The 144,179-nt window shown below is 41.2% G+C and overlaps 1 protein-coding gene across 2 annotated transcripts; it reads right to left on the reverse strand.

The window, feature by feature from the left end:
• Window positions 1-27,584: 27,584 nt before the first annotated feature.
• On the reverse strand, window positions 27,585-93,686 carry AMOT (angiomotin). Of its 2 annotated transcripts, none has more exons than XM_009235186.4 (14): window positions 93,216-93,686; window positions 85,057-85,136; window positions 77,814-77,962; window positions 74,969-75,902; window positions 68,044-68,560; window positions 63,937-64,081; window positions 62,586-62,678; window positions 57,658-57,803; window positions 44,537-44,686; window positions 43,267-43,457; window positions 35,223-35,345; window positions 33,578-33,810; window positions 31,662-32,360; window positions 27,585-31,330 (listed from the first exon to the last, which is right to left on the reverse strand). In XM_009235186.4, the coding sequence occupies exons 4-14, from the start codon at window positions 75,838-75,840 to the stop codon at window positions 31,233-31,235; spliced, it is 3,267 nt and encodes a 1,088-aa protein (XP_009233461.1). In that variant the 5' UTR covers window positions 75,841-75,902; window positions 77,814-77,962; window positions 85,057-85,136; window positions 93,216-93,686; the 3' UTR covers window positions 27,585-31,232. The 2 variants fall into 2 exon arrangements, with proteins under 2 accessions (XP_009233461.1, XP_024096809.1); XM_024241041.3 differs by lacking the exon at window positions 93,216-93,686 and adding an exon at window positions 86,038-86,404.
• Window positions 93,687-144,179: the final 50,493 nt, after the last annotated feature.

Genomic DNA, 144,179 nt, shown 5'->3' on the forward strand with positions numbered 1-144,179 from the left:
AGGCAAATTTCTGAAAATGCTCATATCCCTCTGTGGCTGGGCAGCAGTCCGCTGGCTTCTTTCTTCAAGACTTTCTGCCACCACCCCAGGGATTGCGGGGACTCTTCTAGTGCCCACGGCCTGAGATTGCTACTCTTCCTTTCCCTTATCTCCAGTCACCCTCCTCACAGTGAGTCATTATGACAGCCACAGACTCTCAGGAAAGGCTCCCTGAGTGCAACTGAAACTACCCCGGGACAGACAGCAAGGATAGCATGAGCACACCCAGTTCACATGCAAGACTGGCTTGTTCTCCACAAATATGGGCCACCCACCCCAAAGCTTATGTGCTTTAAAGCATCTGGACACTTTCCAGCTAAATCCTCTTCCCTTTTCTAAATAGGCTCCTTGCTCCCCAGGGCCTTGACTGGGGTTTCATCTTCCAATTTGCAAGGGGGCTAGCGTAACGGTTGAGTCCAGGCTCTGGAGCCACACTGTCTAGATTTAGATCCCGCTCTACCATTACTTGCTAGCTAAGTGTGTGACCTGTGGCCAGTTATCCAACCTCTCTGGATCTCTTTACTCATCTGTAGAATGGGGATAATGATGATAGCCCTGAACTCTTAGTGGTGTAAGGATTCAACATGTTTATAAAAGTAAAGCACTTAGGCCGGGCGCGGTGGCTCACGCCTGTAATCCCAGCACTTTGGGAGGCCGAGACTGGCGGATCATGAGGTCAGGAGATCGAGACCATCCTGGCTAACACGGTGAAACCCCGTCTGAACTAAAAATACAAAAAATTAGCTGGCCATGGTGGCAGGCACCTGTAGTCCCAGCTACTCGGGAGGCTGAGGCGGGAGAATGGCATGAACCTGGGAGGCGGAGTTTGCAGTGAGCTGAGAGCCCGCCACCGCACGCCAGCCTGGGCGATGGAGGGAGACTCCGTCTCAAAACAAACAAACAAACAAGCAAACAAAGAAACAAAAGTAAAGCACTTAGAATATCACCCTGACTCACAGTTAGGACTCAGAATGTTACCTATTATTCTTTATCTATTCTGGAAGGCAAGGTATCCTTTTGCATATTAAAAGGACAAAAGGCCTTGCCTGCTGCTTTTGATGTTATTACTACGTACTATACCACAGCAATGTGTGATGGCCCTAACTTGAGGCTATATAATGCCTTGCCGTGAAAATAAAAACAGATATGACTTATTGAGCACTGACTGTGCTTCAGGCACTCCCCTAAATGCTTTACATGAATTATTTTATTTAATCCTCACTAAAAATCTAGGAGGTGGGTGCTGTTATTTTCCTCATCAAAGCACAGAGAGATTAAATAACTATGTAATATAAAACTTAAATAAGCTTTGTGCAAGGGCTAATTATGAGTTTGGGGCAATAGTGGAATGGCCCATGGAGGATACAGAACTCTAATTTGATTTTGAAACATAGATTAGAAGTAGGGTAAGCAGAGAGGATGAGGAGGGCAGTCCAAGTAGAAGAAACCACAGAAACAGAAGGTGGAAATTAGCCTGGTGTGTGTGTGGAATAAAGAGTATAGACTAACTTGAATGCTTCAGAGGCTACAGAATGGAGAAAGGTAGGAAGTGGGGCTGATAGCATCATCCTTCCCACCTCACAGACTGAACAATTGAGCCTTGGTACTGGAGCAGCCCCATTCAGAGACTCAGACCCAGAAACAGCAATCTTTTGCCATCCTGGCCTACTCTGTCCACTTTAGATGATTATGTTTTTAAATCATACCTCAGGGCTCCCCACATGATAACTTCGTGGTATACCATCAGTTTCCAAGGTCATGATCTCCCCTTCTCAACTTGGCTATCCCTTTGTGTCTCCCTTTGTGCACCCCACTGAGATGCAGTAAGATGTATAGGTTGGGTCAGGAGAGTGGGCCTTGTGAGGTCTAAGCTAAACTTGGTCCGTTTCCTGCCTTAGGACTCCAAAGCAAATTCGATCTACTCCAGAATCTTACCATAGCTCCAAACTTGTCCTGATCTAGATCTCTTGCTTCACTACTGACTCTTGGGTTTTGTCCCAGATAAAAAAGAGTCCTTTAAGAATAATAACATTTAATTTTGCTATAAAAGCTTGTGAATCGCTCAGCCATGTCAGACTGTTGGTGAAATCCTGTGGCGTCATATGGAATCAGAAGAGAGAAGTAAGACAAGTTGGGTTTCTTTTTTTTTTTTTTTTTTTATACTTTAAGTTCTAGGGTACATGTGCACAATGTGCAGGTTTGTTACATATGTATACATGTGCCATGTTGGTGTGCTGCACCCATTAACTCCTCATTTACATTAGGTATATCTCCTAATGCTATCCCTCCCCGCTACCCCCACCCCACAACAGGCCCTGGTATGTGATGTTCCCCTTCCTGTGTCCAAGTGTTCTCATTGTTCAATTCCCACCTATGAGTGAGAACATGCGGTGTTTGGTTTTTTGTCCCTGTGATAGTTTGCTGAGAATGATGGTTTCCAGCTTCATCCATGTCCCTACAAAGGACGTGAACTCATCATTTTTTATGGCTGCCTAGTATTCCATGGTGTATATGTGCCACATTTTCTTAATCCAGTCTATCATTGATGGACATTTGGGTTGGTTCCAAGTCTTTGCTATTGTGAATAGTGCTGCAATAAACATACGTGTGCATGTGTCTTTATAGCAGCATGATTTATAATCCCTTGGGTATATACCCAGTAATGGGATGGCTGGGTCAAATGGTATTTCTAGTTCTAGATCCTTGAGGAATCGCCACACTGTCTTCCACAATGGTTGAACTAGTTTACAGTCCCACCAACAGTGTAAAAGTGTTCCTATTTCTCCATATCCTCTCTAGCACCTGTTGTTTCCTGACTTTTTAATGATCACCATTCTAACCGGTGTGAGATGGTATCTTATTGTGGTTTTGATTTGCATTTCTCTGATGACCAGTGATGATGAGCATTTTTTCATGTGTCTGTTGGCTGCATAAATGTCTTCTTTTGAGAAGTGTCTGTTCATATCCTTTGCCCACTTTTTGATGGGGTTGTTTTTTTTTTTCTTGTAAATTTGTTTGAGTTCTTTGTAGATTCTGGATATTAGTCCTTTGTCAGATGAGGAGATTGCAAACATTTTCTCCCATTCTGTAGGTTGCCTGTTCACTCTGATGGTAGTTTCTTTTGCTGTGCAGAAGCCTAAGCCAAAAGAACAAAGCTGGAAGCATCACGCTACCTGACTTCAAACTATACTATAAGGCCACAGTAACCAAAACAGCATGGTACTGGTACCAAAACAGAGATACAGACCAATGGAACAGAACAGAGCCCTCAGAAATAATACCACACATCTACAACCATCTGACCTTTGACAAACCTGAAAAAACAAATAGGATTCCCTATTTAATAAATGGTGCTGGGAGAACTGGCTAGCCATATGTAGGAAGCTGAAACTGGATCTCTTCCTTACACCTTATACAAAAATTAATTCAAGATGGATTAAAGACTTAAATGTTAGACCTAAAACCATAAAAACCCTAGAAGAAAACCTAGGCAGTACCATTCAGGACATAGGCATGGGCAAGGACTTCATGTCTAAAACACCAAAAGCAATGGCAACAAAAGCCAAAATTGACAAATGGGATCTAATTAAACTAAAGGGCAAGTTGGATTTCAAAGGAAGGAGATATAGCTAGAACAATTTTTTTCCAGGCCAGGAAAGGTTAATGGCAGCATAGTGTCTTATATTGCAAGGAAAATATCAATGAAAAGAAAAGCATCTCTCCTTCCTTCCTTCCTTCCTTCCCTCCCTCCCTTCCTTCCTTCTTTCCTTCTTTCCTTCCCTCCACTTCAAAAATGACGACACTGCAAACAGGAAGAAGAGAGTGTCTACTTCCCCATCACCCCTGTCCTCCCCACAACTTGACAGTTGGAGGCCCATTCTCTTGGAGTGATGAATCATACCTTGACAGGAATGAGTGGCCAGGCAGGATATTAGTATTATATATTCTCCCTCGAGCCTGAAATGCATGCCCAGATGTTGCCATGGTAACTCATTAGAACGCAGCTCCAATCTACACAAGCTAGCACAGCTTTTCTAGTGACCACCTGGTTCCACATGCTTTTATGTTTTGTTTCACCTTTCCAAGACATCAATAACATGCTGGAGGCTAGTCTGGAAAATGAATATATCATCAGTAAACACAGAAAGAAGAGTAGTCTAAAACTGGCCTGTAAGGTGGAAGACTGAATTTTATTTGGACCTCTGCACCAGTGGACTATGTGGCTTGGCAAGATGTTTCACCTGTCAAGACCTTGTATTCCTTTTCTAGCGTATGAGTGAGGTGGACTGGTTGATTTCCTCAAGCTTCTGTCTCCCCAGAATGATTCTGTGCATGTCTTTAACATGCACAGAAATGTCAGTGGTAACTATTTCTAGAGATAGAGTCCTGAGAATTTTTCGAAGTGGCTGTTTAATGAAAGGCCTATGAAGGGAATAGAAGAAAGAAAATAAATGGGTTGGGGGTGGGTGGAAGACAAATGGTAACTTCATACATTCCAATTTGGTGGTACCTGTATTCCGTGAGAGCACATTCAGGGTCAAATGTAAGTGGGAATGCAGCCACCTTTCACTCTTCTGTCCCTTGTACCTTCAAGATAGCTGGTATCCTTCTGCCTACTTAGTCTCTGAAATTTTCAGGTGACAGTAGTTCGTTCTTACTTTATTGTCTTTTTATGGACAGCCTTCCCCATTTGAACGCCCTATCATGTCTACCAATCGCATCCTAAATATGTGTTAAGTCTAGCTCAAGTCCCATCAGCCCCATGAAGGCTGTCTGGAGCTCTCTCAGGTTACAGGGACCCCTCAGACTTCTGTGGCTCTTGGGATATGCACCTCCTAATTCTTACCATAGACTGCTCTCTCATCATAGGTACTTTTGTTTTTATTGTTTTAAATGCACTTTTAAAAAATTTTAATTACTTTCATATTGATATTAAATATGGAGAGCGATAAAAGAAAAACTTCAGCCGAATTAAATTTAAAGGAGTTTAATTGAGCAATGAATGATTTGCGAATGGGGCAGCCCCGAGAATCACAGCAGATTCAGAGACTCCAAGGGTGCCTCATGGTCAGAACAAATTTATAGACAAAAAAAGGTAAAGTGATGTACAGGAATCAGAAGTGAGGTACAGAAACGGTGAGATTGGCTACAGCTCGGTGTTTGCTTTATTTGAATACAGTTCGAACATTCAGCAGTCTTTGAGTGGTTGAAGTATGGCCCCTGGGATTGGCCAACACTCAGCTATTGTTACAGGTGTATACTATTAGTTAGTTTTTCAATTTTGTCTATTAAGCTAGGTTACAGTTCATCCACAAGGACTCAAATATAAAAGTACGGAGTCCTTTTCTGACCATAGTTTGCTTTAATAAGAGATACAAAGAAGAAAAGAAAATGGGCCATAATCTTCATCCTTATGACTCTGCTGAGTTTTTAAAATATATATCGAGGTAACACATGGCAGGGCCTAGGGACTGGGGAGATGTTAATCAATGGATACAAACTTCAGTTAGACAGAAGGAATTAGTTCAAGATATCTATTGTATAAAATGATGACTATAGTTATCACAATGTATTTTATACTTGAAAAGTTTTAGGAGGGTAGATTTAAGTGTTCTCACCACGAAAAAAATAATTATGTGAGGTAACACATGTTAATTAGCTTGATGTAACCATTCCACAATATATGTATATTTTGAAGCATCATGTTCTACACTGTAAATGTAGACGCTTTTTTGCAATTTAAAATTTTAAAATAAATAAATAAATAAATAATATGCATGTAAGGTCAGAAAATTCAAACTACAGAAAGGTACAAAATGAAAAGTAAAAGCCACTCCCCAGAATTCCTAGTCCCCGTCCCGGAGATCGCTATACAATATTTCATGCAGTATCATCCAGAAAAAATGAAAACAACATAAACTCACATACACACATACACACACACACACACATACACACACACACAAAAATGTATCTGTACTAGACATAATTCCTTATTCCAAACTCTTGAGGTCAGAAAAATGTCGGAATGCAACATTTTTAGGATTTTAACATGATTATATAGTGCCTATGACATTTAGTATGTCACCCCCTCAGCAGGGTTTGGGACAGCAAAGACGTAAATTAGACATGTTTAATATTAATTGAACATTAAAATTTATGGGACAAGGTGTTCAAATAATCACACTAGGTGGGATAAATGAAGACTACAAATAACCACATGTCAGTTCATATGAGGTTCCCCCAAATGAGTTTGTGCCAGATTTTGAAGAAAAAATTCCATGTTCAGATTTTTTAGAATTAAGGAACTGCAGATAAGGGATTGTCTTTATATTCATGTTCTCTCTGTCTCTCTTTCTCGCTTTCTCAAATACACACATGCACACAGACGCACACACGCAAAGAGGGCACTATACACACTGTTCTGCCCTTTTGGTGGACATGTTGGTAATTACCAGGCTTTTTTTTTTTTTTTTTTTGGGACGGAGTCTCGCTCTGTCGCCCAGGCTGGAGTGCAGTGGCATGATCTCCGCTCACTGCAAGCTCTGCCTCCCGGGTTCACACCATTCTCCTGCCTCAGCCTCCCGATTAGCTGGGACTACAGGCACCCACCACCATGCCTGGCTAATTTTTTGTATTTTTAGTAGAGACGGGGTTTCACCGTGTTAGCCAGGATGGTCTCAATCTCCTGACCTCGCAATCCACCCACCTTGGCCTCCCAAAGTGCCAGGATTTTGTTTTTATTTTTTGCTATTTTTGTTTCTTAGTTTGTTGTTGTTGTTGTTGTTGTTGTTATTGTTGTTGCTGTTATTGTTGCTGCAGTGAATATCCTTCTTCATATGTCTTGGTGAAATTGTGCAAGTATATGTATAATTGAAATTCCAGTAGAATTTGGTGTTTGGGTCTTGTCTTTTTGGATAGGCTGCATGCTCCAAAGAACGCAGTTTATACCTTTAAATTCTCTGTATCCACGTCTGAGCTTTGACATATAGTAGGTGATGGTAAAGGTTTACCAAACGAGTAAAAATAATGAAGATGCTGAAATAAAATAATGAAGACAAAAAATGAAGATCATGAAAACTCCCGTACAGATCTTCAAAATCAGACAAAAATATTTAGCAACAGTTAAAAAATATTGTACCATTTAACCCTGTAGTTCCACTTCTAACTATATTTTTCCTAATGAAATCATTTAAAATAAAAGCACCACTTGGAACATTATTTATAATAGCAAAAATTTCAAACAGGCTTAAATGATTAACACTGCTGGTGCTGAAGTGCAGAGTGGGAGAGTGGGGGAATACATATGTATACACACACATATAATTTACAAAAAACACGTTTGCAAAACAATTTCAATGATATGGAAAAATTTTAAGATCAAGTAAAAAGAGCAAGCTAAAAATCAAATACATAATTCTCAACCATGTGAAGGTATTTTAAAGGCACTGGAATAAAACTGGACCAGAATATGAACAGGAGCTTCATCTAGGTGAAGAAATAATTAGGGATGTTTTTAACTTGTTTTGTAACACTTTTCTATACTATCCATATTACACTTCTACAGTCAATGTGTGTTGTTTTGATCATCGGGACCAAATTTTTTTTTTTTTAAGTTAGGTAGAAAGAAAGGATCTCCAGCTGGGCACGGTGGCTCACACTTGTAATCCCAGCACTTTGAGAGGCCGAGGCAGGTGGATCACGAGGTCAGGAGATTGAGACCATCCTGGCAAAGACAGTGAAACCCCATCTCTATTAAAAATACAAAAAATTAGCTGGGCGTGGTGGCGGGTGCCTGTGGTCCCAGCTACTCGGGAGGCTGAGGCAGGAGAATGGCGTGAACCCGGGAGGCAGAGCTTGCAGTGAGCCGAGATCGCACCACTGCACTCCAGCCTGGGCGACAAAGCGAGACTCCTTCTCAAAAAAAAAAAAAAGAAAAAAAAGAAGAATCTCCATTTCCATCTCACACAGAGATGAAGAGACATCTTTTGGTACCTGCTCATACCTTACCCAAACTGGTACCCTTATGGATTCTCTGACAAGGCCCCAGGATGTGTTGTTAGCCATAAGGTGAGTTCTGTTGTGTACCCATTTTACAAACTCTAGCCCAAGTCAAATAGTAACTTTTCAACCTTTCTCAGAAAGCCTCTTTCTCCCCTGCCATGCGCACCCACCCTCCAGACTCAGTTCTAATTGTTATCAGTCAGGTTGACCTTGATCATTTTAACAGCTTTTTCATTATTGTTACTGTCCCCACAAGGATTGGCTAGTCTCTCTCTCAGGTGCTTGCCCACCCAAAGTCCCCTAAGACTTGGGGAATAGTCATGCTATTTATCAAAATGAGGAAATCTGAATAGGTTAACTAGAGGGGTTGCCTGATTTGGGTTGCTGTTTGGCACCAGCCTCCTTTTGCCTGATTGGTTTCAGATGGTTGTCTTTTTCTGGGTTCTTTATTCTTGCATTGCCTTTGGCACTTCCATAGTGAGCGGAGGCTCTTTTTAAAGCCAGGTCCCACACCTAGCCATTCAAAATGATATACTCAAGCCAGTCTTGCCTTCCTTATAGTAATAACCATATCTCCTCAGTTCTTATGCATGATCACATGCCCTAACCGGGGAAATGAGGTCTTTGGTTACCTAGGCTTGGGTCAGCAAACTACAGCCCATAGGGCCAAATATGCTCGGCAGCCTGTTTTTATGTGACCTATGAGCTAAGAATGTGTTTTACATTTTTAATGTTTAAAAAAATCCAAAGAAGAAAAATATCTGATGACATGAAAATTGTATAAAATTCAAATTTTACAGTCTTTAAATAAAGTTATATTGGAACAAGCCATACCTATTGGATTGCAAATTTGTCTATGGATGCTTTCACACTACAATGGTAGAGCTGAGAAGTTGTGACAAAACTGTATGGTCTGCAAAGCCTAAAATATTTACAGTCTGTCCCTTTACAGAATAAGTTTGCCAACCTCTGCTCTAGTGCATGCCCATCTATTCATTGCTAGTATGCTCTGAAGTTCTGTACTTGGCAAATGCCAGGCTATTGACATCAGTGATTGACACAGCCTGGACATAAAGTGATACAGGAGGGTGCAGAAAATTAAAGGACACATGTGTATCTAAAGGTGGCAACAAGGATTTATAATCATTCACAGTGCAGGCCCAGCTTTGCCAAATCTAAATTTTTAAAAGAATACAGAAATCCAGATTGTTATGTGAATTCTCCTGATTTTTATATGTTGGCAAACACTGATAAGGTCGAATAAATCACATCTGCCAGCTACCAATTTACTACTGTTCTGGGGCTCTGAACACACAAGGAGCTAGTTCAGATTTTAAGTCAGGGCCACGCATTGTACCATCCTTGTGAATCAAGGACAAGCAAAGAACAATTTGAGCTCATTAAAATAACTTGTTCCACTGCAGATGTCACAGTGCTTGGGGGTGAAGATCAGAAATGAAAATAAGGAGAAAACTCCAGCACTTGCCTCTGCTGCCTTATCTTATATGACTTATCTTGTGGCTTTCAACACTGATGACCAATCTCTTCTTTAACACTCTCTGGGTTGTCCTATTAGCCTGTCTTACTATTTATTTCTTTGGCTCACCTTCTGTTCTCTTGTGTTTTCTCTCTTCCATTAAACTGAGGTTTCTTTTTCTCCTATTGCCAATTAAAAGAGTCACAGAATTTGGTCTTGGCTCGGTTGTTCTTGTAGCTTCCTCCAAATTCTACCTACAGAGTGATAGGTTTTAGCAAGAGGTAGAAGCCCTACTTAACGCCTCTAACCTAAACACTGTACTCCAACTTTCCTAGAGAGCCATGCATTGAGTTTTCAGCTGCTTTTTTTTCTTTTTCTTTTCCTTTTTTTTTTTTTTTGGTTGTTGTTGTTGTTGTTGTTGCTGTTGTTTTTTATTTTGAAGCAAAGTCTCATTCTCTCATCCAGGCTGGAGTGTAGTGGTGCAACCTCGGTTCACTGCACCTCCGCCTCCCAGGTTCAAGTGATTCTCATGCCTCAGCCTCCCGAGTAGCTGGGATTACAGGCATGAGCCACCACATCCAGCTTTTTTTTTTTTTTGTATTTTTAATAGAGACGGGGTTTCACTATGTTGACCAGGCTGGTCTCAAACTCCTGGCCTCAAGTAATCTGCCTGTCACTGCCTCCCAAAGTGCTGGGATTACAGGCATTAGCCACCACTCCCAGAGTTTTCAGCTTTTCTATTAAAGTGATACTTTGTTCACCCTTTGGCTACTGATCCTTGCAAATCTTTCCATACAAGATCTCCTAAGGGGAAGGGCTGGTTGGCAAGGCAGGATTTTAGCAGTCCCTGGTTTTATAGACTAATGCCACCTAAATACTAGCAAAATTTTACCCCAATTCCTAACAGAAAGCTTCTCTCCTGGGTCTCTTTTTTATCTCAGGCTGTTCCATCCCAGGCTCCATTACTAACCTCTTTTTCTTTTGCTCACTTCTTAAGTGCTGCTGTTCTTTCTTTGTCCTTTTTCTCTTTGCACTCTGTATACACTCTATGCAATTTCGACTGGGCCTGTGGCTTTAAATACAACATACGGATGGATGAATCAAAAATCTTTATCTCTAGTCTAGAGCTGCCTCCTGAGCTTCAGACCCATATATCCATCTACCTACATGGCATCTCAGCTTGAATGTGCCAAAGGGAGATCGAATGTAATGTTTCCCGCACAGATTATCTCTACTCCCCACTCTACCAGCCTTCTCCTCCTGTGTACTCGTAGTCCATTGTACCACTGACCCTACAAAGTGACTCAAGCCAGAAACACCAGGATTCATATTAGATTTCTCTCCCTACTTTCCCCCACTACAGTCAATCATTCACCATGTCCTGTGAATGCCACCTCCTGATTGTCTCTGAAATTCATTCCCATTGCTAATACTTGCCCTAGTTCAGGCACTCATTACTACTCATTGAAAGAGAGAGAGAGAGAGAGAGAGAGAAACTATTGTCAAAACTTGCTTTAAGTCTGACCCCTTTCAATCAATTCTCCAGGCTGCTGAGAGAATGATTTTCTAAAATGCAAAGCTGGCCATGTCCCTCTCCTACTTAAAACCTTCTATAACTCTCCAGAGGGTCAAGTCCAAATCCCTGTGTGTGCAGGTGAGACTCCTTATGATGCGGTTTCTGCCTACCTGCCCTGCTTCAGCTTTAAACACTTTTTCAAATACATTCTGTCCCAGTCATCCTGAGAATTTTGCAGTCCCCAACTCCAAACATACCATGCTACTTCTGAATTTCATGCCTTTGCCTGGAATGCCCTTCTTCATAACCCCCCTCCCATACAAATCCTATAGTACGTCTTCTCAGAGCTTTGCTAGGTGACAAGCTAGCTAATACCTGATAGACATTCGTACTGAGATGTGTGATAATGGCTTCTTTTGGACATATGACGGAATAATAATAGTAATAGCCAATATTTATATAGTGATGACCGTGTGGCAGGTGTTCTTTATTTACTTTCTTATATTAATCCATTTAATCCTCATGACAGCTCTGTGAGATAGATACTGTTATCCTCATTTTATCGATAAGGACACTGTATCATGGTCACACAGCTTGTAAGTGGTAGAGCAGGTACAATTCCAGGCATTCTGGCTCTGGAGTGTGCGTGTTTTTAATCACTGCCCTCTTGCCATCACATTGCCTTAATTGTGTCACTAGTTTCTGGAAGGCAATATGATATAGCAGTTGAGTGTGGGCTCTTCAGACAGAACTTGTTTCAAATCAAATCTTTGCCACTTACCAGCTGTGTGACCTTGAGCAACTGAATTAACCTCTCTGATTCTCAGCTTCCTCCTTCTAAAATGGGGATATTTGTTGTAAAAATTAAATGAGATAAGCAATATATTTAAGTGCTTAAAACAGTACCTGGCACATATTAAGTATTTCACAAATGCTACCATTGTTGGTTGTTACAGTGATTAAGAGCAATGATTCTCTAATGGTGGGGATTTCAGACATCAAGGAGAAGGGACTGTAGCAAAGTGATTAAGAACAGGATTTTGAATCTTAGCTCTGCCTCTTAATAAATGAGTTAATCTCTCTGCATCAAAATTTCTTCATCTGTAAAATGAGGATAGCAGTATTTCTTTCTTAGCATTATTTTGAGGATGAAATGAGTTAGTAGATGTAAGACACATAGAACAAACCAGGTATTTAGTAAATACAGTAATCTCCCCTTATTAAGGAGTTTTGTTTTCCATGATTTCAGTTATCCATGGTCAACTGCTGCCCAAAAATATTGAATGGAAAATTCCAGAAATAAACAATTCACACGTTTTAAATTGCCTGCCATTCTGAGTGGCATGATTAAATACCTCACCATCCTGCTTTATCCTGCCCAGGACGTGAATCATCCCTTTGTCCATGTAGATGTCAGCCACCTGTTAATCATTTAGTGGCTGTCTAGGTGATCAGATCAACTGCCATGGTATTGCAGTGTTTAAGTCACCCTTGTTTTTCTTCATAATAATCCCAAACGGCAAGAGTGATGATGCTGGCATATCATTATAATTGTTCTATGTTATTATTAGTTGTTGTTGTTAATCTCTTACTTTGCCTAATTTATAACTTTACCATAGGGATGTATGTATCGGAAGAAAACATAGTATATATAGGCTTCAATACTATCTGTGGTTTCAGGCATTCACTGGGGGCCTTGGAATGTGTCCCCCTCATATAAGGGGGGACTACTGTACTACAGAACTGTTGGTTTATAATAACAAATAGATTTCTTTGAAGCCTTTGCCTCTTTTGCCCATATATATGGTTCACCCTAAATGCAACTTTGTTTTGGTAACATCTGTGCCAGACTGCTGCTGCTGCTTTTTTTTTTTTTAATCATTAGCACCCTTAAAGGCAGAGACTTGACTTTCTCACTATAATCCCATAGCCAGCACAGTCTCTGGTATATGGTTTGATGAATGAATGAATGGGTCTGTATGGAAATATGAATACATAAACAAAAGAATGAAAAATTGGGCTGAAGTTCTGTGGCTGGTATAACATCTACAGATAGGACCAATTTTTTTTAAACAAACAGTAGAATGGAAAGCTCCCTTCTGCCCACTGTGGGGACTTATTAAATATTTAATAAATGTCCCTTAAATAGCAACATTCAAATGGCATATTCCATTTCATTTAGCTCAAAATGCTCCTTCATTTTTCTTCATCTGAAAGCAGGCATGACAGATCATTTATTTTGCCTTACATATCAAGCATCTGCCTGAAACAGCTGCTTCTCTTCAAAACCTGGCAGCCTGAGGGTCTGAAACTGATCTAACTAAAGAAAGGTGATGTGGACTTTTGCGCCACTCTGTCCACCTCTTCTTTATGGAGACTCTTGAAAACAGACAAGGCTTTTCAATCCTGACTGTGTATCAGAATAATGTGGGAAGTTTATTAAATATGCAGATACTCAGATCCCATGCCAGACCAACTTAATCATATCCTCTGGGAATGGAAGCCCAGGAATTTGTATTTTTAGATACTGCCCAAATGAATTTTAAGCAGTGCTTTAAAGAGTCAAGGTTGGCCAGTAGATGTCACTGAATCTTTCCTAGCCTATACCACCCACCTGTCCTGTTGTCCTAAACTTTACACATTTACTTGAAAACGATGACTATAGAAAGTAGTTCTGACTGTATTCTAGAGGCATCCCTAGCTCAGCTCACATGGACCATAAGAAAGAACAAGTGCTCTGTCAGACATAGCATCTGGAAACTAAATGTTTTCCTAGGCAGGTTGGTGAAGCAAGGACAGCAGGCAGTTTTGCCTGTGCAGGAAGCAGCCCCCAAGCCTGTGGTTTTTTGTTCTGTCCCCATGCATTGACCTGTAAGGTGATGTAGTCTGAAGAAGCCCCTCTTCTTCTGCATCCCTGGAAATAAATCTGCTCAGTGGAGCACAGAATCAAAAACAGCAATAGCAATAATTTACAAATAAAGAAAAATATATTTTAATTTTTAAATTGACTTCAATTTCTATTTATACTTGCAGTTCTAGAGAAGCAGGGGGAGAAACATACCAGAGGAAGGTGCAGAAATAATCCCATCTGCTACAGAAGGCCTCCACAGAACTTGACCACTAAAAAAAGAAACAGACTGTTCCTTGCTTCAGCGACTCAGCGTCTCATGGTTCAACCTAGCCAGCTTTACCACAGAAGGATTCGGCAATTTGCTCAGAAATATGGCTTTAGTTTAAAACACAAACGACCCCCTGCTAAAAAAAACAGTTGTGGATTCCACCAGCCCAACACTGAATTTCAGCTATCCTTGTCTGGGGATACAGGCGCCAATTGTTCACATACCACACACTACTCCTCCCTGTGTTTAGGGGCTGCAGATCAGGCTGGGGTTTCTGTTCCTCTTGATTTGTAGCCACTTCCTCCATGGCTCCTGTGTGCAAGTCTGCATGTAACTTAAGTGTGATGGGATGTTTCTTAGCTCAGGACGCCATAACAAATACCATAGACCAGCATACTTGTATCGACTGGATGGCTTAAATAACAAAAATCTATTTTCTCACACTTCTGGAGGCTGGAAAGTCCAAGATCAAAGTCTGTCAGGCAAGGTCAGTCTTCTCACTGTGTCCTCACGTGGTCTTTCCTCAGTGCATGCTCATGGGAGGAGAAAGAAACAGAAAAGGAGTGGGAAGAGAAAGAGAGAGTGCTCTCTTCCTCTTCTTAAAAGGCTGCCAACCTTATTGGATTAGGGCCCTAACTTTATGACCTCGCTTAACGTTATTACCTCTTAAAAGCCCTATCTACAAATGCAGTCACATTGGGAGTTAGGGCTTCAATATATGGATTTGGGTGGGAGTGGACACAATTCAGTCCATAGCAGGAAGTATAAAGTAGGTTCACTGTGTACCAGTTACCAACTTGTCTGAGTCTGCTGAAATAGAATACCCACACATGCAACGAGTTACATGAAGCAGATTTATTACTTACAGGTAGGCAGCAAGGGACAACAGATGCCTAGAATTCATTATGAGCTGGTCCCCCAAGGCTCAGAAAGCTGCCTGGGGTGGTTGGAGTCTTGACTGAGTATGCCCCCACTTTCACTGTAGATGAGAGACCCCAGAAAGCAACCCACCCTGGGTTTTATACCTAGAGTCACAGGACTCACTGGGCTAAAGCATCCCTGTTTCTTGGGGGTAAGGAGGTGCTGAAACAGTCTGGGCTGCTCCAGCCAGCTCCCCACTTACCTCAGGATGTTGCATTCCCAGCACACTCTAGTCTTTCTGGAGAACTCTGAGCGAGAAAAGGGGAAGAAATGATTAGATCTAAGGCTATTCAGAAAATAGTCCTGCAGGAAGTCAGTGTAAAAACACTGAAAACGGACACTTAGGCCAGCCTGCAAGCAATTTCTGGAGAGGTCCAACCAAGAAAGAGAAGCACATATCAGACAAGGGAAAGAGTTACCTGCCAACACGCCAGTCAGTCTGCACTCTGCAACCCTCACCTCCCACTTCTACACTCAACCAGTTGCCATCCACAATGGACGGATGTGTACCTCTGCCAAGGGGTGTCGCTTTAGCCCACATTTCAACAGGTACCCCAGGAAGTAGATTTATGCTCGCTAGGGCTCAATTATCTTCCTTCCAAAAAGAAGGAGAAAGAGAAGTTGGATGATTTGGGTACCAATTATCAGCATGATAAGTAAGAAAAAATGAGTATTAGCTAGGTATCACAAGAGCAGATAAATGAATTGCTTGTATAATGATGATCATAATTGCATTTGTAGAGTATGGTTTACTTTGACAAAGTATATTCTGGCACATTACATCACTTGGTCCTCAAAGTAAACCAGGAGTTATTATTCTCATTTATCAGATGAGGAAACAGATGCCAAGGAGTTGTGACAGTGTCCAAAGTCACAAATCCTGTTACTGTTGAAGTCAATGCTGAAGTCTTAAAGAATGTCAGCAATCATCAACAAAGTAACAGGGCCACACTGGCCCCTTGAGCATCAGAAGTGCTGTATGTACACAGCACCACCAATTTAGCACTGGTTTCCTCCAGTTACTTTGTTTGCATTTATTTGGTTTCTATGAACTGGAAGTTTCTCAAAATCAGGGGCCCAGGCTTATGTATTATCGTATTGCCCGTAAGGCTTACTATAGGACTGCACTAAGGTGATGAACTTTCGGCCGGGCACGATGGCTCACGCCTGTAATCCCAGCACTTTGGGAGGCCGAGGCGGGCGGATCACGAGGTCAGGAGATCGAGACCATCCTGGCTAACACGGTGAAACCCCGTCTCTACTAAAAATACAAAATATTATCCGGGCGTGGTGGCGGGCGCCTGTAGTCCCAGCTACTCGGAAGGCTGAGGCAGGAGAATGGCGTGAACCCGGGAGGCGGAGCTTGCAGTGAGCCGAGATCGCACCACTGCACTCCAGCCTGGGCAACAGAGCGAGACTCCGTCTCAAAAAAAAAAAAAAAAAAAAAAAAAAAATGATGATGAACTTTCTGAAAATACTTCTTTCTTTCTTTATTCCTTTTTAGAGACAGGGTCTGGCTATGTTGCCTAGGCTGATCTCCAACTCCTAGACTCAAGTGATCCTTCTGCCTTGGTATCTCAAAGTGTTGGGTTTACAGGGGTGAGCCACCGTCCTTGGCCCAATACCTAATGTTGATAATAACACTCTACAATTTGCAAAGGGCCTTCACATATTTGATCTTTATGGAAACTACAAGAATAGCATGTTTAAAAATGTCACTTCGTCTACCAATCCTCATGATGCTTATTTTAATCCTATTTTAGTGTAGTCATTTTATAAAACATTTATTGAGAACTTACCATTATTTTTATTATTAATAACTAACACTCGTTGAGCACCTACTATGTAGCAGGCATTAAATCAGGCACTGTGACAAATGCTGAGGACACCTAAAGAAATCACATGTACTCTTCTAAAGGAGTGTGACTAAATAAGTACTGCAGCATGATAAACGTCCAGTAAGTGATTATTTGGCCTCTGGACTGTACTTCTCTAATGATGAGGATCTAATCCTTCTCTAAACAGCTCATTCCATTTCTGGAGAGTTTAGATAGAAAGCTCTCACTGCAGAAATTTCACTCCCCTTTGGTTCCACCCATTGCTTGTAGGCCTAGCCTTGGGGCTATATAGTGTAAATCTTCCTTTTCACTTGACAGCCCTTCAAATATTTGAAGATGACTGTCATTATCAGCCACCCCCTCTTCAGCTTCCCTGTCTCTGCCTCTGTCTGCCTGGACTATCCCACAGCTGGACCTATTGATCTACCCCAAGGACTCTATCCCACCTCAGGAAGCACTCAAGCAGCCTGCCTCAGGTTCCTTCATTCTAAATTCCAACTGCTGGGGCTTTGCGTTTGGGGCACTTTCCTTGTTCTGTTAATTTCTGAATTGCAGCTTCTTCCCCACCTGTGCCCTAGTTTGGAAAAGAAGGCTTCTCGCTGGATCCCTCATCTGAGTTTCTGGCCTGAGAAACGTGGCTGTGAAGAGAAGGAGATGAGGCTGCAGCCTGAGCACCTTGATTAGATTGGGGGAGGACCCAGGGAGGAGGGAAGAGGTTGCAGACAAGGGAAACTGGGAGCTTGTGGGTGGATCAAGGTGCCTGAGGATGAGAAGGGGGTGAGGTCCAGAGCGAAGATTGAGGTGTGAAAGTTAATCTTGGTCTGGAAGGATGCTTTATCCTCAGAGACCAGAGAAAAATGTGAGTTGAGTGAAGCTGTTGGTAAGTCTGCCATTGGAGAAGGCTGGACGTTGAGGTTATTCCTGAGGCAGATTTTGAGCTGGTTAACACCAGCACAGCAAAAGTAGCTCTTTACAGCTGAACTGCTTTCTGATTGGTTCAACGACTGCACTCTACCTATTGCTATGCTATATGTTTTTAATATGAACCTCGTGTTCCCAACTGCAGACTCTGCTTTCACATTGAAATGGGCGTTGACTGCTATCTGTGAGTAAGGGAGGTGAATATTTGCAGGTTGTGTGAAAAGAATACTATGTGTCGAATACTTGCTGAGGGGAATAGGACACTGGCCAAGGACAAGTACAGAAGGTCCCAGCTGAAATTGGAGCCTATGAATGTGTGATGGCACCGATCTGCACATCTTTCTCCAGCAACCACAATGGCTCAATACAGGAGGGGTGAATGCGGTTTGCTAGATTAATCATTCATTCATTCATTCATTTATTAAAAGTATTTACTGAGCACTTACTTTGCATCAGGCACTCTTCTGGGCTCTGGAGATACAGTAATGAGCAGATATAGACAAGGCCATTTGCAATATCAAAATGGCTGTAGAAGTCAGCATATTCCCTTTCATTTCCTGGAAATCATGCAAGGGCAACAAGGGGAATGCAATAAAAAATCCCTGCAAGCTCCACGCATCTACTAAGACAGATATGATGTACAGATTCAAAAATATATGTAGTAGCTGCCAAAAGTAACAAAAATACAAGAAAAAAGGGAGAAACCGGAGGAAAGGGAGGAAGGGATGGGAGGCAGTGAAGAGAAGCACTGAGAATATAGAAAGGACAGCATAGATCTCAGAAAGCTTTAACAAAAATATACTTCCTGAAGATGAGGGATCCACCTGAGTTGTAAAAACTATACCCTAGTTTTCAACAAGTTCAGAAACCCGGATGAGTAGAGCAGGGGCAAATGCCCTCCCAGAAGAAGTTTGGCTTAGAGTGGCTGAAGAGGTGGGACTAGACAAGGAACCACACAAAGGAGCCATATTTGCAGTAAGCAGTCTGTTTCTCTGCCTGTAGCGGAAGAGGTTTTTGACTGTGTTAAATAAAATTTATAGGAGGCTATTGACTTGGACTAAGCTCCTGCACTAGGCCCCAACAGACCAACCCAAAATTGAATCATCCATGCTAAAGATACACCAACAAGCTGAAACTAAGTTGTTTCTCTGATCTTCCGAGAAATCAGGAGAGAAAGAAAGAAAATGGCCAAATCCCTAAATAGGCCAGTTTTAGTCAGCATGATAAGGAAGTCCCCTCTGCTTTAACCTTTACAAGGAAGGTACGTTTCAAATGACGGATCTGCTTTTTGTTTCTTGTTCCTGCTTTCTTCGGACTTTTTCTGTCTATAGATACTCACTGCCCAAGTTGCAGACTGGAGTCCTCTGAACCTCTTTGGGTTCTGAGTACTGCTCGATTTATGAATCATACTTTGCTCAAATAAACACTGTTAATTTTGTCTAAATTTTTTCTTTTTTTCAGATTGTGAAACATGGAGGACTACCTTGGTCCATTTTTCCATCACTGGAGCCACCTGTAAGTAGCTGAGCTAGGATAATCTAAATCATGCAAAGGTGGATAATTAAAAATGGACTGGCACAATATTGATAAAACTACACTATTTTAAAAAAGGTGGAAAAGTACAACAAAAACAAAACACCACAAAAATTTTGCTGCTGAGAAGATTAAAACATTCCTCCATAAAATTTAAAAAATAATTAAGTAATTAACCATCTAAATGAAGAATAGAAAGCGGAGATTAATGAACTGTGGAAGAGATGGTGATACAACAGAAGAAAGTGAAACTTGAGCTGGCAGAACTCAGTGGAAGTGATCAGATTCTGGGTAAGTTGTGAAGGTAGAACTGATGAGATTTGCTGATGGATTGGATGTGTAGTATGAATTACATAGGACAATTTCAATATATATACATATATACACATGCATATATATGTATATATGATGTACAGATTCAAAAATATATGTAGTAGCTGCCAAAAGTAACAAAAATACGAGAAAAAAGGGAGAAACCAGAGGAAAGGGAGGAAGGGATGGGAGGCAGTGAAGAGAAGCACTGAGAATATGGAAAGGACGGCATAGATCTCAGAAAGCTTTAACAAAAATATACTTCCTGAAGATGAGGGATCCACCTGAGTTGTAAAAACTATACCCTAGTTTTCAACAAGTTCAGAAACCAGGATGAGTAGAGCAGGGGCAAATGCTCTACTTATGTACTTTGTACATAACCAAAGAAATGAACATATATGTGTTATATTCCTGTGTGTGTGTATGCTATATTTCTTTGGTTATGTTTCTTTGTTATATTTCTTTGAAGATTCTTGACTAAAACAAGTATCATCTCTTTCTACTCTGATTTCCTTGTGTTATACTTTCTCTCATGTTGGAGATCCCACAAAGGCAAAGTTGAGTTGGAGATACATTCAGTTTGTGTTTAGCGAGATAGGTTTATACGGGTTTCAGTCAGTCCTGTGTATAGATAAATCATTGCTTACCTACCCTGGTAAAGGAATGGCTTCCAGAAATACCCCTACAGTTTATTCTGCTAACTTATCCAGCATGGTAATTACAAAGGTGCAAAGCCAGAGGTCTTATCACTATATGAAAGTGTCTTATGGTACTTGGCACTGAAAGTGTGTGGTATTGGAAGAGAAACAAGATTTGAAATGTATGGATTCAGATGCTAGTCCATGACTAATTCCTTCAATCACCTGATGTGCAAAGTGGTATGCAGAATATTCAGATCTCATTAATGCCTAAACACAGAGGAAATTCTCTTCTGTTAGGAATATACTCAATAATACAATGTACACAACTATGAATTGTGCTTTTATTTAATCTGTGATGGGAACTGCATAAAGCATAATTTATCAGAATTATTATGTTCGTAGAGCACAAACATGAATTAGTTCTACAAGCACTGAGAACATCTGTGTGTAAAGTTACGTGCTTTAGCTTCCCAAATATCAGTAATAATAATAAATTTTTATCAACCATGCTAGTGGAAAGACTGAATTATCTCAATATTGCAAAACTATTACCATATAAAGAAGGAAACGAAGAATATGAAGCCAAATATGCAAGAAAAAAAGTACTATGGAGGTGTGTTTGCAGTTAATTAATTAAAAAATACTGGTTAGGGTTTTATATTGTGATGTTTGTGGTATTTCTCAGCTTTTAAAAATTTGTACTTAGCTGTGATTTCTAGTTTTACATAATTAGTATCTGGTTGTGTATTAATAATTTTTAAAATTCTTTTTCTTAAAGAGGATCTTCCAAATTGTGTAAGCTTCAGGACTTACAAAATGTGGATCTGCCCTTAGGTGTGAGAGAAAGAAAAGAGTATTGAAAGATATGCACCACCCCAACCCCCACCCCAGCCTTTTTCTGTTAGATCTTACAACTTTGGCTGTTGCAAAGAATACCTAAGTTATGTATCTGTCACACAACTAGTTTTCAACACCTGGCAGTTCACAAAAAAGTAATTTTATTTTCCCCTTTTCCTAGCTCTAGTTATTCCCATGGGTATTATGGTGGCTAAGCAACCGCCACACTTTTCTTGACCATCTACTGAGACATGACAAATGCCTTGAATATTTCCCTCTTCCCCTCCCTTGTTTGTGCCACTTAGTCCTTATAAAACTGGATAAACGCAAATTACCACAGACTCATGGCTAAAAATATATACAAACTCTCCTGCCTTTGCTCTGTTTTGGTCTCTTCAGATTTTGGGGGGAAATTCATTCTTGTGGGCCTGTCTTCTTTGGAAAATGATATACAAAGTAGGAGAATGGAGTAGGTATAGCCAAAATGGGAGACTAAATTATCAAATACAGATACAACTAGTGAGGAAAAAAATTGAGGCTTCATGGGTAAATTTGCAGGCCTGTAGAATATTTTCAGTATATTCAGATTTTAAATTGTTTTTAATCTGTGCTGCATAGGCAATTTGGGATCCATGTGAAAGAATTTATGACCTCAGAGGCAGTATTTAGTCTCATGGAATCACGGAATGTAAGAGCCAGAAGGGACATTAGAGATCATAATCCAGTGACCTCATATTACAGAACGGTCATTGGAGGTAAATGAGCTGGCCAAGATTACAAATGTGGTTGTGGTTGCCTCAAGAACTACAAACCATGTAAACCAACAACAAAAGTAGCCAACAACATGACCTGTTTGATCAGAGCAGTAAATCCAACTACTTAGAGTCATATCTGGGGAGCTGAATAGGCAGCCATTTCACCATAGGTACTATAGGTGAATTAAGAAAATAAAGTGACTGTCCACTGAAGTACCAGGGTGTGCGATAGCTAATACCCACACCAGACTTACCCATTTGACAACATGCAGTTGGGAGTCTGTTATGTAGCAAGGGGACTGAAGAGATGAAGAGAAGTATATAAATACCAGGAAATCCTTGGCCAGTGTTTCTCAAAGTATGTGCTTTCAGAAGGAGCTACAAAGATCTAGCAATTCCACTACTGGGTACATATCCAAAGGAAATGAAATCAGCATGCTGAAGAGATAGCAACGTTCTCATGTTCATTGTAGCACTGTTCACAATAGCAAAGATATGGAATCAATCTAAGTGTTCATCAATGGATGAATGGATAAAGAAAATGTGGGGTGTGTATGTGTGTGTATATATATATATATACACATATATATATATACACATATATATATATATGTGTATATATATATATGCAGAATGGAATACTATTCAGCTGTAAAAAAGAAGGAAATCCTGTCATTTGCAGCAACATGGATGAGCCTTGAGGATGTCATGTCAAAGTGAAACAAGCCAGGCACAGAAAGAGAAATACCGCATGATCTCGCGCATATGTGAAATCTAAAAAGTTGTCCTCGTAGAAGTAGAGAATAGAATGGTGGTTACCAGAGGATGGGGAAGGTAAGAGGAAGGAGAGATATAAAGCTATATAGTTAAATAGAGGGAATAGGTTCTGGTGGTCTATTGCGTAGTAGGATGACTAGAGTTAACAATATATTGTATATTTCAAAATAGCTAGGAAGAGAGGTTTCTGGATCTTCTCATTACAAGGAAATTATAAATTGTTAAGATGATGGATATGCTAATATTCCTGATTTGATTATTACACAATTTGTACATGCATTGAAATATCATACTGTACCCCATAAATATGTACAATTATTGTGTGTCTATCATAATTTTTTTTTTAATCCCCTGAGAAGCTTGTTAAAATGCAAATTCCTTGGTCTTACTCTAGAAGTACAGGATAAGCGTCTCTGGGAGCAAGGCCAGGGAAAAGGTGATTTCAAGACAGATGGTTTGGAGCACACTTCAAAAATAGTTGCTCTAGGTTAATATCAGAGAAAATAATGATGTCATCTCAGTAGCATCCTTTGAGCGTAAAGAAAAAAGATATTCATTACATTGTGTGACAATGATTCTGATGGAATAATAGTTCAAGATATCTGCATCCTGGTTCCAAATTCACTAATTATAAAACTTTGGGTTAGTTGTTTTGCCTCTTGTGACACCATTTTACTCACACTGCAATTGGAAGCTTTTGAAAGATTGTAAGCAGGGAAATGACATGATATTAATTATATTTGTTGCTGACTAGTGACTGGAATAAAAACAGTGGGACAAGATTGAGCATGGCAGGCTGGGCGCAGTGGCTCACACCTGTAATCCCAACACTTCGGGAGGCTGAGGTGAGTGGATCACTTGAGGTCAGGAGTTTGAGACCAGCCTGGCCAACATAGCGAAACCCCATCTCCACTAAAAACACAAAAATTAGCTGGGCGTGGTGGCAGGTGCCTGTAACCCGCTACTTGGGAGGCTGAGGCAGGAGAATCACTTGAACCCAGGAGGCCAAGGTTGCAGTGAGCCAGGGTAGCGCCATTGCACTCCAGCCTGGGCAACAAGAATGAGACTCCGTCTCAAAAAAAAAAAACAACAAAAAAAGATTCGGCATGACATATCAGTGAATAGGCTACTAAAATAGTCTAGGTGAAGGATAATGGTGGCTTAGAATAGGCTGTTGGCAGTAGAGTTGGAATGAAGTGAATGAGTTTTGAGATTTATTTTGATAGGATCAGTAATAGATTGGATGTTAGCTATCAGAGAGAGAGAGAGGTATCAAGGATGACTCATGAGTTTCTGATTTTGTGATGAATGGTTGAGGTTCTTGGAGGGTATGAATTGATTGCAGGTTCAAGTGATTGAGTTTGAGGCCAAGAATAGACGGGTAAGAGCTAAAAGTTTGGGAGGAAATGGAGGCATTGAGGGATTTGAGGTCTCTTTGACGTGAAAAGGTAGATAGAGTCAGAGCAGGCAAACTGAGAGGGTGGGAGACTGTGGTCAGAGAGTGGGGTACTGGTGGACATGTCCACAGTGGAGCAGTGCTGATCGATGACCAGCTCTGGGTTGGCCATGGGCACAGTGAGCTGAGGTGGAATGGACGTGGAGGTCAGTGAAGGCAGAGAGGCCAAGGAGCTGATGGGCCAAGATGCTGTCTGGGTTGTTTGGGGTAGAGAGACAACTGTGACCCAGGGCCCAAAACCATCAGTGCACTTGGGATAGTGACCAACTTAGTAGACGAGGGTAAACAAGGAACAACTGGATGACAGGGACATTAAGGGAGACAGAGCTTTTTATATGAGTGAAGGAGAAATAATAACTTGGAACCTACACTGGAGAGCCTTTAAAAAAAAAAATCCTGCCCTTTGATATGTGGGTTGTGAGAGAAGGAACCCCTCTGTTTTTGAGACCGTATGTTTCAATTTAAAGCATGAGTTGTGGTATCGAACCAAGAAGCTTTGTAAGTGGCAAAGCACAAACATGCTGTCGTTTTGTTTGTTTGATGTGTTACATATTTTGGTTCCAGATGTAACACTTGACTTTTACATTATTAAAAATTTTATCATCATGCATATTGAAATATTTATGGATGAAATGCTATAATGTCTGGGATATGCTCCAAAATAATATAGGGTGGGTGGGGGTGATAAATGAAGCAAGATCAGCTATGTATTGATAATTGTTGAAGCCTAGAAATGGGTAAATGGAGGTGCCCTAGGTATTCGGTTTTTGCATATGCTTGAATTTTTCCTTAATAAAAAGTTAAAGAAACCATCTCATCTTTATAGATTCAGCCCTTTGCTTTGACTGGCATCTTTTTGTTTTGTTTTGTTTTCGTTTTTTTTTTTTTTTTTTTTGAGACGGGGTTTTCGCTCTTATTGCCCAGGCTGGAGTGCAATGGCACGGCCTCAGCTCATGGCAACCTCTGGCTCCTGGGTTCAGGTGATTCTCCTGCCTCAGCCTCCCGAGTAGCTGAGACTACAGGCATGCGCCACCACACTCAGCTAATTTTGTATTTTTAGTAGAGACGGGATTTCTCCATGTTGGTCAGGCTGGTCTCAAACTTCCTACCTCAGGTGATCTGCCCGCCTGGGCCTCCCAAAGTGCTGGGATTATAGGCATGAGCCACTGTGCCCAGCCTTGACTGGCATTTTTATATTCTTACTTTGTTAGCCTCTCCTATCCCTTTCCACAAGGTTCACAGGGACAGGTATTTATCCCCATTTTACTGATAAACTTCTCTGATCCTGTTAAGGAACTTGCCCACAAGTAAGTATCTGTTTAGTGGCAGCTGTAGGACTGAATCTTTATGTTCTCTTGACTTCTAGACTAGTACATTCTACCACCTGACTGAGTGAGTTTGTTTCCATTAGTAGGTTGTTAAAATTCAGAGCAGTTCTCTAGGGACTTTGATCTTGGAAACAGAGTCTTCATTTGATTGCAGTCTGACAAAGTGAGATTGTCCTTGCACATGCTATGCCTTCTGCATGGAATGTTGATCCCCATCCTCTGGTTCACTTAGTTAACATCTACATATCCTTCAAAGCTCAGTTTAGTTCCTCTCCACTCCCCTCTCCCTGTGCCATCCCAACAATCATTCCCTCCTTTGCATTAGTTCTGTATTCTTGTTCAAACCTTTGCTATTTCATATATCACAATGAATTATAAATGTGTGTGTCTGTGTGTGGTTTTCTGTAATAAACTAGAATCATGGACTATTTTTAAATTTTGTATTCTAGGGCCATCTACATAATGGCACCATCTAGTAAGTAGTTATTCAACAACTCACATGTGCCTGAATCCATTGGTAGAGGCTACTAGCAAATAAAAAAACATGGAGACCAAAACACATACCATGGGCTTGGTTAGTTTGTGCATCTAAAGAGTGGGCATTTGTAATGTGTTATAAAATTTTGGTGCTGTGGGGAACATTTTTCTTCTTGGAAACTAAGTCCTGTAACACAGGGCTCTTCACTGAAATACAAGGGCAATGGCCAGTCAATGTAGAAAGTGATCTAAGACCAAACCATTTACATTTTTTTCTCCAGTAAAAACCTTACTGCAGAATAAGATGGAGGTGGGAAGCAGAACATTTTTTTTCTGCCACTGTGTAACTCATATAGGGTGTGCAGATCACTTATCTCAATAAGAAATGCACACAGAAAGGGAGAGATGAAGTACCATGCAGATGCCAGATCAGTTATATAACTGGACAATAATATCTAGAAATGCTCCTACAATGCAATCTAACACTTTTTTTTTTTTTGAGATGGAGTCTCTCTGTCGTCCAGGCTGGAGTGCAGTGGCAAGATCTTGGCCCACTGCAACCTCTGCCGCCCGGGTTCAAGCGATTCTCCTGCCTCAGCCTCCCAAGTAGCTGGGATTACAGGCACCTGCCACCGCGCCTGGCTAATTTTTGTAGTTTTAGTAGAGATGGGGTTTCACCATCTTGGCCAGGCTGGTCTTGAACTCCTGAACTCGTGATCCACCCGCCTCAGCCTCCCAAAGTGCTGGGATTACAGGCGTGAGCCACCATGCCCGGCCAATCTAACACATTTTTGAAGGAACATTTGCTTTTTCTTTCAACAAGTGACTGCTCCTTAAGAAATGGGTGCAATACATTTCTGAAAAGAATGCTTTGCAAAGCTTTGTAAGAAGGTCTGGTTAACTTAATACCTTATCTTGTTTGTCCTGAAAAAGAGGGAGGCCTTTCATCCATACGGTTTTCAAAGCACTCATCATAAATATGGAGGGAATCAAGTCCAACTTTAAGAAAAATCAAATTTACAGTTGAATGAATTCTAGACCCCTGCCCTATCCCTTTCGCAACACCCATCAAGTCTATTTCACTGTGAAAACGTGTCATTTCAAAGTCCTTGGGGATCCTTGCCTCACCAGTCAGGTTTGGAACTCATTGGTAAACAGGAGGCACAGAAAGGACAGTGTAAAGGCAGCCTTAACATTTTCAGTGAAGAGCCAACTCGTTTGTGGTTTTGATTTGTTTTTAATAACAAGCTCCCTCAACCAAAACTGATGAATTGGCATCAGAACAAGGGTACAAAAGGAATATCAAGGGGCCTTCCAAAATGCTAACCAAAGGATGAATTCTCTGCTTTGGGTGGCCATCATTTTATCCCTAGAAACCAGAAGATAAAAAGATGCAAAGCTTTTAATATATGCTGCCTGAGTATATAAAGAGACCGATTAGAGCATGTGGCCTGTGGTGTTGTCTTAATACTTTATAATCTATAATCACATTCCATACTTCAAGCAAATGCAAATTCTGCTGCACGCTGCCCTTGAAAGGCAATTTCACTGCATACTGAATTGAAAGTAATCACTGATACAGCACAAATAAAGCCTCTGTCGGGTAAACACCAAAGCATTTTCCACACGGTACTGCATTTTAAAATAGCTAACTTTATTGTCAGTGAAAAGATAGGCACAAAGTGGATTTAAACCTGCTTAACTTTATTGGAACTAGCTCAGCTGATTACAGAATGGGGTCATAATCATTAGGGGACCACATACATTTTAAACCAAAGGCGATTCTTCTCCAGCCATCTGCCAACCCCAGCTATCCATTTTACAAACACATGCCATTAATCACAAGGGAGGCCAGAAGGAGGTTTCATGGCTCCATGTAATCCATCGTTGCTACTGGAAAAAAATAAACAAACTCCCGACACTTGTCCTACTGATGATGGATGGCACTTGGAAGATATATTTCCAAGAATCGTGGCAGGCTGAAATTGGTGGCAATTAGCCCACAGCTGATACTTTCCTTTGAAAACATTTTCAGTAAGAATGCACATGTTTTAAGTAACATATTCCATGTGCGCATAAGCAATTGAGATAATAGGAGATTGTGTGGCTAACAGATATGAGAATATAATTGATCAAAGTTAGTGCATATGTATACACTTTAAGCTGCCGCATTATGAGGGTTTAGGCTTGTCATAAAAAGTAGTTTGCACAATCAATCGGTTTGTTCATTTTCCAATTGTTATACCCACCCAACAGTGTAACAACAAAAAGAGAACATGATGGGTCTCTGGGTATCTTTCCTATGGCAGATGATGGCAGATATTTTAGGTTCCTGCTGTCCTATTACCTTGAAGCTCAAAAGCAGCATTAAAAGGAAATCCTTCATTAAATCAACAATCAAGATACATGATTTTAAAAGAAAGCTCAAGCTACTTTTATTTCAAAAAAAGACTGTTAATAGGAGTTTCATATCAAGTAAAGTTTGTTCTAATGAAGTTTTTCTATACATGGAACACTGGGGTACAACTGAATTAGAAGGTCCTCAGAGATCACCAAGCAGTACAAGCTAAGACAACCTGGTCACCCTCCTTTCCTGAGGTGCCGGTAAAATGCACAGATAGGTAGGAGTCCAGAAAGATCCCCCAAATGTTACATCCACACAACTGTGAAAAGGTGGCTAATTGAGATTTCTCCCATAAACTTGAATTTTTGGAACAACAACTAGTGGAGATCTTCTGAAAAGGCTGTATCTATCTTCTGCATAATATACTGACATACGCTTCCCTCTCTTGGATGTACAATGTTATTTTAGCAAATTATCCGGGATTGGAAACTGAGCAGAGAGGAACTGTCTCTGGTGTGAGAGGACAGATAGGTTCTGGAAAGTTCAAAATGGTACTCAGCCAAGAACTTCTTCCTTTCCCCAAAACACATGAGTCTAAAGAGATGGCTACCACACAATGTGGAATGTATGACATTTGTCACCTTGCAGAATGTGATTAAAATCATGGCTCCCAGAGCCAGCAAAAAGTCTGCCAATGTGTTATAACCATGAAAGGAGTAGGTGAAAAGTGTTTTTTAAATTATTTGGACAGAAAGTAGCTCTCCTGAAGTTTGCTACTTGCTGCTTCTACTATTTGAGGTTTTTTTTCTCCTTATGACTAAAGGGTAGTATGAAAGAGTCTTAACACAACTGCACTTTTAATTTCTATCTGAGATTCACTTTATAACTGAGGACTAATGTGTATGTAACATGATTACCTCATTATTGAAAATGTGAAAGGACTAGCTGAAAATCACATCACCCTCCTTTATGTCTCTACACACACACACACACACACAAAATAATTCCTTTGGAAGATAGTTAGGAAAGATACCATTCCTATACTCACAGAGGAACCCCAAAAGATTATCTAAGATACCCAGTCTCCTAGAAAGAAGTGGGATTGGTTTCTCAGGGGGACATTTATGTGACTCTATGTTGAAATGCAGATCAGAAAAGGGAAAACCTTTTAAAAGGCACTGAAGGAGAGGCAAGACAGAAATTCAGTAGTTTGTCAAGACTGGACAAGCTACTCCAACCAGGGACATTTTACAAGATACATATTCCCTGGACCATGAAGATGCCTTTTCATAAAATGGAATTAAAAAAAGATAAGAGTTTCCCAAAATAAGCATGGTGATTGGCATAATGGTTAGCTGTGTTGTATGACTTTCAAAAAAAGTCACTGAACCTCTCCAGTTCTCAGATTCCTCATCACTATGGCTCATGATGTAATATATCAGGCCTACTCTTCTATTAATCTGGTTTCTAACTAAGACATCCCAAAACCTCTACCCCCCACCCTTACCTAACACCCCCCACTTCCCTCACCCTCCCTACACCCCTTAAAACTGATCTTAATGATGCTATCTGCAGATTTGTCACCTTAATGAAGGGCAGACAGGTGACACAGGGCAGGGACCTGTGGCAACTGGCATCCTTCTGTGTCCTTGGAGGCAGCCCTATGGCAAGGCTTGGAGCCATTGCCTCCTTTGATCTCTACCCACATGCACATTTCCTGCTGCTTCCCAAAGGTATTCCAAGATGGAGTCACTGACAGTGAGAAGAGGTAGTTGAGGATACTGCTGCAATCCACCTCTCCCCCGACTGCAGCATAGTACTTTGGGTTTCTCACGCTATTCCCTTGGAGGTGATAGTCAAAAATGCCTTTTAAGACATATGCTTAGAATTTGACAAACAAAACAAGTTATTTCAAAGTAGTCACCAGAAATTCAAAGCATTCAACCTGTCAACAAAGATCCTTCCTCACTTTGCAAATGATTGGCAATTTGAGACTGGAGACCCAGCCAGTGAATCTGTGCTGTAGAAGAAATAAACACTAAGCTGATTGGTCTTACTAAATGCAAGCAAGCTGTGTTCATGACTACACACAGACCCATGGAAGTCTGCGTATAGCACCTCATGCAACTCTCCATCAAGGCCTCTGATGGTCTAACTCCCTGAGAGAGAGGAAGTTGTGCATCACTCAGTTAATGTACTCTCCCAGCATCTGAAAGCAATATATTAATTATCCAAATGCATAAATTACTCCAGAGCATATATATGAATGTATGAACCTCCAGGAGGGAACCAAAAGAATCCGTTTCCAAAGCACCACTGAAATGAAGACAAACACAATTCACTGGGGCAAGGTAGCTGGGAAATTGGAAGAAAAAATTAGCTCCAGTACCCTTCTGCACCCCGAAACTCCCTACCTTTTTTCCAGCTTACATAGCTCCTGAAACTATTCCCTTTTGTAAGCCTGAGGTGAGAGCTTTCTCCAGCTGCTGCACAGGATAGTAACTATACAAAACAGCACACACTCAATTCTCTCCAGCTTCCCACTTCCAAACTACGTGTTATACACTGTCTTCCACACATACTGTGCTCTTCAATAAAAAATGATCTAGAATATGGAAAATTTAAACAAATTTAAGCACATTGAAAACATCGATGTATAGCCACCTGTTAACAGTCCCAGTATTCGTATAAATTCAAACAATAAGCTTTAGAGCACATTCTGATTAATCTGTCTTTAGAGGTACTCCCTAAGCATACCAAAATAGACTGGTGTTCACATGGTATTACTCAAGTAGTACATTGTTCCAATAAAATGTCCTGTTAAAAAACATCCCCTCCCCACAACCCTTGTCCTCACCCTCAAAACAAGAACCAATAAAAGGGGGAAAATGATTAAAAGCATTTTTGCTGATAATCTGCAGCTCTTGATTTGGCCGTTTAGATGAGATATTCCACCATCTCTGCATCAGGCTCTTGTCCCAGGATCTGAATGGGAGTTTTTCTTTCCAGAGTATTGGAGTGGAACACAGGCCCATCTAAATGGAAATAAGGTTTAGAAAACACTTAGGGATGAAGAAAAAACCCATATTTCTAGAACCAGACACCATCAGAGCCCTCATGAAGCCAATGGCAAAATGAGACTTGCCTGCCACCTCCCTCATTTACTTCTGCTAAGATAATGGCCTCTACTCATGCCTGTTTCCATCTTGGTGGATGAGAAGTCATTTACAGACTCTCTTCTCTCTCCTTTAGAGCATGAAAAACTCAGTCCAAATGATAACTCTGCCCAGACATCAGGCAACAAGAAATAAATTGTATTTGAGAGCAGAACTAAACCAAAACCTACCTGCTAAAGGGAATAATTACCTGTTTTGTCTGGATTGCAGGTCAAACTTGGTACAGACAAACGATGTGGTCCAGGACCAGTAGCTGGACTTGCAGGAACCTCAGCCTGAGCCACAGCTGGAGTTGGAGTTGGAGCTGGAGTTGGAGCCACAGCCGGAGCTGAAGTTGGTGTCTGAGTCTGAGCAGGAGCAGAAGCCTGAGCCGCTGCTGGAGCTGGAACCGGAACCAGAGCCGGAGCTGGAACTGGAGCCGGAGCAGCTGGAGCAACCTGAACAGCAGCAGCAGCAGCAGCAGGAGGAGGAGCAACGGCAGCAACTGAGGCAACAGAGGCAGCAGCTGGAATCTGACCAGCAGCAGCTGGAGAAACAGCAGCAGCAATAGCAGCAGCAGTGGCTGGAGACGGGGCAGCAGCAGCAGCAGCAGCAGCAGCTGGAGCAGCAGCAGCAGCAACAGCAACTGGAGCAGCAGCTACCATGGTGGTGGTGATGGTGGCAGCAGTGGCAGTGATGGCGGCAGCAGTGGCAGCAGCAGCAACTGGAGCAGGAACAGAGATGGGAGCAACAGCTGCAGTTTTGTTCGATTCCGTCCCACGTTCAGTTTGGGTACTGCAGTCTCGGCTGCCTGTCTTGGAGTGAGCCGAGAGCAGGGGAGTCGAGGGGGGCACAGGCGAGGGTGTGGAAGGGACATATTCAGCACGGTAGTCTCCACCCAGGAGAATGCCTACAAATGAAAGAGGAACAGACGTTAGAAAACAATAGGTGATTCAAATCCAGACATCTAATTACCCGTTCTCCCATTCAAATTTCAGAAGAAATTTATTTATTTTTAAATAAATGAATATTAAAAATTTAAATATTTTAAATATTATTTTAAATATTAAATATCAAATAATTTAAAATATTCTAAATTATTTATTTTTGCCTCCAGGGAACCCAGAAATCAGCGTGTGAGTCTCCTCCAACCATGGCTAAAAGTTTCTTACAGACTTCGAAGATCCCTTCTGGTCCTCATCCATCACCTGGCACAACGTATTAAGCCTGTAAGTGACCTGGGTATCTGTTTTGACTTATTTTTCCAATGGTGATTGGGTTCCACCAAGTTGTCAGAATGCTCCTACTTGGCTCCACTTATAAACCATTACCACACGTTACCAGGGAGCAAGAAAGGATCTGGGGAAGAAGTCTGTTGACACAGATTGAGTGTGGTAATAATTGTGTGATCTAAGGTTCTCACCATGACCATAGTCCCCAAAATGCTTATTCTAACCAAAAGATATTACAAGTATCAGAGGACCAAGAAAGGAATTAAAAGCAACAAAAAGGGTTAAAATAAAAATATATATAAGCTTCCTTCCTCAGGCTCTAAAAATGTGCCTCGTGGTATCCACAATATATCTGGGGTTTTGATTAGAGGGGAGGGAATGGACAGGAACGGAATGAAAAAGTACATTCTGTTCTCATCTCACAACACTGTGGGAACAAAACCTGCTACCCAAACGATTTAGTGTAACTAAAACTCTGGGTTCTCCTATTATAGAGGAGGAAGGAACACAGAAATGCCGGAATTTTGAAATCTGGAACGACACAAAGGCCACGTGGGCTTTGGAGAAAGATAAAGGTGCCGCATGGCAAAGGCCAAATCTGAGAATAGTTTAGAGGAAATTAGAGTTATCTTCCTTCACACCCAAATGAAACTCAAGATTCTTGTCCTCTACGCCTTGGCCTCAATCGGTATTCTCACCGGGAGACTTCAAAGTGTGGAGGAGCTCCAGAATGTGGAACTAGGGTCTCAGGAGGAAAAAAAAAAAAAAACCCAAATCCCTGGTACACCTTTCTCTCTAGAACCTGGACCATCATCCCTTTTCCTTAAGCATGGGTGCTTATCTCAGGGCTCTCTTTGAACACGTGACTATAATCTTCCTTATTTACTGTCATTACCTAGGCTCCCCTTCCAGCTCTTGTCGTCTCGCTTTTCTTCCATGATGGGGGAGCCAGTCAGGGTGGATGAGTGGGAGAGCAAGCCTGATCCAGCATTGGAAATGGACATCAGAGACTTCGCTGGCCGCATGCACGACAGCTGCTCTGTCTTGCTCGGCTCCTTCCGGGAACGCTGCTGGAGTACTTTGATCATGGCATCCTTCTCAATAATCTGGGCATGGAGGGTCTTAATCCTAGGAGCCAAAGACAAAGAACATATCAAGACCTTGTTGTGGGCTTGGCGTGGTGGCTTACGCCTGTAATCCCAGCATTTTGGGAGGCCGAGGTGGGCGGATTGCAAAGTCAGGAGTTCGAGACTAGCCTGGCCAACATGGTGAAACCCTGTCTCTACTAAAAATACAAAAATTAGCTGGGTGTGGTGGCAGGCGCCTGTAGTCCCAGCTACTCGGGAGGCTGAGGCAGGAGAATCACTTTAACTTGGGAGGCGGAGGTTGCAGTGAGCCAAGATAGTGTCACTGCACTCCAGCCTGGGTGACAGAGCGAGACTGACTCCATCTCAAAAAAAAAAAAACCTTCTTGCTACCTCCACATTTTGGTCTAATTGACTACATGACTACATGGAGCTCCCATTATCTTTTCGACTAAAGGTTGATCTAGTTAATTCTGAGTTGGAAAACAAGGGATGGTGTGCTACAGTTTTTAAAACATGTTTTTTCTTTTTTCTGCACACCCAAATGGATACAGCAGAGCATCCAGGAGCTGTTGCTTAAACCTTAGTAAGTCACAATAAAGTACCAGTGAAAAAAAAGGCTGAATATGAGAGAATGAACTGATGTACTGGGTGCTGTAGTGAAGAATCTCAGTCGATGGAAACAATTTACTCAGTGAGAAGATGAGATCTTCTATGAATGAGCGACAACCTTCAGGTAATAAGTAAATGATCATGTGTTTATAAAAGGAATCAGGTATCCTACCTCCACTTTGAGTAGATGTTCTTTTCGTTGTTGTTGTTGAGACAGACTCTAGCTCTGTTGCTCAGGCTGGAGTGCAATGGCACGATCTTGACTCATTGCAACCTCTGCCTCCCAGGCTCAAGCGATTCTCCTGCCTCAGCCTCCTGAGTAGCTGGGACTACAGGTGCCCGCCACCACACCTGGCTAAATTTTGTATTTTTAGTAGAGACAGGGTTTCACCATATTGGCCAGGCTGGTCTTGAACTCCTGACCTCAGGTGATCCACCTGCCTTGGCCTTCCAAAGTGCTGGGATTACAGGCGTGAGCCATTGTGCCCGGCCGAGCAGATGTTCTTTTACTCTTTTATTAAGCAATCTGCTGTATCACAGGGTTGCAGTGCAGTGCTAGAAAGAATACCCCAGAGTGCAAATGCCAACAATTCAGCTCAGGCAGAGGGCAGAGGAAAAGCAATTAGGAAGGCCAAAGGGACAGAAACCCTACCTGGAATTCCATGTTTAGTGGAGATTATCAAGGTAAAGGTCATTGCATCTCACACCTTTAAGTGACAGGCTGGCAGGGGTGATGGTGGAGCGGGGAGGCTGCATGATCAGATTTCCTAGTTGTGAATAAAGATCCTATCTGGTCTCTATATCAACGTCTCAGATTCCTCAGGGTCCAGAACAACATTTTACCTGCCCTCCATGTCAAGGCAACGCTTATTGGCCATCAAGATTTCTTCCTCCTCTTTCTGGATGCGAGCTTCTAGAGCTGTGTCATAGCTGGTGTTAGGAGAGTGACTGATGACTGTTGTGTCCCTGGGGAGGAAAATGGAAGTGATGAGATGGGAGCATAGCAAGATCAATGAATGTTATCTTTCTTCTAAGTCAAGGAAGGCTTTTCTGGAAAGTCCTAAGCTGAAATCAAGCATATTTGGAACAGATGGTTTCTGGGGAACTAACCCCTAAGAACCTCCAAAATAGGACAGTTCAGCGTTCAGGGTAGAAGGCAACGTTATTAGTATAGAAGTGGCTGCAAAAGTCAGTGAGGGATGAGATATGCACAGACTTGCCTTCAGAACTGAACAGATATCATCCCAAAACCTTCTGGCAGATAGCCCCTTCAAGTTTTTAGATCATGGCCAAGCAACAGGAATATGTATATATTGGGCCAGGCATGGTGGCTCATGCCTGTAATCCTAACACTTTGGAAGGCTGAGGCAGGTGGATCACCTGAGGTCAGGAGTTTGAGACCAGCCTGGCCAACATGGAGAAACCCTGTCTCTACTAAAAATACAAAAGTTAGCCAGGCATGGTGGTGCATGCCTGTAATCCCCGCTATCCGGGAAGTTGAGGCAGGAGAATCACTTGAACCTGGGAGGCGGAGGTTGTCGTGAGCTGAGATCGAGCCACTACACTCCAGCCTAGGCAACAGAGGGAGACTCTGTCTCAAAAAAACAAACAAACAAAAAAGGAATATGTATATATTTCCATTTTATTCTCCAAGAAGTCATAAAGGGGGAAAGGTCAGACTTTCAAGAAAGTCAGAGGGTATACTAAGTAACTTATGGCTACAGATGAACATTGGTAAATACATCTGAGTACTAGAAGCAAACAATAGACACATCAGCTAAGATAGGTAGGGCATGTGAGCTAATAAATAGTGTCTTTGAGTCAGTCCCACTTGATTCCTATCTAATCTACATCTCAAACATTCTAGCACCAAATCAATGGGTCTACCCCAACAAAGTGACTGTTCTCTTGCCAGAGTTCTAACTGCATAAAGGACCATCATGTTCCATCTGAAAGTGTCTCAGGCCATTAACTCAAAGACCAATTAATAAGGAAAAACACGTGCACGTGTGTGTGTGTGTGTGTGTGTGTGTGTGTTGGGGGGGTGAGGGGGGTTATTAGGATTAGGGAGAATACTGATGCAATTATATTGGTCTTCAAGGAAATCAGACAATAGACTGAGAAAACAATGAACTGGCACTGCTTCATTATGCTTCCTAAGAGAATGGGGATCTGCAGGAAAACTCCAGGCATGTTTTCTGTTGGGAGCTAACTATGTTCTCTTAGCTTCAAGATTATGTCCAGTGCAGATGGGGATGAAGTGGCAAGAGAAAGAGGCAGAAAGTTGCTATTAAGGTTGGGGATTTTGGTGAGCCTCTATAAAATTACTGTTCCCCAAAATATACGTGTACCTTATATGCAAGGTTGAAACCATTTATGGAATGATGAAATAATTGGAGAGCAAGAAGGGGAAAGAATACAATGGCTTTCATCATTTGCTAAACTCAAAACATTTTACCATCTCAGCATTCTATACTTTCTCTAGTGTAATTCACTGGCTTGTAGTCCTTCTGGGTACCCAAGAGGAAGCAACATTTGCATAGTGCTTGAGAGCACAGGCTCTGAATACAGACAACTCAGCAGGTCCCAGCTTCTCCAAGTACTCTCTGCCCCAACAAGCTTTATGACTTCTGAAAGTCAAGTTACCTGCCCTAAGCATGCCGCTTCATAAGCCAAGTGGGAACAATATTTGTAACTTCATCTCATAGAGGATAAAATTATGCATGTAAAAACAGTGTCAGGCATGGTCAAAACACTCAACAAAGCTATTATTAAGAGAGAACCACATAACTCAGGAGGCTGAGGCAAAAGGATTGCTTAAGCCCAAGAGTTCAAGGCTGCAGTCAGTTATGACTGTGCCACTGCATTCCAGCTTGGGTGACACAGCAAGACCCCTGTCTCTCAAAGAAAAAGAGAAGGAGGGAAAGAGAGAGGTGGAGGAGAGCGAGAGCGAGAGCGAGAGAGAGAGAATGAATCACATAGGTGGAAAGATGAAAGGAGACTGACATACAGAGATTATAAGAGATTCTGACTTGAAAGAATTCCAGCTCTTGGTAAAATCCTGGAAGCAATTCCTGTACTGCAGAATTCCAATGTGAAGGTTGGGTCTTTAGAGCCAGGACTGTTGAAAAGTGCATGGTGTCTACGGACACTGGGGAAATGAGCATACGGTTTGTCACTGGGGGAACTAGTGCTGGCCTGCTGCCACTTTCATTGCATAAAAGACCATTTTGGGGACTCAGAGCCCTGCCAGCTAATTGATATGGACACTGTTAACTCCTCAGGAATGGAGCCTGAAAATGTGGGGCACTTAGTGAATTCCGACAGGGCTGCCAGGGCAGCCCTCAGCATCAATCTTCCTTCTAGAAGACTAGGGCTACTAGGCCAATGGCTTAGGCAAAAGCAAGCAAGCACAGTATTTGAACGAGCAATTTGACCTGCTACCTTCCAATACTCCAAGATGTTCTTTAAGAACATCAGGAGAGAGATGCTGGGCTACGATCTGAAAATAAAATCTGCAAACCCCAAACTGCATATTCCTGATGTTGACAACCTCCACCTCAAATTCTTAAGTAAACAGTTTGTCATCTTCTTTCTCCTTCTTTTTTTCGACAAAGTTATCCCATCATATTGCTCAAACTGCTTTCTAGCATGTCACCAATAACCTCCTAAAACACCTAGTGGCCTTTCAAACTTCAAGCCTATCTTTTCCTATCAGCATCATCATTTTGTTTATTTAATGTGTGAACTCTACGTAAGTGGAGCACTGTGTTTGAAGTTCCTGGGAGGCTGGAGAGGGGAGAGGCATGGATAAGACTAGTCCTTAACTGTAGGAAACTTACAAGGGAAGAGAAAAAAGTAAATAATTAACTAGTACAGCAGTGAGTTTGGACTTTATTCCAATAGGCGCTGAAAATTATTAGAGCTTTCCAAGGGAATAAAATGATCTAAGCCATGCCTTAGGAAGACGGCCTTATCTCTCGTAGAAATGTGACAGAGAGATAAGAGAAGTGAAACACTGGAATCAGGCAGACCAGTCAGCAAGGTGACTGTAATAATCCCAGCAACAGAACATGAAACTATGCACCAGCGAAGTGGCAACGGAAATGGAAACAGGCTATAGGAAGTAGAACTGATATAATTTGGAGACAATATCAATGTGGGAGTTAGGGAGATGGAAGACTGAATAACAACTTTGTTATTTCGAACTCAAATGCCTAGGAAAGATGAAATATTGTTTGCTGTGAAAGGAAACTGAGGAAAGGCTCTTTTGGAAAGCACTGCAATGGGTTTTGATTTTAGGTACACTGGAGTGAAAGTGACTTAAGAATTGCCATATGCCAGTATCTAACAAGTTGTTCAAAGTTCTAACTTTAATTTTAGAGATATCAGAGTTACTATTACGGTTATTATCATTGCTATTATTACTGAGAAGCTAGAGCAGAGAACAATATAACTAAGACAGAAGGTAGGATGAGAAGAAAGCAGAGGAAGGAAATTGAGAAATGCCTACAAAGAGGGAATAGGTAGACATGCATTATGTGTGTGAACAGCTTCTACCTTCTGCTTCCCCTTTCTTTACTTCCTCCTTTCCAGAATTTACTTTTGCTCAAAATAAACATGAAACATTACACATTCTAAGAAAGGTAGCAACCTAATTCAGTAAATGCAAGCTGATAAAAATTACATGGTTGATTGGGTGGGTTATCTTGTCATCCTTTTGCTGCTCTTCAGAAATAAATTGTTTATGAGCTGAAACTAAAAATCTGCATTGCCAAATTGGTTCTTCTGCGAATGAACAAGGAATCTTACTCGGTAGTAATTTCCCCTCATCTATATTAAGCATCTAGAGAGGACTCCCTAGGGACAAAATAATATGGAGCCTTAATTCAGGCCATATTATTGTGATTATTTATAATATTTCCAGGTAACTAAATAATTAGCCTCAATTAGTATCTTACTGAACGGCTAATAATTCCTATTTTACCACCTTTGAGCTACACCATTTCTAAGAAGCAGCAGAATTATAGCAGCTAAGGTGACAAAAATATAGATTTAAATCCTAGTTCTGCCATTTAGTAGCTGTGTGTGATCTTGGGCAAATTAAATAAAATGAAAGAAATAAATTTCCTGTTATCACTTTGAACAAAACAAATATTTTAAGTATCAAATACTCATTTTAGATATGCCAAAATATCTTCAATTTTCTCTCTCTTTCTCTCTCTCTCTTTATCTCTTGGCCCTCTTAACCTTTCATCAAGTAAAATTCACCTAAACATACAGCTGACCAATCTCAGAGTTGCTGTATCTGACGTTTAAGATGCATCTCAGGATAAAGGGCAATGCCAGCACTTTCCATATGCATCCAGATGCCTCCTCCTGGACTCTTTAAGGCTAAAAACCTAGGTTTTCACACTCTGATCTTGTCTGAAATCGTTAACATCAACAGCTTTCCCTTTGACAAAAGGTGCATCATAATATCAAAGTGTTGGAAGGGGTATAAATAGACCACCTAATATGACTTATCACCTGAGAAAAGACACTTGCCTGTTCTTATATTATAATCTATATCTTATTATTCACAATGGCCAAAAACTGGAAACAACCCCAATACACATATATCCAAATATGCATACATAAACTGTGATACATCCACACCATGGAACACTACTCAGCATCAACTTGAATGGGTTTCAAAATCATTGTGTTGAGTGCAATATGTCAAACAAGAAGAGTAAATGCAATATGATTCCTCTTATATGACATTCTAGAAAAGAAAATTATAATTTTATGACAAAATAACAGATTAGTCATTGCCTGGGGTCAGGCATGGGAGGAAGCGATCAAACTCAAGGGCACAAGAACACTTTAGAACAGGTCCTCTATGTTAATTGTGGTGGTGGTTACACTATTGTATACAATTACCAACATTCATCAAACCATACACTTACAACAGGTGATCTTTTAATACGTAACCAACATCATAATTGAAAAAAATTGTCTTACCCAACTATCATTGATACCATCCAAGCAAGATGTCCTAATTGTGAAATCTGTCATTTACCAATGAGCTATTAGGTTTGGAATATATTAAGTTTGAGATCCTGATAGAATACACAGAAACCAAGCAGATCATTAAAATGTGGTACCAGATTTAGGGATATAATTTATACATTTAGAAATTGTTTCCTTCCTGCTTTCAGATCTTCCTTTCTCCTTCCTTCCATTTTTCTTCTTTCTTTTCTACTTTCCTTCCTTCCTTCCTCAAATACACTTGAGCACTTTCCAACTGTAGCCAATATCCTAGACACTTGAAAATTATTTTGAGGCCAGGCGTGGTGGCTCACATCTGTAATCCCAGCATTTTGGGAGGCCAAGACAGGTGGATCACGAGGTCAGGAGATCGAGACCACCCTGGCTAACACAATGAAACCCTGTCTCTACTAAAAATACAAAAAATTAGCCGGGCGTGGTGGTACACGCCTATAGTCCCAGCTACTTGGGAGGCTGAAGTAGGAGAATGGCGTGAACCCAGGAGGCGGAGGTTGCAGTGAGCCGAGATAGCGCCACTGCACTCCAGCCTGGGCAACAGAGCGAGACTCCTTCTCAAAAAAAAATTATTTTGAAAGAAAAGAAAATATAAAACTTTTACCATGGAAAGGGGCGAAGGGCAGAACCTTGGTCAATAGCTACATTTAAGATTGAGAGAAAGAAAACAAGTAGACAAAAGGAATAAAAAGAAATGTTGGAAAGAAAGGCAGAAGAGCCCACAGGTTTTAAAATAAAGTTTTCTGAATGTTACCTCCCAAATATAAAGTTTCATTTGAAAGGAAAGAGGAAAAGAAAACCAACCTCCATGGTAGAACATAAGAGGCACTATCATTGGAAAAGTAATATAATCCTAGAAATAGGAAGGTCTGAAGGAATCACCTAGTCCAATTCCCGTATTTTACAGAAATTTCAATACAATCTCTCTGTCAGCATCTCCTGTGGATTGGATTAGTAGCATGCCAGAAAGACACACCATCGTGATCTGGAATGTTCACCTGTGGAACTATCAGAAAGTGTTCTTTCTAGGTGGGAACAGGCTGTGTTTTATCCTGTTAAGTGATAGGCATGCACATTTTGCCAAAAACAGTGATTAGATGAAAAGTTTCTATCTGATGATTAAAATGAATTCAGTTTAAATTAAATCTACCTTGTGGGAGCCAACAGATTCTGAAAATCCATCTGAAAGGGGTTTCCCCGAATACACAAAGCTTTCAAAGGAGGAAGGAAGGAGGGTAATTTCTTTATACAAGGCCCCCAGTGACAACCCCTGAAGCTCTCCTGCATTTTGACCTGGAGTCTATTCTGAAGTAGGCACCACGAACCGTAGCTTTCTAGTATTTTGTCACACTGCACACTCTCGTGACCTGTATGTTTCTAAGCTTCTGACTAAAGGTGACAAAATTACCCTGTATCTTTCCACCTGTCAATAATAACAATGTTTTTTTCAGCGTCAGGGTTTCTTATATAACCTCTGAACAAGTGCTGGACACAGGTGTTTCCTTGGGAGCTAGCAGGTAAAATTACATTTAATTCTGCTTCTAACCTGCCTACAACCTTCGAGACCATCTTCTGGCAGAGCTGGGGCTTCTGTGCACTCTATTGCCACACTGGCATGTATTGAGTATGGCTTGCTCAGGAAACAAGGCCAGGAAGCTTAAGCCCATGAGGACCTCAAAATCAACCCACAGGCAGCTTCCATCCATTTGAGGCACAGATGATATCTAATGAAGACAAGCAGATGACATTAGAAAGACATGTCTTCCTAAAGAACCGAAGTGGGCTTATAAAGCGCCGGTTTAGCTCTTAGCACTGAACCTCCCCACCTCTGATTTGGCATGAGAAGGACTCAAAAATAAATGTGTCCACTGCCCGCTCCACATACATATCCCAACCCAAAGTCTGGCAAGCACTTCCAGACTCTGCTGGCTTACCATGTTTAGGAGAATGTTAAAAACAACACAGTGGTTTTTAATAACTTTCTGGGTAGAGACCTATCTGGGTGCAATATGCTGTAGCCTGCCTTTCATACCCAATTCCAGACCAAGGCTCTGTTATCGCCACAACCCAAGTCATCACCTGACTTGAATTCAGTTTTTGTTGTTGTTTATTTTTCTCTCTTTCTTCCTTTCTTTTTACCCCAACTGATGATTATGAGCAGCAGCAAGGTAAGACACATGGGGTAAGAGCAACTATTTCCTCCAAAGGCCAATAATTAACTTTTATAATTTGAAAAGGGGAACAAATAAGGAGCAAAAAATAAAAATCCTCCGGCCACTTTCTCTCCCTTACCAGATGAAATGTGACCGCTCACACGTGATGAGGTTGTGCACATAAAGAATGTGGCCTTCAAATATTGACCTTCCCAAAGGGCAGGGATGGGTTCAAGTTCAGCACAGCCTTTGACATACCTTGGACAAGCCAGAGCTATCAAATGACAGCAGCAACTCCTCAGTGACATTTAGTTTCTGAGTGGTAGTTTCTCTGGAGGGGCTTTCACTCCGGTCCTGGGGCTAAACAACCTGCATATGTGGCTGAGAGAATCTGTGGCTCTGGGGAAGGAGGGGTACAAATTTTCAGCTGATCCCATCTGCAATTATTCTGGCTTCTGGGGAAAGCTGAACTATGATTCTAATAAGTTTATAAAACAATTTTGATGTTCAAATCCCTGACCCTCTGTCTCTACAGCCGTTCAGTCCCTGCATAATCAGATGAAAGAAAACACACTTAGGCAGAAATTGGGGGGGAAACCCAGAATATTAAAGAAAACACTGGAAAAATCTATGAATTAGTGACCTTTCGGTTCTTCCCACTCATGCCCTACCAGCTAACTACTTACCTCTGAGCAGCCACGGTTGCAGCAGCATCCAGAGCGAAATGTCTCATCACATTCTCCTCCAAATATTTCTGCTCCCACTTTGTCATATCAGCTTCCAGAGCCAGAATCCTCTCCTCTTTCTCCCGAAGGAGCTCCATCAGCGCAGCGGCATTGTATTCTGAAACGTTGGTGGGCTGACAGTTGCCCTGACGCTGTTGGGGCAGATGCAGAGAACTCTCAAGTTAGTGAGAGAAGAACCATGGTGTCTGAGCCCCTATTCTTGGAGAGGATTACTGCCCAGCCTACTTCTGTTTCGACTCTGATTCAGAAAGAAGCAGGGGGAATTCAGATCTCCTCCTAGGGCCACAGGACTTCCTATCATGGGCTTGAATCCCTTGGCCAGGAAAGGGGCCTGTCATATCAAACTGTCATGCTACTCAGAAAGTGAATGAATGGGCTAAAAACTGCCATCCCTGCCTGCCTGCATAACACACAACAGAAATGGGAATTTAAAAATCTGGCCGGGCATGGTGGCCCACACCTGTAATCCCAGCACTTTGGGAGTCTGAGGCAGGCGGATCACCTGAGGTCAGGAGTTCAACACCAGCCTGGTCAACATGGTGAATCCCCGTCTCTACTAAAAATACAAAAAAAAAAAAAAAAAAAAAAAAAAATTAGCCAGGCGTGGTGGTGTACACCTGTAATCCCAGCTACTCGAGAGGCTGACGCAGGAGAATTGCTTGAACATGGAAGGTAGAGGTTGCAGTGAGCTTGGATCATGCCACTGCACTCCAGCCTGGGCAATAGAGTGAGACTCAGTCTCAAGAAAAAAAAAATCTAGGATTTAGATCCTATCTTGCCCATAACTTGTTGTAGTTATCATTAGTGACTCATGCCAACTTTTCCTAGTCTTGATTTTCATTCATCTAAAACTGAAGAGTGGTACAGCCAGATGATTTCTGAAGACCATTTCTAGTTCCACAATATCAAGATGTCTATTTGTGTAGCAGCTCTAATTCTTACAGCGTCTACTGTTCCTGGAGTTCATGTGAAAATAAAAGGTGCAAGACCATAGGCTTAAAGGATATTTCTGGGATAGGAAGCTAAGGAAACAGACTTTGTATTTACAATTGGGAGGCACTTTGGAGTAAGATTAGGTGGGAGAAAAATGTAAAGATGAGCAAGTGTGCACTTTCAGTGTTCACATCAAATGCTAACTGAAAAATAAGCAACCAGGAATAATGTCATTTTCTTACTTTTTTTTTCCTTTCTTCCTTTAAGTTCTCCATACCTGCTGGATTCTCAGGGATTCCAGTTCCCTCTCCAGTCGTGTCCGCAGACGGTGCTCTAGCTGCTCACGTTTTTCACATGCTGCCTGGAGCTGTACAAGGGCCTGCTGCATCTTCTCCACCTTGTCAACGTACACTTGCTTCTTTTTCAGCTGGAAATCCATGTTGGGTAATTTGCAAGGTGAAAGGAAAAACAGCAAGCAACAGGGTCAATTATGTATCCCCCAAATCCAGCCTTGTGTTTAGATCTCTTCTTGTTTTAGAGTCCAGCTGCAAAAAGGAATGGATGGCGAGAAGGTCCTTCATGATGAGTAGCAGGCTGCCTTGTATTGCTCATAAAGAGAATGTGAAGGAATCGAGAGTACCTTTTAAACCTCTTCCTTCTTCCCCATCTCTATACTTTCCCAAAGTCTACTCTTATCAGTACATCCATGTTAGATGGCCAAGTTTTTCAGATTCCCAATTATGCACATCCTTATCTCTGCCTTTTTCACTCTTATATGGATTATTCTTGGGGAAGGCATATCTTATTTTGGTTACTGCATTAGGCAAATGCTTTAAAAGGGGGGATCTCCAGGAAGAAAGGTTTGCTTTGGTATGGAAAGGAAGCCCATCCCTTTTATGTAGCTGTCTCTTCTCCAAGTGGGAGAAAAAGGGTGATCAACTGCTGAAGGTACAAGAAGGTCAGAATTGTCTTTTTGAAGTCTTTGGTCCTGGTAATCACCCCATATAATCCATCACTGCTCTCCTGGAAAGTTTCTGCTTCTCAAAAGTAAAGGCGTCATGTGATGGTTCAAAAGCCTTTAGTCTCCACATCGCCTAGCACTGCTTTGCTAGTTCTTTAGGTTATTTGTGGTTGCTACTTCATGAGCCTGAATTGGAGACCCTGGGCTATAGTCTCTCAACTTTTATTCTGGAACCATAAAAGATCCCGAAAGCCTCAAACTAATGACTCAAAAGTGAAACTAAATGAGTCAAACATTATTATTCCTCTTTGCAAGCCTATAAGCCATATCCAAAAGCAAATGTAGAAGCAAGTAGGGAATAAGAGTGTGAGTTCTTTGTAACCTTGCAGCTTATAAGCAAAAGCTTGGCTCTATTCAGATAAAATAATGAGAAAGATCTCAGAGCTCTTTAAAGAAGATATGGGGAAACTGCAGGCTTCCCAACTTGTTAACAAATAAGCAGATTATGCTTCTCGTAATACTTGTGGGGCCTCCTCAATGCTAATAAATCAACTCATAGCTGTTTCCAAAGCAGAAATTCTTCCAAGTGGGGTACATCTGTCATTATCCTTCTGATGGAAGTTGATGTTAGGGATCAACATCAACTTGATGTTAGAGACACCTTCACTCTTCAGATTAAAATATGAAAATATTCTTGATAATCTAGTCAAAAAGAAATTCAGGCATCCGATTCTGACTTTTCAACAAATTCCCAAGCTCTTGAGTTACCCAGGTAGGTAACTGCAACATAAGAAGTTACCCACCCTACCAGCATTGCCTAACAGCCACTTAGCTGGGGCCCAGCTGGCAGAACCAACCTTACTCCCTCATTGCAGAAACCTTCATGGTAATGAGTCCAAATCACTACTTGGTAGAATTTCCAGTCAGACAGCACTAGGATGTAGTGATAGAAAAACGCTCTTTGTCTTATAATGGCCCCCTCCTCAAATTAGAATTGCTGAACTTTCTCTAAGTCAAAGGAACCCTATCTTGTATTTTTCTACCAGACCTGTAGTATGCCTTGCCTAGGTAACTGGAAAACAAAAACTTTTTCGACTTTTGTTGTACTTCTTTGACATTTCCTTTCATTCCAAGTCTAGTTCAATCTAGCCTTGTAAACCAGTTGAGGTGAGTTCGAAGCCTAGATGTTTTTATCCATTAGAACTTTTCCTAGGGAATAAAACAAACAAAATACTATCAAACTCTTTACCTCAGTAAGTTTAAACCTTTCTTCCCCGGGATTTGTGGCTGTTTATAACAACACTGACTAGGGCAACCAAAATTTTTGCCTCTGCCTTCCTATTTGCTAAGCTTTGAATAATTGGAGAGAAGGAAACATCCTCTATCCTTCACCTTTTGGATCTTATAATCCTTATGAGCAATTTAAAGCTGAATGCATTTATTTGTGAATCGCTCTGAAAGTCCTAAGGGAGCAGGGCAATGTTAATGTAGAGAATGTTAACTATAATTACTAAGGCTTGCAGCAGTTATACTTAAAGGCAATTAAACTTAGATAGCATGCAGTTCTTGCCTTGGTGGTAAACTACTGCAATGCAAGCTCACAAAACTGAAAAATAAGCAATCCAGGGCCACGTGGATTTCTTCAGAAAGGAAACCTAAATATCCTAGCAAAAGCACCCCGCAACAGAAGTCACTGAGCCAACTCTCTGGAAGGGAAATGCAATAAAGGCCCGGGGAGTTCTCCGAGTTGGCTGAAGATAGGCATGCAGGTCAGATAAATTCCACAAAGCAAGCCAAAAAATATCTCATTTTGATTTGCCACTGGGATGATTTTCCACAAGGTAGCAGGACCACTGTGGCTGGTATAGTTTTCCTACCTCATTTAAAAGGAGAAAAAGTGCAACTCACCCGTAAACATCATAATCACCTAGTAAATGCCTACTCTCTAGATAAGTTACGGTAGAAAAAGACAACTCTTGCATGTGACCAGTCCAAAATCCTAGAGATGCAATCAACAAAGCCAACCATCTTCTAAGTTACACTCTCTACATTTTCTAGATCTTATCTACTTGTAAAAAGGAACAAAGACCTATACGCTTTATTAACTCCACTACTATCTTGAACATTATGTGCTTCACTTTTACCTTAGTCATGACAAATCATGATGTATCTTTATATGGATCAAATGAGATGATGCATTAAGTGCTTAGTAGAGTGTATAGTACAGAAAGTACTCCAGGTTGTTTGTTCTTTTTTAGAGAAAAATTAATACCAAGTCATACACATTCCAGTCCTCTCAACTTTGAACACTCACTCCAGATATCCTTGACATGGCTATCATTCTCTCAGTAACTCTAATGATCACATCACTGTCTAATTAGACAATGCAAATATAGCCATTTTCCCACAGGAGGACATATAACATTAGGACTCAAACACTTTATGCTGCAGATATCTTTGGATAGCAAGTTGTTCATTGGAAATACAGTTAGAAGCAACCACTGAGTAGCTGCAAAGATACCGCATTTCTCTCCAAATGACATGATTTGCAAGGTACCTCTGCTTTAGGAGAAAGAAATATTTTACCTAATATCAAAAGTACTATTTAACTAAAGACCCCTAGGCAAAACAAATTCTCTTTCTCTCTCTTTCATTCTCTCTCTCTTCCCTCTTTCTCTCTCTCTCTCTGTGTGTGTGTGTGTGTGTGTGTGTGTGTGTGTGTGTATGTGTATGTCACACACACACAGATATACATATCAGAAATTTCTATCTGATAGCACAATGAAAGGTAAAGGAACAAGGTGACAATTAGGAGACTTGGGTTCTAGTCCTAGCTCTATTAATAGCAACTTGTTTCTCTATTCTCAGCTACAGAGACCTCATTTGTTTAAAAAAAATGAGGGGGGTTTCAGGAGTCAGCAAACCAAAATGGTCAGCAGCAGCCAAAATTCAGCCATGTCCATTGATTTTGTCTATAGCTGCCTTACAGCTACAATGGCAGAGTCGAACAGCTGAAGTTGCAACTGAAACTGCATGGCCCACAAACCCCAAAATATTTACAATATGGTCCTTTAGAGAAAAGTTGGCAAACCCCTGGAGAGGTCTTCAAATGGTGATGCAGAGTCCTAGTGTTTGGTGGAGGTGCTTGAGGGGCCACTATGGTGGGTGGGTTATATCAGATGGCTCCTCTTTTATGTGCTTTACGTATTAGGGTTCTATTTAAAATTTCACTTGAAAAAACAATTGCCAGAGCTCTGTGTGTGTTGTATTCATGTTCATTTTTGTTGTCTGTTACCTGTCTTCCCTAGAGAATGGGCCTCCCATCTTATTTTGTTCCATCATCTTTTCATACTTGATGCTTCAGTATGGTTACATAGCTTAAGGCTCCTGAATAGCCCATAATATTTCACCCCTCACTGCCTTTGCACATGATATTCTCTCTCTTAGGAATGCCCTGCCCCACCAGGATTTCAGAAGTTAAAAAAAAAAACAAAAAACAAAACAAAACAAAAAATAAACAGGACTAGATACATGATCTCAGAAGATCTATAAGAGTCTTTAACTCCCAAATAGGTTGTGAATCAGAATCCTGTTTTCACCTTCAACACTGACCAATATCCAAGAGGGCTCAGCCAAACGGGGTCCTAAGATTCTGTACTGTCACATTCTTAGGTGTAAAAACAAAAGTTATGCTTTAATTTGTGTGTATGTACATGCAAGAGACATACTATATAATGTGTGTTCTTGTCATAAGAACCTAGATGATTTATTTTTCTGTTTTCAGTGTTCAAAGAACTGAAGGTTCACTTAAAGAGTTTCCAAAGCCAAGATAGTGGTTCGAGTGTTTGTGCATAAAATGAGTTGTGAGGACCACAGATTAGTCACTCTAGTTTCTAATCTAGAGACCAGTACCCACGAGCCCTGAAGATTCCAAGTAAATCTATCATTTAAGCCAAATCCCTCCTGAACATTCAGTGAATGGAGTAAATCCTTCATCTATTAAAGTTTTCTTACCAAATGCCAACTTTCAAGAAGTTGTCAAATCCTTTCCTTGCTTTCTCCAATTCTGTGTTTTCTTAATGTAGATCCCTAAACCCCTTTTACCCCCTGGCTTGATCTTTAGATCCACTTTCTCCCTAACCCTACCCTGACTCCCGCCTCCTACTGTACTCCAAGGTCCAATCTATGGTAGTTTCCTTTTTTGCCTTTATATCAATGGTTCTCAACTGGGGGCAATCCCGACTGCCCCCTACTATGCCCAACTATCCAGGGGACATTTTAGCAATGTGTGGAGACATCTTTGGTTGTCACAACTGGAGGTGGGGTGCTACTGGCATTTAGTGACTAGAAGCCAGGGATGCTGCTAAACAGCCCACAATACACAGGACAGCATCCTACCACCGCCACTAAAGAGTTATCCAGCTCCAAATGTCAGTAATGTTCAGAAACCTTGCTCAACATTGTAGCACTACTAGAGATCTCTTTTGTGCCACACTAATATTTTAATGTTATCATGTTATCCTCAGTCACAGACCTCTAGGTGACTATAAGATTTCTCACTCTGAAACTTAGCATGCCCCAGATGGCTTTCATCTTTCCTCAAAATGTCATCCTTTTGATAGTTCAGTCATCATCATCATCATCACTTACCTAATTTTTCCAGTCTCAGAATCTTGGAATTATCATTCTTCCCTCTTTCCTTTGTCTACCATATCCAATCTACCACTATGTCTTAATTCTAACATCTCTCATATTCTTTCATTTCTTTATATGTTCATAGCCAACACAGTTTAAGTTATAATAACACCTAACAGATCTTACTTTCAGTTGCTCTCCTGATCTATACACACATGCATGCACATACACTCAGACACACACACACACAGACACACACACCCATGAGTCCATCCTATAGACAGCTGCTATAACAGACTTCCTGAAATAGTCATTTAAGAAAAAAAGCAACTGGCTGGATGCAGTGGCTCACACCTGTAATCCCAGCACTTTGGGAGGCTGAGGCGGGTGGATCACTTGAGGTCAGGCATTCAGGACCAGCCTGCCCAACATGGTGAAACGCCGTCTCTACTAAAAATACAAAAACTAGCTGGGTGTGGTGGTGCACGCCTATAATTCCAGATACTTGGGTGGCAGAGGCAGGAGAATCACTTGAACCCAGGAGGCGGAGGTTAAAGCGAGCTGCGATCGCGCCACTGCACTCCAGCCTGTGCGACAGAGACTCTGTCAAAAAAAGAAAGAAAGGAAGATAAGAAAGACGAGAAAGAGAGAGAGAGAGGAAGAGGAAGAGGAAGAAGAAGAAGAAGACAAGAAAAAAAGAAAAGCAATAGAAAGAAAGAAAAGAAAGAGAGAAAGAAAAAGAAAGAAAGAAAGAGAAAGAAAGAAAGAAAGAAAGAAAGAAAAAGCAACCTATTAATCTACTGCTAGCACACCCATTCAATTAGTGTTTATTAGGTACCTATAATATCCAAGGCACTTTTAAACCTACCTCCTCTCTTCTTTAGACCAGAGCTGCTCTCTTTCATCCATACCTCAAACTACTTGATGCTTTTACGTTCACCAGTCTACTGTCACTCTCACCTGTTCAGCCTAGATATGGCTCTTAAAAATGCCTTATCAATCTAGGCTCCAACTGTCTTAAAATTCTACCAGGTCTACTATGCAAATACTCAAACTTCATATTGGTCTGATCATTTCTTATCCCTCCTTACTAAATCACTAAACTCTCCAAGAGTTCTTCCTTGAATAATCTTACCTGATCCTGATTGCTGCTTTTCTTTATAGCTTCTCATCATGTGTACTCTATTAGCAGTCATTTTTTAAAGATTTTATTCATGTGTGGATTCACTCATTCATTCAACAGATATTTACTGAATGCTTATTATGCATCAGGCCCTATTCTACAAATGAGAGCAGGAGGGATGTAGCGGGAAACAAGACAAAGTTTCTGCTTCAATTGGAAGGCAATATCCATAGGCCACTTAAGGGTAGAGCCCTTCTATTTTCCTTGGTGTCTCTCTTAAGTTCTAGTTCTAGTTTACTGGTCACTATATTCTTGGTGAACAGTTAATATTAAATAACTATTACATTCAAGAACAAAAATGAGCATAGTATAGCTTATCTACAACACTGCAAATATACAAACAACAAACACACACCTCATAAATGTATTCACTTTGGCCCAGTCAAGATAAGAATTTCATATCATTCCTATTCAGAGATAAGTTTTTAAAGGAAAATCATACAATTGAGAGGAAGAACAGTGGGAAGGCAATCTATTGAAGCATAAGGCAAATACTCTTGAGCTCAATCAATCATATGATTTTCCATTACACTTCTGTAATATTTTGAACCAGTTCCCAAGTATTTGGCAGATCTCTTAACCCCCTTCTGACTCAGGAAAATCTGATCCCTGCAAATGAATACCACGTGATGGCATCTCTTCCCTCCTTCCAACAACTGTGGGTGTCTTTCAAACTTATTTTTTAAAGGATAGCTGTATACAAAATTACTTCTAGAGCCCCATTTGTCTTAGCCATTTGCAAGGAAGTGACTTAATCATTTAGCTTCCCATTTATTCACTAGTGGACAAAGAACAGGGTTAAAATGTTTTAGATTTAAGAGATCTGGGTTTTCTCCTAAATTTATCACTGACTGTATCACCTAATCTGTCTGTACTTTAATTTCTTAATCTGTCAAATGAGGATAACACTTGCAAGGTTCTTTGGGGATATACTAATATATCTGTAAATATTTTTAATGTTTAAAAAATACAAACAAGAAAATACAGATCAGTAGGCAGAAAGGACAGACTATTAATACTAGCTGGATGACCACCAACATATACAAACACTCCATTGGCTAAAGGACATTAAGGCTAAAAATATAAAACTAAGTCCAGTGCCTTCATTGTCTAATTTTCCTCTTCCCTTGTATTGTCCACAACTCCAAACACTATTATACAAATGTCACAACTGAAGTGTATTTTTATTGCTATTCTCCTTCATACCACTGGTTATATGTTGCTCCAGGAGCCTGATTTTAGTTTGATCTGATTTAGTCTTACCCAGGAGCCACTGGATCCAAGTAAGGGTTCATGCTGAAGCAATTTGGTAACACTACCCTGGTATTAGCAAGCTGCCTCTGTCCATTGCCAGTAGGCTGTGGTCCACTGGTAGATATTAAAAGAATTGAAGAGTAAAAAGAACCACCTCTAAAAACTTGCTACCTCAGAAATAGGGCTCATGTTGTAAAGGCGACTAAAGAGAAACCCACAAGGCTTCCAATTTAGGAATTCCAAAAGCCAAAATCATAGGAAAGACTGAAAGAATTGAGCTCAGAGAGATCACTCCATCTCTATTTGGGGGTAGACATAATTTCTTTCTTGTAACACATTGGGTGGAAAAACACCTACTTAAAAGTAAATACGGCCAGACACGGTGGCTCACTCCTGTAATCCCAGCACTTTGGGAGGCCGAGGCGGGTGGATCACTTGAAGTCAGAGGTTCGAGAACAGCCTGGCCAACATGGTGAAACTCCATCTCTACTAAATACAAAAAATTAGCTGGACGTGGTGGCACATGCCTATAGTCCCAGCTACTTGGGAGGCTGAGGCAGGAGAATAGCTTGAACCCGGGAGGCAGAGGCTGCAGTGAGCCAAGATCAGGCCAATGCTGTCCAGCCTGGGTGACAAAGCGAGACTCCATCTCAATGAATAAATAAATAAATAAATAAATAATGAGAACAAAAGAAAGAAAGAAAAGAAAAGAAAGAAAGAGATAAAATACACTGAGATAAATATGGAGAATGTCATCCTTAGATGAAATGCCCTTCAAATAAATCAATAATGCACCAGCAGAACACCTTGGAAGATTCCTGGGTGGATATGTATTTTATCTGTATCTTATCAATACTCTAAATGCACACATAATTCACATCCTTGGATCTTCCATCCAAATCTATAATCCATCAAAACACTGGATAAGATTTACCTTCACCAATGAAATCCTATTGTTGTTTGAAAATTATTTTGGAGTATTAGACATATAAATATCTATGCCTATGACATCTTCCTCTAATATCAGGGAAGGAGGAAATTGGTTATGATGCTTTGTGGATAGGTGTCATAGCAGAAAATTATGTATCTTTAAAACCAAAAAGACAAATCAAATTAGTAAGAGATCTAGAAAGAAGGGAAAATATTAGCCCTTAAGAACAATGGTGGAAATGGAGTAAAACGGTATGAATTTAGCCTTACAGAATTGAGTAGAATTGCAACGGGACTCTAGAAAATGCACTGGCTACTCCAATACGAGCTATCAATGTGACATCTAAATCATCACTAGCCACTGCAGTTCAGAAAAGGTTAACATTTGGGCCCCTTCTTGTTGAATCTCCATGGCTTTCATTCTAGCCTAAAGCCAAAGAACAAGGCTCACTGGCTCTCTCTGCCAGCCCTCTCACATTCAACACTCTCCCTTCCTGTGCACTCAGTTCAGTAAGCAGCCCACCCGCAGCATCTTCCCTCTTTGATCTTGCCAAGGCCTTTTTCCCACCATCCCTGAAACAATTACCCAAGCCGCTTCCACTCCGGATCATCATAAGACAGCAGCCAGCCAGAAGCCTGGGCTGCCCTGAGCCTTGTGAGAGGATATGCCAGACATCCATCGAAAATCTCCAGCGAGGTCAAATTGGTAGGGGGTGGGGAGGCTGTCTTTGAATGGGAGAATACCGTGGTTGCTGTAGGACACAGAGCTCTTTTGACTTGGAGTTTAATGAGCCTCCACTTCAATAGGACCTACGTGTCCCGAAAGAAAGATAAGGGCAAGGACGGAAAGGCACCATTTACCTCGTTTGGCTGCTACTGCAATAGGGGCACAGGGTACACGCTGGTTCAAGGCCTGGATCAGAGTGACTCACCAAGAAAACAGGTCTGATTTATAATTACAGTGCTATCCCCCCTCCCCAGCAAGATACCTCCTTCCTGGATGTCAGCAGAGCCAGGTCCATGAAAGAATGCATTGAACTTGGGAGCAAATGGAAGCTGTGATTGCAGGAGAAAGTTCTTTGTAAGCCTGAGGCAACATTTCTATGTAGAGTTTAGAGCACAGTGATTGTAGAGAACCTCAGGCAAGAGAGTTAATGAGATTAGCAAGAAGGAATGAATTTCAGGAAAAGCATCTAAATGAGGTCTTTGTAAAGAGAAAGACATAAATAAATGCAAGGGTCCTCTGACCATTAAAGTAGTCATAACCTTTCCCTGACCACCTTAATGCAATGAGAAGTAGTTACCTGAGTGACCTTGTAGTTAGAAAGCTGAGAAAAATAGTCTCCTGACAAAAGGTCTAATTTGAGAAAGTTTCCCTAATTTTGATTTGCTAAGTAGGCTAGAAAGGTTTTCCTTGGAAGAACTTCTAAGGTTCGAGAAAAGAGGAAAGTTCATGATGCCATTTGTAAGCCATCACTAAATTATCTGTTTATATGGGACACAGGTAGGTTATCTAACATATCCATCTGCCTTCAAACACAGCCTTACTTGAGCCATTTCCAACAGACAGAAGGATAACTCTTCTATTCATGAATACCTTTCTCAGTTTAGAAATGTTCAATGATTTTGTGAAGCAATCACAATGAAAGCTCCTTCCTAGATCTGTTCCAGAACTACCTGTTTACCTCAAATACCTCCCTCATGATGTTCCAAACTTTGAAATTTCAGCCCTGAAAGAGCAAAGCCTAATGAAGATTGAGTCACAGCAGCAAAGCAAAACTTTAATTAGCAATTTCCTATATCTGAGGATAAGCAAAAGGGATGTTTTCCTTTGAACAATATAGAGGAGACACGACAAACAGCGCCCAGGAGCAAATCCAGCTCTGAGAGACTGCTAAAACAAAAAGGGAAATAAGAACCAGTTGATTTTCTCTGAGATGTGGTCTTCCAAGCCTTTATATGTGCTACAAGTGAGCTGGCTTAAAAGTCTGGAAGACATCACATGGCCTCTGAGATTCCGCTGGGTAGAGGGTGGTAAGCCTGCTCTCCCAGTCAAAGGTTTCACCTCCTTTAGCAAGAGCAACTCAGAATTTCCTAACAATTAGACTCCATGTGAAAGCACAAATTGGATGAGGACTAAGAACTTAACAATAATTGATGACCTCATTTGAAATAAATGCCATCATTCAATCCCAGCTCAATACTTAGAACTTCTTTATATTGTAAAGCTACATACATATTTTGGGGAGGTCCCCTGGAAAACTACTAAAAATCTCCAGGACTAATGCCCAGAAAAGCCTCAGAAGTCTGAAGCCAGAAATATATTTCAGGCAACCTTTTCAGCGAGGGCTGCCCAGTGGGAACTAGAAATGAACATTTTCTCCCAACACATATATTATTTTCATTATTTTAAAACAACCAGTTACCACTGTGCCCTCAGATGTTGCAAAGAAAAATGGTTGCAGACACTCTGTCCCCATTCATTTCCAACTGGCTGAGCACCCTTCCCGGAGGGGCAGCAGGACTCTCTGTACATCCCAATCTCAAAGCAGTCTGGACAAGTTTCTCATAGTCTTTTGAAAAGAAAGGCCCAACGAGTGAAGAAATTTTTTAAAAACTTAAAAGATGCAGAGGTTACTAAATCTGAACAAGCACCCACATTTTCTTTTTGGGAGGTGAACCAAAGGATGATTCAGACAGGGAGAAAGGCAGCAGGGTTTAGGGAATGAAGAGTCATGAGATACCAGTTTTATTTCTGGCTCTACCCAAGACTGGCCATGTGACCACCAGCAAGCTACTTCTTCTCAGCAGGTCTCTTAGCTTGCCCTTCTCTAAAAGAATTCAATCTTACCCCATCCTGTAATTTTCTCTGGAATGTCCTCACAAAAATGTGAGGGAAGGGAATATATGGGGTGTAGCAAAAGGATGCGATAAGCTCCTTAAACCTAGACATCAGGTAAGTACAAGTCTTCCTCATTTTCTGTTGAGCAACTTAGCATAGTTCTGATATAGACAACTGATGAAGCAAGATATTAACTTGATTTTATACTACCTGAAGTTGATATTTTAGCAAGTCAGGCTAAGGGATATCATGAATTAGATAGCACTACCCACTGGTAAAGTGTGAATTTACAGCCTAACTCCAACAAGCATTTTAATATCCAAAAAAGAAAGCAGAGGAAATTGATAAGTTGGGAAATCTCCAGGAACTAGACCTATTCTTATTGAGGGAAAGGAAGCAAGCAATGAATGAAGGCAGTAAAGATACCTCATATACAATAGCCAGAATGCTTTTTAAATGCTAATAAATTTCTTTTGTTTCAAATCTACAAATTTCTCAACTTTTTATGATGAAGGCTATTTTTCCACTTAAAACAATTCAAATTTCAGAGCAGAAGTCTGTGAGATATGAAATTTTCTTTACCAAGTTACACTTTAGCATCAATTTTTGTGGGAACACACCCATCCCCTGAAGGGCAAAACATCTAAGAGTTAGTAGTCCAGTGCAATAACAACTGACATCCAAGATAAATTAATGACAAGCCAGCAGCAAATTTCCCTCTATTTCACATGAGTACAGTTTAGTGTTGCAATCAAATAGCATCTATGTCAAGCCTAATCAGATACATATTAATCATATGCTTAATAGTTTGGGGGCCCTTGCATTTGTCAAGGGAAGGCTTCATCTCTGCACACAAATAAATGACAAGTCCATTCCTCCACGTAACTATTCGCTAGAACTGGCCACTGAGAACCACAGCACAGCTCTTGGCCAGTGCATTTTTTCTGAAATAAACTGTAAACTGTCCCTGGGTCCCATCCTGTCTTAGACCTCCCAAGATTGCTTCTAGTCAAAAATCAATCTGCCAAGTAAGTCCAACAGTAAAAGATATGGCCAGCAAGAATCATTTCTGATCTGAGAGGGGACTGACTTCCCACTAAGCCTGGGTAGACAAGGGCTGTTCAGATTTCAAAATCCTTAGAGTACTTTAAGCTACCTAGAATTATTTTCTAGTTTTACAAAGTTTTAAAATACCTGTAAGGGCAGAAATTAAAATACACATCTATACATATACATATTTATACATCTATATCTATATCTATATTTATATATCTGTCATAGGCTTACGGTAGGGCTAGGTATATAGTAAGAGCTTGGAATACAGGGGCAGTGAGCTTATTATATGAATGAACAAATGGAAACTGTTTCTTGACCCCGGTGATTTCCTATTTTGGAGCAAAAGAAAAGAATTTACCAAGAAGAGAAAAGAAAGCAAAGTCCACTCACATCAGCACAGTGGAAACTAGGAGCAGCAGATGGCACCTCCCTATTGGGGATTATGTAGCTGCCAATTCACCACAATGTGGAGCCCAGTGTCCCTGATTTCCCAGCCCTCCCACCCGCAGGCTCATGTGCTACCTGAGGAAACCATACCTCTTCTTCCAGCTTTACCACCTTGGCCTGGGCGTTACTCAGGGCCTGATCTCGGATTTCGATGTGTCGTCTTTGGTCCTCATTGGTAGAACGGGCAGTGGCCAGCTCTGCTTCCAGCTTCTCCTTCTCACGCTGGCTTTCTTTATCTGTCAGGACATTAAACATCAACACTGCCAGTCTGGAGCTGGCTCAAAGCCTTACCTGAGCAAAACTGACATATCATACCTGTTACTAGATAGCCTACTGCTCTAGTGCACACCTGAAGAACCAGTATACCCAAGATCTGGACTCTATCACTGGCTCTATCACTAACTTGTAGAAATTCAGAAAAGTCACTTAACAACTTAATGGTTGTTGAGCAGAAGCAATGAGAAAATAGATGTAACGTGTTCCAAAAATTATTAGGCATTACACAAAGAATACACACACACACACACACACAGCCCTCAGAAGAAAAGGTAGGCTCGTCTCCTCAATTTTATTTCTTCCAAATTGTCTTACATTGGCAAAAGAGCAATTGAGCTCAAAACATTTTCCCAATTGTTTCCTCATGACAGTACATTAAATAGAGCTAAAAATGACATTTCATAAACTGGATAAAAGCTCAAGCCCATCCTTCACACACTAACATCACTTTGTAACTGAGATCAGGTCTACTTGACAACATGTCCTCTCCACGGAAAACCTAACCCAACACCACCCCCTAACCCAACCCACTTTAACTCAGCATCTGCTTCTCTTGAGAATCCAATGTCTTTTAAAAGATAATACAGTAAAACTGGAAGCCATCTTATGCTTTTATCCTACTCCTTCTCCGGTAGGATAGGCTAGGTGTGGAGGGAACACTGTAAAGAACAGGGCAAAGTTAGACGGAAAACATCAGGATCAGAGGAAGAAAGGCAGCCATTTCACCTGAAAAAAACATCCTCTATTTGTGAATCTCCTTTTCTCCCTTAAAGCCTATTAGAATTTGAAAGTTCAGTTTTTTAAAAATAAAGTAATCCAATATGACTGGGCATGGTGGCTCATGCCTGTAATCCCAGCACTTTGGGAGGCTGCGGTGGGCGGATCACTAGGTCAAGAGACAGAGACCATCCTGGCCAACATGGTGAAACGCTGTCTCTACTAAAAATACAAAAATTAGCTGGGCGTGGTGGCACACGACTGTAATCCCAGCTACTCGGGAGGCTGAGGCAGGAGACTGAGGCTGAACCCGGGAGGCAGAGGTTGCAGTAAGCCGAGATAGCGCCACTGCACTCCAGCCTGGTGACAGAGTGAGACTCTGTCTCAAAAAAATAAAAATTAAAAAAAAGTAATCCAATATGCTTGTGTGCTTACACACACACATTTATATATATATGTATATATACATATATATAAAACACGTATGTGTATATATATATATACTTGCATATATACAAAAACATATGTGTGTATATGTATACTTACATGTGTGTGTATATGTGTATACAAATATACTCTATGACCTTAGAATGGAAGAGCTTAGTGGGCAGATAATGGTCTTTCTGGCTTGGGTTTTAAAGAGAGCTCAGTTGAGCAGCACCTATATAATGAGGGTTTAATAAATATCTGTGGATGGATATAAGAAAAATAGAGGAAGAAAGCACCAGTATGAGACAGTAGCCAAAACTATTATTTTTAGGAGAATGAAGGAACATGATCACAAGCTAGCATTTGCGTAAGTGAATACAGATTTATAAGTAATCTCTAAACAGATTTTACACTTTGGTCCATATACTGTTCTCTCAATCTGCCCTCTTCTAGTGGCTGGCTGTACCTTGTTCCGGTACCCACAGCTAATGAGAATATCAGAGTATTACACCTGAAGTGATATCACTGAATTCCAACGAAGTAATTCTCACTCTTCCCAAATGATCACTTAAAGATTTCATTGCTTGGTCCTAGTTGTAGAAGTCTATTTGTGAAATGGACCCCTTGTGATTCCAGCAAGGGGAGGGAAAAAGGAACCATTATGAAATATGCCAGAGCATTCTGTTCTTAACAAGGCCTACCCTCAAGAGAAACTATTTAACCAGAACCTAATCTATGAGTTTTGGGGATTTTGTTTGCTTATTTGTTTGTTTCCAGAGCCTAACTGACCCATGGGAAAGGAAACATCCAACTCCAGTCTGCTCTGGTCTTCTACACGAGAGAAGGAAATAACCAGCTGAAGCCCTTTCTAGTGATCCTGCACCACCTAAAGGGGTGAAAAAAAACTGAGATGCACTTGTGAAGTTCAGTCCAGAGGCACAGGCTCATTAAAAGACTGAGACCTAATCATAGGTCTAGAGCACTTCCCTTTCCCCCAGATTTTACTATCACAACCTGAAAGGCCTATTTACCACAGTTGCATTTTACCCCATACATCAGGTCTGCCATTTCACACACACACACGAAAAAACCTACAAGTCATACTAAAAGGTAAAATATACAGTTTGAAAAGACAGGGCAAGAATCAGAACCAGACCCCGAGATAAGGCAGGGATGCTGGAATTAACAGACTGGGAATTTAAAACAAATATGATTCATATGCTAACGGCTCTAATAAAAAAAGTAGACAGCATGCAAGATCAGATCAATAATATAAGCAGAAAGATAGACATGTTAAGAAAGAATCAACAATGCTAGATGGTAAAACAGAAGTAACAATACCATCTTATTTAACCTCACAATATTTGTAAGGATCAAATGAGATAGAAGATTTGTTTAAGTGAAAGAAATGTTAGAAAGCATAACCAACACCAAAGGAACTTACTACATAAAGCAGATGATGATCATCATCACCACGATTAGTAATGAGAATCTGTAGCTTCAAAATCTTTCATTGTGATACAACAGATTCTGTACACTAATTTTTAGTATGAGAAAGTTGAGAGTCACCTGACCTATAAAATTAGCAATTCCATGTTTCTGAATCAAATCATTATAACTACAGGGGACCATGACACATGTAGTTACGTCCCGTGTCTTTCCTCTCCTCTTAATTAAGACAGACCTCACACCAGAAACTCAAACAAGTAGTTTTGATTTTTTGGAGGTTAAGTGCTCTTCATCTGGAGACTTAAACCTTAAGTTATAGGAGAAACTTCAATAGGGCAGCCTCACCTTCTTTTCCACTCTGACTTTGCATTTGGAAAGAAAGGAACATTTGTTGAATATGTATTGCATACCAGGTATTGTACTAGCTTAATCCTCAGAACAACCATACAAGGAAGGTACTATTCTCCTCTCCAATTTGCATATGAGAAAACAGAGACCCAGACAGCTTGACTAACTTGCACAAGGTCCCACAGTTGGTAAGTAAGTAGTAGAGCCCTTATTTACGCCCAGATTGGTTCTACTATACCAGGCTGCCTTCTTCTAGGGTTGAGTTGGTTTGGGTTCTCTAGGATTCCTGCAGTACATTCCCCAGAGAGGCTTTTCGAGAGGGCTTTCCTTTCTCCTGCCACATTTCCAACCATGCAGGGCCCTGTCAGTGTCCCAAGCCGAAAGAAATTAGGAGGGACAAGAGTCATGCCCTCTTCCCTGGCTAGTTGGTGAACTTCACTTTTCCTTCCCAGAGCCATTTGACAGTCTTTTGCCCTGCCGGTAATACCGTCTGATTTACTAAGTTACCACATTTTATAAACCTGTAAAGAGCTCCTAGGACACCTGAAATACCATCTCCATACAGAAAGGAGTATGATCTAGCTGATCCAGAACAAAGAATCTATAAGTTTTGTTTTGTTTTGATCTGAGAGTCTGCCACCCTCTTTCTGCCAGTGAACTAGCTCTGACAGCAACTGTGATACCACAAAAGCAATTTCACAAAAATTTATACTAGGCACTGATGACACCAGAAAAACTACATTCCTTACTCTAAGATATGCTGACAAAGGAACAGGAGGTACAGGGAAAAGAAAAAGAAAAAACCTGTTCTGAAGCCAGAGCACAACAGAACAACCCAGGAAGGGAGGGCAGTATTGTAAGTGAAGATCAAACGAACTTGTAAAAGCTGGCTAGAAGCTGCATGGAATGAGTTGAAAGGGTCATTTGGAGACCTAGCAAAGATGGAAGAGACTGACAAATCCCTACTGAGCACAACTACAGCCAGAGCTACACTGAGGGAGGCTGGGGGTAGAGGAAACTAGCTATGGGCATCTGCAGAAATGAGAACAGTTCATCTGTTTCCCCCCGACTAATTCTCCCTGTGGACTCAATCCACTATGAAGTTTTTATTGCTGGTTTTATTAAGGCAACTGGAAATAATTAAGACATTGTCTAGCTGGGTGGGGTCCATTAGAGACTGATAAAGAAGAGGATTAATTCATTGTCATGGTCCTAGGAGTATTTCCAGACAAAGGAAACACTATTATGAGGAAGACACAGCTCTGCCCTCCCCCACATCCTCCAACTCTGCAGCCAGAGTCACTAGTTCAGGCCATAGGATTAGCTACCCTTGCAATCTGCTGCTGTGTAACAATAAATACTAGATGCTTAACAAAGGGAGCCCCAGGTACAGGTGAAGTATTTCAAACACTATCATCAATCCTGCATATTAATCCCATCTCTACCAGAGCCAACACACAGGATCTTCTAAGAAAATCCCTTCAACATGAAGGGACCTCATGTTCAGTAAGGCTCTTTATTTAGGTAGCAACGACACTAGCAGGGATTTCAAGGGGCTTCTCTAGTTTAATGCTGAAGGACCAATGTGATGTGACGAGATGTGGTAGCAAGCAGCCTTCTTGGCTTAGGAGGAAAAGAACAGAATCTTCCAACTTCATGCCTGAATAGGAAAAACAATCCTTAGGTGATATTGACTCTGCCCTGGCTGTTCTAAAAGGCTAAAGAGAACAGTGTAATCTTTTCACGCACCTTGCTCCCATCCACACGTTAATACCTGTTTCTGCAGCTTGCAGACTTACTTTTTGCAAAGAGCTGCGAGATGGTTTTTCTGGTGTCCTCTGACCCCTCATATTCCTTCTCTGCAAGTTGCTTGTTGGCAGTCTCTAGACGCTCTGTGGAATTTGGAGACAATCAACAGGGTCTCAAATATAAACTTTCAAGCACATACTATTGGCCCTCTAAATACTGACCTTTGGTAAAACAAGCCTGTTTCTTCTTGTTAAACAGGAATGGGTGACTAACATGAGTTTGCAAATGTGAATCCCAAAATAATACTAGACCATGGCCGGGGAGGAGGAGGTAAGTATTTAATGCTTTCACTCCTCACTGCCAAAACCTAAGTTAAGTGCAGAATTCTAAATTTCAATGAAATTATCCATCCCCAAATATATAAAGATATCTTTCATTAACCAGAAAAAAAAGAGTATCACAGTTATTATAAAGTCTTTAAACTCATGTAATGTCAAAGCTAGAAAGGGACAACTAGCAGCATGTAGTTGGGCCCCCTGACTTTAAAGATAAAATAACCAAAATTCAAAGACAGTAACATCCCTGGCCAGGCACAGTGACTCATGCCTGTAATCCCAGCACTTTGGGAGGCCAAGGTGGGTGGATCACCTGAGATCAGGAGTTTTAAGACCAGCATGGCCAACGTGGCAAAACCCCATCTCTACAAATACAAAAATCAGCCAGGCATGGTGGTGCATGCTGGTAATCCCAGCCAGCTACTCGGGAGGCTGAGGCAGGAGAATCACTTGAACCTGGGAGGTGGAGGTTGCAGTGAGCCAAGATTATGCCAGTGCTCTCCAGCCTGGGCGACAGTGCAAGACTCCAACTCAAAGAAGAAAAAAGAAAAGAAAAAGGAAAAAAAAAAGAAAGTACCATCCCCAAGGTTAGCAGTTTTGAAGGTGCTGAAGGCACTTTAAAAGTAGAAATATTTCCCTAAGTCTTCAATATTATCAGGTGAAAGTCAAAAATAAAAGGAGTCAGTCAGTCCTGGAAATAAGAGAGGACATTATACTTCAAGCTTGCACAGTCAGAGGGCATGCCTCTGTAAAACCTGTTAAAAAGAAGAGGCAGCACCTATTGTGGGGGTGGGCCAGGTGGGTCCAGGAGTCCCAGCAGGGATCCTGCCTGATTAACACATCAGCTCATCACTCAGAAGACTAGTGAGGTGCATCCATACTTTGATCAATCAAGCTTGGGACTGAGGACTATTGCAGTCACAAAAAATTAGCCTGGCACATGCCCAGCCATTTACTGCCCATACCGGTGGGTTGGACAACCCCTAGTTGGATCCTGCTCAGCCCTTCCCTTCACCACCCTACAGCTGCTTCAGAAGTACAAAGACAAGTCCTTTGGTTCCCTCACCTCTCAGATCCCTGTTGAAATCATGCATCCTCCGAATCTCGCCCTCTAGCTTGTTTCTCATGGCTTTCTCTAGAGCCTCTCTTTTGGAAGATGACTTCACGAGGTTCTCATATGCCTCCGAGACGCGCTGGATTTCTGTCTCCACCTTAACAACAACAAAAAAAGACGATGGTGGTGATGGTAGGAGGTTGATGGGGAAAATGGTCTGAAAACAAACAGGCAAATCCTCGCTAACAGCTTCTCCAAGGGCTCACAGATGGCCAGGAGACAAGCATAACACAGTGAGATGAGAAAAGTTTCAAGAAAGGATCTCCACCTTCAACCATAAGCTTAGTAATTAACTCATGGTGTCATGGTCTTTCCTCGGGTTAAAAAAATAGACAATTTCTGCCTTCAGAGGAGATGATAAGATAGAATAAATTTTATAAATAGTTATAAAGGATTTTAATTTCTGAAGAAAACTCTTAATTTTGAAAATATTAGTAATAATATATATAGTATGTAGATATTCCAAAGCATTCAAAGGGCTTTCACATGTTGGTTCCAGTCTGCACTGATTATCTGCCTAGACAGGATGCCTCTTCTCATTTTAGTAGAGAGAAAAGTCAAATTGCCTCTGAAGATCAACTGTCAGCAGCAGAAACCAACCCTAAAAACCCCAAGCTTCATGAAGTAGTTCAGTTCAATTTAACAAACATTTACCAAGGGCCAAATATTTACATGAACTCTTTAAAGTACTATTGGAGGTGTATAAATATGAATGAGAACATTCTCACTGCCCTCAAGGAGGTTTTAATCCAATCAAATGAAAGAATATAGGGCAAGATACATCTTTAAGAAAAGTAGAAGTGGTGCCATAAAGTACAGACAAGGAAGAAGTTACTCCTGGTTGGGGAAGTGGGGAGGAGAACAATTTCTGAGAAGAGGTGGCATTTAGAGTCAGATCCTGAAAGCTGGGTCAGATTTCAATGAGCAGAGGTGAGGGGAAGGGTATTCTATTCTGAGTAAGCAAATGCATTCCCAGAACGACCAGTCATTTAATTTGGCTGGACACTGTGGGGTACACAGAGGGAACCTGGCGAGATATGGCTGCTAAGATAGACTGGAGTCAGATCATAAAATGCTTTTAATGCCAGGCATTTGGACTTTATCCCATAGTCAATGGGAAACCAGTATAGGTTTTTGAACAGAAATTCATAATCAGAGTTGTGTTTTATGACACTCCTGCAAATCTCATAAAATGGGGAAAATAAACTCAGAGAGAAAGGGTCTTGCCCTGAATCAGCCACAATCAGGAAGAAAATGAGAAATTAGACTCCAGAGTCTTTCTGTAACTAGTATAGCTCCATTGCACATATAATAACCACACAGATATTTGCATATAATTTGTATAAGACAAATAAACCCACGGCCTATTAAGCAATTTTCAGATTAAATTGGACTCTGCAACCATTCTGCATTGCTTCTGTGTTTTCCACTATCCTGTTTAACAAAGCTCAGGGTACTTTCAAGAGAGAAATATCAGGCCCCTAATGGGACACTAGGGGAAAGGTAAGGTTGCCAAACCAGTCAGATTCAACCCGCCTCCATCTCCAAAATTCTGCCAGAGACAGGACTGCCTGCAAACAAATAAGGCTTACACCACAGAAAAGAGCAGACTCAAAAGTGTTTTTCTCTTCACAGATGGCACCAAGATAGCAGCACAGAAGGTGAAAACTGGTGAATGGCATTTAGAGACAAGATCTGCAAGGCCTGCGCCTGATGAAGCTTTTGCATGAAACTCAAGCGCTGGGGAGAGAAGATAAACATTTCCATCTGAAAGAGCAGGCTTGGTGTTGGTCTGCTCTGGGCAGCATTTACAGTTCAAGACTGTCCGGTTGTGCACAGAATGCAACACCTAGAAGGCAGTCCCTTTCCTCAAGGTGTGCAGACTGATGTTGCAAGATCTTGTACTAATCCTTCCCCTACCCCCTGTGTAGATATTCTATGCTTCAAAAGGGCAAGTCCCACAGCTCTCAATAGGGCCTTCCAGGAAAAGCCATCACAGACGGATATATCCACTGGTTTGGGCTGGGTGATGGTGGGGGCAGAGAGGAGGGTGGCAGTGGGTTTTCCAGACTTACTCTGTCTACTTATTCCCCTCATGAGCCTCAGGCCTTTTCATTTCCTCCAGCACTACCTGGAATCTACCTTAATTTTCCCCACTTTCCTTTTCCTCTCCTGCTCCACCTTCCCCTCTACTCTACCTCGACAATGGGTCAGCCTCTACTTTCCCAACATTCAAGCTGTTCCAGTTACACTTATTTGAGGCATCTTTTCCCATCTTGGGGAACAAACAACAGCAATCCTATTCTCTGTCCCTCTTCCCTGTCACTGGCTGAACCCACTCCCACACACACAAAAAATCACCATGGATCCTTCGGCAAAAAGGGCCCGTATTAGAGCTGGGTTCATCCTTCAGTGATTGTATCAAAGATGGGCTGGGATCACCCTGAAGAGAGAGTTTGGAGAGAGGGTGTCAACTGTTAGCCTAATCAGACAGACTGGGTTTCTAGTGTATGGATATAATTAATTTATTTCACCAAAGCGATACGGGTAGGGATATAGTTAAAATTTGGGGGTGAAAATACAAAATCAGGGAAAAGCCAGGAAGAAACAATTCTCAGAGCACTCCAACAACCCTCATCCAGATTCAGGAAAACTAAGGGACAGGGAAGCCATTTTCCTATATAAAAATCCTCCGTTTGCCAGGCGCAGTGGCTCACGCCTATAATCCCAGCACTTTAGGAGACCAAGGCGGGTGGATCACCTGAGGTCGGGAGTTCGAGACCAGCCTGGCCAACATGGAGAAACCCCGTCTCTACTAAAAATACAAAATTAGCCAGGCGTGGTGACACATGCCTGTAATCCCAGCTACTCAGGAGACTGAGGCAGGAGAATTGCTTGAACCCAGGAGGCGGAAGTTGCAGTGAGTGGAGATCGCGCCATTGCACTGCAGGCTAGGTAACAAGAGCGAGACTCCATCTCAAAAAAAAAAAAAAAAAAAGAAAGAAAAAAAATCCTCTGCTGATAATAAGCCCCTGTCTCCTTTAGGCCCCCAGATTTGGTGTCTGTTTACAAATACTCAGCTTCATTCAGGCCTCTGAAATTTCCACTCCTGGTGTTTCCTAAGGACAGAGTTGCTGGACAATACAAGGCATCCTCCTGTCCCTCCCTCACCTTCACCCTCACCTCTCTGAACAGTTCACATTGTAGGGAGACCAAACCACATGAGTTCCATAATGACAAAAGCTGCAAAGAAGCGGCCAAAGGCATAACCCTATTCACCAGCAGCCCCTGGAAGCCAAGAGCTAAGGTTCCTCGCTTGGGGTACTCCAGAGGTAAAGTCCCAACGGGGGGTTGGCAGAGAAGAATGTGAACTGGAGATACACTTCTTTTTCTATTTCCTCAGCCTAGGGCTGTCACCTGTCACCTAGCTGTGGTGTTAAGCCCCTCCTGCCCCCCACATACACCAGAGAAAGAGAGCAGATGTTGAATTTGAGCTGCAGGGAGGGACCAAATCAAAGGGTGGGGAGGAGGGATTGTTGAAAGAGAGTTACTATGAGAACTCCCACTAGGAAAAAGTATTCTGAGCCTTTTCCAGAACAAGGCAGGACTGCTCAAACTTTAGCTGGTGAGATTTTTCTAGGAACTACATTTATTTTTATATTTAAGATTCAAATTCACATGTGGGAAAATGTGACCAAGACAATGAGCCTTAAGGTGCCGTCAGATCCTTTACCTATACAGGCATCACCAGTATTCTTATCAAGAAGTATCACTGCCTTTTGGAATTCTAAAAGAATCACGTTTTCTTTAGGGCTATAGCGTCTGGAAAAACTGCATAAATTTTTTTCTCCTTGTGTAAATGTAAGACGTTACTTCTCCTAGGTAGACAGGTAGAAGGCTTTTTCCAAAGTTTGACTCATATCTAACCTTCAGATATAAAAATCCTGAAGACCTGCCACAAGTAATGCTGGGATTCACAACTGGAGACTTTAATGTGGATATTAACAGGTCTCACAAATAAGACTTAGAGACCCTAATATCCCAAAACGGAAGCCTCACCTTCTGCAGTCTTGCCACCTTCTCATAGCATCCTTCCAACTCCTGCCGCAAGTTCCGGTTCTCATCTGAGAGGATCTCAACCATCTGCTGGGCTCTGGAAACAATGGCAAAAGGGTCTGCTGGCACTGGCTGATAAGAAGCAGAGGATGGCTGAGCCCGAGGCATAGCTGAATAGGCTTCTCCTGGCTGCTGCTGTGGCTGCTGCTGCTGCTGTTGGTGGTGATGGTGATGATGGTGCTGCTGCTGCTGTTGCTGCTGCTGCTGACTCAGGCCAGGTTGGGAGAGACGGTAATGATCCCCCTGGTGAGCCTGATTAGGAAGGAAATGCTGCTGCGGCCTAGGCAGGTGAGCTGAATGGTCTCCCTGGTTTGGGACCAAGGGGTGTCGGGCAGGAGACAATCTAGTGGATGGTGGAGATTGTAGCAAGGGCAAGGACCCCCCAGAGGTCAGAGAAGAAGTAGGGCTGTGAGGCTGCGAGTTCCTGGCTGATAATGGCAATGAGATGTCCTGCGCTGGCCTGTAAAACATGAAGGGCAGGTGCAGGTTAATTTCTCTCCTAAGGCACTGGGGGAGAAGGGCACACAAAAGTGAGATGAGGAGGCTTCTGATGCCCCCAGGACACCTGCAAAATGAAGAGCAGGCAGGGTCTGACTATGGGGAAGCCTAACCCTGCCTGCTCTATCTCTGCAAAGACTACAGCCCTTTTCCAGCTTGACCTTCTGTGACTCTGCCTGACAAACAGAGGTGTGATCCCATGAGGGTCAGAACCAGACAACTTCCATGGTCACTTTGTGAAAATCATAGTGATACACACCTGTACACCCGTTTGCTCAAGTCTAAACATTTCAAACGATTCTTCTACAAGGTAATTTTCATCTCATTATTTTAAATTAAACCTTTTCTGACATTATACACATGGTCCAGCACACATAAAGATCCTAGTTTAGACACTATGTTCCATTTGCCAGGAAGGAAACAACAAACAACCATAAAAACCACCCCTCATCTTGCTATCTGCACCTCCCTTTAGTAATTCATACATTCACCAAAAAAAAAAAAAACAAAAAAAACAAAAAAAAAAACTATTCAAGGATTGGTAGATACTTATATTAGAGACACTAAATAATTATTGTTGCTTCCAGTTGTTAATGATTTAATGATTCCCATTAGCAGTAACCATAAAAAGACTTGAAGAGGGTTACAAGCAATGCTAACATACTATTTTTGATGTAATGAATCACAAAATGTAAGAACTGGAAAGGCCTTAAAGGAAAATGATTCAGTTCAACTCTATCACTGGACAGATGGGGAATGAGGTCCAGAAAGGGGAAGGGATCTGCCAAATATTAGAGTGGTAGTGCCAAGATAGAATCCTTCTTATCCAATTCCCATTTTCTGGCTTTTTCTACTGCCATAATGCATTGATTTCTGTGCACTGATACTTAGATTTCCAACCTATTGCTCATAGAAAGTTCCAGAAAGAGACCTTTGGTACATTGTTTAATGTGGCTCTCCCATTTTTGTACCTAATTACCAGGTACAAAATGCTAACACCTAAGTATAAATAATTCATACCTAATGACTATTAGCCATTAAGGGAAACAATTAGAGTATGTGGATGGATCACTTCCACCATCACCACTACCAGGAATAGTATCTGTCAGTGTGCACTGAAGACAAAAAGCTTGTTCATGCCCTAGCTCGTGCCCAATTAACCTCATATGCTCCCATGTCCTGTGGACACTTGTTCTACAGTTGATATTTCTCAATCCAGGGAAGACAGATGGCTAAGTGCATGGGATCTGGATCCCAACAGAGGGAGTCTGGAGACCTCTTCTACTGCTCACGAGCTGTGTAACTTTGCGCAAGTTACTTAATCTGCATGAGCCCATTTTATTCTTGAGGTCACAAATAAATTGCAAAAATACTGGGGTCTTCTCATTTTTGGCGGAATAGGAATTACAAAGAGTCACTTCTCTACCTCCCAGTGAGATAAGCTGACCTTGTTAGCTTGTTACTTAAAGGATATCCATTTAATCTTTGCAATAAATTGCATAAAATTCATGGTGGAACTGGGACAAATCACCAGGAGCAATTAACTTTTAACTGGCATTCCAGATGCTAAAGCACATTCCTCACACACACACTCCAGTTACCATTACTGTTCATTTATCCATCTTTACAAGAGATCTTAACTATAAGGGCTTTTTACAGCTACAAAATCATTCCAAACACTTTCTCATGGATACCCAATAACCTAGATCTTCCCTGAGAGTCCTCAAACCTGTACAAACCCTGGATTCTGTCACTCAGGCCCATCTATGCCTCTGGTGTACCCACATTCTTCCAATCACATAAATCTGTCATTATAAATAATTGCTGAATATTGAAGAGGGCATGCGAACTATTGGGCAAAGAAGAATTGACATGCTACTCATGAGTACAACTGGAAAGTTGCTGCCATACATAATATTTTTCCCCAGAGCTCAAAGCACTCATTCAATCAAAAGCCTGGGAGTTATTTATACATTTATTTGGTGAAGAGTTCCTATTTTCCATTCTATGGATCTTCAGTTTCCTCACAGGTAAAAGACTATGTGCTCTTTTTTCTCTTTGAATGACAGCTATTACAATTTCTACATGTCTACAGAGTTAAAATATAATGTCCTGAGATTTGTTGGGGCTTGTGTGTCTCTTTTCTGCTTTGTGGGCAGAAAAGAGGGGCTTAAGTTTCATGTTCTCCAATGCAGCTCTCAAATTTTAAGGGAAAAAAAATCACTGTATTAACCTTCATTTTTGTTCCCAGGATTTGCAAGTCCAAGGCCTGGGAGGTATTCTCTTTTAAAGACTGAACGCCCAGTTCTGAAATGGGCTTTCTCTCCAGAGCTCCCCTGGGCCTCATCAAGCAACCCAGGCCTCTCTCTCAAACAAACTCAGCCACTGGCCTCCCTCCTGCCTGGAGACTGAAAGGCCCCTCCATTCCCTGGATGACAGCACATGGCCTTCCAGGGACCTTGGGAAGGAGGAGACCATGAGATCTCCAGAAGGAGGTCTCGGGGTCAGATAAGCTGAGGATGAAGATAAGCAGAGACAAGGCAACTGCCCCTCAATTCCCCAGGCTGGAAAAGGAAGCAGATCTCAGTGCACCGTGAGGTTGGGAAAACCAAGGCAGCCCGTCACTGGCTGGTTTGCAAACCAGCAATGGCTTGGGCAGTAGCAAAGGGAGAGAAAGCCCTTCAGCGAAGAACTCAATCTGGGCTCCAGCATCCACCCACCAGGGGAAAGCAGGACGGAATGAACACTGGGGTGAAGCTCCCCCTGAGAAAAAGAGATTAAGGAATGACAGGGGTAAGGGAGAGTTGCCGGGGGGCAGATGTCAGAGGAAGCCAAAATACACCCCAAATTAAATAATAACAGTAAGAGTAATGACAGTAATAATAAAGGTGGCAGCCATGTGAGCAGCACACTCTCCAGGTCCTTCCAGCACACAGCAGCCTGAATCGCTCCCCACTGACACGTTAACCAGGAACAACAAGCCGCCTGCAGACAACAGAATCACATGATTCCATGCAAGCCCTGACCTGCCTCCCGCCACTTCCCTCCCTTCATCCTGTTCCTTCCTAAGGCTACCTGGGCCACTGGGGCTCTGCAGAAAAGGGGACATAGCATATAGGCAGGACAAAGGCCAGTGACTAAAATCAGGATCCTCCCCAAAGCTGGGGGATCGGGGTGGAGTGGGGGGTACACTCCTCCCAGAGACAGTAGTAAGGACTCAAAGGGAAAGTAAAAGCCACTCTACCCAGCTGACACAGCACCTTCCACCCTGCCACCTCGATGACTGGGAGCCCTCACCCTCCCCAGCCACACACACATGCACACATGTGCGTGCACACACACACTCCACACTCCTGGCACACACATGTGCAATGCTGCACACACACTCTTGCCAGAGCAGGTGCCACCCAATAGCCTGGAACTCGATTGATCCTCACCACAGAAACTGCCTTTCCCAGGCTCTGCAGTGGTGAATCGGTGAATCTGTGAATCCTGGAGCAGGCTGCAAATTCCTGATGGTTTCTCTTGCACAACCAGCTCTGCTCTGAACTACAGAGTTAGGTCACCCTTAGATTCCACTAAACAAGGATTTCAAGAAACCTCAGATCTGGGCATGATTTCAACAATTGAAAGGAGGTGGCTGCTTTATAAACAGAAATGATTTAATTTTTAAAAGCAGTTGATAAATGTATAAACCCAGGATGCAGAAAAGGTTCAGCACTTAGACAAAGACTCTGAAATTTTAAAATTACTCATATAGCTTGGCCTTGTTTCTCATCTGGGGTTCTGGGCATTCAAAGTATTTATTTTTTAAGGGGAGGAGGGCATAAGAAAGATGAAGTAATAAAAGGATTGTTTATAATTTTGTTTATTTTAACAGCAAATCTCCAGCAGTTCACTGCACCTCAAAAAGCAAGCAAATGTTTTCTTAACAGCAATTTGTTCAAAGAGTTTGCTTTGCATCCTGACTTGTAATTTGTGGATTAAGGGCTCAGAATGTAGTCTTCTAATTGGTTGCTGCTAGCAGCAGTTACTTGGAAAGGTACTCACAAACTGTATAGCTAGTTGGTTAAAGGAAATAAAGGAGGGAAAATGTGTCACCACCTTAAAGCAGTACACTTCTGGAAAGCAGTTCAACTACCTCCTTTTGCCAGTAATTTGTCAATAGGTGCCACTCCCTCATGTAGGGCCCTGCAACAATTTTACAGCCAGTATTTGCCTGATGCAGACCTAAATTTCATATGGAGCATCCTCCCACTAGGGCCATTTTAGGTTTGCTTATTCATCAAGCATTATCAAGCACTCTGCTCCTCTCCCATAGAGAAAAACCTGTTACAGCAAAACTGTGTATTAAAATGCTGCTCAACAAGGGTAGATCATCATGGGCTCTGTTGCTTTTGAGGACAGAAAGAAAGAGAAATCCACAGATAACTTAGGTGGGAGGATAAAAAATATGTATCTTCCTGTAAAATACATGCAGCTGAATTTCGCCGGTGGTTTAATCAGGATGGGAAGAAAGGGAAAAAAAAAAAAAAAAAAAAAAAACCTCTTTGGGCTCCTTATTACTTATTTAGGCAGATCAAAGGGCTTTTCCATCTAGCTTCAAACACTGTGGGAGTCATTTCAGATCACAAACAATACTGGTGAATGAGTTCTGAAAATAGCTTTCCTGGGAAGGCGGGCTGTGTGCTGAGTGGGGCTGCGGCTTCTGCTCCACACCCCAGCCAACACACTCCCCTCCCACAAGGCAACAGACGTCAGCCCATCAACAGACTCTTCCATACTGATGGGAAAAGCAAAACAAAAACCCCCAGCTTCATTGATATTTTGCTGGCTTGAATGGGTTTCCACTAAGTGAGGCAGTCTTGAACAGACCAACCCCTCCCTGGGTCTTCTGTTTCATTGGTCAGATGGGAATCTGGTTCTTGACCTCTTTTAAACCTGAGTGACCTTGTTGGTTACCCCATTTCCTGTTCCAAGACACTTATCAGAACATAGGCTCCTGCCCTTTGAAAGCTGCATAGAGGAGGTTGAAAAGGGTTAGGAAATCAACCTGGGTTAAGAGGGAAAAAAAAAAAAAAAAATCCTAAACTGGCAAAGTTAGAAGTGGAGTCCAAAGTGAATTGCCTCTGGCTACAAAAACAGGACCTGGAGGGGAAAAAAAAGAAATACCAGGAAATGCTAGGTGCCTTCTCTTACTTTCACCCTAGTCCACCCCATGACTGCCTTCTCTCCTGAGTCACTCGATGAACTTCAAGCCAGAAGGTTTTTTCCAAAATGAGCAAGTAGGGTACAGGAGACAAAGAGGTAGACATCAAAGGACATCACAGACCTAGTCTGTGAGCCGCATATAAATGAAGGCCAGCCTAGGACCAAGCACTTCAAACCTGATGGTCACCCATCATTACTCATGGCCATAAGGCAGGATACCACACTTAAATGCCACCATCGGTGCCCACGGTTTAAACCTTTTCTTCTGCCCTATATGTGGAAATACTATTGATCAGAGACATGGCCCAAATACTAACAACAGGAACAATGAACAGAATCATAGAATCATAAGGTCTAGTGAATATAGCAGTGGGACAATGGACCTCTGAATAATTAAGAAGTATATATAGGAACAACTAAATATATAAGACAGAAATGGTAATATTTTTCCTTCTGTATTTTAGCATCTGACCAAAATTTCTATATGATGTGATGGGAATTTAACTCAGAGGTTTAAAAATGTGACAGGCAACTAATAAATTCTCTACCAAAAAAAGATACAACAGTCCAGATTTCATAAACTGCAAGCATAAAGCAAGTAACATTCTGAACCTACATACATACATAACTCCCCCACCATAACATCTGGGTGTTTGTTTAGAGTCCAAAAGAATAATGGTAATTCTAAGGAAAAATGGTAACTGACAAGAAATATACAGATTTGTTTGCAAAAATAAATGATGAAAGCTTCATGGAGGGGAATATGTGTAAGTGATAGGATGTTCCAGACTAATTAAAGTGCAAGGCAATTTGCTCCTACTTTTCAAGGAGGGCTTACGAGAAACACAGACTCCTTCAACATCCTAGGAGAGAGGACAGCAAATAGCTGCTGAAAACAAGACTTTTGCTCCTGTTCATCCACTAGGCAGTTGAGGCCATGCTCAACCTACAAAGCTAAGGGATTGTTAATACAGTGCTAATTATGGCTAAAAAAGCTACAAATTCAGGTTGGCAGGCAATTCACGAAGCCAGAGGCCTGTCATGCATTGCAGAGTTTATTATACCAAACACCTGCCCATTCCTTCTCTAAGATTCCCAACACACAGCAGAAGCTGGTTGGGGATGAGGTCAGGAAATGACAGAAAGAGAACTCTCTTACCTGGCTGCTCCATACTCAGGGGGATGCTGATACCTCATCAGTTGCCCCTCTGTTCTCCCTGGCTGGTTCAGGCGATGCTCACTATAGAAGTGCCCTGGCTCTTGGGGCTTGCACACTACAGATTGGGGTGGCATGCCCTTGAAGGGATATTCTGGTGGGGGGCCTCGGTGTTCCATGCCCTTCAGGCTATGCTGGTTAGGAAGTGGCCCTTGGGCCTTGTAGAATTCACTGGAACTTGTGGGATTCTTGTAGAGGTCATTGGGTTGTGGTGGAGAGAGGGGAGCACTGGTAACAGGTGGATGGGCCTTAACTCCACTGGTGGCTAGTGACATCTGCATTAGTCGTTCACTCAAGGAACGGACATGCCCTTGCTTAAGGTCTCTGAGTCCCTCATCTTGGTGCATCTTTCCAGGATTGAGCCGCTGAACTGATGGGCGTCCCTCGGTCCTCATCTTCTGGTTGGTGACTCCAGTGACATAGAAGGCAGCTCCAACACTGGCATGCTGTTGGCCCCGAAAGTACTGGGACTGGACCTTGGCTTCTTCATAGGTCGGGAGTTCTTCATTATTCTGCATTCGAGGAGACAGCTGCTTCTCCATGATGAGGTTTTCTGACTGGATTTCCTGCCCCTGGGGTTCTTGTCGAGCAGCATGAGCCACAAGCTGTTGGTGGTGGTCTTGGGGACTCAACACATCACTCTGAGGGCCTGGGTTCCCACTGCCACTGGGGAAAGGAGGGCCATTCCCTGTGGCTTGCTGGTGTATGGCAAGTAGGCTGCGATTCTCACTAGGATTGCCATAGCGAAGCTGCTCTTGTAGCAAACGCTGCAATACCGTGGTCCCTCCACTTGGCTGTTCTTCAGAATTTCTCATCTCTATTGCTGGTGGTGCCTTGTGAAGAGAGAGAGAAATTGGGCACCTGGGCTGCCCTTGACCTGGGAAGGGGAAACAGGAAGCTTAACACCCAGTTGATGGATAAATCAGTCCTCTAAAGGGAAAGAAAATTGATATTGGAGGGTGAGGATTCGATTGCAGAAACAAAGTAGAGAATTGAATCTAAAATTAATAGATTGTTGGGGATTCCAGGCCCTAGCACTGATATGATGAGGAACATGGAGGCATAAGAGCTCTAGGTTTCCTCTTTCAATATTGAGTTAAATATTCAATTTTCTCAAATTGAATTTTCAGATTGAGTTAAATATTCAATCTGGACTTAACTCCTAAGAATGCTTGAGAAACCTGGAACAGTCAACTAGGGTAATCAAAGTGGGTAACTTTTCAAGGTCCATATTCACAGGCTTCATCTCTCTGTATTCTATTTAAAGCAAAAACCCAAATCTTATGGCTATGGAGGTGGGGGCAGGCCAGTGGGGAAAGTTACCCTATAACAGGATTTGTAAAGCAGCTCAGCATATGAAGGCAGCTACAAAATGCAAAATAAAGACTCAAATAAATAAAAGGTGAAGAGAGCTTGGCTTGCACCAGACAGTAAGATCCCTGCCTTGATGCAAATCTTTTTCTCTGATCTCATAAGGCTCTGAAACATCTTTTTAAAAAACCATTTTCATAGTCTCCATTTTGGATGTTCCTTGGCTTAATGAGAAGGACTTGGAATACTTATTACTGACAAAGTTGCCTTTCAGCTCTCCAGAAACAGTCATTTAGATTTGTTGTTGTTGTTATTGGGTAGAAGCTTAAAGGGGAAGCCTCTTTTATTTGAAGTGTGCCTCTGACAAAATTTAGAAATTGAAAAATATAAAGATCATCCTTCTGGAAAGGGTATATGATTAGCATATTCCCTCCCTCACCACCAATTCTTCTGAACAGGTACTATGGGTTGACTGAAACTGATTTTAGTAACACAATTTAATATTCAAATTCTAATCATACTATTGGTTTACAGGGTATACAACTGATTCCTCTTTTCTTGACGTCTATTTTCTCAACTAAAAAATGACTGGTAGATGATTTCTCTCTCTCAGCACTGTATAGTACGCACTAATTCATTAGAGATTCAAAAATTCTTTGGGCAGAATCTGTCACGTTAAGTATTGGAATTAAGTAATAATGCTCAATAATGAAACTTTCACTTTAAGGATCTTCAGTAATTGGTGGAGAATGAACATAATGTCACACGAAAAGTCACAATAAAGGTCAATTTAACCAGCATCAGGTTTCTAGATGGCAACTCTGGATCCCTGGCTCCCAGACTCTTATTTCTATGATATTAAGTGGCCTGCAATCTCTCTGGAAACACGAACCCCTTTCTTTTGGTCATGCAGAGAGAGAGTGACCCAGAATGTACATACAGTATATGAAGAAAGTTCATCTTCTCTCTTTCTTCACGTCTTGTTGGTTACTGCTACCTGGCTTCCAACTGTTGTGCTGGGCAGTCTGACAACACAAAGGGACCCTCCAAAGTCCCTCTCATCATATTCTCTTGGGAAGTGCACAGCAGTGGGTTAAGCAACCCAGTCCCTTTTCCATTCCTCCCAATGTGCCTCCAGGACTCCTGTACTTGAACTGTCAAATTGGGATATTCTGATAGGCTGACAAGCATAATATATAAATCCTTTTTGGTGCCCAAAACTAGAGAGATGACTACCAAATTACTTTTCCTTGCTCACAAACTGGAAACAGGAACATGTATGGTGTTAAAGCAAAAGTGATTTATAAACCCTCCCTGCAAGGCAGGGAAATGCAGACACTGAGCTGCCCTGGACCCTGAAAAGTATACCACCCCCTCCCACGTCACACCCACCCCACCCAGCATGCACACAGGCACATATGCATACACACATGCACGAGTACGTGCAAACACACACACACACACAAATATTCCATACCTATTTCTGCTTTCTTTTAGGCTTAAAGCCTTGATCAGGATAGGGAATTCTTGCTTATGAGCAGCTCCAGAAACCGCAACGGCAGATTCCCTCTCCCCTAACACTCAGGTTCAGGGTAAGCGCCGCCAAGAATCCAACCACTGGTCACTCTGAAATGTTCAGGAGGGGGAGGGAGGGAGAAATAAAAACGTCGTTTCTATTTTGCCACCAATGGCCAGCAGTTAATCAAACCAGTTCTTCCAAGAGAATGACTTGTCCTCCTATGGTGCTTGGCTTTTAAATGAGTAGCAGAGTCCATCTCCACTAGGGCAGAAAAGAAACCTCAGTGTCCAGTAGCTGTGTCCGGAAGGCCAGGCCAGTCTCCAGTGATGGGAATGTTCAGGTCTGAGACTTGCTCTGTTCTGACCTCACAGCCCTAGAAAGCTACCACTTCCATTCCAAGTTGGAATGGTGGATGATGACAAAAGCCAAAACCACTGTCACCTTTAGGGTGCAAACTTTAAACTGCTATTAGTAGCAGGGGAGGTTAGTGAGGCTCACTGTCCCACATCCCAGAAGGGAGGGCAGTCATCATAAGGTAGGTTTTTGGTCAAAAAAAAAGAACACTCAGTGAGGCTCCGAATTTGAGTGCCTCAAGCTCAGATAGGTGGAGGGGAGGGGAAGAACCTTCTTTTCAACCAAGTCATTAAGTATTTATTGCGTATCAACTATTCCACACATTTGTCAGCCTCATACTAGACACAATAAGGGCTATAAAGACACATAAAATATAATTCCTGCCCTCATGGAGCTTACACTCTGATCATCTGATCAATGGTCCATCCATTCTTAGAGTAGGAAAGTAGACTGCCCTTCCCAACACAGAGCGCAACCCTTCTCCAATCAGAAGATGCCTCCACCTGCTTTCTTGGCACTTCCACTGCCCCAATGTCTCAGCAAAAAAAACTCATAGACTTACATTATATAGACTAGATGCAAATGCATAATAGACCTGGATTTGAGATAATTCTTATGTCTAATTTCTGCTTGGACTCTCTGCAAAGCCTTGTCAGCCTAATCAAAATGATTCTAAGACTCAGGAGTTTAAGTGACATACACATGAACCACATTCCTATTTTCTGTCCTGGCCTATGTATGATTCATTCATATCACTTAAAGGAAAGGCTTAATCCACACCAGTGACTCCATGAGAGGAGGAAAGCAATGCAAAAGAAGTACACAAACATCTCTGTATTTTGAGAACATGTTCAAAACATTCAAGTTTTTAAAAACTCCACAAAACCACAAAGTGATTAATTTAGCATTATTTCCTTGCAATGTTGCCAAAAATAAAGTGAACAGATATAGAGTGAACAAACACGGAAATGTGTCTTTCCATCTTGTTTTGGCACAACATATAATCATGATCAAAAGCAAAATCATCTCAAATCTGCAAGGTAATTATTTTAGGGTGTCTCCCCTAATTTTGAAGCAGAGGAACAACTTCTAATTGGAATCAAAGCTGGACTGTTAACAGAGCTATGGTATATAACCACTGTGCTTCTATTGTCCAATTCTGAACAAAACATTCATCCTTTTTTTTTCCAACTGAAACACCAGAAAACAGCCCAAGGCTTTTAAACTCGAGTCCCTGGAGAGAAACTACCATATGATTCTTTTCCAGTACTATTTAGATTCTTCATGCTGATATTACTGACTTTCTCCTGATACTCAGCTCTTCATTGAGAAAACTTTTCTCATGCAAGGTCTTACTCTCTTCTCTTAATTCTGTCCTCTGTATCCTTTTCTTACTTATTTATTTATCTATTTTTGAGATGGAGTCTTGCTCTGTCACCCAGGCTGGAGTGCAGTGGTGGGATCTCGGCTCACTGCAACCTCTGCCTCCCGGGTTCAAGTGATTCTCCTGCCTCAGCCTCCTATGTAGCCAGGATTACAGGCACGTGTCACCATGCCTGGCTGATTTTCATATTTTTAGTAGAGACAGGGTTTTGCCATGTTGGCCAGGCTGGTCTTGAACTCTTGACCTCAGGGATCTGCCTGCCTCGGTCTCCCAAGGTGTTGGGATTACAGGCGTGAGCCACCACGCTCGGCCCCTCCATATCCTTTTCAAAACCCAAATCACTTTATGTTAACTGGACACAGATCGTTCCTCTACCCTCTCACCCCCTCCTGCCATCTTTGCCTCTGTTTAAAAGAGAAAAAGAAATCAGCCTAAGAAAAAAGCTTTGCAGAGTCCTCTCCAGTTTACTATTTTTTTCTTAAAGAACTTATGTTCATCTACATGTCAAGAGAGTCACATAATGAGGAAAACACTACTCCATTTATTTGAGAAAGGAAAGGAAAAGACTCCTTGTTTCATGCACAAGAACTAAAACAGTATGAACTCTATAACCTTTAATCTCCCTATAGCTTTAATCATGCCACTGCCAGGGGTCTGACATCATCTTCAATCAAAAAAATAACCTTGTTTGTCCTGGGCACACAGACTGTCTCTGAGAATATTTGATAGGAAAAAAAGAATAACTGCGGTTCTGTCTTTAAAAATGCAATTTCAATCTATATAATCAACTCTTCTATAACAACAACAGGGAAGCAAGGCCGAGCTAAAGTCTTACCCCATTTGCAGTCATTGGCCTCTCCCAATACACCTGTGAGGTTGAGCCAAAACACATTAATGAAGGCCCAGATGTTTCCCAAGACAAGTCCCAGAAAATTAACATTACAAGGTGGTCAGGACAGACCAAATTCCCACCCTTCAAATAAATTTTGCAATATGCCTATAAGATCTTCTTTCTATCCCCTCTTCTACACCCTCCCACATCCTGCCCCTACCTCTCATTCTACCAACCAGGATAAAGAATCTAAGTCTAAGAAAGCTGTTTCTCTGCTAAATCTTGGTCAACTTGTTTCATCCAATTTGACTCCCAGATAAATGGAAGAGGGCCAGTTCAAAGTTTTCCCTGTACCTATGTGTATGTATTTGTGCAAACACACACACACATAACCTCTCACAAAAAGTGAGAGGCCCCAGTAAATTCTTATGTTCTCTCAGGTTGGTCCATATTGTAGCCAAAGTACCCTAGAGAATAACTTTCCCAACAGTCTTGCAACCCAAGATACCAATTCACTTCATTTAGGATGTGAAAAACAATGGTCCTTTTGCAGGTTATCTCAATGGATAGGCATCATAAGCACCGTGGCACAGAGTCTGGGCTAGAGTCACACTGCCCAAGTTTAAATCCTGGATGTATGGCTGACTAACAGACCTTGTACATGTCTCCTGATCTCCCAAGTCTCAATTTCATCATCTGCAAAATACGGATAATGGTGTTCATTCTAGATAGGGTTGTTAAAAAGATTAAGGCAATTAATCCATGTAAAGTGCTAAGCATGGAGCCTGGCACATAGTAAGGCCTCAATAAAAGTAAGCTATTACTATAATTGTTATTTCAAAGTAGCCTTTTTTTTTTTTAGAAGTGTACAGCAATTTTATAAAGAAAGGTTGTTTTTTTAAAAAAAAAAAAAACAAAAAAAACTTTATTTGCAACTCAGTCTACTACACAGGGGTCCTTAGATCATTGAAAGCCAGAACTGAAAAGGGAGACCACCCAGTGGTCCCACCCTCTTCTTGTATAGATGAAGATGCCAGGGCCTCAAAGGGTAAGAGAGGGCCAGGACCAAAATGAAAGTTTTTATAATGCCTAGGGCAAGAGCCCTTCCACTACAACATATTATCTAGCATTATTTGCTTGTACAAAGGAGATGCTTAATAACTATTTATTACATAGAATTGACCCTGATTTTAAAAGACTATAAACCTGCTTTAATGCTACCACTGATTTTCCAGTTCCATTGGAAGTAAAATGTTAATGGAAGGAAGGAAAATTCAAGGCAGTAAGGGGGAAGTGTTTAGCTAGAAGTACTACTATAGAAAGGCTTTGCAAATTCGCTTTTTAGGCTAAGATGTGAGGTGGATTGAACAGCAACATGAACCTCCACAGATGGATGTTTCCAGGCCCCCTGTTCCAGGTCTGTTCAACATCATACCAGCTTGGCATTTGCTCTTACTTAACTCTAGCACTAGTAAGGTCAAGAAAAGGCTTAAGAGAAGAGTCAGCCCCAACTCTTTTTTGTTCCTATCTCTACCTCTATGATATAGTTTGGATGTGTGTCCCTGCCCAAATATCATGTTGAATTCTGAGGTTTGGTGGGAGGTGATTGGATCATGGGGGCAGATCTCCTTGGTGCTGTTCTGATAGTGAGTGAGTTCTCATGAGATCTGGTTGTTTAAAAATGTGTGGCACCTTCCCCCATTGTCTCTTGCTCTTGCTTTTGCCATGTGATGTGCCTGCTCCCCCATCGCCTTCTGCCATGATTGCAAGCTTCCTGAGGCCTCCGCCCCGAAGCCAAGTAGATGTTCACACCATGCTTCCCATAAAGCCCATTAAAACTCTTTTCTTTATAAATTACCCTGTATCCGGTACTTCTTTATAGCAATGCAAGGACGGCTTAATACACTCTATTGGAAACACCACAATTATTTTTGCAACACCCTATTAGATTAGGTTGAAAAATTATTTTAAGAACCACAGAAAGGCCTTGGCATTTCCAAATCTTACTGAGGATCAGTGTGAGAGATCCGTTTCTGGGACGGTAACTCAAGGTCTTGGTCATTTTTGGTCCCAGTTTGACTTTGCTTTGCTCTGAAGCAATTACCTTAAACATGTTTATAGGCAACAAAGGTGATCAACCCTGAAGTGGATGTGAGCAGTGACATACTGGGTAGCAAGGAGAATCCTGTTGCCACCTCCCTCTATCCCCCAGCACACACATCCATTCCAAAAGAGGAGTAGACCACGCCATCACATCCCCTTCTTTATTATCTCGGGAAAAATATAAAGGGTCCCTGTAATTAGATGGAGCCTAAAATGAGAAAAGTTTAAGAATATACCTAGAAGCTGCCTGCTTAACCAATCTTTAACTGCCAATGCCAGACCACCCATTTTCGTATCTACTTATATTTTATTTTACAAGTAATATAAGCACAGCATGCATTTATTTTTAATAAAGAAAAAAATCACTTATAATCCCAGCACCTCAACTTAAGCACTGTTAACATTATATTTCCTTTAGTTTTCCTATGTGTATTTGTGTTTTTACAAAGCAATGAATTATTAACAAGATGTAATTTTGGATCCTGCATTTCACCTTACCATAAATACTTTTTCCATGTTGTGGCATAACTTCATAACATCGTAATGGCTGCATAATAGTGCATTAAACAAGTGTATCAGCATTCACTTACCCATTCTTCAATTACTAAGACATGTAAATTGCTTCCAATTTTATGCTAATCTAAATAATGTTACAAAAACATCTTTGTGATTTAACCTTTTTCAATATTGTAGATTGTTTCTTCATGATAGAATCCCAGAAGTGAAACTGATGGGTCAAGAAGCATAAATGTTTTTAGACAACCCACTAAAAAATAAAATTAGCAAAACACCAGAGTCCCATGAAATCCCTCCCTCATTTAATGAAAAATTCTCCTGCTCTCATTTTTCCACCAGGGCAGAGCAGGGCTCCTGGGAGGGAAAGAAGCCAAGAGAAGCAGTGTAGTATCCCAGTGGCTTGCAAAATGGCAGAGTGGAATGCGGGCTCCCCTGTGAATCCAGCTTGCATGCACTTGCCCCAAATTGCCACCCAGCCAAGAAGCTAATTAGTAAAAGCATCAGGTGGGTGAGAACAGGTTCATGGCCTGCCTGTAATAGCTTATATCATCTTTCATTTTTGCCCTTGGAAAGATCTGACAGTCAGCTTGAAGACATTCAGTTCTTGTGACCCAACCTGCTTACATTCTGAGAATTGAATTTGTCAGTTTTTAGATCCCAATCTTCAATACATCTTAAGGGACATTTTGCTGTATAGAACTAAGCAGGCATGATCAATGAACTTGTGTATGTAGCTCTATTTTCAGCCTCAGTTAAGGTGGCACATTTAAGGTCAGCCCTGTTTAATACTAGATGACTAAGTGACACCTGTCTTAAATGGTCAATGTATTATAGACAGAGGTTGATTTGCAGACCTGATCCTAAAAGTCATCCGGTCCTAAAGCAGGGAAGGCAATAGGTCAGAGATGCCCCTGGTTTAACAGGAGTGGACACAACAGGCATTCTTTCCATGACTTCTTAGCCAGAACTCTCAAAATAAGGCAGTTCTGCTGTCCATCTTCTCTTTGAAGATTTTTCCCTAATCCCTCTCCATCTATTCCTGACCTCAACTCTGCTCAATATGGAAAATGAATTCTCTATGATGACAGTTATCACAGCAAATTTTCCATAAACTTTTGTTGAGCACTTACTGTAGCCAGACATTGTGCTAGGTAAGCCCTAGGGTGGCAATAAATAAATAAATAAATAAATAAATAAATAAATGAAAAGAGAGCCCAGTCCTTGAGTAGCTCCCAGTCAGGCAGAGGAGGCCCAATTCAATGGAAAAACAGAGGTATGAGCCGATAGCTCCGGCAACACACAGGGCTCTGCAAAAAACCCTGGGCTACCTGAAAAAGCTCCCAAGAGGAGGAAAACACCAAAAACCTATGAGCTGAGTAGAAGACATGGAGTGTGATGACCAATTTAACATCAAAGATAGGTTGAGATATATCTTTGGGAGTCATTAGCATATGGATGACAGCTAAGGTCATAAGACAGGGCTGGACCATATTGACTAGGAACAGAACAGAACCCAGGATGAAACTAAACATGGACTTCTGGGAAAAAAAAAAAAAAAAAAGATCATTCAAGGGTTAGGTACTTTGCAAATGTGGGAGGGAAAGAAATTCCTTTATTTATCCCGATGGCCTTTCCTCCCATATATCTCCAAGCTAGACCTTGCAATACACAGCTCCAGGGACAGAAATCCCCAGCTGTAGTGTGGAGAGAAAAAAAGAAGTTAACTCTCACCTTTTAAGCTTCTGAGTGCCCCGGTAGCAATCACTGTTACGGGTTGAGCCAGAAATGGAAATGGAAGTTGCTAGACTGTAAGATCTTAGAGGGCATGGGCTGGGTGCATGATTTTTCATTGTATCCATCCCAATACCTAAAACATTAACTGGTACATAAAATGTGCTTAATAGTTGCATACTGAGTGAATGATAACTTCCCCAAAACTTTGCTAGAGGCCACAGCAGGAGAAGAAAACAAAGAAAGACACGGAATAACAATAATAATAATGTTATTATTACCTTTAGTTTCTCAGCCTTCCTTCTAAGAAGACAAAAAAGCTCTTTCACTTCTGCTATCTTATTTGTCCTTCTCAGCAGCTCTGTGGGGAAATAAAGGCAGATGTGATTAATTCCATTTTAGAACTGGAGAGGGAAGCTCAAGTCCAGAACAGATAGCTAATCATAACTAATTGGACCAGAATTTCACTGTTGCCCATTGGCAGGGCCAGCATTGGAACCTAGGTCTTGCGACTTCCTGCCCTATGCTTGGTTCTAAGACACAACCCTCCACAGAATTGCCTCTCCAGTTTTTAAGAGGACAGTTCACAAGAGAAATTCATTAGGAAAGCAAACTCCTGAAACACTCCAACAGTATCTTGAGCAAGTGAGTGAGCTGCATTTAAAAGACAGTAATCTGTTTCCCCACGCCAACACTGGGATGACTAAACCCAGTTCCCAGTGGGGCTCTACAAACATAATTGAGAGCTCCCTGTTTCGCTGTGCCCCTTTTCAAGGGAGCCCCATCTGCCTTCAGTCTGGTTTTTGTGTCTGAGTGGGGCTCAGGTGCTGACTGCAGGTGTGGCATCCAGCAGGTGTATGGACAGGAGCCAGCATTTCATATCTTCATACCGAAGGGCCTGAGTCACTCTCTGAAGGCAGAAGGCAGCCCCTCCTCCTCCTGCTGTTTGCCTTGCAAGCACAGGGAACCTGCCTTGCCTGAGGTGCCATTGCAGAACTGAATCTAAACCCTGCCTTCCCAAGAAGGACTAAGGTGAGATTAAACCACAAATCATATAACCCAGCTAACTTTCTCACTTGCACAAACTACTGCGGGCATACACCTACACCGTGGGCACAGCATATGGGAACCTAGGTACAGAATGACCGTCACCTAAAGTGATGGGGGAAAAGGAGGGCCACAACCGGCCCATATTTTATATTTAGCTATAGAGCATTGACTCTACTGCAAATGGCCCTAAAATCCCAGAAGCAAGTACTTACCCCCCTAAAAAAAGGTGGAGTACAGTAAAAAGAACCTGCTAGAAATCTTGCACTCCTGTTCTCACCATAACCTCTTTCCTTCAGGCTTCCAAGGGAGAACCGCTTAGCCTGGTCACAGAAAGCATCAGGTCAGAAAATTCATCATATTCCCCTAACCAAAGCCCAACTGGCAGCCTGAGGCAGATAGAATGTTCCTGGGAGTAAAGGGGGGTCATCAAAATTTTCTTAGCTTCAAAAACTGTTTGCTTTTTAAAAAAACAATCTGCCTCCCCTACTCTCTCTCTCTCAGGCGCACACACACAGACCAAAGAGAAACTAATTGTAGAAGAAAAAAATGAAATCTTACCTTAATAAAATGGTTTATTGTCATTTGTTCTATTTCCCTAATTCATACGGGAAATTCAAATAAGCTTTGGTTTACAGCCCATGATCCAGAAAGCAAAACTGGCTACCACACTAAAATGTGATCATTGTATATAAACATAGTAAAACAAAAATCTGAACTGAAAATCTAAATGTAATAAAGAGGAAATTAGGTTTCTTCAAAACAGGCAATCTAAATAATTTTCCCCATCTGTGATTTTTAATCTTAGTTTGCTATCACATGGAACAAATGTCACTAATTCAATGCAAATACATGCCCCTTGAAAACAACCAAAATGAGTAAGGGATGTACTAATTAGCTTCCTAATGGGGAAGGTTTTAATTGAGCTATTCTTTAACAATCTTCATCAAAGTTTCCAGGGCAACTTCATAAAAGGATGTCAAACCTGGCCCATATTTTTATTCCCTTAAAAATAATTTTCAATACACAGAAACACAGAAAGTTGATTTCTCTTCAATGCTGTTAACACTCAGGCCACTACATTTTCTGATGTCAGCAATCCCCTTCCCACAAATATTCCAAGTATGCACCACCGTCATTCTCCTTTCAATTATGTGGTTTCTCTGCTCCTTTACTGATTGAGTCCAGGCCTCTCGGATAATGAGAAGCATGTGCAAGGAAAATATGCTCTTAAAAAACACATACATCAGTTTTATCTGCATTATAAAGAGGAGAGCAGATCATCTGTCCATATCAAAAAGATTGAAATGTGAAGTTTGCTATGGGGTATATATAAGGGGAAAAAAAGATCAGTATCAATGCCTAAGGTTGGTAGGGGGGCGGCACAGTTATTGTGATCTGATGTGACACCAATAAGAATAAGGGAGACTCTCCACCAAATCCACCCTTTCTAGCTTGGCCACATTTATATTTCATGTTATCTTAATGTTTCTTTTGGGGGTATTTAAGTTCTGACATACACATGGAAATGAGCCACGAATTGTACAGCAAGCATAAATATTCCATCATTAATAAAATCCAGCTGTGTATAAAACACTACAATGGCTGGGTTTCAGTTACTGGCTATCATCAGTATGTGTCACAAGCAAATATTACTGAAAACTTTCTCCCTTAAAACGCGCATGCACACACACACAGACGTTTGCTTTATTCTTTTTCATCTTTTGGAGGAGCTTTGAATAACTCACTGATCTCTATAGCTCTTTTCAACTAACGTTTCTTTTTGAAGCTATTTTTCACCACCCTGTAAGATGCTAGGGTCCTCTTATTTGTATCTTAACTTACCACACAGTACAAAACTGTTTAATTTTTTTTTCCAAAAAGCCGAGAGGGCCAATAATACAAATGTTGGGTTAATGGTAATTACAGTCAGTAAGGCAATGGGGCACCAAAGGGCACTGTATAAGAGAGCAAAGCTCATTAAAAAGGAACACCTGCTCAAGACCCTATAATAAGCCTGCTCTGCCATCATGCAAACACCTTTCATCCAATGACCTCAAAGCATGTGCCCAATATGAAGCATGCCGAAACACCTCTGTGAGGTATTAATATCCTTGCTTCCCAGAAGGGTAACTGAAGCTTAGAGCAGCTAATTCATTTACCCTTGGTCACATGGTAAGCCAGAGAGGGGCTGGGCAGAGAAAACCAGATCCTGGCTTCAAGTCACACAGGCTAATGATATTTCATGGAGTTAGGGCAAGAGTGAAAGTGCCTTTACAAATGTCAAGGCAAGCCCACAGACTTAAAAGAGTAGATTTTCAAGAATTGCCCTAGGAAACATTGGCAAATACACCCATTTGCATTTTCTCCAGGATCATATATTACAAAAAAAAAAGTTCCTGTTCCTCATTTGCTACTTTCTAAATACTAAAAACCCATACCACACTTTCTATTCCAGTTAGAGAAATTTAATCTAATTTATGATGAGCCACTGGTTTCCAGGAATGAATCCATCAAATCTCTTTTTTTTTTTTTGAAACGGAGTTTTGCTCTTGTTGCCCAGGCTGGAGTGCAATGGCGTGATCTTGGCTTACTGCAACCTCCTCCTCCCAGGTTCAAGCAATTTATTCCTCAGTTTCCCGAGTAGCTGGGATTACAGGCATGTGCCACCAGGTAATTATGTATTTTTAGTAGAGACAGGGGTTTCACCATGTTGGTCAGGCTGGTCTTGAACTCCTGACCTTAGGTGATCCGCTTGCCTCTGCCTCCCAAATTGCTGGGATTACAGGTGTGAGCCACCATGCCCGGCGAATCCATCAAATCTTAGAGATCACATGTATACCACACCTTTGTTATCAAAGGAAAATTAAAGTACTATGAAACAACTTTCACTACATGGTGAAGACCTCAGATGAAGAACCCATTACGTGTGGGCCATTCTGCTGCTGCCCTTCATGTCTTTTATTTAACTGTCTAAAATCCTTAGTTTGCTATCTTTTAGTCTAATTTAAACATATTATTTTCCATGCTACAAAACAAGTATATTTGTGCTTTCCTGCTTCTCCTTTCTCATTCCAGAGATTTCATATTCCACTCAAATTTATACTCACTTGATGGGATTTCACCATACAGTGATTTAAAAATCATTGCCAATGATTTAGACAAAGTAAACAGTGGACCCTAGTTTTGTTGTTGTTGTTATTAACAAGAATGGGGGAGGGATAACAGGAGGTCAAAGGAATTAAATTAACAGCCTTGCTAAATACATGAACAACTCCTGAATCACAGAGATTGTTTAGGGATTACTTATTATATCCATTAGCCTCTCCTGGCATCTGAGAAACAAAATATATGGGAATCTTCATGTGTCCTCGGTCAGATTCTGACTTCGTTCCTCCACATGGGTTTACAAAGCTAAGTCTTAGGTGGGCTCTTATTGAAAAGCAACATTGTATATATCTGTGGCTCCAATTATCTAAAATTCATGTTAGTACAGGAACCAGGACTTGAAAGGAACTAGAAAAAATGAAAGCAGGTGATCTGTTAGGATGATGGAATTCTTGAAGTTTTGGACAGAGTCTTAGCTTCTTAATTTTGGCTTGTTAAAATATAAAACATAATGCATCTTTATTCATATATCCTTACAGGATCTTTTTTTTTTTTTAACATGATGACTAAATGACTGAATTTCTAACAACTGTTGCACTTCATTCTAGTAGCAATCATTCACATTCATACTAGATATTGAGGCCTAGAAAGAAAACCATAAATGTATAAGAACTGGCTCTCAAAATTACCCTGTCCAAACCCATAATTTACAGTGGAAAAAAAAAAAAACTTAACAGAGGTAGTAAACCGAGTTACAGCTGGGCCTAGAGCCCAGGTCCTTCTCACCAATAGACTCACTAGGAAATCTTATTGCAGATTCTTAGGTTAAAAGGGGCATCAGTCGCCATTATTTACTAGAAATAACTTTCTGGATCCCTGAGTTAGTCAAATACAGTAACTGGAAATAAAACATTTTACCTGTATGGGGTGGATAGTCTCATCCTTAGAATTGTTCAAAATCTATAAAGTCTGATTTATTTTCAAAAAGTAATACTAGCTTTCTTCTGCAAGCAGTTGTAGGCCGGAGCTAACGTGGCCAGCATTATTACAAGCCAGAATGATTTAGACAATTAACTAACTCCATTCCATATAACAAAAAGATTTCAAAGGCCAAATAATGGCCTCACTTAATTTAAGCGATAATCATCACAAATTCTTATGTATTCCTTTATGCAATAAATATGCTTCCGAGAAGGCCCAGTTAGAGTGAATTTTTATATATCAAGTCATAGTTTAAAGGCACTAACTAGGAAAGCTAGTACTTACAAAGAAACCTGTTGTGGATTCTTTTATAAAGCAAATGACCTCCTATTTTCTTTCTTTCTTTTTCTTTTTCTTTTTTTTTTGTTCAGATTGTGTGTGTTGTGTGTGGAAGGGGCGACTTCCCTCCTTTCTCTGGGTTAAAAGGGGTCAGAAGCCCACCATGGAGGAGAGTAATGCAGTATGGCCAGCCTGTTTAATGCCCCCTTAGTTCCTGGGACAAAATTCTAACCTTTGACTTGGGGGTGGAACCCTAGATTTTGGACCAAAGTCCACAAAAGGCAGCAAGGAGGGAAAAGTAAGTAAGACTAAAGACAACACATCATAGTAAAACACCAACAAAAATTCCTGGGGACAGGAAATCAATGGATCACAATTCTAAACAAATTGGTTTAGTCCCCAGCTAATTAACTTGTCAAGCAGATCACTAAACCTACTGAATCCATGGGAGAAAGAGATGATGTAATAGGAGATTTGGAAACATTTACCCATTTACCATCCTAAAAGGCTCCACTACGACCACACACACCTCTCCCCACCCCTTTCAGTGTTTAAGCTGGGCTTAATGGGTGCAAAGGACAATTTCTACCAGACAGTCCCCAAGAATAGACTGTTCTCATGCATTCCAAATGCTCAGTCTCCATGGAGGAGGCTACCTGGTCGCAAGCATTTCCCAAGAGGGAATATATCCTCTATTCCTCCTCATTGGTAACAATTCCCCCACTCCACCCCCACGCCCCAAACAAAACAAAACAACTTCTAACCATCCTGAGAACTTCAGGGGACTTTTCTGGGGTAAAGGAAAAGAAGCGTAAAGAGGGGAACAGGAAAGTGTGAGAAACCCCTCTTGTCTCCAAATGGAAAAAAAGGCCTTAAAAAGCTGGATCAAAGGAAGAAAGGGGGATGGGGAAGAAGGGCCGCTTAATTACAAAGACACCCTTTTAAAGAAGGCGCAGGCCCTGGGAGAGGGCTCTTGGGAGAGGCACAGAAGCAGATGTACCCACTTAGAATTCTGGCACTCAATGGGACCTCAAGGTCATAGTATCCATCCCCCTGCCTTCTGATTAGGCTATTCTTAAAGCATTCTAGAGTCTGATGCGGTCTTTACAAAACCTAAGAAAGAAAAAGCAACTCTACAAATGTCCTAGTTGGGAATTAGTCTAATAAATCCAATTTCATAAACCAGAAATGAGATTTTAATTTCCAAATCCAAAACTGCATTGACTATGAATTATTAAAATTCCCTTTCTAAAATCTTTTAAATAGGTAAACAGATCCACAAATTTCATGTAAAAGTGACTCCACATACCATTGTGGTCAGAGGTTTACTTCACATCTAGACCATGAAGGTAGAAAACCCACTTTCAATTTTACAAAGCCACGAACTTTTCCCAGGAAAGAAGTAATTTAAAATGAAGTATGATGTAGTGCCAGAAAGTGTCTGTCAATGACACCGGATAAACCCATACAGAATAGTTGGAACCTTAGTTATCATCTGTAAATAGAGGCAACTACTCTACAACCACCTGGCTGTTAAAATGTCCCAGGCCAGTTATAAAATGTAGTTTGGTCAGGCCAGCTTTTCCCTCCCAGCTGATCTGAAACAGGATAGCCTTTAAAATTGTCGCCCTGTAACGTTCCTTCTCTACCTTCCTACTTTCCTTTCTCCCTCATTAAAATCAACCAAAGTTATTTTAAAATGTATGTAAATAATGTGTTCCCAAATAAGCAATGGGTTAAGGACATGTCAGTAATAAGTCTTTGAACACCATCACTTACAAGCTTGACGCACTTGTCCAATTGAAGATAGGTGGGAGATGGATGAAAATGTATACCACATCCAAAATGGCATTTCAAACTATTCTTAGCTACTAAATGAGGGTGCTGAAAAGTCTAACTGAGAAGGCTTCACAAAGGCTGGCCTGAGAAAGAACTTTTCACAAAGCCTAGCTCAAGGAGACTTAAATACCCTTAGCCCTTCATCATTGAAGATTATGGTGACTAATTATCTTCTTCTCTGAATGGGAGAAGAGGGTTATATTCATAAAAGTTTTAAACTGCCTCCCAACGTCCACTCTTCATGGTGGGGAGGGAGAACTTCATGAACTAAACATCCCAGGTTGTTGAAAAATTCGTTCTAAAACATACACTAAAGATTGAAAATGCTGTTTCTCACCAACTTTCTCTTTTCTTGCTCATTTAATTCTACTTAGTCCCTTTATGCAAATCATTATATTATTATTAGTGGCAATTTACCAGGAACTGCTCACAGTCTATTAAAGACTGTTATTTTCCCTCCCACTTTTCTTTCTCTTCATTTTCACAAACCCATGAAGCCCATCTTACTGTTGAAGCACCAATGTGCAGTGGCCCAGGCTTGGACCCTCAAGACACCCTCAAGATCCCCCAAAACTATTTACTAACATCTTTGGATCTTCTAAAGCAGATAGGGGCAACTCCCTCCTCACCACCACTATCACCACCACCACAAGCACTACCACTACCACCACACATCTCAAAGAGTAGCCTTGTTTTAGATCACACAGACTTTAAAACTTCAAGAATTCACGGTCCTACCCCTCCTGCTCCCGCCTCAGGGAGTGTGGGTCCCCACCCCAAGCCTAAGCACTTAGGAGAAATCTATCTAGTTATCTGAGATAAGCACTGACATGCATGCTGGGCTAAATGCAGATTTCAGCTTCCCTCGGGTCTTTAGCTCCTCAATGTGATTAATTACCTAGAGACCCACAAGAACCCCAGGAGGTAAAGAAGTAAAAGTACCATCTAGTAGTGGTACCCACTAGCATCTCCTCACCGAAGTAGGACGGGAAAGCAGCGCACACTCTAACCGATTTAACTTGCTGCACATCCAAAAAAACTCATGGCGAGCTGCAAAGAAAGTAGAACACACGGGCATTCCCACACGCGCCTAGATCGATTCACTCACGCCGAGGGCACGACCAAGTTCATGCCACCATGGATTCCTGCCCCAGTTCCCCGCGAAAAGTAACCACGCGTCTCCTACCCCTGAAGGCAACGAAGACAAGGTGACGACTCTCTGCTCGCTCAAGTGGCTTCGGTCCCGGGCCAGCGGCCAGGGATGGGCAGGGGGGAAGCCCCAACTCCCGGCTGCTCCCCTCCTCGCTGCTCCGTCCGGGCTCTCCTTGGTGGCAGCGGACAGGCAGGATACCGGGCCAGAGGGTGGAGCAGCGGATAGTCGGAGGCGAGACTGACTGGAGGTGGTGGTAGTTGAGGGGGAGGCGGAGAGAACTAAGAGAAGAGGAGGCGAAAGAGAGCGGAGATGGAGGAGTAATTCAGGGGGTCTACCAGTTTAGGCAGCCAGAAAGCTCCTCGGAAGGAAGGGGCGTGACTGCCAAGGCAGCTCCTGGGCAAAGGATGGGAGGTAGGGGAGGGGGACGAACGGGTGGCTTTTCTTCTTGCGGTGAGCGGCTAGGACCGCCCCGGAGCAGGGCGGGGGGGTGGTGGACTGGGGAGGAAGGCGGAGTAGAGGGCGGGGAAAGAAGGGCGGGAGCCTGCCTGGACTCTGGAAGTGAGGAGTGGGGGGAGCGCGGAAGAGAGGCGGGGCCGGGGGGCGGGGAAGTTTCAAACAATTGAACCGCGGGGTCCGGGAGCTCGGGCGAAAGTAGGGGACCCTCGCTCTCGCCTTCCCGCTAGAGGGGCACGACTGGGTTGCCGTAGCCGAGAGTCTGCGCGGGGACTGGCTGGGAAGAAGGAAAGGGTTTTGCAAAAGACTACAATAATAATCTGCGGCAACAGCGCGGCATAGACGCGTGGGAGAGCCAGTGCAGCTCCCCGCCCCACTGCGGGAGGAAGAAAAACAAATAATAGAAATGCTGAAAAGCAGCTTCCACCAAAGCCTGCTTAAAATAATGCAGGAAGGAGAAGCGCTCCTTCGTTTTCCTTCCCCTCTTGTTTCCTATTACCAGCAGGCCCCCACCCAGGTCACAGTTCTGCGAGACACCCTCCTTTCTTCCTCCGCTCCCCCGCCCCGGGCGCTTGCCCCCCTCCCGTTGGCGGGCCGCAGAAGCTGAGGGGCGAGGGAGGAGGGGTCGCGGGCGGGGCTCTGCGGAGGCTCCGCCTCTGGGCGGGCTGGGAGCGCCGGCCTGGGCGGAGCGGGTCCCTGAAGTGTAAGTCCCGCCCACCATTCTTTTGCAGCTACCCGTTGGCCCAGCCTGGCCTAGTATACGCTTGCGATTGGGCCCTGGAGTCGCCAGTCTAATCCCTTTGTCCCACCCGCCCTCAAAATTAATAAAACTAAACAAGAGGCTATTGTGTAGTTCTATGTTCTACACCAGCTACTGCTGGGAAGAGAAAGATGAGACGCTTTATTTCTCAGTCTCATAAAAGAGTGCAACAGTGTGTCGGCCGACTCTGGTACGCCTTTATGTTTATGGCACTGTCCAGCTCTGCGAATAGGTAACTTTTCTTCCACCTTAGTTTATTAAATCAGGAGGGGGGAAAGCACATGAAGTGTCATTGTGGTGTTCTGCTGACTGTGAAAAAAGCTGACATTGGTTAAAAACAAGAGAGGGTTGAGAACAGCATCCTGGGACACGGAAAATCTACCATTTTACATCTAGAAAAACGAAGGCACAAAGAAACAGTGTCAGGGTAGCAAAATAACATGGAATTTGGAACCAAAGGAAGAATTCATTTGGGGCCCTGGCACTTACTAGCTAATTGTATGACTTCTGTTAAGTGGCTTAACTTCTCAGCCTTAATTTTTCTACCTGTAAGTAAATGCTATAAGACATGCCCTATTAACCTAAAAGCACTGGTATGAAAATGTGTGTGAAAACTATAAAGCACTCCACACATGTATGTGTTCCTACTTGTGTGTGAAACATAATGGAGAGTCTTAGATGTGTTAGAGGATCAATATTTTGCTCATCTGTTTTAAGCATTTACATCCAAGGTCGTGTAGGTTTTGAGGCTTTATTTTAAAAAGTCAACTCTTTTCCTACAATTTTGGGGGTGGATATGAAGTTGGCTCCCTGCAGTTAAAATAATAAATTACCCCTTTTCTAAGCAGGGTGGGTGAGATTTCTTTTTTAAAGTTCTACAGTTTCATGACAACTTAAAGCTATTGTGGTTCTGGTACTGAAAGAGGAAATCATGCTGTGTATCTCCGAAGTGAACTTAAGAAAACAAATATGAAGGAACATTTACCATGGAAACCACCATTCTCTACAGATCCATATTTCCTAGAAAACATTTCAAGTAGGAAGCAAGCCTAAATGTAAACGCCTTGACAGCGCAAGGCTATTATAATGGCTCATGCCAATGAAAGAGTGACATCCAATTCAAGCCTGCCTAATGGGAGCCATCTGGGGGGCCATGGATCAAGGCATGCAAGAGGAAGTGTGCTTAAAGGAAACACTATCACACAGTAAACAGGGGCTCAGAATCCAACTCTGAGTGCAGGAAAAGTAGTGGACTATTGCATGTCATGGAGTGTGCAGCATGCTCTGCTAGGAGCTGTGGAAAGATTCAGAAGCAGGAGTGTGCACAAAATGATTCTCGTTATGATTCTGTTTATGTATGAAGTGAGGTTATTTGGGTGATTTTTCATGGAGAAAGTGAGTTTTTTAATGTTCAAGATATGGAGACATCTGGTTTGTGAAGTAAGGAAAGGTTATTTCAGCCTTGTTATTTGGCGTGGACAGGAGAGCTAGATGGGGTGGGGGCGGGTATATGCTGCAGGACTACTACCAATCACAGTGGCAAAAGGATATTTGTTAAAATCAATGCTGTCCAAGTGAAAAAAGTTAAACATGCACATGGAAGAATTCAGATAAAACGGTACTGGGCTGGGCACGGTGGCTCACACCTATAATCCCAGCACTTTGGGAGGCCGAGGTGGGTGGCTCACTTGAGGTCAGGTGTTCAAGACCAGCCTGATCAATATGGTGAAACCCTGTCTCTACTAAAAATACAAAAATTAGCCGCACGTGGTGGCATGCGGCTGTAGTAGCAGCTACGCGGGAGGCTGAGACAGGATAATCACTTGAACCTGGGAGGCGGAGGTTGCAGTGAGCTGAGATCAGCCACTGAGCTCCAGCTACTCGGGAGGCTGAGACAGGGTAATTACTTGAACCTGGGAGGTGGAGGTTGCAGTGAGCTGAGATCGGCCACTGCGCTCCAGCCTGGGTGACAGAGCGAGACTCCGTCAAAAAAAAAAAAAAAAAAAAAAAAAAACAAAAAAACAAAAAGGTACTGAAAGACTACAGTGAAAAGTTCTTCTCCACCACTCTGCTCCCATAGTCCCATTCTCTTTATGACTGTATGTCATCTTCCAAATAGATTATTTGCATATTCAAGCATGAGTGCATATTCCCTTTTTGTTCCTTACAAGTGGGATCATTAATCAAGGCACACCTTGCATTTGTTTACTCAACAATGTATTTGAAATATTCTTCCATCTCAGGATAACTATGTTTACCTTATTTATTTTGTTATAACTCAGTATTCTATTGCATAGCTGTGCCAAAATTCCTTTACTCATCCCCTTATTAAATGGGGATTTGGGAGACAGACACGGTGGTGGCACACGCCTATAGTTCCAACTACTAGGGAGGTTGAGGGAGGAGAATCCCTTGAGGCCAGGAGTTCAAGGTCAGCCTGGTCAACATAGCAAGACTCCATCTCTAAAAAAAAATGGAGGCAAATTTGGGCTATTTCCCATCTTTTGCTACTACGGAAGATGCTATTAAAAAAAATCCTGGTAACAAAGGCCTGGTAGCTACATTTGTAGTATGCCTGCCCCTAGCTTTGAAGTTGCCTTCAAAACACTTTTCTAACATGCTTCCTTTCCCCACAGCAACTGGTACTGTGGAGCAATGGAATTGGAGCAATGGAAACCTGTAAAACACTAAATTCCTTTAACATCCGCTCCTCAAACCCTGCTTGGGCATTACTCTTCTCCAAAGTTTGATGGAGTAGAGTTAGCAGAACTCTGAACTTAATGGCGAGTCACGCTTTGTGTGAGTCACTTCTTAACCTGTGGCAAACAGTTTTTTGGTACTTCTGTTTAACCCAGGTCTTCCAAGCCTTCTATCCTGCCATGCAAGACTTCTTTGTTTTCACCCTGAAAACCTTTCAGTTGGTTTAAACCAAGTTTGGATTTAAAGCTATGCGTTGCCTGCGCTACTTAAAAGAGAGGGGGAGGCCAACATCAACAAACATCGATTGAGCCGCTATTATAGACAAGACTGAAAAAACAAAGAGGCATGAGACTTAGCTCCTGCCTTCAAGGATATAAACATAAAAAGACAACTAACAAGCATGTGCTAAGTGCCAAATGAATGGTATTGACAGTAAAAGCTGTGTAAGTTAAGAGCAGAGAGTGAAAACTAGTTCCAGAGAGTTAGTTTATACAGCAAACTATGCCACACACATTTAACTAATCCCCACAGCATCCCTGTGTCTTCATATCCTGACTATAAAGTATAGAAAGCCCTCTGGGGGAGACCAGGAGAATTCACCACTAGCTGTAAAACACCTGTGTAAAGACACTGGGTTGCCTAGATACTACACATTAAAAACCTCCATATAACGATATGGAAAAAAGGAGGATCATTTTAAGCTCAGAAGTCAAGATTCCACATCCCAAACTACCTGTCCTGTTTGACCTTTATTTTTTTTCTTAAAATACACCTTTATTGCACAATAAAAATCAGTATCTGTGCTGTACAAAATAAAATCCATTAAAAAAATCAAATGTCTACCTTGAAAACATTACACAAAATGAAATAAGCCAGATACAAAAGGAAAAATATTGTATGATTCCACTTACATGAGGGATCTAAAATAGATAAATTCATAGAGATAGAAAGTAGAGTAGTGGTGATCAGGGGCTGGAGGAAGAGGGAGCGGGAAGTTAGTGTTTAATAGCACAATTTCTGTTTGGGATGATGAAAAGGTTTGGAATTAGATAATGGTGATAGTTGTATAATATTTTGAATGTACTTAAAGCCAATGAATTGTACACTTAAAAATTGTTAAAATGGTAAATGTTGTTATGTATCTCTTACCACACACACACGCACACACACACACATGCACACACACAAAAGGGTAATAACCCTTAGGCTTAGTGTCAGGAGACAATGCCAGTGATAGGGGTTGCAAGAAGGCAGAACCCATGTGAAAGGGGCAGCCTGATTACCACTACAGGGAAATGCAGGCCAATGTGACCACAGCTTCTGATTTTTCAACAGAAACCAGAAGTCAAATGTTTTTAATATAAAATCTCGTGTTTCATGTTGCCAACTAATAAATGTGTTAATTAAAAAATCTCCACTTTGTGTGCAATATTTTTGTCCAACATACAGGAAAAGTAGGAAGGAGTATATAGCTTATGGTCTGTTCCCAATCCCTGGCCAGATTCTTCTTGAAGGAAAGATGATAAAACCATAGTGCTTTGCATTGAATGGCATTCTCCCCCACTTACCAAGTGAACCAGGAGTATGGAATGTGCACATCTTCCTCTAGTTGCCTAGTGAACAACTAAATGATTTAAATGCATTTATGAACAAAAGCAGAGGCAAGCAAGTATACTAGAAAAAATAAATCTTAAAGATTTATGTCTCTATACATAACTGTCCCCCTTAATTCCTCCAAAGACAAACGTTGAGAAGCAGCCTTCTCCAGGACACCTCCAAAAGTCAGCCTCCTATTTATTCATAAGGACACACTAGCCCTGTACATGCAGAAGCCAGCTGATCAGAAAATAGCAGGTTTATCTGAACAGGAAAGGAACAAAGGGACACATATGCAATACAAGACTTCAGTTAAATGCTCTTCCTTCTGGATTCCCTCCCTCCCCCCTTCCACCCTTCCCAACCACACACACACACACACACACATACACACAAGCATGCACACACAGTCCAGACACAGGAAGTTTGAAGCCCGATCCATGTGTGGAAAACAGCAATGTGGGAATTCAGGAAACAACACCAGAACTGTGCTCCAAGGCCAAGACCTGCTCCAGCATTTGGGAGCCAAGTTACTCCTGGGGTATTTGTGGGCCCCAGCATTTTGGAAGTAAATCGGCTGTAGAAAAATAAAGCTGCCTACAAGTCTATTCCCCAAACACCTCCTAAGGTCTTGTTTGAGTAACCTGGGCTCGCCTCTTTATGATTTATGCAGGGCTTCACTTCAGCTTAACTAAATACCATATCTCCTTCAGCAGCTTGAGTTTCTGGAAAGGCCCAGACTGTCCGTACTTCTCAGTAGGGTTTATTTGCAAATTCCTAGGTTAGCCGGAGCAAGAGGGAAGTAGGGAGGCTGAGGAACGTACATCAGTCTGTACCCTGAAAGGTGGTGGGCTGAGAGGGAAAATATAATTTAGTCAATGGTGGAAAACAAACCTCTGAAAGCAAGTCAGAGGAAAATCAAATTCCTGAGCCAGTAAGCACGTTAAATGTACAGAGTTAGCAGGATTTAGAGGAAGTTCATCCTCTGACATTACCCTTTGCAAATAAACTCTTGATTGATTCAGAGCTCTCTCTGTTTCTGTAGTTGCCAGAGTGTCTGAGAGTTGTTATCCCAGTTGGGGGAGAAGAAGGCTGTGACTGCAGTAGAGATTTATCTTCTCTGGCTTGCTGCCCCACTTTAAGAACTCCAGGGAGAAGGTAGGTCAATGCCATTCCAGTGTGATTTAAGGCAGGCCCACCTTGCTGGCCCCAATCAGCCTTCTCTTCAGGTCTGCCACTGTCCTGTGAAATTCACACAGGAAAGACCCTTGTTAAAGTGCAAATATTAACCTGGGAAGGGTTAAATAGTAAGCCATCCTTGGTGTGCTCTGTGGAAGGGGTATAGACTTTTGGAGTCACCCAAGCCTAGATTCAAGTCACAGCTCCACTACTTACCAATGAGGCAGATTCCTTAAGCAGCCTGAACTGCAATTCCCTCATCTGTAAAATAGGGATAATAATTTTTCCACCATAAGAGTTTCTTTGATAATTAAATGAAATAACACATTTAGAGGTCCTATCATAATGTCTGGCATATAGTAGTCCCTTAACACAGTTTATTTCTTCATGCCCCTCCATTCATTCTTCTTAGGGCATTCCAGGGTATAGGACAATGAGTTTGCTTGGTGGCTTACAGAGATTAAAAGCACCTAGCTGTAAGGCCCTCGCAATCACTCTTCTCTACTAAATCTGCTCCACAGGGCAGTGTGAGGCTAAGCTATGGGCTTCGGCACCAAAAGGACTTAGTTTCATAGTCTTCATTCTATTGCTCACTAGCTATGTGACTTCAGGCAAATTTTGAGGATCAGTTTCCTCATTTGTAAAATGACAGCATCTATGTCAGAGGATGGTTGTAAAGGTGAAATGACAGTTGTATACAAATATTAGCTGATATTATTACTTGTAATATTTTGTACAATGGACTGACTAAAGTTTACTTTTTCTACCAGCAGTTTCTAATTTAAACCAGTGAATGGTTTTTTTTTTTTTTTTTTTTTTTGGACAGAGTTTCGCTCTTGTTGCCCAAACTGGAGTGCAATGATGCAATCTCGGCACACTGCAACCTCCGCTTCCCAGGTTCAAGCAACTCTCCTGCCTTAGCCTCCCGAGTACCTGGGATTACAGGTGCGTGCCACCACGCCTGGCTAATTTTTTGTATTTTTAGTAGAAACGGGGTTTCACTATGTTAGCCAGGCTGGTCTCAAACTCCTGACCTCAGGTGATCTGTCCACCTCGGCCTCCCAAAGTGCTGGGACTGCAGGCGTGAGCCACCATGCCAGGCCAGTGAATGGTTTTAGTAAGAGTGTTGAACACCCTTAAGCAAACAAGTTATATTTCCCTGGCTTCCTGATCTTGGCTAGGGAATTTGGGGTGGTATGGGGCAGTCATAGGCATCTCAGTTCTAGGTATTGGACCTCCTGCCTCCAAGATTCTCACAGGGGTTTGGCAGGATGTAAGTGGAAAGACAGACTCCTGGGAGGTGCTGCTGCAGGAGATTGCGAGATAATAGAACATGTGCGCCGTGAGCATGGGCCCGGGACACTCAGGCCTACCGCTCTTTTAATTCCACACTTTTCCCCTGCGTTAAAACCCTTGTACACACCACTCCTTCTGCATACCCCATCTTCGGCCCCACTCTCTTCCCACTCTTTGCCTCACGAATTCAATTCATTTCTCAGGCTTCAACTTAAATATCATCTTTTCAGGGAAATATTCCCTGAGTGGTAACTCACACTCCCTTCTCTTATCTTTAAACGCTTATGTGAATTGTGCATTCTACATGATAAACTATATTGGAAGTGGTTTTAATATAAAATAATGTTGAAAATATTTAATATGTAAATTATTTAACTTTGTTTCCCAGTCTAGAAAATTTCAGGTCCAGGAAGAAGCTTCATGCGTACCCTGCAGCTCTGTACACCCCCTGGCACACCTTTCCTACCCCCTAAGGAATTCATAATTTTTAGAATTATTCCTACACTAGGTGAGGGCATTGAACTAGATGATCTTCAGGGTTCCTTGCACCTGTTAACTGCTAACAGTTGTCAGAATGCTGACAAGTTTTCTGAATGCTGGAGTGGGAAGCTGTAGCTGCAGTGGCATCCTCCTGCCCCCCAGTTATTTGATCTTGGTGTAAAATGGGGAGTTTTGAAATATATCTAGGAAATGTGGGTGTGAATGCTTTAAGCAAAAGGTGGAGTGTTTATTTGGTACTAGCAAATGAGAAAGACAGTGCAGGCATGAGTGCTAGGGAGTAAAGTGTGACTGTTCCCCCATCAGAACTGTGAAGTAGGACTAGATTTACCAAAAGTGAGCCAAGTATAGTGGAAGAAACAAAGATTTTAAATCAAATAGAACTGGACTAAATTCCCCACATACAGCCGGTTGTGTGACCCTGTGTAAATCACTTAACTTCTGAAGTCTCAGTTTTCTAATTGATTGGTTGAACAAATGTGTATTGTGCATCCACTATGTGTTAAACACTTTCTGAGCACTTGGGGACACATTGGTGAATAAAATAGGCAAAATTCCTACCCTTATGGGACTTATGTTTTGGAAGGATATGGGAATAGTGGGTAGATATTTAAGATCTGTGATGATTCATGATATCCTTACAGTCCTGGAATTGGATAGGTACTCAATAAATACTAGCTGTTACTATTATTATATTTTAATTAAGCAATTACCGTCTGTTAAAACTCAGGTGAAACTGGGTAATTTCTATGTAAGGGACAATAAGTGGCTTGAAAAAAGTACTTGAGATTCTTGCAATATAGTAATAGCAGGTGGCTTGCACGGGTTTTTCCATTCTAAGTACCAGTACTTTTTTCTACTACGGTTTCCTTAGTAGCAATCCCTCCTGAGGTAAAATGTAGCCCAGGATGGCCCTGAACAGTAGGCTTAATGTTTATTTGGATAAACTTTCCTGCTTCATTATCTCCAGGAGATCAAAGAGTATGCATCTGGACTAATGACATTCCCCTACAACCACTCCCATCATACTCTTACCTGGATGACATTAACCAATTAAACTTTTAACATAAATTCTGTGTCCCACTCCTCTAGTTCCATAGACCCCTTTCTAGAAGCATAGTGTGTCAGAATGGGGGAAGGAGAAGATGCTGCTCATATTTTTTTATGGTTCATAGTATCTAGTTTGATTTTTTTCAATTGCAGTTTTTACCTTATTGCAGAACAACAGAACTATGACTATGTTTCACACTTTATGTGGTTAAATTTCACCAAGTGCCATGTTTCATATACTATCACATTTCCAGCATTTTAATTACTGTTTCCCATCTACCCCAGGGTTGGAGCAGGCATTAGCTCAAGGTGTTCAAGGAGAGACAGTGTGCCTTGGGCTAGCTGCGCATGTCCCCCTAGCTTCCTTCCTTTCTCTAGGTTTCAGTTCTTATTCCAGTTCCTATCTCTATCAGATTACTTATCACATTGTTTTGTAACAATTTATTCTCTGTATTGCCAACTAAGCCGTAGGTGTCTCCTATATCATAGACAGTGTCTTAGTTCACTGCTGTATCCCCCATACCTAGCACAAACTGTATCTGGCATGTAGTGGGTACTCCGTAGTTGTTTGTTGGATGAAGGAAACATGTATTTTATGATGCAGGCTTTTGTGTAAATGAATTATCATCCTTTTAGATACCCCATCCTACTTTGTGTTTAAGTCCAAAATCAAAGCTATTTTTTTTTTTTTTTTTTTTTTTCGTAGAGATGGGGTTTCACCATGTTGGTCAGGCTGGTCTCGAACTCCTGACCTCATGATCCGCCTGCGTCGGCCTCCCAAAGTGCTGGGATTACAGGCATGAGCCACCGCGCCCGGCCAAAGTTATTTTTTTCTAACATCTGTAGTCAAGTCATCAGGCAAAGTCATTGCTCTTCTGGAGTATTCCTCTGCCTTAGATGAAAACCCCTACAAGCCATCCTAACTGCATCTCAGTAGCTTTCCCAGGTAGCCCTCAAATTTTTTTAATTTTTATTTATTCATTTTTTTGTAAACTCAACTCTCTGTTTCCTTGGAACACAGACTCTGGAACCAGAACTGTTTTAATTTAAAAGCGTTTTAAACTTCCAGGCCTCTGAAAGCCTTGTTTTCCTGACTCCACCGTCCTTATCTTTCCATTGTTCATCTGCATTCCACCCACTCTTAACTCCCAAGAGGGTCACCTATCCTAAAAATGTTATTTGCCAATCATTTCCCACCTTGGTGTAAAAGTAGCATTGGATTTGGAGGATATTTGACTGTAGTGTTGCAATCTACAAGCTGTGCACACTTGGGCAAGCATCTCAACCCTTCTGAGTCTCAATTTCCTTGTCTGTTAAAAATGAGAGAATAACTGCTGTCATGTTTTGGTACCTCACTGGCTTGCAAGCTTTAGATCAAACAATCGTTGTGAAAACAACTTGGAAACTGAAATAGATGGTTATTTTCAGGACACCTGTGGTTAACATGGTTACCACCCACACTAACGCTTCCTCCCCCCATTAGGCACCAAGCATTGATTCCTTCTTAAACACTCTAGCCCTGGGCTATCGGTGGGTGGGGAAAGCATTGTTCTTCCTATCTTCTTGACATGTTGATCTTGGCTTAAGACTTGTTGCCCTTAGGTCTTTTCAATCAGTATCTAGGGGGAGCCACTCCCTTGGCTTCTCAAAAGCTTCTTGTCAGGTGCTCTTTAGATACTATGTAGCTTCTACCTTCAGGCCAGCTTTGTCCTCTCTAGTGAAAAGTGGTTATTGTGGGGGAAGGGGAAAAGGGAACATTTCCAACTTCTTCCTCCCTTGCACCAGAACTCCCAGGGTCCCCAGACTCCCAATTTTTCAGGCATAGTTTCTTTACATCCATCAGAGTCTACCCTATAAGATATTTTAGACTGATCCCAGGCAGGTAAGTTACATTTTGCAGAGATTTTACTTAGTCCCAAAGTGGTGTCAGCTGGTTGGTAATTACAAAACCCAGGACTTCCCCTGCCTTTGTGGTTAAAAAACACTCTCAGCGTTTGCCTCTCTCCTTGACCCCAGCTTCCAGACTGCTTTCGAGTCTGCACTGAAATCTCCTGAGGGAGTTCCCTAGCTTTAATTTGGCCAGATGCTCAGTGTCCTGCTCAAATTGCACTCAGCATTTATTTTTTTTTTTCGCTTTGAATAGCTTTTGCACAGACTGTTAGATTCACTCAAACCTGCCCCCCTCTTGAGCTAGTTCTTCCTGCTCGAAGTATTTGTCTTATTGCAGGCTAAGGAACCCTGATTAGTTTATTGCCAGGTTTAGTCTTTTCCTCATTCAGAATCCTCTTTATATTTATCATAGAGGGCTTCCACCACTGGCTTTGCATAGTTGATCTTTTCGCAGTAGGTGCTCAGTAAGTATTCCTCAAGTTGAAATGGAATTGGAATTTACACAAAAAATCACCATCTTCTAGAGCAAGACTGGGGAAATTACTGTCCACCAGTGGCTGGTTTTTGTGAAACCTCAGCTCTCCCTCTCTCTGTGTGTATGTGTGTGTGTGTATACACACATTTTTAAAGGGTTGTTAAAAGAAACAAAGATTATACAATAGAGACTATAGATATGTAGCTCACAATGCCTAAAATATTTACTGTTTGGTTCATTACAGAAAAAGTGTGTTGACTTCTGGAGTTTTCCTTAGTATCCAAAAACAGAGTTTAAAGCAGTTTTGACCCTATCACCTTCTGTTCCAAGGTTACAGGAAACTTCTGACTTTTATCGCCCCATTTTACCATCTCTATCTATCCCTTGCATTCAGTTTCCAGTCTAGCCATAGAGAGTTTAAAAGGTTTCTGTTCTACCTCCTAAACTCACATTTCATTTCTTTCCCAGCGAGTAACTTCCTTCGGTAAAACCAGCTCCCTGCTCCCTCCCCTCCTGCCTCTAATTAATATCCTTTTGGCTTTTGTGGACACTTCGGAAAGTGAGAGCTCCTTGCTCATTTTCACAGTCTCAGAAAAATGCTCAGGGTAATTTGAAGACAGAGCAGATGTTAAATATGGGGAGATTTTTGTGGACGACTAAACCATGGAGACACTTAAAATCCCCCTGCAAATGGAGACTAACTGTGTTTCGCCCACAAGGTGATTTATTTCCATAGCTCTTTGGAAGAAGGCAGGATCAGTTTACTAGGGCTCAGCTTACTCAGCAGAAGGGCTAATCTCCTCTGTTAAAATGTATTTTCTGCTGAATTTAATCTTACTCTCATTGATTTTCCTTGTGCACTACCTTCCTAGTTACCAGGGTAGGCCACACCTAAAGAATGTTGCCAGACTCAAACAAAGAACATTAGCTATTAGTCCAAACACAGATACTTACTGAATAACTGTTAAATACCTAGCAAGTGATTGGTGCCATGTAGGGTACAAAGAAGTCTAAAATTGGACTCCAAACCTCCAAAAATTCCAGTGTAGCTGGAGAGGCAAAATGTTTAAATAACTATGCAAGGGGTTCTATGATACAATCCTGATGAGTGAATGGCTTTAATTTAATATTTATTATTAATTAAATATTAATTTATATTTAATTAATATTAAATATTTACGTATATTAAAAAATATAAAACTGTTACTTTATTCTGAATAAATGGTCACTGTAACCATGCCTTCTGTAGTAGAGAAGAGAGAGATCATTATGAGCTTTGAGTATCAAAGAAGGTACATAGTAGGTGTTCAATGCAGATTCTTTGAATGGCTTTATGAAGAGAGGCTGGGAAAAGCTTTCCAACCTCATAAAATAATAGCATTACCAAAGGTTTATAATCAGAAAAAGTTTGGTTTGTTTGCAGTACAAGTGAGCAGCCTGGCCTGGTTGGAGCAGATAATTTGTTAGAGGTTAGGAAAAGTTAAATTCAGCTCTGTAAATTAGGACCAAATTTTTGAGGAACTTGAATGCCAACTAGAGCAATTGGAACTTGTTCTTTCAGAGGTTTTGGAGACTGATGGGAGTGGTATTTTACACAGAGCACCCTGATGGTGGTTCAGAATGGTTTAGAGGGTGTATAAACAAGAGGCTAGGAAGACTTTATAGACCATTAAGAACCAAGAAGACTAACGCCAGGAGTATACAACATCTTATTTATTCTGTTCAGTTCTCCTTGGTGCATACATGCTATTTAACTAGGGAGAAAGACTGACAAATACAAAGTTTGACTTCCTTGAGTCTTTTACCATCCTCTGAAAAATACCTTAACCGCTGTATATCTTAGATTTTGCAGCCAAATCGACACACCCGTGCTGGGTTAAGAGCAGCTAGACTGTGCTGGTGGTGCATATTCAGCAGGTGGCAGGACCATGAAAGTGTTTTAAAGATACCTGGAAGTTTCTCTCCCTTAAAAATGCCTCTGGTAGCTGCTCTTGAAGATTCAGAAGCCAAAGATGTCTTATGGCCTCAAAAAATGACAAGTGAACATGGTGGCTAATAATTTCAAAATCAATACCACCTACTAGATCTCTTACAAGATCCATGTATCAAGCTGCCTACTGGAACCCTCTGAATGTTTGATAGGCACCTCAAATTAGAATGTATAAAACCAGCCGGGTGCTAGTTTCAACATTTCCACATTTCTGAACATCTGAAGTCCCAGCTACTTAGGAGGCTGAGGTGGGAGTATTGCTTGAGTCCAGGAGTTCGGGGCCGTAGTATGCTATGCTGATTGGGTGTCCACACTAAGTTAGGCATCAATATGGTGACTTCCCAGGAGTTGGAGACTACCAGGTGGCCTAAGGAGGGGTGAATCAGCCCAGGTCAGAAATGAAGCAGACCAAAAACTACTGTGCCGGTCACTAGTGGGATCACGCCTGTAAGTAGTGGGCAATATAGAGACCTGGGCAACATAGAGAGACCCTGTATGAAAAAAAAAAAAGAATATATAAAAACCAAACATATAATCTGCCTCCATCGCTACCCATCAATCTCTTCTGCCTCTATCTGTATGCCTCATCTCCATGAATGGTACCACTAATTGCCTAGTTACCCAGAGAGGTCACAAAACACAGATTTACAAAAATCTTTCCCTCCTCCTCACCACACATAATCAATCACTAAAATACCTCAGAGCTTTGAGATATTTTACAGATTTGAAATATTTTACTGATTGATTAAATATGGGTGGTGAGGAAGAGATATTGATTGAATATTTTAGTGATTGATTAAATCTTGCCATTCCTCCATGTACAGGGCTTAAGTAGTGCCCCATATTCCTCTCGAGGTAAAACCCAGACTCCTTAGTTTGGCTCACAAGCCTTCTAGCATATCTCACTCTTCTTTCCAACTCATGCCTTGTGTTCCATTCACACAGAACAGCTACTCCTTCCTTAAGTGCCTGCTCATGCCCCAGTGCCTTAGCACATATTGTGTGCACACTCTCTCTCTGGAAATTCTTACCTCTTCTTTGCTTCTTTATTTACTACTTGTCATTCAAGATAGCTTAACCATCACCTGTTTGAGAAACCCTTCCTGAACCCTCCTAGTGTGGGTCAGATGTTCCTCTGCGGTCCCTATGGTACTCTAGTCATACTTTGAATAGAAAAGGAATCACATTCCATTATATTGTAATGGTCTGTTTGTCTCTTCCAAAGGAAAATTAGTTATTTGAAGGAAAGGGCCCATGTCTTTTTTTTTCTATTAACAATATCTACATCCTTTAAAGTATTTGTAATTGGAATAGATAGGTGAATGAATTTAAACATATTCAAAGTGATATGTAAAGGGCCGATACCTGACCCCTTATGGAGTCAGGTACCTGACTGAGGGGAGAAGGTAGAGCATGATAGAAAATGGGATCTCTAATCATGAATATGGGAATCAAATCAAGGTAAATACAGCCTATTTCATCAATTTGCCAAACAGCAGGTTTGGTAGGTACAGAGCAAAGAAAGCATGAAGGTGGCAGAGGACTTAAAATATGGGGAAGATGTTGTTATGTGGAACATTAGGGGATGCCATGAACAGAGAAAAAGTCACACTGAAGGTCCCACAGAAACTGCCCATCATTGGAGAGGGCAAGCCCTGGCAAGATAGGAATCTCTGTTCCAACAGAGAAACAGTCCAGCCTAACCAGGAGAAATAGCTGACTTCCTGGGAGGGTAGAGCACAACAGGATGCTGGAGGTTAACAGAAGGCTACTGCTCACCCAGGGGAAAATAGACATTGCATATAGAAGGAAAAAGATTTTCGGACTTTCGGTCACAAGAAAGCATTTGAGTGAAAGCATCGTTAACCACCTCCCCATTTCCCCCAACCTGAGTGACTCGGAATGAGAGTTCTTTAGACTTGGGCAAGATAAGGTATGAGATAGTCTGGTGTTGAGGCACTGCCTGCATGATACGATTTGAAGGAAAATAGGTTCTAAGTTGCTAGAGGGCATGGACATGCTGTACCCTTTTCTGCATCATCCCATAAGGCTCAAGGCAGAATACTGCACATAGAAGGCATTCCTTCCATCTGTAACATGTCAAATGAGGCAGTGTGGTATAGAAGAAAGAGTACTGACTGGAAATCAGAGAGGCATGAAGAGCTTGTTCTACCTTTGACACATTCCTGCTTTCTGCCCGTGGGCAAGTCACTTCAGTTCTCTGGCTCTCAGTTTCCTTCTCTTTAAAATGAACATGTGGGCCGGGTGCGGTAGCTCACGCCTGTAATCCCAGCACTTTGGGAGGCCGAGGCGGGTGGATCACGAGGTCAGGAGATCGAGACCATCCTGGCTAACACAGTGAAACCCCGTCTCTACTAAAAATACAAAAAATTAGCCGGGCGTGGTGGCGGGTGCCTGTAGTCCCAGCTACTCAGGAGGCTGAGGCAGGAGAGTGGCGTGAACCTGGGAGGCGGAGCTTGCAGTGAGCCAAGATCGTGCCACTGAACTCCAGCCTGGGCGACAGAGCAAGACTCCATCTCAAAAAAAAAGAAATGAACATGTGCATATCCACTTCACAAGGTGAAGAATACAGTAAGCTAGATTCGAGGGTTTTTTTCATCTCTAAGATATCCCACTTTAAAAATAAATGACTCTTCTGAGGGATCATATCTCAAGACGTCACCGTGTTATAAGTTACCACAGCCAGCCAAAGGAAGAATATCACAAGGACCCAAGGTAAGAAGCACCTTACTAGGGTAAACAGAGGGGAGAAGGTAGAGCATGATAGAAAATGGGATCTCTAATCATGAATATGGGAATCAAATCAAGGTAATAAAGCCTCTTTCATCAATTTGCCAAGGACTTCACATAATAGCAGCACAATATTGCCAAGTGATGACGCCTAGGCTCTGTTACTGAGGTAGACTTTTAATTGGTCTTAAATATGTACACTACAGACACTCACACCATAAACGATGAGGTGAAGGCCTCATATTGTGATATAAAATGAACTGTGTATTTTATTAAATTTTGGGAATGAAACAGTGCCACAGTGTGGTCCGTGTATAGAGTTTGATAAAGTGTGTGAAGAGCTACTCATTTTAGAGCAGGGGAGATGTCATTGGTAATATAGCTTTACCAGGAAATATATGGGCAGGAAATAAAATGAAAGCTATCCTGGAACCTTCTCCCTTTCCCCGTCCGCATTCCCCTTTCCTTGGAACCTTAAAAAGAAGAAGGAGCTGTCTGAATGACTGTGTTCCTGGATAAATATTAAGTAGAGTAGTCAGAAATGCCAGGAGACATCTTGTCTTTAAAGCACTTACATACTCTGCATACATGAGCAAATAAGACAAAAACTAGATATGGTTGCAGGTCACGGGACAGAGAAAGGCATCTGTGGGGCCCTAGAAATTACCTACTCCATCATAGAAAACTGAAGTCAGTTTTAAAGCAAGGAAATGGCCTGTCTTATCTTTGTATTTTCCCAGGGCTTAGCATAGTGCCTGGCACATGTTAGTTATTCAGTAAATGTCTTTTGGATTCCCAAGTAAGGGCTGGTATTAGTTTTCTAGCGCTGCCATAACAAAGTGAGACAAACTGGGTGGTTTAAAGCAACAGAAATTATTTTGTCACAGTTCTAGAGGCCCAAAGCCCCAAATCAAGGTGCTGGCAGGGCCAGGCTCTCTCTGAAGCTCCTAGGGGAGGATCCTTCCTTGGCTCTTTTAGCTACGAGTAACCCCAGATATTCCTTGGCTTGTGGCAGGATCAATCCAATGTCTGCCTCCATCTTTACATGGCTGTCTTCCTTCTGTGTGTCTCTGTGTCTCTGCATGGGATTCTCCTCTCTGTGTCTCTCTCTGTTTCTTCTCCTCTTCTTAAAAAGACATTAGTCATATTTGGATTAGAGCTTACCCCAGTGACCTCATCTTAACTTGATTACATCTGCAAAGACCCTATTTTCAAAATAGGTCATGTTCACAGGTACTGGGATTAGGATTTCAACACATCTTTTTAGTGACACAATTTAACCCACAGGGCCCAAATGAACCCGGGCTCCTAACAGCATTTTTTGGTTATTAAGTTTAGGGAACAATCTTTTTCCAGACCTAGCTTTGGGTTTGATCTCTATTATGGTCAAGCTCTCACTTTTTCTGTCTAACTTTCTTTGTACAATCTTTTTTTGAATGGTCATGTTTTCAATATCTTAATTTACTTGGACAAATGGCATGCCCTCCCCATTGTTTAAGGTTTGTTTACTTTCTTTGTGCAAGTGTTCTTTGTTCAAATTCTTTCGGTGTAACTATGTTTGTTTTCTCTAGTTTGCAAATATTGATGGTGGTGGAAAAGATGGCTCTTGAGGAAGCAAGAAGGACTGAGATGCTGATGAAGTGCAGGGAAAACATTCCAGCCCTGTCCGTTGATTTGCTAGGTCTGGCTAGTTAGGTTATGTTTCCTGAGATCAGCCATATCTCATCCCATATCAGGGCCTTGGGGTTGCCACCATCAGCCCGCCCTCCCTCTAGTTCAATACCTAGCTATGGGTCTATCTGAATCTGGTTCCTGATTGGTAAATTATAAAGTAGGATAAGAGTAGTGTTTCTCAACCCGGGATGCACAGACTAGCTGAAGTCTACCAAATCGTGAGTGAATATGTATATTTGTATTAATTTACTGAGGCTGCTATAACAAATTATCATAGAAATTTATTTTCTCACCATTCTGGATACCAGATGTCAGAAATCAAAGGGTCAGGAGGGTCAAGCTTCCTCCAGAGGCTCTAGGAGAGAGTCTGTTTTTTGCCTCTTCCAGCTTCTGGTAACTGCCAGAATGTCTTGACTTGTGGCTATATCACTCCAGTCTCTACCTCTATTTTCACATTGCTTCCTTCTCTTCTGTCTTGCCTGTGTATTTCCTAGAAGGACACTTGCCACCTGATTTAGGGCCCGCCTGAATAATCCACGATGATCGCCTCATCTCAAGATCCTTAATTTAATTACATCTGCAAAGTCTCTTTTTCTAAGTAAGGTCACATTCACATGTTCTGGAGATTAGGATGTGAACATATCTTTCTGGGAACAACCATTCAAACCACTACTGTGAGTGTGTGTGTGTGTGTGTGTGTGTGTGTGTTTGGGTGGGGGGGCAGGCAGGGAAGTCTGTTGATAGATTTTTGCCAGATTCTCTGGGGGCTGTGATAAAAATTAAGAACCCGTAATCGTTAAGCTCTTTTTAAGTCCAACATTCTATGACTTTGTAATTGGTGTGGTACATATGACTTGGTCTTAGTAAAATACCTTGCATGTAAGAGGTACTCAGTAAATTTGGGTACGTTTGATTTGGCATTGGAATTGTAATAATATTAATATGTAACATTATTGAGCACTTACCATGTGGTAAGCACTTTCCAAATGTCTTATGTGTGTTAATTTGTTTGCTCTTCACAACAACCCCATGAAGTAGCATTGTCAGCCCCATTTTTTATGAAAAAGCTGGGGCACAGAGACATTAAGTAACTTGCTTAAGGTCACACAGATAATTGGTGGCAGGGGTAGGATTCTAATTTAGCCAGTCTGGCCTCAGAGTCTATGCTCTTAACTGCTATACTTTATGAAAGTACTCAGTTTCAATTTTAAAATTTATGAAACATCCATTGTCATAAAAGACAAAGAACTGCTGTGGAAATGTTCCAGATAAAATGGGGCTAAAGAGATATGACAATTAAATGAAATACCTTATCCTAGCCTGAATCTCGTATGGGAGGGGAGCAACATCCTATAGAGGGCATTATTGGGCCAATTGACAAAACTGGAAAAGAGTTAGTAGACTAGATAAAATATTGGACTGATGTTGATATTGCTGAAATTATTAACTGCACTGTGGTATGTAAGACAATGTGCTCATAGCTAGGAAATACACATCAAAGCAGTTAGAGGCAACAGGCCGTGATGTATGTGATTTACTCTCAAATGATTTGGAAATTTAGATAGACAGATAAAAATGATAAAGCAAATGGGGTAAAATGCTTATAATAGGGTTATTATCATGGGTAAAGTATAGGTGAGTATTCTTTGTGCTGTTTTATTCTTGTAATTTTTCTAAGTTTGAAATTATTTCCAAACAAGACGCTCATTTTTAAAAATGTATGGAACATTCTTGGGGATCTGGATGGCTCCTTTTTGTTAAAATATTTACATTTGATGCTAAATGTGCAAATAACATATTTTAGCCTTCTTTGTTTTTTTTTGAAACAGAGTCTCACTCTGTCACCCAGGCTGGAGTGCAGTGACGTGATCTTGACTCAGTGCAACCTCTGCCTCCAGGGACCAAGGGATTCTCTTACCTCAGCCTCCCAAGTAGCTAGGATTACAGGCACCCGCCACCATGCCCAGCTGATTTTTTTGTATTTTTAGTAGAGATGGCGTTTCACCATGTTGGCCAGGCTGGTTTTGAACTTCTGACCTCAAGTGATCTGCCCGCCTCGGCCTCCCAAAGTGCTGGGATTACAGGCGTGAGCCACTGTGCCCAGCCTGATTATTTTAACCTTCTTATTCAAATCTGCTAATGTTTATTGAGTACCTACTATGTGCTAGGGACAGTCACATATATTGTATTATTTAATAATCTCCCAAACACTATGCTATTTATTACCCATCCCATTTTTCTGATGAAGAAACTGAGTTTCAGAGAGGCTTGGTGACTTGCTTAAAGTCACAGGACTATTTAGTGACAGAGCTGGGATTTGAGCCCAGCTCCTCTGACTCCAGGCCTCCTGCTTTTTACGTGACCCATAGCTACCTCCAGTTACAAATAGCCCATTTAAACATTTCTGAACATAAAAATCTTTATTGTTAGCCTAACTTTCTGACCCAGTGGTCTGAAGGTCAGTGGGAGGGTTTTCTCTCTTTTCTTGGCTCCACTAGTGATGATAGTCTTGGGCCGTCAGGAGCCGAAAAGGGAGGATCAGACTAAAAGAATAATGTTTCTATCTTTGATAAATGGAATTAGCATTCCCACGTGAACAGGAAATGTTGACTTGTTAATATCCTCCCTTGGGTTTATTACATGCAGTCTATTTACATCCTTTGAGTATACTCAGTCAGGAGGTATTCAAGACAAGCAGCCCCATCTCAAAATGATAACCTCTTTTCTGTTCGTCTGTCTACTGACAGAAAGTAGAGAATATTGGCCCGCCATGGTGGCTCATGCCTGTAATCCCAGCACTTCGGGAGGCCGAGGCGGGCGGATCACAAGGTCATGAGATCGAGACCATCCTGGCGAGCACTGTGACACCCTATCTCTACTAAAAATACAAACCCTGTCTCTACTAAAAATACAAAAAAATTAGCCGGGCGTGGTGGTGGGTGCCTGTAGTCCCAGCTACTCGGGAGGCTGAGGCAGGAGAATGGCATGAACCCGGGGGGCAGAGCTTGCAGTGAGCCAAGATCGCGCCACTGCACTCCAGCCTAGGCGACAGAGCGAGACTGTGTCTCAAAAAAAAGAGAATATTAAGCATACTGCCTAATTTTATTATATTACGACATGGCACAAACATTTAAGGTTAGTTACATGTGGATTGAAATATTCTTTATGATTGGATGGACATAAACCATTGTATATATTTATTGAATGTCTATAATTTTCATAGCGCTGCAGCACTGTACTGTAGGTACAGTAGGGGTCATATGGTAGATATAGACTATGTCCTCAAAACCATACAAACTAGTTTGAAAATGAGACATAAGAGCAGAAAATATTACTACAATGTGATAGGAAAGGACTATATAGGCAAAAAGTGCTTCAGTGTCCAGAGGGGAGATAATCATTGTGGTCTAGATTCCTTAGGGACTGCTTTGTTTGTTTGTTTGTTTGTTTTTGTTTTGAGACAGAGTCTCCCTCTGTTGTCCAGGCTGGAGTGCAGTGGCGCGATCTCGGCTCACTGCAACCTTCACCTCCTGGGTTCAAGCAATTCTCCTGCCTCAGACTCCTGAGTAGCTGGGATTACAGACGTGTGCCACAATGCCCGGCTAATTTTTTTTGTATTTTTAGGAGAGACGGGGTTTCACCATATTGGCCAGGCTGGTCTCGAACTCCCGACCTTGTGATCTGCCCGCCTCGGCCTCCCAAAGTGGGGAAGGCTTTTTTTAAAATAAACTAGACCTTAAAGGGCAAGTAAGATTTGGATAAGCAGAGGAAAGGCATTCCAGTGGATGGTCATTGAGGTGGGAAGGCATAGGTTTCATGAGCTAGTATTGAATCAGAATGTAAAGAGCCTTGAAATTGGTCAATGGGGGGTTATTAAAGGTTTCTGAACCAGTAAGTTACATAATGAAGCAGTGTTTGTAAATGTCCTGGCAGTAGTGAGTAGAGAGGAATAATCGTGGGTTCTCAAACCTGACTGCACATTAAAATCAACTGGGGAGATTTACAAAATACTGATGTCTGGCTCCTAACCTCAGAGATTGTGACTTAATAGTATGGGATATAGCCTTGGCCTTACGATTTTAAAAAGATCCCCAGATATTCCTAATATTCAGCAAAGTTTGAGAACCACTGCAATCGAGAAAAGAGAGATACTGGCATGGAAACTAGCCAAAAGGCTGTAATAACACAGGCATAGTAAGAACATGAGTCCTGGGACTGCTGAGGTCGGGGACAAGGGGAATAGAGAGGAAGATTTGGATACAGGTGACATTTCAAAGGAAGAACATACTAAGCTTCAGGTTAGACTGAACACAAAATGAGAGGAAAGATTTAAATATGCTAGCAAGATTTCTGGGCTCAATGTCTTGTTCATGGTAAGCACCCAGTTAATATTTGCTGAAATAAACTGAACTTAATATGATAATATGGAGACTCATGCTCCATTAGTAGAAATCTGAATGTCAGGGGAGAAAAACCAGTTTAGATGTTGGAGGGGGATTTTATTCCTAGGCCAAGTATGAGATGACAGAAAATTATGCAAGTCATCGGGCAATTTTGCGAGGTAGTACTGGAATTCTAAGACAAAATCAGGGCTGGAGATTGCCATTTACAAACCATCTTCATAGTTGATGGTTGAAATCCTGAGAGTGGATGATATCATCTAGGGAAAGAAATACAGTAAGAAAAGAAGATTGATGATAAAACATTAGGGAAGGCAGAGTCATGTTTTTGTTGTTGTTGTCTTTTTAATCAGTGAGAAGGTCCTATGCATGTTAGTAAGCAAAGAGAGAGTCAAAACATCCAGCAGGAGCAGGAAGAGAAGAGTTACCCAGCATTGCACAGTTATCCTGAGAAATAGAGGACAATGCCCCTCTCTTCAGGTAGGTTATGATCCAGCTGTGTAGACAAGTCATGGTACTAGCTATATTAGTCAGTAGAGTTGTCCATGCTGAATGTGACAATAAGTGTTATAAATGTTCATAGGAAAGTCAGGAAGGTTGAACTTGGAGAATGACTAGGTGTACATCATGTTTTGGGATTGGAGAGAAAGATGCTTTTATGAATTCAGAGGTAGAGAGAAGCAGAGTTTGAGAGGACAAGTGTCATCTGTTTTAAAAAGCAGGCCCCAAGGCCCATGTTTTCTTTGTTACCTTCCCTGAACACTTCAGGCCATTTCCCACTCCTGCTCTCACCAGGACCCACACTTAATATATCGTTTTCTTTTAATCCAGCTGTGCCCTGAGTCACCAGACAGACAGAGCAATTCTCTTAATTTGCCATAGCCTAAGATTTCCCTGGGGGAACATTTAAGAAAATATTGCTGCTGTTTGAGTAGTTCATTCCTTGAAATGTGCGTGAATCGGTTGGTTAAAATAAGAAAAAAACTAGGTGAGTTTAATCCATCTCAGAAAGATCTAAAAGTCTTTCCTCAGGGTTCATTCAAGTATTTAGTAAATGAATGTGTTTACCATGTTCAGTACTGTGTACCCAGACAAGATGTGGGACAATGGCCCAGACAATCGCTCGATATCACAGTATTACCACGGGGCAGGCCTCACTGTGCCTCTCAGAATAATCTCAAGTTGCCAACCTACTGTGCAGCATAACCTGAGACACTCCACAGGTTACTAAATCAGCTCATTATTTGTTTAGTGCCCTACCATTTGTTTGACATTATGTAGACACAAGGCTCTATTGAATAAGGAGAGTGTATTAGCTGGTAGGTCATAACTGGGACCTTGGAATTACAATCCAAACAACCTGTCACACATTTCAGTCACACGTAGCAGCAATATAATTCTGTTGCTTTGGAAAAAGTTAAAAGCTAGTTTTACAATAAGAAGACAAGCTCTTGAAAACAGGGAGGGGTGGGGTTGGGTGTGATTGACAGACTGTCATTAGTATTTGACAGATATCCACGATTGTTTTTTGTAACAGGAAAATGGGTGATTCTTAAAAGCAGTTTTAGATTCTTCTATTTTTTTTTTTTAAAGAAAGCCTCTTTCTTCAGCTTTTCTGTGTAGTGTCAGTAAATGAACTGTTTCCTCTCAAATCATGCATATTGCCTTGCAGCCTTCAACTGCATAGTAATATATCACAAACATTTGGATGTGGGAAGGGGAATGGCCAGAAATAACCATATAGGTCATATGGGTTTCAGATGCATCTGTTTACATACAGAGGGTTCCTACAGAAGACTGTTTCATTTCAGGGAATATTTTACCCTGATGACAAACTGTAAGTTAGTGAGTCATTTTCATGGCCTGACATTTTGCTGTTAAAGTGCTTGAGAGAGGGTGCACCGCTTTTACAGGCTGCTTGTGTCCTAAAGCAAGTTGCAGGCATCATGTATGACACAACACAGGCTGTATTGGATGCTGGATGTTTATGAGACTGGGTTTAAAATGAGAACTTGCATTTTAAAACTTTATTTAAATTACCTTGTTATAGAGTTTAAGACTAGTTGTAATAATGGGTAATTTGAGAACCACAGAATAAGATTGGTATAAATTAGTCATAATGCCTACAGTGTTACAGCTAAATATTGCCATGATCACTTTTCCCCTAGTTAAAACTCTTCATTTTCATAAATCTCTAGATTCCTATTGACACACTTATTGTATTTTCAAAAAGAATTCAGGAAGTCCTCATGTCGAGTTCCAAAAGTTTGTTTTTTTCTTTGAACTCAGAAACAAATTTCCTATATAAACAATGTTATAAATTATGGTTGTATTCCCAAACCAGTCCACCCGAGGCTACTTAACCTATAATGTGCTTGAAGTAAAGCTTTATGTACATCATATATAATAACATTTCTATGAAAAACAGTTCTGCAATGAGGACACATGGACATAGGGAGGGGAACATCATACCACGGGGCCTGTGGGGGTAGGGTGGGGGTCTAGGGGAGGGAGAGCATTAGGACAAATACCTAATGCGTACGGGGCTTAAAACCTAGATGATGGGTTGACAGGTGCAGCAAACCACCGTGGCACATGTATACCTATGTAACAAACCTGCACGTTCTGCACATGTAACCAGAAAAAGTAAAATTAAAAAAAAAAGAAAAGAAAAACAGTTCTGATCCAACATAGGAAGACCAGAATAAATTCCCCTTTCCTGGGGTGACTCTCCTCCAGTACTGTTCCCTACCCTTATTCAATCCTTTATCAGGCAGGCAGTGTGAAAGAGAACAAACCCTGACTCCAAGATAGTGGTGATCTCTTCAGGAACAGGAAAAGAGAAGGAAGGCAGACACTTTTAGGCATTTGAGGCTGCTCCCACCCTTTTTCTTTTCTATCACCAGGTATTGGTCTGCCTGCTACCCTGAGAACACACAGTTTCTTTAAGGATTTTTGTGGATTTTTATTGATAGTAGTAGTGAAAATGGGGATAAAAATTCTCAGATATGTGCTTCCACTTCCATACATTCATTTACTTACCCAACAACCATGTATTAATCAATTCCTATGTAGGAGGCACCGTGCTCTAAACCCTGGGGATACAAACATGAATGAGCCCTTGAGGTCCTCTCAGTCTACTGAGGGATGCAGACATATAAACAAACCATTGCAATACTGCATGCTACCTGCAGTGATGGAGTGCTCTACCAGGTAGAGTGGTGATACAAAAGAGGCAGTGTTCTGCTTGGTCAAAGAAAGCTCCACAGAGCAGACACTAAGCCTAGTCTTGAAAGATGAGGTGTTCAGCACGCATACAAAGGATTCTGAGAAGTCATTTTAGGCAGAGACAAGAAGTCATGAAATACCACATTTTGAAAAGAGCAATGTGGTATGGCTTGATCAGAGGTACAAAATGGGGCAGTGTTAGGAGATGGAGCTAGGTAGGGGCTTTAGTTAAAAAGCCTTGCATGTCAGGCTGAAAACTTGGCATTTTATCCTATAGTGATTAATGGGGAGTACTGTGGTCAGATTTACCACTGCAGTGGCAATATGGAAAATAGGTTAAGTGGGAGACAAAGGGTAAGCAGACTTTTAAGCAGGACAAGAGGAAGGGAGAGACATGTTTTCATTTATTTATTTTAATTTTAATTTTTAAAATTGTTAATTGGAGTAAAATACATATAATGCAAAATTCACCATCTCAACCATTTTTAAATATATAGCTTAGAGGTGTTAAGTACATTCACATTTTTGTGCAACTGATCTCCAGAACTCTTTTCGTCTTGCAAGCCTAGAAGTCTATACCCATTAAACACTAACTCAATACTTCCTCCTCCCCGTGTCCCCTGGTAACCACCATTGTATGTTCTGCCTCTGTGAATGCTCCAGGTATGTCACATAAGTGGAATCACATAGTGCTTTTTTTCTTTGTGATTGGCTTATTTAGTTATTATAATTTTTAAAATGAGGGTAATTTAAGTTTGCAGCTTTAAAAATTCCAAATAACAGCAAAGTGTATAAAATGAAAAGAAAAAGTCTGGGATGGATGTCGACTTTGTTAAAGAAATCTTTGACATCTATTTAGAAACTAACATTTACTGAGTATATGCCAAATGACACTGCATTGAGTGTTTTACATGTGTAATTTACCTCTTAAAACATAGGCCATGTCATTTACTTATCATACTTTATCACTTAATCATCGACAGTCCCCAAGGAGAGGAATCTGACAAGAATTAAGCAAGAGGTCAGGATTAATGCCATAATGACTGGAATGGAGAAAAGAGTTTCTGTGCCAGTGAGAGAACAGGAGTGTGCTCTGGAAACAGGAAGCCCAGCCTCTATCAGTGAACTCAGCACAGCAAGGCCTGGGGAGGGTATGTAACCTAAGTGGGCCCAGAGTTCACAGGACCTTCCTCAGACACATTGGTTCCTGGGCTTAAAAGACGTTTGTCAGACATGCTGTGTGGTGAGGAAAGCACTCTTATCAAGCTTTCTCTGGGTTAATGCAAGAATTTTTGGGTTGGCTGCCAGAAGTATCTAGTGCCTTGATCTTCCAGTATGGATACCAATTGGTTTGTGTCATACTTATTCCTATGCTAGCCTAGACCAGCATCCTGTAAACTGTATTTCATGGAAATATACTGGTTTTCTGTAGTATGTTAGCACATAGTCATCAAAAACAAACAAGCAAACAAATTCCTGGTCAAATGCATTTGAAAACAGTTCATAGTAGATGCTTCTCCTAAAGATTTATAGTACATAAGCTTATTAAAATCTCTGAGAATTTAATAAGTAATAAACCTGTTGAACACTTATTATTTATTTATTTATTTTTATTTTTGAGACGGGCCCTTGCTTTGTTGCCCCGGCTGGAGTGCAGTGGCACAATATTGGCTCACTGCAGCCTTGACCTCCTGGGCTGAAGCTATCGCCCACTTCAGCCTCTTTAGTAGTTGATACTATAGGCATGCATCACCATGCCCAGCTAAGTCTTATATTTTTTTGCAGAAATGGGGTCTCACTATATTGCCCAAACTGGTCTTGACAATAGACCTGGGTTCAAGCAATCCTCCTGCCTTGGCCTTCCAAAGGGTAGGGATTACAGGCGTGAGCCACCGCACCTGGCCCTGTTGAACATTTAAACCACTATTTCCCAGATATTCTGACCACCATATATATTTTCTTTTCTCCCTAGCAATATCTATCTGTCTGTCTGTCTATCTATCTATCTATCTATCTATCTATCTATCTGTCTGTCTGTCTATCAATATATGTGTGGTGGGACTCTAGTGTTCTATGAAACACAGAAGCACAGTGTGTAGGTAGCGTCTGGCTTGGTTATAGCAACCACATGCCACGGACCTCCCATGCAATGTTGGTAACATCCCATGAAACCTAGAAAGACTAGGTATTATATGGTATATTTTTGGTGCTTAGAGTATGGTATGGTATTTTGGAGTTGACATCTGAATTCCTTACAAGATAAGAAACCTGACATTAGAAGGTTAAATTGACATTTCTGGAGTTCTTTATAGAATTGATGCTGCCACTAGATCTGTCCAGAATGTGATGTTCTATTCACTCAAGCAAGAACATTGGAGTACATCCCATTATTGCTAAAGTAGACTGATAACCCAACACTCTTCTAGTACATAATGAAATACAACTTTCATGAATTTCTGAAAGACTTTGAGGCTGTTATGGATAGTACAGTGTCTGAACTGGTACACATTGTATTCAGTCTGGAAGGTAGTTTTCTTCTAATCTTCCTTCCACGTTTATTTCAATTTGAATGTCTTTCAGAGACCTAGGTGAGAGGAAATGTAGTCTAAGAAGTCATGGATAAGAAGTATCAGTTATCTATCCTGGAGAGTGATGACATTAAAGTCTCAATAATACTTATGAAACTGCAGTGGGAAGTAGGAAGTGGTAGACTGTTGTACCTAGTCTTTCTAGGTTTCATAGGATGTTACCAACATTTCACGGGAGCCCTGTGGCATAATGGTAAGAACACAACCTTTGGAGTCAGATAGACCTAGGCTAAATTCCAACTCTGCAAATAAAAATTTATGTTATCTTAGCAAATTATTTAAAATATTGTAACAATATTCATCTAAATAGGATTATTGTCACATAATGTATCTAAAATACCTGGCATGGTGCCATGCACATAGTAATAATAATGAGAGAGCCACTGGCTCTCATTATTATGAGAACATTTAATATGTGCTGATTGTGTGGCCAGGTGCAGTGGCTCACGCCTATAATCCCAGCACTTTGGGAGGCCGAGGTGGGCAGATCATGAGGTCAGGAGATCGAGACCACCCTGGCTAACACGGTGAAACCCCGTCTCTACTAAAAATACAAAAAATTAGCCGGGCATGGTGGCGGGCACCTGTAGTCCCAGCTACTTGGGAGGCTGAGGCAGGAGAATGGTGTGAACCCGGGAGGCGGAGCTTGCAGTGAGTCGAGATCAGGCCACTGCACTCCAGCCTGGGCGACAGAGCGAGACTCCATCTCAAAAAAAAAAAAAAAAAAGTGCTGATTGTGTTAAGCACTTAATATCTATTATATAATTTAATGTATCCAAAACTGTTTTGAACATGGGCCTTCATAATTCTGGATTTGATCATGGATGACTCATGACTTTGGGGCGATGATGCCATCCATTACCTTGAAACTAGATTCTCTTAAAAATAGGTTGCACAAATATGCATCCTTAGGTAACTGTTCTGCTTTCTATCTAAATTCAACTCTTGGATCTAGAAAGTCTCTTTGACATCTTACTGATTACAAACTTATCTTTGTACATCAGTCCCAGATTTTTGAGCAATGACTCAATTTCTATACCTGCTATAGCAAAATATGCAGGTAGCCTTACTACCCTCACTGGATGTCTCTTACACTGACCACATTACATATCTATCAAGAATACTTCACTCTACACCAAATGTGGTTTTCATCTTTGTATCTTTCAATTCCAACTGTTTCCAATGCTGTTTTCATCATAGATGACTACCTGACAAATATTCTAACAGCACAACTATCCTTCAGCAAGCAATACCTTAGAATAAACTTAGTTCCAATCCATGGCAAACCCCCGGAGGACATCTCAATAGAGGTCTGGACCTGTCTGCTCAAAAAACTTTGATTACAAGTGCTTGGATGCTGTAGTGGGTATATCTTGGTTTTTCTGTGCAGCACCCTTACCTCATTTGGCGGAACTGCTCCTCGTGCTGTACAATCATGTGATTTTGTTGAGGCAGCTGCTAATCATAGTGCTCTATCTCATTGGTCACAGGGCTTGGGTGCTGACCCAAGCCCATTCAAACATAAAACTCCATTTCTGTAACTACACTAATTACTCTGAGTTGAGTATTGACCAAGCTTAGCCAATCAGATTCCTTCCTTGAAATTTTCAATTTTGATCTAGAGAAAATTGGCCTTACTTTTGAGGTCATAAATCTAGAATAAGAAAGGGAGCCACAAACAGGCATCATTCCTGCCATATGGAAAAATCTATCTTAGGAGAAGAGAATGGGGCCAACAAACAAAGGAAAGCAAAAGATGGACAGAAATATTCTCGATGGTATCATTTCAGCATCTGGCTCAAATATGCCATATCTACCTTAGACTTCCCAGTTAGATAACCCAATCATTTTGGTTTTTTTCCCAAGTGACTTTAATTTGGGTTGCTGTCATTTGAAAATGTACTTTCCTATAATGGCCAAATCCAAACTGGTTGTCTGGCTCTCTCAGCATTCCAGATATAGTCTGTGCTCCAGCAACCCCTCCTCCTTTTGTGTAAACAGGGCAACACTTCATACCTGGCTCTCTGTGGCCCATCACTGAGCACCAATCTAGGAGTATTACACTCCAACTAGTAATGGAGCAGATGTTTTGGACATAGCCATCCAGTGAAGGAATTGGTCTTCAACATCAGTAGAAGCAGATAGGATTTACAGTGAAACAATGGGGTATCCTAATAGGGAACATATTACAACAACGAGGAAATAGAGAGGTGGACAATGCTCAGAAAGTGGGAATAAGAAATTAAATTGGAGAGAAATGTGTTTTTCAGTTTTTTTTTCCAGTTTTTGGGGGCTGCCTCTAGTTATTCTTGTTATCTCTAGTTAACTATTTACCTGTTTACCACCACTTATATCTAGTTACTCTCAGTTATTTAAATAAGAAATAGGATGTTATAATTGATTGGAATGTGTGTTTCTGATCTTCTAAGCTTCAGTTATTCTTGTTGTCTATAACATTTCGCTATTAGTTTGCTTGTTACTAGTTAACTAATTGTATCATTTCTCTGTTTTTTGTTTTCTATACTTTTCACTCGTTCTTCTAACAAGAAATGAAAAGTTAGATTTAAGAGGAATACTTTTTAGCTTCTTGGTTTACTCCAGTTGTCTCTAATTCATTATTTATCTAATCAACATTGGTTACATCTAGTCATCCCTAGTTATTCAAGCAAGAGATGAGAAATTAGAGTTGAGATGAAAATATCATCCTGAGTTTCTTGGCCTTATTCCAGTTATTCTGATTATCTAGTTAGCTAGTTACTAGTTAAGATGATTCTCTATTTTTTCTAGTTTTCTATAGTTGTCACTATGATTTTAACATGAAATAAGTTAGATTCGAGAGGATTTTGGTTTTGTTTGTTTTTTGCATCTTGGCTTCTTCTAGTTATCATTAGTTACCTTTAGTTAACAAGTTGGTTACTACCAGTTACATCTAGTTATCAATAGTTGTCCACCAAAATTCTTTTCTTTTCTTAGGAACAGAGCTGAAATATCTTTCCCAGTCTCCCTTTGTTTAAATGGGGCACTGTGACTGGTTCTCCCCTATAGAATGTGAGCAGAAGTGATGTGTCTCTTCTGGGCTGAAGCAGGTAGAAGTGGATGTGTTTTCTTCACACTCTCTCTTTCCTCTTCAAAATGACCTTGGAGACCATGCACTGAAGATGGTAGCATTATAAGACTGAAGGAGTCTCGGTCCTTAAATGACTAGCTGGATTAGATGCTTCTCTGCTCCTACTGACCACATTGGGCTTTGACTCGAATGAGCAAAAAAGTCTTTACTGACTTACACCACTGAAATTTTGAGATTTATTGTAGCATTTAGCCTATCCTGACAAAAACACTCTATCATCGTACTTATCATCCTCTCTTGTATTTTATGTTTTCGTACTTTGTCTCCTCCATTAGATTGGGACTTCCTTGGGGGACAGGAACAGTATATCTTTAGTCATTGTACCCCTAGTTGTTAGCTCAGTGTTCAGTATACAGCAATTACAATAATAAATCTTATTGAATTAATACTATAAATGGATACAAGTGCACTGACAGGATCCCCCTTACTGTCTCACCAATAAGGACCACTCTTTTATTTAAGATGTCCAAATTCTTTTTCTTTTTTTTTTTTTGAGATGGAGTCTTGTTCTGTCGCCCAGGCTGGAGTCCAGTGGCGCGATCTTGGCTCACTGCAAACTCCACCTCCCGGGTTCACGCCATTCTCCTGCCTCAGCCTCCCCAGTAGCTGGGACTACGGGTGCCCGCCACCATGCCTGGCTAATTTTTTTTCTTTGTATTTTTAGTAGAGACGGGGTTTCACCGTGTTAGCCAGGATGGTCTCGATCTCCTGACCTCGTAATCTGCCTTCCTCAGCCTCCCAAAGTGCTGGGAATATAGGTGTGAGCCACCGCGCCCGGCCAAGATGCCCTAATTCTTTACTAAGGTGATTCACTCATTCCCTCTCCCTTAAGTTCTGATTGTAGGTAGGGAGAAGAACTCCATAATGATTTTGAAAAAAGTGATAAGGTTCAAAGATCAACTAGTTGCTCACACACAATAGATTAGGACCCTTAGTCTACCTGGTTGAGCCACATTTTAAGTTGCTCATTAGCAGCTAACAGAATTTTTCTAAAAAGCTGAATTTCTCTTATGGGGTCCATAGATGTCAGTATAACATAGAACAAATATATTAAAAATGGTTGCATGGGATATCAAGTATGCATAGCAAGGATATTTTGAAATTCATATACATGTGGTCTATGAAATGGCAGTTTGATTAGTCATTCAGGATTAAAATCCATCCAAACAAACACAATTAGCCAAACTAGTATTTGTCAATACACAGTCCAAAGGAAATCTATTTTTTTCAAGAGAGTTTTTCACTTTAACAGCTTGAGCAATCATATATATAAATGAGCCCAGTGTCTTTAAAATGAGTGTTTATCATCCTTAAGCAAATTTAACTAAAATCTCATTGGTCTCTAGCACATGTTTTGAAATGTGACAGGCACTTTCTGAGCTGGTAGAAAGAAGAAACTTGCAGTATTGGGTAGAAGCATTTTTTTGTCGAGTCTTAGGAAAGGTCACTGAAGAAATCTCTGAGAAACTTCTAGAACATTTTTAGGCTATTTCACTTCCTGAATGGGTTCGTCCAATTCAAAAGAAAACTGAATTTAAAAGAAAAACCTGGGGGCTATCTCAGGGTCTACTTGATGCTAAATAACCATTTTGTTTTTGTTTTCATTTTTCAACTATCTTTGTGGCTTTGTTTGATGCAATTTGAGTATGTGCAGTATTACACAGTGCTACAAGGCACTGATCAACTCTGCTATAATTTACTATACTGGTTTTACTACTCTACACATACTCCTATAAACATCTAAGGAAAGTGCAGAGTGACAGGCAGCACACAAGACATTGCTACTAAAAGACAATGAGATAAGGTTGCAATTTTCAAAATGAAAGTGTTTAGTCATAATTGCATATGTGGCAAGCTTCTTAACCTGCTTATATAGACTATATTCCAAATTACCTCTTAGAGTTAAAAAGGGACAATTAGGTCCATATTCATATGCTAATAAGCATTGCATTATTTAAATCTGCTTTTCTTTTTAAACTATGAAAATGAGAATTGAGCAGTGGCAATGGAAACATATAAAGTGGTAATTACCATCTTCAAAGTACAGCTTTTTCACATAAACACATTTCACCTAGCAGGTTTAGTAGCTATTTTTCAACAATAAAATTTGGTGAGTAAACCTTATTTTTCCCTATAGAAGTAGCCTTTAAAACACAGAATATCAAATTACCTTAAAAATATCTCCAAGGAAAGCAAAGTTTTGCTATAAATGCTGCAAAACTCCCACTTTTTTATGTTTGAAAGCCTGCCTTCATGGAATATGATATAACTTCCATTTCATTTCTTTTTCCTTTAAAAAAATTAGTAGGAAGGGGATTAGGAAGTATCCCGGTGTTCTCGCTAATTGGTATTTGTTGCTACACTCCAGAGACATTGGGGAACATGACCATTTTAGATCTTGCAAATTAATCCTAATAGATATCACAGAATATCTCAGCTTTGAGACGTGTCTCTCACAATCTGGGAGACACATCAACAACAGGTTATTGTTCAACATTTGTTAAGTGGGTTGGCTGATGGTTAGTAAAAATCAAGCCATGAGAATAATTACTCCATGACTTGTTTGAGGGGCAGATGTTAATTTACCAAATTTATCAGGAAATAAGCAATCATAAAATCCATGAGAATTAATGCTGTAAATCTGGATGTTTTGTGGTGCCTAGGCCACACTGCACATTGATTAAGTGGCAGATAATGTTGAGCATTAGTTCCTTATTGAACATTACCCATCACATTTGCATCATGCCAGTTTCACTGAGCAACCTGTAAGTGTGCTGCTTCTGCACAACGTTTTACATACTGAAAACATTAGTTGAAATAAAGATGAGCATGCAACGCACTGCTGTGGGATTTTCTTCTCTATCGGGACTCATAAAAAACAGAATTGAGAGTTCTTCAGATGCCTCCATTCCTTATCTATCTAGCACAAAAGGCAACATATGTACACCAACTTACAGTGCAACCTTAGGTAAGTCAGTTAACCTTTTTGTGCCCGAATTTCTTCATTTGTCAAATGCCTATATTAATGCACATCTGTTCCACAGGGTGGGTGTATCAAATGAGATAACGGCTGTAAAAGGTCATTGTAAACTGTAAAGTGTGATACTAGTGCAATGTGTTAATAATAACAATAGTGCTCAGTTAAAATGTGTGTGGCTTTTGTTTCTGCTGCTACCTTTTTGCCTTAGAAACTAGACATTTGCTCTCTTGCCCTTTAAAAAAAATCAGAAATTCTGAATCAATCTATCTTCCTATTCCATGTTTATGAGCTTGTTCCAAGGCGAATTGCTGTCTACCAAATTGCACAAGCTGCAACCTCCAGCTCAAACCAGAAATAAGCTGGAAGATATGCCCTGCTCTTTGGCATTTGAAGTCTGACAAAAGTTATCTCTATATACATGCAAGACAGGATAACATGGTCAGAGGAGAACTACATGTGCAGATTCTGCTTGTTAGTGCCATACAAGCAGTAAAAGCAAACAAAGAAACAATCTCATTTTGAACCTAGCAAGTAATGCATGTGAATGAAAAAGGGCTACTTTTCATCTGTGCTTTTCTCCATGAAATAATCTTAGATATTTATGAATTTTGTAGTGAAACCCAGAGGTGGCATGGAAATTGTTTAAATTAACAGGAGAGTGAACAACAAGCATATAAGGCTTTGTAAGCTGTGAAATCTCAATGAGAAATACATTGTTAGGTCTGCTTGAAAATATTGCTTTGGAAAACCAAGCTCATTGCTATCTAAACTCTATGATTTCACAAGTACCAGGTGAACTGACTAGTAGTCCTTAGGAATGTGTCTCTCAGTTGACTGCAATCTGGATGTTCACTTTTGTTGGAGCTTCATTCCAGGAGCTTAGGAATTTTACACTTCTCATTATTTTTCTTATTAATATATTGCAAGTACTTAGGTGTTATTTAAAATTATAGCAAAACAGACCTGTTGTCATTTACAAGTGAAAGTTAAAAACATTGAGATGATTTCTTGACAGACTAAGAGAAGTGATTCTCTAGGATGTTAAGGGGTTCAAATTCTTTTCTGAGAGGAGGATTTGAAAATGAAAAAGCATATGGGGAAAGAGAGCTTGAGGTTAGTAAGTGCCCCATGTAAGGGGTAAAAGTTGGAACCCAGAGAGGCCTCACCTGCTTCAGCATTTTCCCTTATAGATACATTCAGGAGATGCTTTATGACTGCAGTGACCTTGGAAAGACAGGATTGCACCATAGACACACACCTGTTACAGGGGCAGCCTTTAGAAGTTTGCTTCTATCAGGCATCTGGCCAGCTTAAAAGAATTTTAATCAGGAAGAGGTTTATGAGGTAACATTGCTGGGACACTCTCCTCTCTGAAGCCCTTTTGATACCAAGCAAAAGGTTGTTCAGTCAATCAGTTGCTTATCAGGCCTATCTTAATTATACCTTGGAAATCAGTATGCAAGTTAAATTGTCGTTAGGCTGTTACTATACTGTTTTAGAAAGTGTGCACTCTGTCTGTTCATTTCTGAAAGATTTTCTTCGTCCTGAGAGTCACAGCTGGAGTAGAACTAAAACCTAACACCAGCAAGGAAACCTCCTGCTGGGTGCAGTTTCCTAGCTTTCAGCATAATTATGCAAATCCATCTTTGACATTAGAGAAAGGCCAATGACAATGTCAAGCAAATGTTATCCAATTTTCACTTGGCCCCATTTTAGGTATTCACAGAGCTGATGTTCAAGCATTAAAATATGTGAGTCATTTAAATGTCTAAGGGAGTTTCAGTTTGGTTCCTGCTACTGGAGTGGTTCAATTAAAAGGAGAAAATCATCTGCACAAAATCCTCTCCACTTCTGTCTCCTCAACCAGTAATGGGGCTTTCAGTTTACGTGCAAGTCTTGTAACATTCATAGGCAGTTTCCATGACACTCACCACTGTGAACTCTGCTTTTCTGGAATTAGGCTGTGCCTAAGTGTAACACAGAAGCACCTGCAGCCAACCTTTTATTCTGATTGTGTTGTTTTGCTTATTTGTTTGTTTTCATATCGCTCTATCCAGCACAGCCACAAAGTTCCAGGAAACCATAACATTATGGGGCTTTTCAAATAGAATAAAAAGGGTACAGAAATCTGTCTTATTGGTTATAGAGGAACAGAAATAGAGTCATGAACATTATAATCTGGAAACAACCATGTTTTCAGCTAGACTGGCCTCCACATTATGCATATGAGTTACCTGAATCCTGTTGCAAATGACTCAAAGTCTCTAAATAAATCAGTGACGTAGCAAGAAGAAGGATCCAGATTTTCTGACATCCAATCCAGTGTTTGTTCTATTACGTTACATTTTCTAGAAGATGTTTCATGACTGGGTGGCAGCCTTCCACAAAGGCAATATGGACATCTTTTTATGCCATGAAATTAGGGGGATTTTCAAAACCTCTTGGTGAGGATCAGAAACCAAAGACCCTTACCAAAGCAAGAATCTTGGATGTTTGCCTAACAACAGTGACCATGAGGACCAAATGACCCAGATGATGATATTTTTTAGAAGACTGACTATTGAAGATTCCCACATTCCGGAGAAGATCAGTTAGCTTTGAGAGACTCTGATGGCTTCACTAATATAGGTTTCCCTGGTTGGTCAAGCTGGACTCCATGAAAGCTGTGGCAGCCCTGGGATCCAGGAAGTCTGGAAAATATGCATAAGAAATGTATTGTGGGTTTTTTGGTCTTATCATAGAGTGACTTGGGATATTACCAGGGTTGATCACTGGGCTTTAAAAGGGTGCTGGCTAGAGGACAAAGAGAGTAAACCAAGAGGAATGGAAGGGGAGAATTAGATCAATATGGAATAGAGGATAATAGGACAAATGAGAGATGTAAGGGCAGGAATTCAAATAAAGGAGGCAGGGAGCCTATCATAGTTTTCATAATGGGGCTACAGACAGTTGAGCTCTTATTGCTGAGGTAGAAATAGCAAAGCCAAATGGGCAGACTCTGTGACTATTATAGACAGGATACAGGATACCAGAGACTAGATGTAGTATAAAAGTAGAATTGCTGAGGAACCAAGCTCTGATGACCAATTCAAGAAAATGTATCTCTGAGTCTGAGCAAGAGCAAACAAAACGAGAGTTGGAAGGACAAGTCCAATGTAAGAACCAATAAAGCAGAGCCAAGACAATTATCTCCTGACCAATTTGTAGTGCTCTGTGTTGGTGACTGTTATGGACTGAATGTGTCTCCCTAAAAGTCACATGTTGGAATCCGAATCCTCACTGTGATGTATTAGGGGGTGAGGGTCATGAGGGTGAAGCCCTCCTGATGGGATTAGTGCCCTTATAATATGCTTGCTTGCTCTCTCTCTCTCTCTTCACCTTGTGAGAATACAGCAAAAAGATGGCCAGGAAGAGAGCTTTCACTAGAACTCTAGCATGCTGGCACCCCAATCTTGGACTTCCAACCTCTAGAACTGAGAACTAAATGTTTGTTATTGAAGCTACCCAGTGTATGATATTTCATTATAGCAGCCCAAGCTGACCGAGATAGAGGTGGAGTAGGCCCCAATTAAAGACTGCACTATGTGTTTTTGCCAACATTTGTATTTCTAGCACCCAGCACAGTGCCTGGCATGTAGTGGTTACTTGATAAATGTTTGTTCAGTGAATGAATGATTGAAGCGTGTTTTCTCTTAAAGACCTATTCTTTTGTGTTGGATAATTGGCCTGAGGGACAGAAAAAGCAAATCCAGAGGATGTGTAGAATGAGAAGAAAATGGCAGAAGGATGTGGGGGTGATGTCTGAGGGTGTAACTTAAGGGACCTGGATGGATGGATGCCTAAATGATAGACTTAGTGTAGCTTATTATTTTGCTGAAGGCAAGCTTCGTGCTGCATTTTCTGTAAAATGAGATGATGTCTCTTTGTGAGCATCCTTTGAAGTTTGGAGTGTCAATGTAAATATGAATTATCGTCATTGTGCACCTTAATTGAGTCAAGATATGTTTGTTCTTCCTTATCCGTTCCCTTGGGGATTTTGTGGGTGCATAATGTGTGTGGGATATACACAGATTGTATAAATATGAATGTATTTCTTCTCTTTCCCCATTTGAAAAGGGCTAATGTCTTCACATTTCTTGTTAGGCTCATATGTCACTACTTGTATTCACATAAAAAGGGAGGCTTTAATGCCCTTAAGATCAAAGAGTACAAGCAGAGTCACCGAATTATCATGCCACAGTATTTATTGGCCATGAAAATTCAAAAGCACCCACGGAGTGTTCATAAAAGAGTCCCCCCCACCCCCAATTGTTAGTTTCTCTGTGTTTTCATGGCAAATTGCAGATTGACCTCAAATTTAGGCTCATAGGAGCTACTTAAACGGATGAATGGATGAACTCAGAGGAGATGATTAGATTTCTCACTGGTACCCATTAAAGAAAGAAAATGAATATCATAACTTTCTTCCAGTCAACTTCTTATAACCCTAGCTGTTGGGTCATAATGTCCTTGACATTTGACAGAATAGACTGTTTGAAAATGAATCATTACAAAGCATTAATATTTGAAAAATCCAAATTTCTGCTGCTTGGATTACTGGTCCTTAACAGTTTAACCTGCTGTGTCTGGGTTTGAAGCTTGCCTTCCTCACTTATTTGCTGTTAACTTTCTGGAAGTTAATTAATTTTTAAGGTCTCAGTTTCCTGCTCTGTAAAATTATGATAATAATAGTGTCTATTCTGTACAGTTATTTATTATGAGGTACATATGTTATTAAATGTACATTTTTTTTTCTGACATGGAGTCTTGCTCTGTCCCCCAGGCTGGAGTGCATTGGGATGATCTTGGCTCAGTGCCACCTCCACCTCCTGGGTTCAAGTGATTCTCCCGCCTCAGCCTCCTGAGTAGCTGGGACTACAGGTGCACGCCACCACACCCAGCTAATTTTTGTGTTTTTAGGAGAGACGGGGTTTCGCCATGTTGGCCAGGCTGGCCTCAAACTCCTGACCTCAGGTGATCCGCCCGCCTCGGCCTCCCAAAGTGCTGGGATTACAGGCATGAGCCATCGTGCCTGGCCTAAATGTAAATCATTTTATCATAGTGCTTGTCACATAGAAAATGCCCAGTAAGTGTTTTTCATTATTATTATTTAAAAATTTTTGTATCAGTAGATAGATGGAAGTCTGGAAAAAGAGCTGCTGATTTTCTAAGAAAGATGATGAGTGTGTTTTTGGCAGACTGAGTTTAATGTGCAGATAAAATATTCTGTGTTGCTCTTCAGCAATTTGTTTTAAATGTACAATGGTTTCCTTTCCTTCCCTTCCTTCCCTTCCTTCCCTTCCTTTCCTTCCTTTCTCTTTCTTTCTCTTTCGTTCTTTCTTTCCTTCCTTCCTTCCTTTCTTTTTCTTTCTTCCTTTCTTTCTTTTTCTTTCTTGAGTTTTGCTCTTGTTGCCCAGGCTGGAGTGCAATGGCATGATCTCCACTCACTGCAACCTCTGCCTCCCGGGTTTAAGCGATTCTCCTGCCTCAGGCTCCTGAGTAGCTGGGATTATAGGCGTGCACCACCACGCCTGGCTAATTTTGTATTTTTAGTAGAGACGGGGTTTCACCATGTTGGCCAGGCTGGTCTTGAACTCCTGACTTCAGGTGATCCACCCGCCTTGGCCTCCCAAAGTGCTGGGATTATAGGTGAGCCACCGCGCCCAGCCTAGAGTGGTTTCTTAAGATAGTAATTGAGTTGTAGAGAAAGAAACTGAGGAGAAAACTGTACAGAGGTGAAAGCTGAAGCTAAAAGATAAATGAGAGCACCTTGGGAGAGACTATAGAAAGAGAAAAGGACAGCAGGCCTGAACCTTAGAGACAATCCATATTTATGGAGTCAAAGGAGAAGCTAGCAAAGCCAGTAGAGGAGACTTCAGAAAAATAGAACTAGAATACATCCACAAATGATAGGGAGAAGATGGCACTTTTTAATTTAATTTAAATTTTTTTGAGACAGAGTCTTGGTCTATTCCCCAGGCTGGAATGCAGTGGTGCAATCTTGGCTCACTGCAGCCTCAACCTCCTGGACTCAAGCAGTCCTCCCACCTTGGCCTACAGAGTACCTGGGACTACAGGTGTGCACCGCCAAACCTGTCTAATTGAATATTTTTTTTTGGTAGAGATGGGGTATGGTAAGTGGGAGCTAAATAATGAGAATACATGGACACATAGAGGGGAACAACACACTGGGGCCTACCAGAGGGTGGACAGTGGGAGGAGGGAGAGGATCAGGAAAAATAACTAATGGGTACTAGGCTTAATACCTGGGAGATGAAATAATCTGTACAACAAACCCCCATGACACAAGTTTACCGATGTAACAAACCTGCACTTGTATTCCTGAACTTAAAAGTTACCAAAAAAAAAAAAAAAAAACCTAAAAAAAAAAATTCTGATTTAGGATAGGAGGGTGTGGCTAAGGTGATGTTTGGAGATAGAAAGGAGAGGACATGGGACAGCACACTTCAGGTATGAGAGTGTTGCTGTGGGTGGGGCTGGGGAACTGAACAGGAACGACTGGGAACAACGCTACAGAATGTTCCTTCTTTGATCTGTGGGGAAGAGGTGTTGGCTAATTGAAGCTACTTGCATTCTGAAGTTATTTCTTAAGAATATTTTGTTTGCTTTCCTTTTTTTTTCTCTTTCTTCTTTCTTTCTCTCTTTCTCTCTCCCTTTCTTTCTTTCTTTCCTTCTTTCTTTTCTTTCTTTCTTTCTTTCTTTCTTTCTTTCTTTCTTTCTTTCTTTCTTTCTTTCTTTCTGTCTCTCTCTCTCTCTCTCTCTTTCTTTCTTTCTTCTTTCTTTCTTTTCTTTCTTTCTTTTTTTTTTTTTTTTGAGACAGGGTCTCATTCTGTTACCCAGGCTGGTGTGCAGTGGCATGATCTCAGCTCACTGCAACCTCCGCCTCCCGGGTTCAAGCGATTCTCATGTTTTAGCCTCTGGAGTAGCTGGGATTATAGGCGTGCACCACCATGCCCCGCTAATGTTTGTATTTTTAGTAGAGAGTGGGTTTCACCATGTTGGCCAGGCTTGTCTCAAACTCCTGGCCTCAAGTGACCCACAGCCTCTGCCTCCCAAAGAGCTGGGATTACAGGTGTGAGCCACTGCACCGGCCTATTTTGTATACTTTTAATAAGTTTAAGTCATTAATACTTAAAGCTGGAGGAAGTGTAGATAAGTCTTTTAAGAACCAAACAGCACTTTTTTAAAAAAAGTAGTGTAAAAAGTTGAGTTCTAAGAATATTCCTTATCAGTAGTCATTTTGGAAGAGCTTAGTTAATTTTATTTCACTATACTTTCTCAATTCTAAGACAATAAAATTTGAAACCTAGGAAAAGAGATGAATTAGTGTTTTCATGACTATAATTCAAATGCCTAAATTACAGTTTTATAGACGCACACCTTGCAAATGTCAGTATCACATTTGTAGCCCTGTGGATTCCAGGTTTTGAATTTAATCAGACTTTGTTAAACAGTTAACATTTGTTAGTTTTTTCGTTTTTGGTGGTTTTTTTTTTTTTCTCTTTATTTTTTTCTTTGGAAGAGAAAAACTCATTATGTATCTACATGAGAACAACTGGACTGAATCTGAGCCAAAAGTTTCAGCTTGATATGGCCAAGTTTCCTTAGAGTTTTGAGATTCTTCTAAGAAGAAGCTAAGCTGATTTCAGCAATAGAACACTACTATAGCTAAGAACTGCACAACCATGAATCTCCATTTTTTTCTAGCATACAAATAAATGGCTCCTAAAAACATATATACTCATCCCACCCAACTAATACAATCTTGTAACCAGGAAGGGTGTATTTGTCAGGGGCCAGGTTCGTGGGGAGGTGGGGTGGTGCATCATTGGAGGAGTACCCTAAGTACTCTAGCGTGAGGATGTTTCTGCTAGAAGAGGTTGCTTAGAATTTCCATGTTATCCTACTTCAGCAGTTGTAGTAGTCACCTAAGAAATATTACTTTTTTTTCTTTGTGGCATTGAAGTTTCCTCAGGAAGTATAATAAGAAGTTAAATGGCTTTAACATCTAGATTTCATCCACAGGATCCCTTTCCATTGCTTCAGTGAAGCAATTATTGTGAACACTGCCATTTTAGGTCTGAATCAAAATTAATATTTGGTGCTTTCTTCAGTTCTGGGATAGCTTGTAGCTTTTGTCTTGGCCAATTTATAGAAAAGCTGATTTTTTCCTGCAGTTTCTTGTGACTTTTCTCCTTGCATTCTGCTCTTGGGCAATAAAAGTATTCTTTAAGAACCTCAATGTGTGATCTAAAATCTGAATTTCAATTGCTGAGAGTTTCAGGGTTTTTGCTTCTTGTTTTTGTGAGGCAGATATTTTGATTTTTTTTCTCTCTTTTTTGAGATGGAGTCTCGCTCTGTTGCCCAGGCTGGAGTGCAGTGGCATGGTCTCTGCTCACCGCAACCTCTGCCTCCTGGGTTCAAGTGATTCTCCTGCCTCAGCCTCCCAAGTAGCTGGGAATACAGGTGCGTGCCACCACGCCCGGCTAATTTTTGTATTTTTTTTTTTTTTTGAGATGGAGTCTCCCTCTGTCACCCACTCTGGAGTGCAGTGGTGTGATCTCGGCTCACTACAAGCTCTGCCTCCCAGGTTCATGCCATTCTCCTGCCTCAGCCTCCTGAGTAGCTGGGACTATAGGAGCCTACTACCAACCCCAGCTATTTTTTTAAAAAAATTTTTAGTAGAGATGGGGTTTCACTGTGTTAGCCAGGATGGTCTCGATCTCCTGACCTCGTGATCCGCCCGCCTTGGCCTCCCAAAGTGCTGGGATTACAGGCGTGAGCCACTGCACTTGGCTTAATTTTTGTATTTTTAGTAGAGACAGGGTTTCACCATGTTGGCCAGGCTGGTCTCGAACTCCTGACCTTGTGATCCACCCGCCTCGGCCTCCCAAAGTGCTGGGATTACAGGCGTAAGCCACTGTGCCCAGTCCGATTTTTCTTTTTCTTTTTTTTTTTCTATTGCAGGTTTGAATGCAAGAATGTTTTGATTTTTAAGAATTCATTCATCAACTGATCAAGCTTATTTTGAATTTGAAATGACTTTTTAAGATCTTTTTCTTTTCTGTTCAGTGCTTTTAGGATGGACACTATTATTATGACCTTTTGGGTATAAGTACCTGAGGCTCAGATACTACCACATTTTATGCCTTAATGTAAAAAGACACAACTTTAACTTACAGGCACATAAGTGCAAAGGCTGTATTCCAATAATTATTTCCTGCCCTCAGTAAATTTTATAACTGATCAAGTTTTCTTCTTCATTTTGGCCAGTAGATAGCTTCAAATTAAATTAGAAGCCCACTTTCAGTAACTTAATGCAATCATAGCTATGCATTTCTAGTCACTAATCTTCCACCGATTTTATTATTTTTCATTTACCTTGTTCTTTAAACTATTTATCTTTTCTTCTTTTATACATGCTTATAACCTCAAGTACTTTGTTGGAGGAGGTAGCTGACAAGTAAATATATGTAAGTGGTGCCTATGGTATGGATTTCCTGTAACCTTCTGTTTTCTGAAGGACACTTTAGGAAATTTGTTATCACCTCAAATGACCAGTACTTCTAAGGATACAAATGTTTTCCTAGTCACTTCCTAAGAGGTTTCTGTACCACCTCTTACCTTTACAAGTGCAAACATCTCTGTGGAGTAGTCATGCTGCATCTACCTAAGGAAGCTTTCCAGCCACCTCAACTCTGTTATTTTACTCCTGAGGGTCAATAAGCTTGGAGAGCGGTCCTTTGAAACAAAGTTGTGGAAAATGTCTTAACAAGTTAGGGGCATGCCATCTTACACTCATGGACACTGTTTCCTACTGCTGCAAGTATTGCAGTGTTCAGAGCTAACCTGCCGTTAACTCTCTGACTATGCTACAAGTTCTGTCTTTTGTTTTCTTGAAGCATAAATGCTTACTTTAACTAAGATAATGAGAGATTATGTGATCCTGCTCTGACATTTTAAGAATAAACTTTGAATGGCAAACCCTCTAAGAATGGTACCCCCTCTTTGAGAGGAATTACCACTCCATGATCTTGAGTCAGCAAAAACAGCATTAATATCATCCTCCAGAGCCAGAATGGGGGTTAGTGTGTCTGAAGTGACCTGTAGAATTTTGGGGCCAGGCGCCACATGTGTTCTGTTGACTCATTTGGTCATATTTTGGGCAGGATTAATATTGGTAACTGCTGTTTTGATTTAGAAGACATTCAGCAATGCTGTTTTACCATCTAGGACCTTTCTCTGTTTTAACATCTAGGACCATTTTTTTGACACTAAAAATATAAAATAGAATCCAGTCAAGAACTTTATCATGCCCTCCATATACAAGGTGATTCTGCAGCATGTTATCTGAGAAATCATCAACCAATATTGAACCTGATGGTGCAACTTGGAGTTGTAAGCAGAGAACTGTTGATTAGGATTTTGATACTTAGATCTCTGAACTCAAGGCAGAAATGTGCTTTTTAAGTATTTGACAATTTTACCCAATATATTGATCTCAGGTGAACTTAGTAAGGTGAGAGATGTTCAAGTGGCATATATTTGGGACCCATAAATGGTCAGGAACATTGTATGAGTCTGCCCAGCATTAAAAAAAAAACAATTTCGAGGTCAAATGGAATCTCTTGGTATACATGACCTTATGAGCATACAAAGAAACAACACTAACATAGCAGCAGAGTGCCTTCCCCACACCTGCTCCCCACATTATTCAAAACATTGCCTTGCTTATTGGTAGAGTAAAATTCAGTAGGCCCTGAAGGGCACAAGCTGAAGCTTTTAATTAAGCCAGCAGTCTACATTTCAGATGTTATTAAGGCCCAAGTGGAGGAGTAGGCTGATGGGGCAACAAGTGATTGACCTGGCCTATGTTGATTAAGAGTGGGTGCTGAGGCCTGGCACGGTGGCTCACGCCTGTAATCCCAGCACTTTGGGAGGCCGAGGCGGGTGGATCACGAGGTCAGGAGTTCGAGACCAGCCTGGCCAATATGGTGACATCCCGTCTCTACTAAAAATTCAAAAATTAGCCAGGCGTGGTGGCATGCGCCTGTAATCCCAGCTACTCGGGAGGCTGAGGCAGGAGAATTGCTTGAACCCAGGAGACAGAGATTGGAGTGAGCAGAGATCGCACTACTGACTCCAGCCTGGGCTACAGAGCTAGAGTCTGTCTCAAAACAAAACAAAACAAAAAAAACAAAACAAACAAACAAAGAGTGGGTGCTGGGGGTGGGGGTCAGCAAAGTCTGAACTTTCTGCTGGGAACAGGGTGGGCCTCAGAGTAGTCTATCCTGTTTTAGGCTATGTTTAGGCTATGCTTCTGACCTCTCTTGTTTTCTCTCTCTCTCTGTGCGTGTGTGTGTGTGTGTGTGAGACAGAGTCTCGCTCTGCCGCCCAGGTGTGTGTGTGTGTGACAGAGTCTCGCTCTGCCGCCCAGGCTGGAGTGTGGTGGTGTGATCTTGGCTTACTGCAACCTCTGCCTCCTGGGCTCAAGCCATCCTCTTGCCCCAGCCTCCTGTAGCTGGGACTACAGGTGCATTTCACCACGCCTGGCTAGTTTTTGTATTTTTGATAGAGAGGGGGTTTTGCCATGTTGCCCAGGCTTGTCTCGAACTCCTGAGCTCAGGTGATCCACCTGCCTCAGTCTCCCAAAGTTCTGAGATTACAGGTGTAAGCCACTGTGCCAGGCCTCTTGTTCTTGATCTTTAAATAACAATTTTACTCTGACTTCCTGTGTGCCTAACACTTTCGTCTCTGGAAAACCACAACTCTATACCCTAATATCCATTTTAAAACCCAGGCATTATCCAACAATGTCATGCAGACACTCCCACCTGCACTTTTTTTCCCTGAATATTTCCCTTCTCTGCTTTATCCTTGAGCACTGCTAAACTCAGATATACCCAGTCACTGTTACTCAGAAGGAAGGGTCTGGGTCCTAAGCACTCTATGAACACATGTTTAAGGTTTAAAAGAGTACATAATTCTCTGTGCTATGGCATTCTGTTGCTAAGAGAGATCTCCAAAATATTTAACAACCAGAGTGCAACCAGCACCAACAGTCAAAGGTGACTTTGCAAGCCCTAAAACTTGTAAGGCTATAACTGCGTATCAGCTGAATCTCAGCACTCGATGTAACATTTCTGCCAGATGAATACTAAAGCATTTTATTAATACAAACATAAGGTCAGTCTTTTATTCTTTCATTTGTTCAACAAATCTTTATTGCAAACCTACTATGTCCCATACCCCGTTTAAAGTACTGTTTATATAAGGCCTATGACCTAAAGGAATTCAAAATCTAGTCCTAGAATTATAAAATATTTGGAAACTACCTTCAATATTCTTTTACATCTGGAAAGATAAATACTCTGGGCTGATGGAAAACTCTCATCTTAATAGTTTTGACAATCTAAAAATGATAAGCACTGGGTTTTCCTTTGTACAAGATAATTACAAGATGTATTTGAATGTTTTTTTGCAATTCTGGAGCTCCAAAGAGCTGGACAAGAAGAACTGAGTTAACTAAACCCTTAAGAGTAATGCCTAGGAAGGAGAGAGAATATCATCTGCATCACCACAAGGAAAAGAAATTTTCCTATCACCTTTGGATTTTTGTACATTTCTTAAAGAGCATTTATTTCAAAGAGGATTATTCTAAAATTATTTGGTAGTTGGGGAGCAGCTGAAACTACGAACAGTAGATGAGAAAGAAAGGAGAACAAATATTCAAGGTGAGCACTGAGGAGGTTTGCATGCTTCATGATCAGGAATTATCCAGAAATCTTGTTTGTGTGTGTTGGGGAGGGTGGCTCCCACCAGGCTGCAGCCAATTACCCAGATGTTGTGGCTGGACTGAATGATGTGGGAGGGCTTGCTCTGCAGGAAATGAGCTTGATGAATGTTCCTTTTCTTCCACATGTGGCACACTGAGCACATATTTATCTTAGGATTTTATTTTTACAGCAAAGCCAAAAAGAGATATGAGTCTAATTTTTTCCTTTAAAATATCATTTACTTGGATGCCTTCTGATTAAGCGAGACATGAACAAAAATATCAGCCACTAGGAAACTCCTGGGAAAGAAATATCTCTAAGAACTTTCTGGTTGTCATAAGGGCTTTGAATCTCTTAGAAAACCTAAAATTTTCTGGATACTGATTTGTCTTTATTATTTTTTTAAATTTTCATTTATTATTATTATTATTTTTTAGTTTTTAGTTTTCTTTTTCTCTTTTTTGGTCTACTGTGCTTTGGTGAGCCACGTTTTAGAATCTCTATGATCCAATCTCCCCCATCGGTCCACTGAGCTGGCTGGCCCAGCCGCCATCTGCTTAAGGTGTCACTTCACCCTAGACCACAGCAGCTGGGCACACGCTCTGCAGGAAGAACAACAGGAACTTGCTGGGGTTTTTAGGAAACGGTGCGAACTGATTTGTCTTTAAAACATCTCAAAATCCAAATTAAAAATGGCAGGTAAATAGTAAGCTGCCCAATAGATAATGCTGGCTGCACGAGTGGATACATTGATGTGTTGAGGGGATGCATAAACACATGGGAGTAGGTAAGGATGGTGCAACCTTATTTTTTTTTTTCTTGAAGACTGAGAACATTTGAGAACTGCTATCTTTAATAGAATGTTCTCCATAGACATCAACATCTGTGAAGTTTTCATACTTTTTTTAATGAAGAGTGATCAATTGTTTATTGAAGGCAGGAGCAATTTTGACCATTTCCTCTTATCAGAAAATTTTCCTTTTCCATAAGTTCTCTTCCCCAGTGATGAAGGAAAGTATATGAATTACTTTGTCTGATTTTCCTCCTGGGAAGACACCACATATACCAGCAGTAAACCCACTGAAGGCTTGGTTAGGGCAGTAGAGAAGAAATAAACAACTCCACTAATGCAAAAGGAAGATAACTTAATCATTGTTTAGGCTTCTTTAGCTGTCTTGACCATTCCTTTAAAAGCTTATCCATGGAGGAAATTAGACTTCTAGGTGTGGCAGTGTTCCCAGAAGTCAGCTTCCAAAGTACTTTGCTTTAATAGTTTCCTCCATAATGGGTAAAATGCCTCCACAAAGAGGAAAGTTTGAAGCAAATATGGTAATTATGAGTCTCTGTACTAAGTGTGCTGATGGAAAAGTCTTTTCAGATATTTCACCAAGAATAATAAAATAAATTCAAACATATTTCATTTAAAAACACATTAATACATTTGTTGTACTTTAGGAATGATACTAAATAATTTACTTTAATCATAGTACATCTAAATACCATAAATTTGTAAAGACCTGACTGTTCTGAGAAAGAAAGGAAGTTATAAATTTTAGGATCTTTCCAACTGAGATCATATCTGTACGATGTTAATCTTAATTAAGAGATTATATGTTTTTGTCCCAGACAAATCTATCTGAGGAAACTAAAGGGTATTTTGTTCTATATACCCAAACTGTCATGTTCTTCAGAAATCACTGATTTCATCCTTATAGGTTGCAGCATCCACAAAATCCTCACAATGACTTCATCTCAGGAAAGAGCCTAGCTACCAAATTCTGTTTTCTCTGTTGAACAGGCACCCAGTGGTAACTGCTTTGGAACTCTTTTTTTTTTTTTTTTTGAGATGGAGTCTCACTCTGTCTCCTAGGCTGGAGTGCAGTGACACGATCTCGGCTCACTGCAACCTCCACCTCCCAGGTTCAAGTGATTCGCCTGCCTCAGCCTCCTGAGTAGCTGGGACTACAGGCATGTGCCACCATGCCTGGCTAATTTTTGTATTTTGAGTAGAGACAGGGTTTCATCATGTTGACCAGGCTGGTCTTGAACTCCTGACCTCAGGTGTTCCACTCGCCTCAGCCTCCCAAAGTGCTGGCATTACAGGCGTGAGCCACCACGCCCAGCTGGAACTTATTTTTAATGCTTGAGATATCCAAGTGTATAAACTTTCTTGATTGTGAATCTTCATGGAGGAAGTTCAAATAAATTTAATCATTCTTTGAGCACCAACTAAATGCTCAGCACTATGCTAGGTACTGCATCTGGGAGGAAAGATAAATGAAATCGAATGCTGCCCTGTTTATTTAGAGCACACATATTTGGCACCTGCAAATGTCTAGAATATTTGCTAACTGAAGTAAATAAGGAAGCCTCCAAGTGCAACCATTCTTTCCCAAAATAGCTGAGAAGATGCAATGTATTTGGCTAATTTTCCAAGCAGAATAAAGGAGTGTTCTGTTTCACTGGTGATGTCTATACACGTCGAACCCTGATAGTATTCCAATTTTCATAAAATGGAAAAAAAAAATTATGACAATAAAGTTTATTTTCACCAAAATGTACCCAAACTCAGGCAAAATTTATAGTTTTGTACTATTTTTAGAATAAGAAGTTTAAAAGGCTCAAAAAGTCAAGGACTTTATTATAATTTTCCCAAGGACTTCTCTTAATCCTTTGACATCCAAATCATTTTCTTTTGATGTATCCTTCTTGTTAATTTTATCTTCTGGTATCATTCTTGTTAACTTTATTTTCTTCATTTGTTAACTGGTCTTCCTGTACTAGATGATCAGTTGTCGCAGTGTTGCATGTGATAGAAGTAGTTCTTCAGCATCACTTTTACCAACTTCGTGCAATCCTGAATATTTTTGCAAGATTTGCAATTTGTTTGCATTGTATTGTCTGGCAGTATCCAAAAATCATCCAGAGACTGATCAACATAGACTCATATTAAGCAGGAAGAGGTGCTTTAGTAGAGGCTAATTTTAAAGGGGGTCAGTTCGTTGGTGAATAATTTGTGTTCTGATAAGTTGCTTCCCTTCACATAGTCTTAATTTCTCAGACATGGATCGTGGATACTTGGATAATAAGGACTGCCTGTCCTTGTGTTTTCTACAAGCCATAGCAAATCTAGAACCTTTAAATGAGATCAGTATTACTAAAGTGTCCTAAATGCAAACATTTTCTGTATTATTTTATTATTAAAAAAAGTACTTATTTCTTAAATTTAAGCCTTGAGTAAGTATTTCTATTGTTCTGATTGTTAAATGTGAATAAGTTCTGTCCTCTAAAGGATTATGGGCTTCCTGAAGGCAGTATGTCTAGTAGCAAAACACAGAAAATATCCAGCATGATAGGGGAATATGTTTTGAGGTAGCACTCAAACTAGAAGTTGTTCTTTTCCTTGTCAAAACCCAAGGCACCCTGTAACAGTGTCTCCCAAACTATATCCTTTCTTCAACTGTATTCTGGTTTTCCATGAAATGTTAATACATGTTCCAAGAGAAAAAGCTTCCATGTTCAAAAT

The sequence above is a fragment of the Pongo abelii genome, chromosome X (genome assembly GCF_028885655.2).
Source record: "Pongo abelii isolate AG06213 chromosome X, NHGRI_mPonAbe1-v2.0_pri, whole genome shotgun sequence".
NCBI lineage: Eukaryota > Metazoa > Chordata > Mammalia > Primates > Hominidae > Pongo > Pongo abelii.

Excerpts from the sequence above, each read along its gene's own strand:
- AMOT (XM_009235186.4), bottom strand. The coding sequence starts at position 75,840 with ATGAGAAATTCTGAAGAACAGCCAAGTGGAGGGACCACGGTATTGCAG. Across the intron at positions 64,082-68,043 it reads AGGTGGCAAGACTGCAGAAG|GTGGAGACAGAAATCCAGCG; the intron begins GTGAGGCTTCCG and ends GTTGTTGTTAAG. Across the intron at positions 31,331-31,661 it reads CTGCAATCCAGACAAAACAG|ATGGGCCTGTGTTCCACTCC; the intron begins GTAATTATTCCC and ends ATTTCCATTTAG.